Consider the following 137,229-nt stretch of genomic DNA (forward strand, 5'->3'; position numbering starts at 1 on the left):
TGGACGCTGCTACCCCTTCCCTTGCTCTCTTCCAATTTTTTCTCTCCGGTGCCCAGCATTTGATTTTTTTTTTTTTTAACTTAGAGTCTTGAGCTCTCTGGGCAAGCACTCTACCACTTGAGCCATGCCTCCCCAGACAATTTTTACTTTTGGCTAGTTTTCAGGTAGCATCTTCTAGTTTGGGTAAGGGCTGGCTTTAGACCATGATCCTCCTACCCACAATCCTCCTGCGCTCTACTTCCTGACTAGCTAGGCATGACACGCATGTGATCCCTGGCTTGCTTTTGATACATTATACACTCTTTTTGTTTGGTTTTCTACTTTCTGTGATGGATGCAGATAGTGGATCATCTCCTAGTACGTTGCAGGCTCTTCTTTCTCAGCTGCTGGAATCCCTTGGGCGTCTTGTCTTCTGGTCTCCTTGCAATTCTAGTCATCCCTAAAGCCTCTATCCAGCTGACACACTGGTGGTGTCTTCTGTGCTCCACAAAGGAGGCTGGGCCTCCCCTTCTCTGGGCCTCTGGGTGGGGAAGGACGCATTGGGTCTCCTAGGACCACCCAAGGCTGCTGGCCTCTGCTTCTCCTCTGGTGGATTCTGTGCCAAACTCTCTCATGACTGTAGAGATTTGGTTCTCACCCAAGATGCTCTCTGCTGCTGGTCCCTACTGTCTGGCCCAGAGGGAGGCTGAGACCTGGGCCAGGCCTCTCAGCACCAGGCCCTGACCGACTCACCAGGCCTGGCTGCTGGCTGACCCTGGAGCTCTGCCCCAGGGGCACGTTTGGAGCTTGTAAAGGAGGAGAAGGAAACTTCCAGACTGCCATTGTTGGAGAAGTATAACAGGAGCCACCTTCTGGGAGGCCTATCCTATAAGACAGGGCTATAAAAACATGTTGAGCTGGGTGCCGGTAGCTCATGCCTGTAATCCTAGCTACTCAGGAGGCTGAGATCTGAGGATCACAGTTCGAAGCCAGCCGAGGCAAGGAAAGTCCATGAGACTCTCATCTCCAATAAACCACCAGAAAACCAGAAGTGGCGCTGTGGTTCAAGCAGTAGAGTGCTAGCCTTGAGGTGAAGAGCTGAGGGACAGCGCCCAGACACAGAGTTCAAGCCCCCAAACCAACCAAAAACAAAAAAAATCTTGTTGGTGATCTGCTGTGTGCTCAGCATGGGTGAAGACCCAGGTTTGATCCTTAGCATACACATACGTGTACACACACACACACACACACACACACACACACACACACCAGCAATCAAAGACCAAAAGCAAGCCGGGCGCTTGGTGGCTCACACCTGTAATCCTAGCTACTCAGGAGGTTAACATCTGAGGATCACAGTTCAAAGCCAGCCCTGGCAGGATAGTCTGTGAGACTCTTATCTCCAACTAATCACCAGAAAACCAGAAGTGGCACTGTGGCTCAAGTGGTAGAGTGCTAGCCTTGAGCTGAAGAGCTGAGGGACAGCGCCCACGCCCAGAGTTCAAGCCCCACGACTGACAAAACAAAAAACAAAAGCAAAAACCAAAACTAATATATCAATTGCTTTGTTAAATGGCAACAAAAAATTCAATACATAACCTAAAAATTAAGAAAAGTGAGGGGAGGGGTGGGAAGGGAGGGGTGGGAGAGGATGCTGAGAGGGGTAACGCTGATCAAGAGGCACGTTGTTCATGAACTGCCTTGTTGAATGGCAACTCCGTTGTACAACTACTTAAACCAATAAAGATATTCAAAAAATACATCCTACTGTACAACAACAAGAACTCCACCCTGAAGCCCAGGCAAGTGGGATGGATTTGCCCTCTGCCAGGTCTGCGGATGAAAGGGGGAGAGCTAGGAGAGGTTCTGGTCATTATGTGAGTGGGGAACGATCAGGTTTGGCGAGGGAAGGGAGAACCGAAAATGCTCCCCTGTCTGTTCTGGGCACAGAATGTTGTACCCACAGAAGAGTTTTCCAGCCTTGCGAGATGAACAGACAGAGGAGATGACCGTTCCCAGCATGGCAGGCTGGGTCCCCAGGGGTACTATCAGCTGGACCACAGGGCGCTGTAGCAAATGATTTCACATCCTTCAGGGGACCTATGTATCTAGTTACCACCATCACTGTTTCAAAAATCTTTTTTTTTCTTTTTTGTGTCAGTACTGGGGCTTGAACTCAGGGCCTGGGCATTATCCTTTAGGTGCTTAATTGAAGATAAGAGTCTCCTGGACTTTCCTGTCCCAGCTGGCTTTGAACCGTGATCCTCGGATCTCAGCCTCCAGAGTAGCTAGGATTACAAGGGTGAGCCACCAGCACCCAGTAAAAGTGTGTGTGTGTGTGTGTGTGTGCGTGTGTTTAACCTATGATAAATGTCACAGGAATTTCTTTCTAGAGAGCTTCAAAGTGAGGTGATAGACATTTGCTTTGTCTTTAAAAGAAAAAGAAGAAGAAAAAGGTTATCCTCAGAGCAAACTCAGGAGTCTTTTCCAGGCCGCTTGGGCTAAATTATGCCAAAAAAGCAATTCTCAAGGACTTCAAAGTTGGAAAAATGTTTCTTTCAGAAGAAAAGAATTTCTGGAATAAAATAAATGATGGCCATTTGGGTTCTGCATTCCTCCTACTTTATCAGAAGTATTAATGTAGCATCTGCGATTAAGGACAGAGTCCCGGATGCTCCCATTGAAGTTCACATGTTTCTAGGAATGAGGGTTACCAGGTGGAACAAATTCCCACCCTGCCCCATTCAGACAGCACAAAATCAAATGCAGAAGGAGTCAAACACGTGCAAACAGGGAGTGTGTGCGTGCGTGCGGGAAGTACTTTTATCCCCTGATGGGGTGCTGTGCGAAACTCTGCAAATACCCCTGCTGCTGCAAGGGTGGTGGCTCATCCACACTGGCCGCTGCACAATCTGACCCTGTCCTCACCGCCTCACTCCTTGCTCACGCTCTCACAATGTGTGACACAGCCAGGACACACACTTTCCACTCATAGCTTGGAAGTCCACGTGTGCTGTTCTTTCCAGTAAGAGGTTCTGCTTGACAGCTGCCCCACAGAATACCTCATGTTGCGTGCCTTCTGAGCCTTTACTTTTTCTTCTCCAAACTCATGACTTCATTCAATCTCCATTAAGGTTAAAGTTTCCTCAACCTTAGGGCAAGGAGCATGAGGCTCAGAGAGATGCAGTGGTGTACCCAAGGTCACACAGCAAGCAAGATTCACACCCACAACTGCCTGATTCCAAAGCCAGAGTAATTACTATGTTGTTTGTTTTTTGGTCATGGGGGTTGAACTCAGGGCCTGGGTGCTGTCACTGAGCTTTTTTTGCTCAAGGGCTAGTGCTCTATCACTTTGAACCACAGATACAGGTCCTGGTTTTCTGGTGGTTCATTGGTGAGAAGAGTCTCATAGACTTTCCTGTCCAGGGGTTGTCTTTGAACCACGATCCTCAGATCTCAGCCTCCTGAGTAGCTAGGATTATAGGCATAAGCCATCAATACTTGGTTTTACTGTGTTATTTGAAACCAAACATGACAATTGGAGGCATAAAGTGAAATGCTTCCCAATGATTCCTCTGTTATTAAAAACCAAATTGCCTGACAGAACAAGCCAGTAGAATACGCATATAATGGAATATTACTCAGCAGTGGAAAGGAACAGAACACTTGTTGCAATATGGGCGAATCTCAACAGCTTGACGTTGGGCAAGACAAGTCAGACACAAAAGAACACACAATATTTGTATTTATGTGAATCCTAGAAAAAGCAAGCCCCCAGTGTGTGTGTTTGTTAGGGCTTCTAAAATAACACATCATAGATGGGCAGGGTGACTGGAATAATAGAAGTTGGTTTTCTCAAATTCTGGAGGCTGGAAGTATTGGCATTAAGTGTTTGCAGGCTGGTCTTTTCTTGGCTTGTCCATGACTCTTTTTCTCTCTATGCTGACCTAGGGTTTGCTCTGGATAGTTTGATCTGTGTCTCAATTTCCTCTTTTTTATGAGGATAGTCACGCTGGATCGGAGCCCATACTCATGACCTCATTTTAACTGCATTACCTCTTTAAAGGCCTTTGGCAGTACCAGTACTGAAGACCTTGGTCTTGCTAGGCTGGTACTCTACTGCTGAGCCGCACCCCCGGCTCTGTGTTTTGCTGATTGTTTTTAGGCGAGGGTCTCATTTCCCACCTGGGATGGCCACTCGCCTACTTTAGGCTTCCCACAGGTGCTAAGATGACAGGCATGTGCCACTGCCTCCTCACTCCCCCCTGCAGAGATGGAGTCTCATAGACACTGGAGTACCAGGGCCGCAGGCACAGGTGGTGTGTTCTGAGTGGCCCTCGATCTGGCAGCGAAGAGCCTCTATGAGGAATATCTGGCTACGCTTCCAAGTAGAAAATTATATGTAAAAAATTCTCCCCCTCCCCTAGTATTGCATAATGAAAATGTGCAAGCATCCAGCATACTAAATACTGGATGTTCATGCATACCAACAAGCCATCAAGCCATCAGTTCAAAAGCCATCTGCAGAGACCAAATAATCTTCACCCCTTCCACTACACACACAGCCACCATCTAGAGTTTAGTGTAGTTTCTGGGTTTGGTGGAGGTGAAATTGACAATGAAATGCATAAATCTTCAGTGTGCTATTTTAGTGAGTTGAGAAAAGTAGAAAAATCTGTCTAAGTTCCCTTCTTTCCCTCGCCTCCCCTCCTTTGCTTGCTTCCTTCTTTCCTTTCTGCCTGCCTTCCTTCCTTCTTCCTTCCTTCCTCCCTCTCTCCCTTCTTTCTTCCTTCCCTCTCTTCCTCCTTCTCTCCCTTATCTTCCTTTCCTCCCCCCTCTCTTCTCCTCTCTCCCTCCTTTTCTCTCTCAGTCTCACTCTCTCCTTCTTTCATTCTTTTTATGTGGGTTTTCACTATGTTGCCCAAGCTAGTCTCAATATTCCTGAGCGCAAGTGATCCTTCCGCTTCAGTTTACCAAGTCGCTAATTCTAGAGTGCACACCACTGTCCCTGGCTCATGACTTTTAAAAATTCTATTTGTTTGTTTATTTAGACCTTGAATTCAAGACCCAAGTGCTGTCCTTTAATTTTTTTTCTTTGTTCAAAGCTGGTGCCCCTCCACTTGGATCCACATCTCCACTTCCATTTTTTTTGCTGGTTAATTGAAGGTAAAAGTCTTATGGACTTTCCTGCCCAGGCTTCAAACTGCAATCTTCAGATCTCCCCCTCTTGAATAACTACGATTATAGGCATGAGTTGTGATGATTTTTTTAAAATATGCCTTTATCCTGGTGGAGAACTTAGGTTTAGTGGCGGTGTTGGGGGTAATCACTCAAAGACTATGGCGTTGTCAGTACATAGTAGGCCCACCGCAATGTTTGCTGAGTATATTGAAATGCAATTGGAAAGACCTAGCCAGCCAGAGATGAGGTTGGTTGTCTGGTGTTGGGGGCGGGGGGGGGGGACTTTGTCCCAGGCACTGCCCCACTCCACCTCTGGCCTGGCTCTAGATACCTTGAGCTTGGGCCCAGGAGAGGCCACTTGGTTCCTGGGTTCCTGGACAGCCAAGGGAGAGGGCTCTTTGCCACATTCTTAGGAGAGAGCACATCCAAAACAATCTCTTTTTCTAAAAACTCAGTGCTAACGTGTTCCAGATGTCCGTTTGTTATATAATGGGGTTTGTTTTAATAGTGTCAACTTCCAGATGTGCAGCCTGGAATCAAGAAGCCCATTGGCCCCCTGAGGACACCGTGAGCCAAGCTGAGAGCGGCCATGGGGACGGGGCGGGGGGGTGGGTGGGAGAAAGAGCCCCATGTGCTGAGCCAGGGATGGCAGACAAGCCAGAGGTGCTGGGCCACTCACCTGCCCTGTGGCTGTCCCTGGTCTGGAACATGGGAAGGCACCCCAGCCTTCTTTGGGTAGCCAGGAAAGCAACCACAGAAGGATGGCTGGGAGGATGCGCTCTCCTGGAGTCTGGGTTTCACAAATCCTTGCTGGAGGACCCAGCTAAAGTCACCCGAGGACTGAGACTTGCTGCCTTTGAACAGAAGATGGAAAAAAAATTCTGTTTACCTGGAGGGGCTGTGGAAGGAAGGAAAATGAAGTGCGCCTTGCCCATTTCTGCACAGGCTTGGAAACACTTGAGCCTTTTCCTTTGCAGGAGGGGGGAGTGGAAAGATCCCGGGGTCCTTTCTGACCCCATCTCCTCCCTCCCCCTTCCCCTGATGCCTGTCACCAACCCGAAGCCCCTGGGCAGCACACACTACATTTTCCCTGGAACACTGGAAAAGAACCAAGGGCAGAGAGCTCGCCACCTCTCCTTGTGGTTTGTTCTCTAGCTCCTTGCAGTGCCAACAGATAGAACATTCTTCACAGGGCTGAGCCAATGGCAGCCTCTGCATGACCCAGTGGTCTAAGTTCGGTTCCTATGCTACCTGACAGGGATGGGTTCCCGGCCTTTTTCTCTCAAGTACTGTAACTCTGACACCAAGTGGCCTAAGACCTCAGTCTTAGGCCATCATCTGAAGAGTGATGTCTGAAGTCTCAAACAAGTCAAGTCACTAAATCAGAATGCAGTGCCAAGTCAGCGCCCTCAAAAGGGAAAACTCACCACAGAAAGAGGGTAATCTCAGCTGGGGGTGGTAGTGCCCACATGTAATCCCAGTTGGAGACAGGATTGAATATGTCATTTATAAACACACACACACACACACACACAGATCTTCTCCTAATGAATCTTTAAAAAGCATTCCAACAAAATTCCATTCGAATGGGAAGGGGTGCTAAAGGAAATGAATGTGAAAATAAGTGTGCAACTGACACCGTGTTTTTGCAAATAAAGAACCCTGAAGCAGGAGCTAGGAGTGGTGGCACAGGTCTGTAATCCTAGCTACTCAAGAGGCTGAGCTCTGAGGATTGTAGTTTGAAGACAGCTGGAGCAGAGAAGTCTCTACAACTTTTATTTCCAATTAAGCAGCAAGAAAAAAAGAAGTAAAGCTGTGACTCAAGTGGTAGAGCACCAGCCTTGAGTAAGAAAGCCAAATGTGAGTGTGAGGCCCTGAGTTCAAGCCTCAGTACCAGCATCAAAAGAAAAAGAAATTAAACAAACAAACAACAAGGCAGGATTTGCCTGCCCCCCAGCTGTTGAAATGTGTGGTAAAACTCAAATACTTTAAACACTATGTTACTAGCACGAAAACAGCAAAGAAAGAAATGGCACAGAAGACATAAAGTCCAAAAATAGACCCTGTACAGATGAAAACGTGGAATGTGGCAGAGGAAACACTTCAAGTGAAAGCAAAGAGGAAGCTCTGACCACGTTACCTATGAGGAGAGCAGCTTGGCTGGCGAGAGAGGAGGAGAAAAGGGCTTAGTTTTCTTTTTCTTTCTTTTGGTGCTAGTCCTGGGGCTTGAACTCAGGGGTCTGGGCACTGTCCCTGAGCTTTTTATTTGCTCAAGGCTAACGCTCTACCACTTGAGCCACAGCTCCACTTCCTGCTTTTTGGTGGTTAACTGGAGATAAAGGTCTTAAGAACTTTCCTGATCGGGATGGCTTTGAACCTTGATCCTCATATCTCAGCCTCTTGAGTAGCTAGGATTACAGGTAGGAACCACTGGGTGCCAAGCTTAGTTCTGATTTTGTATCTTGCAGGAATTGTGACTTGTGCAACCTTATGTATGTGTTACTTTTTTAAAGGCAACATCTCTTTTATTGTTAATTGTTTTTGTTGACTCTTTAAATTTTTTATTGTAATTATAAAGATGATTTACAGAGGGTTTATGGTTTGATAAGTCAGTAAAGAGTGAATTTCTTTTTGGACCTCGTTACCCCTTCCCTCACTGTCTCCCAATTTTTCCTTTCCATCCCCACCCACAAGTTGTACAGTTTAAAGGCAAAAGCTCTTGGTAAAATCAATACACACTACAAATTAGTGTAATTAATATAGACTACAAAAGTGAATGGCAGGAAAGTCAGGCCCTGACAGAATGGAGCAGCAGCAGGAGCAGGAGCACTAACGAAGAGGGTGAATGAGAATAAACACAGTCGAAATATTTTATTTGCATGGAAACAGAAAGATGCAGCCAGTTGAAATTGTTTTAAGATAAGAGGGAAGGAAGTAGGGGGTGAAGTTGATTTCAATACATTGTATACATGTATGCAAATGTCACAATGAAATACCCTTTGTATAACTAATGCATGTTAATAAAGAACTTTTTTTTTTTTGCCAGTCCTGGAGCTTGAACTCAGGGCCTGGACATTGTGCCTGAGCGTCTTTTGCTCAAGGCTAGCATTCTACAACTGGAACCACAGTGCTACTTCTGTTTTGTACTGTTTATGTGGTACTGAGGAATCGAACTCAGGGCTTCATGCATGCTAGGCAAGCACTCTACCACTAAGCCACAGTCCCAGCCCTGAGAAGTCAACATATTTTAATGTTGATATATCATTTTGCCAGACACTGGTGGCTCACACCTGTAATCCTAGCTACTCAAGAGGCTGGGATCTAAGGATCACAGTTCAAAGCCAGCCTGGGCAGAAAAGTCCCTGGAGACTCTTATCTCCACTCAAAAGCTGAAAGTAGAGCTGTGGCTCAAAGTAGTAGAGTGCTAGCCATGAGCAAAAAGAGCTCAGGGACAGTGCCCAGGCCCTGTGTTTAAGGCCTCACAATGGACCAAAAAAAAGGATATATCATCTATATGATGTGTGATTGCTATATGAGGGATGATTGCTTTTGCGTTTTCTCCTGCATACAGTTCTGTATTTAAGAGAGACCTAGTAGGGCTAGAGTTGTGACTCGAGTGGTAGAGAACCTGTCTAGAAAGCTTGAGGTCCTGAGCTAAAACTGCAGAAAGAGAGAGGGAGAGAAAAAGAGGAGGGGAGAGAGTTATAACATAATCATCAGACAGACATATGACAGATGCTAAGGAGTATTAATTACCTTGGTGGGGGGTAAGAGGGAGGCATTTACATGCTTTCTTGTTTTTGTGCAGGACTTGGGGCTTGATCTCAAGGTCTGGGCGCTCTGTCCCTGAGTTTCTTTTGATCAAGACTAGTACTCTACCACTTGAGCCATATCGTCACTTCTGGCTTTTTGATAATTAATTGGAGATTAAGAGTCTCATAGACTTTCCTGCCTGGGCTGGCTTTGAACTGTGATCCTCAGCTCTCAGCCTCCTGAGTAGCTTGGATTATAGGTGTGAGCCACTGGTGCCTGGCTTGCATTTCAGTTTCAAAGCTCTATATTCCCATGTTCTTTCTTCACTTCTTCCTTTTTCATTTTCTTTTTGTTTTCTTTCTAGATAACAAGTAAAATATACCTTTAAAAGCTAAGGAGGGAGAATGCAAATTAAAAAAAAAACCCAACAGTGTAGAAATGATGGATTACTTGGAAAATGGGGATGGAGAACTGGCTAACAATTTGGAAAAAAATAAAGCTGGATTCCTACCTTACACCAAAATAAACCACAGATGGCTTAATGGTTTAAATGTTAGGAAAAAAGAAGCTAAATCATAAAAGAGGTTGAATACTTGTACAATTTTAAGAGAAAGAGCATATGAATAGATGGATAGATTTTTACAACATAACAATGTGAGACTTCTCACCAAAATAAAATTTTATAAATGGAGGTATTGAGAGAGAGAGAGAGAGAGAGATAGAGACAGACAGACAGACAGACAGACAGAGACAGAGACAGGGAGAGAGAAAGAAAGAGACAGAGAGAGACAAGAGTTAGAGACAGAAAAGAGACAGACAGAGACAGAGACAGACACAGAGAGAAAGACAGAGAGAGGGAGAGGGAGAAGGAGGGAGAGAAGAGAGATATTCAACAGAGGAGCAAAAAATTTAATCTATAAGGAGTTCTTACAAGAATTCAGGACCATTGTGTGCACATGTGTATTCCCAGCTACTTGGAGGTAGAGATAAGAGAATCACTATTTGAAGTTAGTTAGACTGAAAATAAAAGTTAATGAGACCCTATCTTAAAGAACAAGCCAGGTACAATAAGACATACTTGTGATCCCAAGTATATAGAAGGCAAAGGTAGGAGGATTGTCGTCTGAGGCTGGCTCCAGGCAAAAATCACAAGACCCTATCTAAATGTAATGGAAGCAAAAAGGTCTGAGCAAATGGCAGTGTGCTTGCCAAGCAAGTGTAAGGATGTGAGTTTGAATCACAAATAAAACCGATCAACCAAACAAAACCCAAACTGAAAACCCTCTCATCTCAAGGGTGAGCAAATGTAGTCCTTATATTCAACTATATAAAACTATATAAAAAACCCCGACAATGTAACTTCAAGGTAGCGATGGGAGGGAGCAAATGGGGGGAACGAAGGAAGGGGCGACAATATTACCCAGAAGCACTCATAACCTGACTTCTGAAATTGTAACCCCTGGGGACCCCTTCACCACCACAACAATAATAATTAAATAATAATAATAAATATAAACCATAAAAACCTCCCTCCTTATATTTTTCTCCCTAAGCCAAGAATCAAGGATAGTTTGACCTCAGAGACACTGCCATTCCCTGGGATGAAGGTGGGAAGTGGGGATGGACGGACAGCTCAGGACAGCAGCTCCAGGGCCCCCGGCTGGCTGTCTTCTGTAATACCAGCTGCTTCCCAGGACTCCTTATGCTGCCCTTCCTTCTCACACATCAGACTTCTCTGAATGCTAGTTTCTCTGCCTGGCTCTCACAACCTGAAGGAAAAGAAAATCCAACTATGGTAGTGCTCCAAGGGCTCAGCACACATCTCCTCGGATCTCTCCCAGGGACTCCCGCAGCACCTCTACGACTCTGATCCTCATTTGCCAAGTGTCTCAGCCATTCTATGCTTACTTGTCAAGTTTTGGACATCCCTAAAAACGCATGTTGAAACTTGCCTTGGAGGTGGAACCTCTGGGACATAATTCGGTCATGGGAGTGGCTGTGTGAGGAGAGGAAGAGAGACCTAAGCTGGCACCCTACTTGCTCTGCCCCCCTCATGGAGACCCTCTATCTAATCTCCCTAGATACCAGTGCCAGGCACTTGGATGTCCAGCCTCCAGAACCAGGAGCCTATATCTTTCGTTTTTGTCGGTCAAGGGCCTTGAACTCAGGGCCTAGATGCTATCCTTGAGCTCTTTTGCTCAGTGATAGGACTCTACTATTTTGAGTCATAGCTCCTCTTCTGGTTTTTGAGTGGTTAATTGGAGATGGAGTCTCACAGGGACTTTTCTGCCCGGACTGGCTTGGAACCATGCTCCTCAGATCTCAAACTCCTGAGTAGCTAGGATTACAGGTGGGAGCCACCAGTAGCCAGTTGAATCTCTAGTCTTTGTAAATCATCTGTCTGTGGTCAGTTCTAGCAACAAAAGATGGGTTGGCACAGTTCCATTTACTCCCAACTTCCTCTCCAGTCTGACACAGGGCAAGTGTGTGTGTGTGTGTGTGTGTGTGTGTGTGTGTGTGTGTGTGTGTGTGTGAGTGTGTGTGCTGATCCTGGGGCTTGAATTCAGGGGCGGGGCACTGTCCCTGAGCTCTTTGCTCAAGGTTGGCACTCTACCACTTGAGCCGCAGTTCGACTTCTAGCTTTTTAATGGTTAATTGGAGATTAATTTCCTGCCCGGCCTGGATTTGAAATGTGATCCTCAGGGCTGGGAGGGTGGCTCAGTGGTAGAGCGCTTGCCTTGCATGCCTGAAGCCCTGGGTTCGATTCCTCAGCACCACATAAGCAAAAAGAAAAAAGCTGGAAGTGGCACTGAGGCTCAAGTGGTAGAGCGCTAGCCTTGAGCTGAAGAGCTGAGGGACAGCGTCCAGGCTCAGAGTTCAAGGCCCACGACCACAAAAAAAAAAAAAAAAGAGTCTGAAATGTCATCCTCAGATCTTAGCTTCCTGAGTTGCTAGGATTACAGGCATGAGCCTGTAATGAGCCACCATCTCCCTGTTAAGACAAGTGTCTTAAGCAGTATTACATGAACATGTGAACTGGATCCAGGGTGGCAGGGCAGAATATTTGAATGGGCACTGCCCACAGGTGGCTAATTGAGTTTCAAGTGCAGTCCATGTTTTTCCCTGAAACAACAGGAATTTATTACTAATAAGGATACAAATTACTCAACTATGAGTAAGTTACATAGTAGTTAAGAGAAGTACCAAGTTGTAAAAGCAAAAGAAAGACACACCAAGAGGGATCATTATACCTGAACTTGCTACCGAAAGCCATGAGGAGTCTGATAATAGGCTGCTCACAGCAGGCTCTGGGCCAGCGATGCTCTGGCCTTGGGAGCTCCCCAGCCTCTTGGGGAGCTTTGAAAGAGGCATTCCAAAGACAGAAGAGGAAGGGGTTGATTACAACTCCTGAGCAGATGCGGGGAATGTGGGATGCTAAAGGTCATACACAGTAGTGGGGAGGGAACCCAGAATGTGAGCCCTCCAGGGCAGACATTTTTGTCTGCTTCTTCCCTGCTGAAGCTCAGCATCAACAACAGCATCAGAAGTTGGCAAGGGGAAAAGGTTGGTGAGTGAATGATTGGGGTCTGAGATCCTGTCTGGAGTTAATGCTTAAGTTACCTCTTACTGTCACAGAAAACCGGAGGCTAGATAACTTATAAAGTAAAAGAAATCTATTTTGCTCATGGTTCTAGAGGCCAGGAGCCAAGATGGGCAGCCATATCTGACGAAGGTGGAGTGAAGAAGAGAAGAGCATCAAGGTGGCCTTCTTGGAGACAGCTCACTTCTCTGCCAGAACGAACCCCATCCTGAGTGCTGAGAATGGAGAATTCTGCATCCTCCTACACTCCCCACCCTGTGACTCAAAACCCATAAAGATCCTACCATGCTGCAACACTGTTACGCTGGGCACTGGATTTCAACATGATTCTGGAGGGAACAAAGCATATTTCAAACACAGAACTTGACCTGCTTTGGAAGACAAGGCTTCTCTCAAGGAAGTTTTGGCTCTGGGCATCCTCATCTCCACAGAGGTCAAACTGGGCCAGGGCAAGGAAAGTACCTTGAGAATGTGAGAAGGAGGTGCAGAGGGCCTGGAACATTCTGTGGTGTTGTAGCAGGGTCCCTAGGAATGGAAAATGGTGGGGGAAAAAGAAGGAGGGGAGTTCTAAAGCTAGCACAGCCTGCCATGTATACTCTTTGGGTCCAGAGTACTGGAGAGACTGCAGGGGGCTGGGGGAGGACCTGGAGCTAAGAGGACCTGGTCCTGAAGATGCTGTGCACCCCCCAAAAGAAGGCAACTAAGTGCTTGATGGTGCGGGGAGTCAACCAGCAGGACTTGTCTCTATAGTCGAGCTCTGACCATGTTATCAGGCAAAGTCTCAGAAACTCAAAGTTAATGCTCCAGAGTGTTAGGTATGCGCTCAAAGTCACCCGACTAGAAGAGCTGACAACACTGGGACTCAGTTGTACAGCTTTCTCACGTCAGAGCCTGAACCATTTTTCACTCTGCTGAACCAAAGCGAGTCTACAGATCCAAGACAGGCAAGGCAGCCTGAGCCAGCGCAGCTTCAGCCCAAGGCTGTCTCGCACCCGAGCTGGAGGAGTTGTTCTGAGGACAGGGGCAGACCAAGTTAGTGTGGCCAGGGCTGGGCACAGCAGGCTTTCTAGGCCTCATGCCACTAGCCAGATACTCTGCCCGGGGACTGGTGACAGGGCCTGTCAGGGTCACCAGCTTCCTGACTGCCTTCCTCCTGCCTGTCCCATCCAAGTCCTGACCTGACCTTCCTCCCTAGAGCAAGGGGGCTGGCCTGGCCCTTGTCCTAGGGGAGGCTGCAGCTGCTCCCGAAGCCCAATCCTAGCAGACAAAGGTGCTTTCTTTCCCAGCATAAGGTCTGAATTGCCTATTGCCTGTGATCCAAAAAGCCCCTGTGAAAGTAGTTCTGAGCGTGTGTGTGCACGCACATGTGCATGTGTGTGCACACACACAAGCTTGGATTTGGCCTGGCATTACTCAGTCTGCATGCCTGTGCTGCATGCTCTGTACCCAGAGCAACTGCCTAGGTATAGGTACCCATGCATATTTCTACATATATCAGCATGTATTTGCATACATTTGCAAGGCTTGGTGTCTGGTGTAATCGCATGTGCACCTGAGCACTTTGGGATGGGTAAGTGCATGTGTTGTATTTGTCTTGGGAAACACTTGGTACCAGGCCATACCTCAGACCTCCCTCATCCTATCCGACTACTGGGGGCTCTTGCCAGGCACTCTGCAAGAGTGTGAAGCCTTCTGCAATAGCCCTTTGCTCTCTCCCCTCCCCCCACCCCTGCCTTTGCATTCATGAACAACCTGGCCTCTTTCAATGCTGAAAGGATCACAGGTTTATGCAGCTTGGCTTTGGCCCATACACTTTCCAAAAGTTCTCTGGCTTCCAGCTGAACTCTTTTACAAAAAGGCTCCTGGGGAATAGCCTAGCAGGAAGGTGGGGACCCTGCCTGAAGGGGTAGAGGGGCGGGGTGCAGCTCAAGACCCAAGTCCCAGGATTGAATAGGAACAATAGGGTTGAGTTGCAGCCAGAGAGGGAGGCCTAGCCTGAGGCTGAGCTTAGTCTGAGAACCTTCAGTGAGGGGGACATAGCTTCTTGGGGTGTTCTACACAGGGTGGCAGGGATAGGAGGAGCCCAAGGCTCAAGAAGCTCAGCCTCCACCAAGCAAACAGGGAAGAAGAGGCCCAGGGGGAATCCCCAGGCCATATGAGGGCCAGCTCTACAGGATTTTGGGGGCCCCCACCCTAGCTCCCAGGCCAGGAGAATCTCCTATGGAAAACCCAGGCTCTGCCAAGCTGCAGTCAGTGGGTACTTCTGCCAGTCGACGGCATGACAAGAGGAGGTTTCAAGACCTGGCTGATCCTGATTCCAAGGCCTCCAGACTGCAAATAGAAAGTCACACCCAATCAGCACTTGCTTAAGGGGCCCCTGGCATGTTTCTTCTGACCCCACTGAGGCTTTTCCACAATGCTGCCATCCCCACGGTGAGCTGTGACTCCCCTGTAAGTTGGCAGAAAGGTCTTTTGGATGTCCGAGGGGATCGACAGAAGGACTGTGGAATGGGGTAAGGAGGTAACTAGGGTGGGCAGTCCCTCCCGGGGGCCTGCTGGAGAGAGGCACACGGGCTGGGTGGAGGGGAAAAGCCACAATCTTGGAGGAAGAGTAGCTCCATGGGGCACCCAGGGAAGAGGAGCCTGGAAGCCAGAGCCCAGATTTGGCTTCTGAAGGCTCCTGGATGCTGGAAATAGATGGATACCCTCAAAGAGGCACGTTTCTTGAGTCCAAGGCCAACCGCTATTATCACTTCCTTTGTTTCCATGGGAGGCTCTCCCCTGGGCCTCGGCCATCTAGCTCTGTGGCCTGGAAAGCCTGGGTGAGAATCAGAGTGGAGGGTCAGGGAGGGTGCAGATGGGATCTAGCCATCCAGAGCTGTCTCAGCCTAACCACCCTAGTCAGCGCCAGGAGAGAGGCTGACCATGTCAGTAGTGCTGAGGCAGGGCCTGGAACGCAGCTGCTTTTCAATCTCTACTCAGTCCCCCAAGGGCTATGGTGAGATCACCAACTTGCTGGAAATCTTGAAGATTCCAGAGCCCAAATGTACTGGGATAGAGAAGGGTGAGAATCTAGCAAGTAGTCTTGAGAACTAACATTCATCACTCCAGCAGTGTGTGTGTGTGGCGTAGGGGGGACGTAGGGGGTGGCTAATGGCAGATAAAATCAAGGGGACTTTGCAAAGCTGCTTCAGCCTGGCCTCAGGCCTCAGCTGCTGCTGGACCCTTCCTAGTAGCCTGCTTCTGAGAGTCAGCTGACATTGCAGTGGGGAGACAGGAGGGCCATTCCCTCTAACGGCAGCCTGCCTCTGTACTCCCACATGTGACCCATTGGTTGGATCAGGAGCCTGTCAGCACTCAGGGCCCTGTAATCACTCAAGCAGCAAATGTGTTCTGTGCACTGGGTCCATCCTGTAATTCATTCCTCATGGGACGTAAACAACAACAACAAATTCTTGTGCGCATTTAAAAATCAGGGGATTTTATATAAATATCTGCCTTTCCATCCTGTTAAATGAGCATCAGGCAACATAGTGCCCACATCCCTGCATGGCAGCCATGGGCTCTGGCTGGTATCAGCTACTATTCACCTGACTGTAATCCCCACTGCCCCCTTAAGCCTGGTCCATGTCACCCAGGCATGTCACTTACCTTGCCTGGTCGTTGTGAGTTTACATCTTATATCTGGAGGAAAGAGCCTGTGAACCAGGTTTCCCCAGATGGACACACCTGCGTCTTAGTTCCCTTTGGGTACATTCAGGCAGAGAGCCCACAGTTCTCCATCCTGTCCATTGCTATGAGAAATATCAAGAGCTGCCCTCTTCATGGATCTTACCAAACCCTGGGCACAATCACTCTGGGTGATTGTGTCTACCCATACCCAAATCCACACATTGAAACTCTAACCCCAGTGTGGCTGTATTTAGAGATGGGGCCTTACAGGAAATGACTAAGGTTAAATGAGGTCTTAGGGATGGGGCCTGATCTGAGAGATCAGTATCTTTTGAAGAGGCGTTAGGGAAGGCCCTTTCTCCATCCACACACCTGCACCAAGGAGAACTCCTGTTCAGTTGCCTGTGAACTAGCAAGAAGAGCACTTACCAGGAATGCTTTTCAAAACCTTGGACGTCTGACCTCCAGATGACAGGTCTACTGTTCATACCACCCAGTCTATGGTCTTTGGTTATGCTAGCTCAAGTAGACTAATAAACATTGTTTGAAAGTTCTGTCTACAATTTTGCTAAGGCTGATGCAAATTTACTAGGCTTGAAAACTGGTGTTTCCTCCGTCTCATCTCCTACACCAAGGCCACTGACTTGTGCTATCACTTTGGCACACAAGCCAATAGGAGACCTGAATGTAGCACAAGAATCTACTTAGAGTCTGAAGTTCTTCTGCCTCGTGCTGGGTCAGGAGAGGGCAATAGTTCCTGTCTTCCTCTGAGCTCTGCTTCCTAGGGTGTGGCTTCCAGTCAGCCTGACTTGGGCTGACTGGATAGCTGGTCTTGGTTCCCCATGCCAGGCCTTCCTGTTGCCTGAGCTCCAGTTGCAATATGACCAACTTGGGCACCCTCTTCCTGTGAGGTCAACCTCCATGTATGGCGCCCTCTGCAGGTGAGTCAGCTCACAGCCACCTGCAAGGACTTCCCAGTGGGTCTCTTCATCGAGCAATGGTGTTTTTTCCCCTGTCCAGAGGCTCCATCCTCTTCTGTACTTTTTAAACATTTTATTTTTAACAACTCCCTCTTTTTCACCAACACCTTAAGGTCTGTTCTCTATTCTCTTCGTTGTTTTGTTTTTCCTCTGGGCCTGGGGCCTGGGCTCTGTGCTGGAGCCTTTCTGTGCTCATTTTTCTGTTTATGTGGTACTGAGGAATTGAACCCAGGGCTTCATGCAAGCGAGGCAAGCACTCTACTACTAAGCCACATTCCCAGCCCTCTGCTTTCTTCTTGTATCTCACAAATAAGACTCCACTAGAGAGGACAGAGCTGGGGACGCCCAACTTTTTCTCCAAAGTGGAAGGGTGCCTGGTGGACTTGCAGGTGGACCCTCAAGAGGCCTGCCTAAACTCCAAGGCTGCTTTCAAGGCTGTTTAAGAAGTAGTTGTGAGGGCTGGAGGTTGACCTCACAGGAAGAGGGTGCCCAAGTTGGTCACATTCCAACTGGAATCTGGTGCGTGGGGCCTGTGGCACCAAGGTCATGGCCAAGGCCAGAGCAAGAACACTACACAGTGGAATCAAGGGAAGTGTCTTTAGATTCCTTTTTCTGCTCACCCATTACACTGATGAAGACAGTGGCCACTTACCCGATCTGGTCCTCATCTGTGAACACTGGCTGAGGTCTGGCACAGTGACCTGCAATGTAGGCACCAACCAGGCAGCACTGGGATGACCTTTAATCCCATATACAGCCCAGCTGCTCAGGGTTGGAGGTCATGGTCAGAGCATGGGCAGATGAGAGATCACCTTCCCCTTTCCCGACAGCCCTCTGGCCCACCTCCCCAGGTTCAGATCTTGCCAGCTGAGCAATGACTCAAACCCTTTACTCTTTCCAAGTTCTAAATGGGAAGCTGCTTTCCACATGGCCCTAAGCTGTGTGTACAAATGCTCAGACACAAAGATGTCCCTAGGTTAAGCCCCCTCAGAGGTCCCCAACACCAGCAACAGTGAAAGACAGCTTTCCAGTTGCCGTCTCCCTAGCCACAGGGTTGGTGGCTGAGGACCAGAGGTAGGGGCGCCACAGTTCCATCTCTCTTGCTGTCGAATGATGTTCTCATGAAGTTGCAGCACATAGAGCGTGGCTCCCCTATTGGTCAGCTAATGGCTCCATATCAACCTCGGATTCTCAAACTCAGCTCTGCCACTGAGTAGCTGGTTGATCAAGTAACTTGGTCAGCCTGTTTTGGGCTGTTCCTTCACACAGACAGGGTGGGGACTGAGAACATGGCTTTCAAGTCCTGAGCAAGCTAGAGCTCAGTGACCATGTGCTGTTGCTGTAGATAAAATATGAGATTTCCAGACCACACTATTTGAAACTACATATATAATAGCCACTCAATATTGAATATACTATTAGTCTGCAACTCACATTGAACTGAGTATCTTTTCTCCCTGTCACGGAAGGAGGCATCACAAATGTAGGTGCCAAGCTATTGCCTGCTCCCGAGCAGCCTCCTTATTCCTTCGGTCTACCCAGGACATGGATCGCGTGGAAAGCAACTATCTTTCCTGTGCACAGGGTCTTGGGGATGGAGTCAGGCCACCAAGTTTCTTTCTTGTAGTTATTTGAGTCCAATCCCCAGATCTTTTCTGTACTTGCCTTGGGGCAACTTGAAGTTCTTTGCTCTTTCCTTTGCCCTGATCTCTGTCTCTGTCTCTCTGCAGTGGGGCTGGCCATTCTCAACATTGGCTATGGAGAGGAATAACAAGAATGACTCACAAGAGAACAGGCATGGTGATAAGCACTTGATACTCATCTTTGGATCAACCCCATGCATCACCTTTACGTACATATTGTCAGCATCCCATTTTACAGGTGAGGAAACAAATTCAGAGAAGGGGTACTGCTTCCTGTCCCTGCACGGAAGTCATATCCTGGCAAGTCTCCACCCCCTCTCTTCCCCTTATTCTAGTCCCTCCCCTTGTCCTCTAGGGCTTGGACTTAAGACTGAGGCAGAGTTAGACATCAGGGGCTGTTTGGTCAGTGTGAGTTTCCACTTCCATCTGACTTCACAAAATGCCTTTCTAGAAAGAGCCATTACTTAACTCCCCACCTTTCCGATTCCCATAGTCCACAGATACCTTGCAAAGATGGCAGCCACCAGGCAGAATGTCCTGCTACTGAGCTCCTGAGCCGGGTGTGAAGCCATGTACAACCAATGTAGAAACAAAATCCTAGTCACTGGGTTGGATGAATCCTATTTCTGACCAAAGAGAGAAATCCTGTGGTTTCCACACCAGGCAAAGAAACAAAGAATTCTTGCAAGAAACATTGTTAAGGAATTTGGTGTAATGAATCAAGCATAAACCTTTCCAGAGGGTGTGTCACTTGTGTTCCATTTTCCCTAGTGCCAGTTTTTCCAAGTGCAATTTATTTGCCAGGGCTGGAGGATTGGCTAGTTAGGACCATGGAGTCTAATCTCACCTCTGCTCTCTGACCAAGACAGTTTGGCAGCCTCTGTTGGCTTTCCCACTAGGCCAAAGGCAGTTACTATGGCAAACACACACAACACCAAGTACACTGAACTGGTAGAATAAAACTATGAATCTTCCCTGATTCTGTATATGCTGTTATTCTATCCAGCAGGTCTTGATTAGGTCTGTAATATTTACTTATTTTAAAAAAATGTAGCAGAGGAGCCAGGTGCCAGTGATTTGCACCTGTGATCCTAGCTACTAAAGAGGCTGAGATCTGAGGATCATGGTTTAAAGCCAGCCCAGTCAATAAAGTCTATATGACTCATCTCTACTAAAGTAAAAACAATCAGAATTGAGAAGTAGGGTTGTGGCTCAAGTAGTACAGTGCCAGTCTTTAGCAAAAAGCTCAGGAACAGTGCCTAGGCCTTGAGTTCAGGCTCCAGGACCAACACACACACACACAGAGCACCTTTAGGCTCCAGGACCAACACACACACACACACACACACACACACACACACAGAGCACCTTTAGGCTCCAGGACCAACACACACACACACAGCACCTTTAGGCCTTCCTAAGCTCAGGAACAGTGCCTAGGCCTTGAGTTCAGGCTCCAGGACCAACACACACATACACAGAGCACCTTTAGGCTCCAGGACCAACACACACACACGGCTCCAGGACCAACACACACACACGGCTCCAGGACCAACACACACACACGCCAACACACACACACACAGAGCACCTTTAGGCTCCAGGACCAACACACACACACACAGCACCTTTAGGCCTTCCTCTAATAATGCCCCATCCTTTCACACACACACACACACACACACACACAGCACCTTTAGGCCTTCCTCTAATAATGCCCCATCCTTTCTTCAGGTCACTGTATATCCACCTATGGCTGGCCCACAGGCTACGGCTGGGTCCGCATGTTTGTTTTGAGGGGGGGCAGTGCTGGGATTTAAACTCAGTGTGTCTCACTCTCCCACTTGAGCCTCATCCCAGCTCCATTTTGTTTATTTTGGTAGGGTATGTGCTTTAGCTAGAGTTGGTCCTCAGATTGCGGTCTTCCTACCTCTGCTTTCCCAATAGCTAGAATCACCAACAGGTGTGGGCTACCATTCTGGTTGACTGCTCAGACCTGAACTAGGTTTCAGCCTTTCCCTTCTCTCCCATCCCTTGTGCCTCATGGATGATGTCTCACAAAGCCCTCTCTGGCTGAGGAGCTGTGCTTCCCAGGGCGAAAGACTAGTAAGTTCTTTAAAAAGCCCTGAGAAGTCCAGCCATCAAGGTATTCCTGTCTGTGGACCTGTTCTAACCTGCAGAAAGACCAGTGTGAGGTCGGGCTTCCGGTATGGAGTTTCAGGAAGTGATCAGTTGGGTGAGTGTGGGAGCCACTGCTAACCCTCGTCCAGGAAACATTCTGTTTAACCTGTGCTGGGGCAGGCTGAGGGGCAGGCGAGGTCAGCCCTCCCCGCTGAACGGCCACTTAGCGCGCCCTCAGCACGCCTCACCCTCGTACACACATGCATTCACCAAATACCCAGGCAACAGAGACATCAAGTGCCAGTGAATCCCTCAAATACAGATCTGACTTTTAAACTTTTTTTTTTTTTAAATCCAGGATCAAGACCACAGACAATTTATTATGTAAGACATGAGTGGAGAATGGTCAAGGAGAGTTTATGGCTGTGAGTGATATGGAATTAGATGAAGAGGCTCAAGTTTGCTGAAGAGACTTTAAATTTGGCTTTTGCTCTTGGGAATGTCAAGATAATCATAAAGCAGCACTTATGCCTTACAGAGCAAATAATCCACAGAGCTGTCAGTTTCATTTTGCAGACAGGGTCACAATAGCAGTCAGACAGAAGCCTCAACACCCGAGATTAACATACAGGTTGGCAGATATAACAAGGAGAGTGCATGCTGGTGGGTTCTTCACTTAGCTTGGCAGAGAACCCGGGACCTCCTAGGGGTGTAAGTGGGACCTGGGAAAGCAGCTTTTCCATACAGAACAACAACAACAACACAAGGACAACAAAGGAGACCAGCCTCTGCTGGCTGTCTATAATACTCATGTGCAGTAAGGCTTTCAAGATACAGGAATTTTTATAGCATTTGTATTTTAAGGATTTAGGGCAAATACATTTTTTTCTACTCGATAAAAAGAAAATTAGTACTTAAAAGGTTCAAAAATATATCGATTGAGTGATTTTTTTACATAAATAAATTATATTGATTTTTTTTTAAGGATTTAACAGCTGAAAAACCCTTTCTGCTTCCACTGGAGGCAAAACTGAACAACACAATGTTAGTTAAATAGAAAGCAGCATTTCTAAGAAATCTGTTGTCAGCCTTACAGACCATCTACACTACAGAGATACCATTCAATAGGATTTATTCAATTCCTGGATTCTTTCTTCTTTATAGGATCAATTATGGAATTTCTATCTTATATATTTGATTCATAAAACTGGGATTCCAAGTTTTGAAAATACATTTAGATTCATATTTTCATGATTGAACAGACTTCTTTGAGATGCTCATTTTAACATTTACATAATTTATAATCCCAAATGTATAAAAGACAATGACGAAAGCATCATAAATAAATAATGCAAACTGAAATACTTATGTCAAACATTTGGACCTTTCTGATAAATTAGCAAAACGGTAACAGAAACAGTAAAAAAAAAAAAAAAAGAAAGAAAAAAAAAGAGAAAAATACAGCAAATCGTGACAACACAAAGTGAAACACCTGCCATATTTCCAGCCCTGCGGGCCCTGTGCCCCCAGAGTGCCGAGCTGTAAACTCGTTTCAAGTCTCCAGCGAGAACTGCCCACCGGGTGCACCTGCCCAGAGTGAAAGGTGGAAGGAAGTGGGAAGCAGGTGTGGTTGGACAGGTTCTTCCCCGTTCAGCTCCTCAACACAGAGAACTAAGCAAGGAGAAAGAATACTGCAGACTTCCAACAGAGTCTCAGCTAAGTATAGTGTGGCATTCAGGCCAACCATTAGATCTAAGTAGAGCCGAGAAACAATGGAGAGGAAAAAGACTTTTCACAGTTGTAGTGTAAAGGGTGGCGCATACCTTAAGTAACTGACCACAGAACCTAGTGCCCAGGGAATACCTTCTGTCAGGCTCTGGCAAGCACAGCTTTGGGGAGGCAGGTCAATGGCTAGGATGTTCTTGGGAGAATGAGGCCAGAGCAGCGCTGGTCCTGGGTTGGGGAGCTGGCGTGCGCTCTCTGGAGTAGGAACCCTCACCCACCCCTGCTGGCAGGAACTCAAGCTGTGTGAAGCTTTCTCTGACTTAAAGTCATCTTTTCGCTGGGAGAGGGTTGATCCAGATACACAAACTAATGCCTAGTCAGCCAGTATTTCTGCAGGTGTCTAAAAACAATGAAGGGGGAAGTTACTAACAGTAAGGTTCCTGTTTTCATAAAGAAATCAATATATGTGTTTCAACCGTTGGTTTATATATTTCTGACTATGCTACTCAGTAATTATAAAATAGGGCCCTATTTTAATTCTGATAAAAAAAAAATGCACCAGCACTTCCTTCCTCTGTGCTTTTTGGTTGTCTCATTACATTCTTTCTATTTGACCGAGCTCGCAGAAAAAGAGCCCCGCTTTGTCTCTGTCCTTCATCCCTTCCACAATAGATCCCTAGACAGCTTTCTCTTGCCATTTTCCTCCTCAGGTGAAGTGGGAAGCTTGGAAGGGAAGGGGGAGGGCGTGTCACAAGTATGGCATCGACCACGACTGCTGGAATGAACCACTGGGGAACAGAAGGAGAGTTCTGTGCCTCCTAGACTAGGCACACGACACTTAGCTCATGAAGTGGAAAGACCCTGCAACTATGAACATCTGTTACCATAGTCCTCAGACAGGAAATTAGGTAGGCCATATTACTCATGGAAACACAGGTTCTTGTGAACGTGAAGTGAGGGAAGTAACAAACCTTAATGGGATAAGAAACTTACAAGTCACAAGAATTCCTTAAATGAAAAAGTTCTAGTTGGTGGTGGTGCCGGAGTCTTTGAGCGCCCCTTCCCCAGCCTGAGCCACGTGTTCTCTCTCTGGGGGCAAAGGGACACTGGCCTCGGTGCAGTTCTGGTCGCTGCCTGGCTCCCGCTCGCACCCGGGAGCGGGCTCTGGGTTGGGGTTGGGGCTGTCTCCCTTTGTCTTCTTCTTCTTCCTCTTCTGGCTCTCCAGACCTATGATTTCCGAGTGTCTGGCCTGCTGCATGGCTGGCAGAGCCATGCCCATGCCGGGGGAGAGAAACATGGATGGGTAGATGAGTCCAGGAGACACTCCTGGAATGAGAAATGGGTTAAAAGCCACAGGACTACTAGTAGTTATTGCAGGTTCGGACTGATCAGAAAACGGGCTAGGACCAGGCTTGTCTTCGGCTAGTGAGTCTGTTTTCACGTCGTGGCCGCTTGGCCTGTCCTCCGCCGTCTTCTCAGTACCCGCTGTGCCACTTTTGGCTGTGCTTGAGAGAGACGCTGACGCGGTGGAGGTGCAGGTGGTGGCCATGGGTGTGTTGAGAAGTCCCCCAACGCCAAACATCTGGGGCACAGCGGCCACACCCGGGAGCATCATGGGCAGCATGCTCAGGGTGCTCTTGACCTCTTCACCCGTGGGCATGGTGGCGAAGCCAGCTGGGAAGCCCACCAGTCCGGTGAGGGGGATGCCTGGCATGTTTCTCACATTCTGCAACCCTACCAGATCCATTCCCGCAATTAGCCCATTCATGAACAGCGGCCCCATTCCGGAGGGAGAGTCTGCCACGATGGTGGGCGCTTTCAGGAGATCAGTCCGCGGCCGTCGGCCTCTCCTGCGTGAGCCTGCATCTCGAAGAACAGGCTCGGCCAAGGTGTGGTTGAACTTGTTTTCTGGGAGGAATCCCTGGAAAAGGACAAAGATACAGGATGCTAAGTTACTAGGCAGAAGGTAGAAGGTTGGGGGCGGGGGTGACTGGGGCTCTGCACTGGCCTCCCTTGTCCCCAGCTCCACAGATGGCTCCAGGTGGGAGAAATATCTTGTCCACAGGCCCAGAGGGTTTCTCTTTAGAGGCTGAGAGCATCTGGTGGTACAGAAATGACCAGGGTGGCCGTCGCTGCAAGCAGTGCTTCCAACACACTCACTGGCAAGGGCAGTGCCTCCTGGAGAGGATGGCAGAAGGGTGGGGGAGGCCAGCACTAAGCTGCCTCTCACACTCCAGGACACAGAGGGGCTGTGACCTCTGCAACAGACAGCAGCACGAGCCTTCCTGTCGACACAGGAGAGTTTGTATGCATTGAAGCAGCAAATCAGAATATGAAGCACAGGGTTTTGGAGCTAGACAAACCTGTGTTTAAGTCCTGACTTGGCAATGCCAAGGACAGATCAGCTACGGCTTGAAAAGGACAGCGATACATCGGGTGCTGGTAGCTCACGCCTGTCATCCTAGCTACTCAGGAGGCTGAGATCTAAGGATCATGGTTCAAAGCCAGCCCGGGCAGGAAAAATCCGTGAGACTCTTATCTCCAATAAGCCACTCAGAAAACTGGAAGTGGTGCTGTGGCTCAAGCACTAGTGTTAGCCTTGAGCTGAAGAGCTCTGGGACGGCACCCAGGCCCAGAGTTCAGTGATGGCACCCAGGCCCAGAGTTCAGTGATATGTACTTAAAGACATTGGGGGTAAAGTGTTCAGCAACTCCCCAGCTCCCATAGGCCACAACTATGTGCATGGGAAGGCTGCATGCTGGGTGCAGAAATGAAGGGACGTGAATACTTCTGGGTAAATGCCACCGTAGTGAGTGGTATTTTGGCTTCCCTTAAAAGGAAATCATCTATTTCGCTTCACTTTGTTTTCTTTTGGGGGGAGGGGAGTATTGTGGTTTGAACTTAGGCTGCTACTTGCTAAGCAGGTGTTCTACTACCTGAGCCACTCTGCCAGCCCCTTTTGTGTTGGCTACTTCTGAGATAGGGTTTCACTTCATGCCTAGATTGGCCAGGATTGTGACTCTTCCATTTCCCTGCTGTCTAGGATGACAGGTGGGCACCATCACATCCAGCCACTGGTTGAGCTGGAGTCTCGTGAATGTTCTTCTTTTGGTCCAGGCTGGACTGATCTCTACCTTTCAAAAGTAACTAGGATTACAGACCCAACTCACTGTGTATAACTCTCCAGCCCCCCCCCCCCTTTTTTTATGCTGTTACTGGGACTGGCCCACAGCCTCCTGTCTTTTGAGAATCAGAGGTGGACGGGACTGGCTGTATTCCTTAGTGGAACAGACTCTTGGGGAGAAAGAAAGGAGGTACACATCTTACCTAGAGACACAGAAAAAGTCAGATAGAGACATTGTATTACTAGGGCCTGGAGCTGTAGAGAATATGGAGAGAAAAGTCAGCAAGGCTAAGGAGGTCTGAGCGCTGAGACTGGGGACTGGGAACTTTAACTCACAGCTCTGGCATTTCCTACTGTTTTCATGGTTTCTCTTCTCCTTGAAGGGACAGTCGTGGTTCAGTTGGTGACACTGGTTCCAGGCTGGGAGTTGTGAGGACACATGTAGTGGGCTCCAAGAAGAGAAGCACTTCCCATTGGGAAGTATTCAGCACCTCCAAGGGTGGTGGGGGTCTGGTGGTAATAGGAAGGGCAGCAGGAGAAACACTAGCTGCCACTAACCAAGTGTTCATGTCAGGTACCAATCCAAGGGCTCCACTGTATTGTCTCAACCAATTATTACATCTACTCCAAAGTCAACATTATCACTGCAGCCACTCACAGAAAACTTTTAATTCATAGGAGACTGAAATTATGAGCATCTGATTTGTGTGTGTGCGTGCGAACGTGTATATTGGTAATGGGGCTTGAACTTGGGATCTTGTATTACTCTTACTCTGCTTTTTCACTCAAGGCTGGCACTCTACCAACATGGGCCACACCTCTACTTCTGGCTTTTTTGTTCCTTAATTAGAGATAATAGTCTCTTGTATCTGTCTGCCCAGGCTGGCTTTGAATTGCAATCCACAGATCTCAGACCCTGAGTAGCTAGGAGTAAAGGTGTAAGCCATTGGCACCTGGTACATCTGAATGTTTTGAGCCCCTAGACATAGTCATTTTTGAAGTCCCAAACTTGTCTTACAATTTCTCAAAAAATACTCAATAAAAAAACAGCTCATAGCCAGGCACTGGTGGCTCATGCCTATAATCCTAGCTACTCAGGAGGCTGAGATTTGAGGATCATGGTCCAGAGCCAGCTACGGCAGGAAAGTTCATGAGACTCTTATCTCCAATAAACCACCAGAAAACCAGAAGTGGTGTTGGTAGAAGACTAGCCTTGAGCTGAAGAGCGTAGGGACAGAGCCCAGGCACAGAGTTCAAGGCACATGGCCAACTCCCCCCTAAAAAGAATCGCCCCCAAAACAAACAACCCTTCCCCTCACACAAAACAAACCTCAATTCATTATGGGCAGGAAGCTTTATGAAATGTCTCAAAAAGACCTGGCTTAGTATTACAGAGCTGGAGTTACATTACATACAGAGTTACATTTGTTTTGCTTTTCTTTCAAAACTGAGGGTTAAGACTACCTTGGGGTCCAGATAGTAGAGAGAGAGAGAAAGCAGGGCCTACCTAGGCCCTTCTGCATACCATACCATACCATACCATGATACCTATTCCTAATATGATCATCCATTGGCCATGTGCTAGGCTGGTTTATCCTTGAGCATGTTGGGTAAATGCTCATTCTAGTTCTTGTTTGGAAAAGAGAGACAGTAAGACTCAATAGATGGGGCATGCTAAAGGAATGGTTATTCTGCCTGTCTTAAGTTCATCAATGCTGGTCCTTGTTCTGGGCCAGCTTCTCTGTCTACATTGTGGTCTTGGACTGTTGCTGGCCTCATGACATTTCCTGGTTAGCACAAATCCTTCCAACACTTCTCTAACAAAGACTTCTTCCTTGCAGCCCACCCACAGCCAACGGGCAGGCAAACGTGGAGAGACTTTTTCCGAAGGGTACCTTCCACCTCAGACATCTTTTTGTGAGGAAGAAAACAAGCCCAGCACACGATGAGTAATGCCTCCACGGTATTTCCTAACAATCTGCTGTAAATTAGATCTTTAATGTAATTTGAACTAAGTTCCTTGTTAGGACAGCTAGAATTAGACAACTCGTTTAAGATTGGCTGAGGCCCCCCAGGAGTCTTGCCTCTCTGACAACTAAATGCATAGAGTGTTCTTCGCATCAGGATGTTAAAAAAACACAACAAACAAAAACCCTTTCTCTGCCCTTGCTGAGAACCTTGGGTACATAGAGAATTCTGGGGCTGCTCAGAAATGAGAGTTTGCTATGAAGGCATGGCTGGTCTCCTTTCCCTATCATGTCCGGAGAGCAGCAGCAGAAAGGCCCAGGGTAGGTTGGCTGGTAAAGTGGCTCAAGTGATAGCGTCTGCCTAGCAAGCACGAGGGCCTTGTGTTCAACCCCCTCCCCCGCCACCTACAGAACAAGAGGAGGGCTGGCAGAGGAAGCCTGCACTCACCACTTCCTGTGAAGGAGAGTCACTCCAGCCACCCAGCTGCTGCCCAGCCCAGGCAGGTGCCCCTCCCAGCAGCTCAGCGACCACACACAGCGGCCAAATTGGGATTTGGCAGCTCTCTCTCCTGGTAATTATACCCTGGGAGCAAACCTGCTTGTGATTCCAGGGGAGGCCTGGGGAGAGGGCAGAGAGAGCAAGAAAAAGGAGAGTCCTTGTGTTCAAGGCAAAGCTGCTTTCCAGATGATCGCATGGGCATGCTAACCCAAGAACGTCCTCACGAATACAGAACTGCATTTATCCTAACTCTAAAACTCTTGGGTGGGAGTAGAAGGGTGCTACTGATCAAAGCTGGCCTGCTCTTCCAGAGTAGTGGAGCAGTGGAGAGGTCTACCAGCCAAATATGGCTTCTCACTTAGAAATCCTAAAAGTGAAGCAAAACAAACCACACTTGAACAAAAGCAAGCTCATAAGGACACTGTTGGAATGAGTGGCAAAATGTGAATATGGAAACCAGATCTCATGAATATTCCTATGTGGTAATGGTGACAATTATGTAGGAAAGTGTTCTTAGAAGATGCATGCTAAAGATTTTAGGCGTGAGTGACATGTCATATTTGCAACTTACTGTCAGGTAAATCAATAAAAAATGATACATATAAAACAAATACATACTATGTAATTCACAAATATAAGCTATATTAAATATGAGCATGTGACATGTGGTTCATGAGCAACCACTATGTCCTGGGCAGTATTAAGCTGAGCCCCACTGCCTTTCATGTAGACTGGCTTATGCCAGGTCTGGTGGACCTCAGCCAAACCACAGAACACAAAGCAGAAGTTGATGTAAGCTCAAAGGAAGGAAGGCATTCTGTGTGGCATTCTAATCGCGTGTATTTTCTTCCAGACTCAACATCTGTATCCTCCCTAAATTCATATGTTCCAAACCTACCCTGTAAGGTGTGAGGAGTTAAGGTCTTTCGGGATGATGAGCGCAAGGGGCCAAGCACTTAGGATGCATTAGTGCAGTCACGGATGGACTACTGCTCTTGGGGATGGATAAGTGCTCTCCTGAGAGACCCCTGAGTGCTTGCTTGTTCCTCTCCCGTGGGAGGATACAAGAAGATGGCTGTCTGTGAGCAGCAAGGCCCTTTTCACCAGATATCAAGTCTGCAGGTACCTTCATCTTGAACTTCTAAGCCTTCAGAATTATGAGAAACCAATTTCTATAAATTTTATAAGCCTTTTCTAAGACTGATGTGGGAAAGGAGGGGGCTTGAGTCCCAGAAGACCTGTGGGAGCCAAACTGAGTGCGTGGCTCTGTTGAAAAGGTGAGCAGCCCTGGGGACCAGGCGGATAGCACTGCCTCGAGGCAGGGAACACGTTTCTTCAACACAGGAGCGGGGTTCACGGGAGAGGAGGCTGGCTTGCAAGAGCAGCTCAGAAATGTTTTTTATGGTAGGGAGTGAACATCTGCAGAAGGGTGATGGATGTTGATTTCTCTCACTAGGAAAATGGCTAGTTATGAAAAGGCAAGTGAGGAAATTATAATATCATTTTAACATGTCTGTAAACAAAGAGCTCAGGAACTATACAGGGCACGAATTGAAGGTCTTTATCTGACCTGATCTCTTCACTAAGATACTCTGTATACAGAAGGTGGCAATAGACAGAATAAAAATGGAAGCTGGATCAGTCTGTATAGTACAAGCATATCTGAAGAAAAGAGTGGTAACGACGTTTTCTGAGAATAAAGCAAGAATTGGGAAGGAATGGTCTAGGCCTCCCTCCAGGTGGCTGGTGCAGTAAGCAAGAATAGTTGTCTGGAGCTGCTGGGTGAGAGACAAAGCCTTGGGAACATTAAATAACAACTCCTTTCTGAGCAAGGAGGAAGTGACCGGGGTGGGTGGTCTTCTGAAGGTCAAGTAAGAAATCACACACAGCCAATCCCACCAGGAAGGGGACTCATTCTCAACAGCTGGCAGGGCACTGGAGAGCTTGGGTTCATGGAACAGCCAGCCTGGGAAGAGCAAATGTCCCCATGGAGATTTCAGAAGCTCCTATCTGGGCAGAATACATTCTGGGGAGGTTAAAAGTTCACTGATGTGCAACCTGCCCATGCTTTCGATGGAAATGCTACTGCTGCCCCCTAGAGGTTATGACTTTCCCATTCCAAATTTGTAAGCATCTGTAAACTTTAATTAATTCAGATTTGTTATACTGTGCAAACATTCTGCAGAGATCTTTAAAATCTCTTCCAGTTTTGTGACTTTACAACAGGAAAAACGGCAGCGCCAGGAATCAGCTGCTTTTATTGTCAGTGAAGCACTAGGGAGAAATATCTGAAATAGCAGTCATCAAAAAAAAATAGCTAAGAAATGAAAATATTACATGACATTTGTTCAACACTAGAAACAGACTGCTGTCAAGGGCTAAGGCTCCTCCCCCAACCACCTCCAGTAACTTACAAGTAAGAAAAAAAAGCACCCAAAACATCAAGCCACAAACAGTTGAGGAGATACAGGTGGAAAACCTGTGGCCACAGGAGTCACACTGCTCAGCAATGCCCAGGAACTGCTACTACTGTTTATCAACTGCCAAAATGCCACCGGCTACCCACTTTGCAGTGTTTCCCAGCAGGGCCTTCCTCTCAAGTATGCAAGGGGGTGGTTCAACAACGATGCCTCCCTTGCTCCCAGACCCATGGCCCTCCTCCTACCCTCAGTCCTGGCTCCTTGGGGACAGCAGGAACCCTCTCTTCTCCGCTCAGAGAGCTGACATCTAATTTTCCAGGTTCTTTACAGCGTGGTCTCCTCTGCTTTGGTTTATCTGAAAAACTCTAGGAGGCAATGGAGACCAATATTACAAAACATTCTGCCACAGTCTTTGGATGAGGGAGATGTTTTCCAACTGTTTTTGTTCTTCTCTCATTGGTATCACTTTGCATGGGACTTCATCACCTGCCCTAGGCTTGCTCCTTGAAGCACCCGGATTACAGCAAGCTGGACCTACGCTTTCCAACTGGAGCCCCTGACCTCCGGCTTCCCAGGAGCTTTCTCCTTGGGTGCTCTCTTCTGCTACCTGTCTTGTCGGCTGTCTTGGGAAAGTGTGCACCTGACAATCTGTTCTTTTCTTTCCTGTGCATTGTGCTTACGCATCTTATTTACCAAATGGGCCCAGGGTAAAGAAGGTGGAGGGCAGATAAGCAGGGAAGGAAACTAAAAAAAAAAAAAGATGAAATATCAGTGCTCAGGAGTCCACCCTAAAGATTTCTCTAACTGAAAGGACTCAAGATCAAAAGCAGTAGATGCGGTGGCAAAGTCCCAAGGCTACAGTTGTAAACTAAGAATACAACTTCTCCTACCCCCTCACCAAAAGAACAGTAACGTATTAATCTGGAAATTTTTCATCAAGTGGTACAGTTCACGTAGCCTGAGGATTCCTGTAAGCTTATGATATCATGTGGTCATTTTTGGAGGATCTGAGAGGTTAAACTTAGATAAGTCCTGCCTGTCCTCTTAATATTTTACATATCTATTTCTTAGGACAGTATTTTTATGTGAGCTGTAATTTCTGTTCCTGGAGGACTTAACCAAAATTTAAACTTTAAAAAACAAAAACGAAACTTAAAATGATGTTCTCAATCAACACAAATGTGTCCCAAACAGCCTTAATCTCTAGTTTCCCTCAGCACTCACTGATTAAAAAATAGCACTAAGTCAGCAGCCGGTTAGCTGAAGCATCAGGCAGCACCAGCCAGCACTTACTGCTCCAAATCCAGGAACGTCCAAAGAGTAGTCAGCCTGCTGCCGCAGCCAGTCAAGCAAGCTCTTGCTGGGAATGGCTTTCTCAGCCTGGCTGCTGGCTGTTCCTGGAGGCTCAGGGGCTGAGGTAGCGGGTCCCGGCCCTTCAGGGTGTGTGGTGCTCAGGGTGGCCTGTCCTGGGTCTTCATGGACTTCCTGGGTGAAGGAATGACAAGTATGCATAGCTCAATTATAACAGAATGAAAACGAGTCCCTAAAGCACATAAAATATTCTTTAACTTTTCCATCGACTGCTATCCTATTATCACTGGCTGGAATGCTTGAATGGAAACCCATACACTTCTGACCCACCACTGCATGCTGGGTACGCTTCTACCTGAATGCCCTTCTCTCTGTCTACTTGGCAAACTTCAATTCCATCGTAACTGCTCCAATTCCGGGTACGCCTTTGTCCTATCGCTGACTGTGCCACGCTAGCTTCTGTGCCCCAGCACCTGTTCTCAGCTCTCTCAGGGCTCAGATAATGCCACACTGAGGTCTGCCCACCTGATTCTGTCTATAGGTTTTTCATTTAGAAAAGACTGATTTTCACATGTTGGTTGTCGTTAGGATCAAAAGAACAATCATGAAAAGCTGAACACAGTGCCTGACACTGGGAGATGGTTAAAAAATATTGGTTATTATTATTATTCTTTAACACATGAATTGTGACCTTTTGCAGGGGGGGCTTAAAATCTGATAAATGGGAACTCAAAATCTAGTGTTAAGGACTAAGCAAGTCTAAAGTGGACTGGATTTCTCTTGGCTGAGCAGTTTCTGACCTCCATTGTTTATAATTTAGATTGTACTGTCTTCGTGTGATTTCCATGAATTCTCATAGAGGAGCAGAACAGGGCTTAGCAGTGCCCACCTAGCATGTCAGGCAGGAGAGAAAGAACCAACATTCAGCTAGTCCTGCCTCTTGGATCTCTGCCTGGTTAGCCTTGCTTTGCTCCCTCAATTCCAGTGGCTCTTCTGGAATTCTAGAAGATTTGGGCTGCTACTATTTGAAATGACAAGACCTGATTCCATTTGAAATAAGAAGACACCCTGGCTCATTTCTTCAAAATGCATGCAGATCAAGGGCCACTCATCGGTTAGTATATATTTATTTTTAGAAAGATGGAAGGCACCTTATAAACAAAAGAAAACACACAGGGCCACTGAAAGCAGGAGAAAAGGGCCATACACCAAAACACTAGGTACCTGAGGAGGAAATGTTTGTTTCTTTGTGTAGAAAGGTTAATATTTTCATTCAGTGGCCTCCTATACTCACCAAGATTCCTGCCTGAAGTGTTTGCTCCTTCAGAAAGATGAGGTCCATCCCTCCTTCAACAGGTTTCCGCCTCCCTCTCCGCCTCCTTGTGGCTGCATCATCTCTCCTTAGGCTCCCATTGACAATCTGTCCGGTCACTGGATGGATCAGGCCAGCTTGTAGAATCCCAGACAAGTCCATGCCGAGGGTTCCTTGAAGTGAACTGATAGCTCCAATCTTGGGGGTGCTGGCACTCACTGGGAAAGGGGATGTGGCTCCCGGGGACCCCTCTGATGAGCAGGAGAGGTCTATGGCTGATTCCCCATGCCAGCCATTGAGGACGATGGGAGGGTGCCCGTGGGTGACAGAGAACTGTTCTAGGCTCCGAGCCTTGGAATCCCTTTCCACCTCAAACTCATAGGGTCGTCTGTGCTTCTGTTCATCTTTTGTGAATACCGGAGCTACAAAGCTCTCCTGTGAACACACAAAGGAAGTAGGCCTAGGATGGAGACTGAGCGCCCCTTTTCCCCACTTTCCCATTTCTGTGGAGGTTTGAACTCAGGTCCTTATACTGCTAGGCATGCACTCTACTGATGAGCCATGACTTCAGCCTTTTTTTTGCACTGGTTATATTGAGACAGGGTCTTGCCTGCTTATTTTACACTTCCTGTTGTAGCTGGAATGTCATGTACATACCATCATACCCAGTCTCTTCCTCTGAGATGGAGTCTTGAACTTTTTGCCCATGCTATCCTGAAACCACGATCCTGATGATCTTGGTCTCCTAAGTAGCTAGGTTGCAAGTGCACATGTCATTGCACCTAGCTATAGGTTCAGAGGGGATATTACATGTATGCCTGGGCTGGGCTTGAATCTCAATCCTCCATATCTCAGCCTCCCATTTATTAGGATTACTGGCATGCCCACTGACTCCTGAATAACCGGTTTCCAGGTGCTAGTATAGGACTACATTTGCAATTGCATGATTATGATGCAGGGATTCTCAATATCAATAGCACATCGAATCATTTGGGGAGTTTAAAAAAAAAACCCTCCAATACTCAGGCTACACCCAGGACTAGTTCAGAATCTGCAGGTTTCCAAAGTCCCCTGCTAATCTAATATGCAGCTGAGTGAGAACCAGTGTGCTAACAATTTATCTCAAACTCACTCTGACAGAAATGCTCACTCCTGCTGGTACACTGTATTCTGTCACCGTCTAAAGACATCTGTCTCCTCATGCTTCCTTTTTCTTCTACATTTACTAGTCAGAAAGTTATCCTTTGTTTGTTTGTTCCTTCTTTTGTCTCCACTCTGCTTACTGCACAGTCTAGAACCTTTTCTATGTATCAGTTCCTTATTTGGTCCCCAGTTCTGGCTCTCTTCTAATGTCGCCCCCGACAACAACCTGAAGACTCTAGTTGAGCCCAAACTTTGTTTTCATCATGCATGTCTCTGCTCCAAAATTTTTACTAGTTCTCCATAGCCTGGGAGATTGGGTAAGAAATCCCTCAACTAACACTCAAAAACAGAAGTATACACTATCCACTCAGTACCTATTTGCTGAATGAACTGAGAAGTTAGATGTGGTCCAGCTATCCTGTGTCTCACCTGCTGGAGTTGAGCCGCCAATACTGCCCCGTTGCTGAAGCTGTGCTCTGCCGTTTCTGGCTCTGAGAAGCTGTTTCCAGAACCAGCATGGCTGGCTAAGATGGGGGTGGGAGGTGTGCCTGAAGGCTCATACTGCTGACTGGGGGGCCACTTCCCCTTCAACACCACGTGGCAGATATTATCTAGGCGGTTAATTATCACCCGGTCCTAGGAAAAGGGTAAGAGACAGAATAAGCACCGAGACACCCAAATCCACAAGGTATCTTCTGATCAAGGGTCAAGTCACCTCACCTGAAGGAGCTGATCAGAGAAGAGCACATTCTTGAAATAAATTTCATAGTTTGGACAATGAAGATTAAATTCAGAGCCATAAGTATGGGATTTTTTTTCTATGGTTTAATTAGTCTACTGCATTTATCTCCAGTATCTAAAAGTTACATAACCAGTACACGTATGCACACACACTGGTACTGAGGTTTCAACTCAGGGCTTGGTTGCTGTCCCTGAGCTTCTTATGTTCAAGGTGAGCACTCTGCCACTTAAGCCACAGCTCCACTTCTCGTTTTCTGTTTGCTAACTGGATATTCTCATGAACTTTTCTGCCCAGACTGACTTCAAATCTCGATCCTCAGATCTCAGCTTCCTGAGCAGCTAGGGAAACAGATGTGGTACACTAACACCCAGCTGCATAAATAACACCTTGTAAGGACACCGAACAGTTCTGAGTCTATTTTGAAGAAATACTGTAAGAGGGTTGAAATGAATCAAAGCTGAGAATACTTTGGTGGAGGACACAAGCTCTGTGTATTTACTTTTGGCCACTCTGAGAAGGAATAGAGTGTTTTCTCCTGGAGCAGCTGGGCGATGGTGGGGACCCGAGCTTCCTGTGTGTCATCCCCAAGGTCTGCAATGCCGGAGGCTGAACTCTTGCTTTCCTCTTCCGAGTACTTCCCTGGATAGTCTGGGAAGAGAATTAAAAAAACGAACTGGACATTGGCGAGACATTGATTTGAAGTCTACCTTTTCTGTTCCTTTTTCTTCTTAGCTCACTTTGTGCTATCTTATTTCAAGTTGAATATTAATTACCATAGCTTCTATTTTTTTTTTGTCGGTCGTGGGGCTTGAACTCTGGGCCTGGGCGCTGTCCCTCAGCTCTTCAGCTCAAAGTGAGCGCTCTACCACTTGAGCTACAGTGCCACTTCCGGTTTTCTGGTGGTTTATTGGAGATAGGAGTCTCGCGGTCTTTCCTGCCCGGGCTGACTTTGAACCGGGATCCTCAGATCTCAGCCTCCTGAGTAGCTAGGATTACAGGCGTGAGCCACCAGCGCCCGGCTTCATAGCTTCTATTTCTAGGGGAACCAAATTAGTCAAACCATAAAGGCAAACCCTGCTTTAGGGCTATCAATGCAGGTTATCTACTGAGAGCGTGCACCTACACAAAGACCACAAAAAAGGGGGAAAGGGAAGTTCCTTAGAGAAGAGAGGAGAGGGGAGGGGAAGGGAAAGAAAGAGAGGGGAGGAGATTCTACATTCTTCATTAGTAGAGCTGACAAGGGAAACTCAACATTGTAATACTTGAAATCTCAAGGACAGTCCATACATATAAAATGTAAGATCTCTTATCATTGTATCTATTCCTATAACGAATTTCAGGATCACCTGGATTGTTTTCCTTTACAGTTTTGAAATTCCTTCTAACTCGAACCCTTATCTAAGATTTTCCTGTTCAAAAAGATCACATTCACTTTTTGAGCTGCTTGTAAGGGGTCTAACACCAATGCCCTGAAAGTACAGGGTTTCAATGACAATTACTACTCTTTACCTCAGCGAAGGCCAACTTTACTGGTGTTTTGGGAGTTCCTATAAAAACACCTGTATTGTGCACCTATATAAGCTGCAGGTCTCTGTTAGCTGCAAACATTCTGTTTTTTTTTTTTTTGTTTTCTTTTTGCTAGTCTTGGGGCTTGAACTCAGGACCTGGTCACTGTCCCTGAGCTTCTTTTGTTCAAGGTTAGCACTCTACCATTTGAGCCACAGCGCCAACTCTTGCTTTTGTTGTTTATGTGGTTTTGAGGAATTGAACCCAGGGCTTCATGCATGCTAGCCAAGCACTCTACCACTAAGCTACATTCCCAGCAGCCCCATCCTCAGTTTCTACAATGACCACAGTCAGGAAACTCTATTTAGTTTCAGACTAAGACTTGTGACGTCTGGTTTTGAAGGAGGGTAGGCCCGCTGATGACCATTCCCCTACGCTACCTGCCTCCCATCATGTAAAGATGGCTTATCCAGAGTCCCACAGGGTCTTACATACTGTACCTTGATTAGGGCAGGTCCCATCTCTATCATAATCATCTTTATTTTCAAAATCCATGTCTTCTGACTTGGGTTCACTTCCTTCGGAAGCATATGTGGGGAAACCTTTCTTTCCCTCTGTACTTTCTTTCCACGGGTCTTTTAAGAGCTTCACTTTAAATGGCTCTGATGGAACAGCAGTGGGCTCGCGTTCCACTGTGGTACTGTTGGCTCTGCTCCTGAACAAGTCTGGGTTATAAGCTTTGGGTTTCTCCACTTCGAATTCCTCACTCCCAAGGCCCCGTGCCCACCTCTCCATGTGTTTGCAGTGGCACTGACAGGCTATAGGAGGGAAGGTCCTCTGTGGTCCAGGAGTCTGGCTCACTACCTCTAGGCTTCCTTTCTTGCCTTCATCTAGATGGAAGGCTCGGTTCTTTCCCCTTGGGATGACAGGGGTGGGCTCGGTGAGGTGCAACACATCTGGCCTTTCTCTGGTGCGAGTTACCACTGCTAAGGTTTCCTCCTCATTTTCTTCCTCGTCCTCTTCCTCATCACTCTGGTTCTGACTCAGAATCAGCTTACTTTCTAAACGTTTGCTTTCTAGTAAATCAATTAATTGCTGGTCGGACGACAGGTTTCTTTTGGAGTCACAGACACTAAGACTGCACAGCTCTACAAACCCGCTTTCGCTTTCTGCATCCACGGCAGGGGAAGCTAAGCATTTGTCCTCGAGCTGCCCCACGCTTTCAGGTCTCTGGCCTGCCTCACTGTAGCATGGCTCCCCATCTTTTGAAAGAGATATCAACAGATGCTTTCCATTTTTAATGTTCATTTGAGCCACTCCTGCTTCCAAGCTTTCCATGAGCGAGGAGGCTGAATCTATTTCTGCCTTATGGCCACCACGCTGGCAGCTCCCATCTCTGCTGGCAGAGATGGTAATGGCATCTTTCCTAGATTCTGTGTTGGTACTTGGGCTCTCCTGGAAAGAGCCTGGATCTCTGTTGAGTCCTTTCTTACCAAACATCATTTTTTCCAAGGACTCGGGCAGCAGACTTTCATCATGGTTGATAGAAATGACGTCTTGAGCATTAGGAAGGAAGCTTTCACAGGTCACCCGGGGTAAGCTGCCTCCGGGAAGACCAAGATGATCATCTCTGCTTTCTATTTTCACCGCATTCTCAGGTTCACTTTCAAGGGATTCTGAAGTCCTACTCATTTGAGTATAGGTAAGAGATTCATATAATTTGGAGTTGTTCTGGTAAAGGCAACAGAGACTCCCTGGTGCCTGGGTGTCAGTCCTTTTATGCTGGGCATAGTTTCTGTAAGCATCCAGGAAGGACAGCTGGGGGTCATTCATGATGTAATAGTCGGTGCGGTTGAGCCCGTGTTTGGCAGTGCCAATGAGCAGGTCTCGGTCATGCTTTCCACACTCCCACCAGACTGGGAGGTAGAGACTGGGCCTGCAGAGCTGCAGACGCTCGTGCAGCTGAGGACACCTGAGCACCTGCTCTCGGACCTTCCGTAACAGCTCAATGCGGTACAGAGTTTTTGCAGCCCGCTCCTCAGTGATGGGTTCAACATAGATGGTAGCATCAGGAGTGCCTGAAAGAAGGGAGGAAATATAGCCTATCAGTGTGGTTTTACAATTCTGCTCCCTGGCCCCTTGGCATGGCAGTTATGGCTGTGGGGGTTTCTGCTCAAATGAGAAAGTAAAAGGAAATCAACAAGAACAGATCCGGGGAGGAAGCAAGAAAAGCAGGAAAACATGAGATCATGTAAAATCATTAGGTGTTCTACACACTAATTACTTCACATTTGTTACCCAGCTTTTACCAAAATTTCTCTGATATACAATCATCATTCCCCCCTCCCCCTGGCCACTGCTGGGTCCTGGGGCTTGAACTCAGGGCCTAGGCAATGTCCCCGAGCTTCTTTTGCTCAAGGCGAGCACTCTAGCACTTGAGCCACAGTGCTACTTTCAGCTTTTTTGAGTAGTTTATCACAGTGCTACTTTCAGCTTTTTTGAGTAGTTTATCAGAGATAAGTCTCACAGAGTTTCCTACCAGGGCTGGCTTCGGACTGTGATCCTCAGACCTCAGCCCCTTGAGTAGCTAGGATTACAGGCATGAGCCACTGGCATCTGGCTCATCATTCCTTTTTTAAGGATAACAGCCTCAGATAAGTTACTCTGCTCAAGGTGGCAGAACTACAATTCCTGCCTTGTCAGTATGACTCCATGGTCCAGATCTTTCCAGTATCCAGCTTGGCCTGAATGCAAACACTTCCATCATGGCACCTGAGGGGCAAAGGCAGGGATGTCCGCCTGCTGCCATCAGCTCAGAATGTATGCCAGGCAGGCCCAGTGCTTGTTTTAGCTGTCCTAAAACATGATCCAATATAAGTTTATCTAATAAATGTGGTTAAGAAGGGACCTGCAGGAAGCAGGTGCAAATTTCAACCAAGAGACCATTTCAGAAGGGCTCATAACAGACCAGGAGATATTTAAATAATATCCATTTATTACAAAGTTAACACATGGTAGTCTCTCAGTGTTTCTGTGAGGTTTTTGTTGCTGGTGGTAACAGTACTCAGGGCCTTGACTTGCTAGGCAGATGCTCCAACACTTGAGCCGGGCCCTTTGTGAGGTCTTGGTTGAATTTCAATTTTCATTGCAATTATACCATCTGGGGAAACATTTTGCTATACTGAGGGTGGATCCAATGGCGAGTTGATGAGTTTCTAAGAGCCTACTTGACTTTGTCTGAAGCCCTTGTAATTGTAATTCTGCAGTCAGAGTGCTAGCATGCTCTCCCCATCGCACCAACCACACCGTGACAGAGTTTTCTCACCATCCTCTTTCCATGCGGGCAGACGACACACATTCCGGCACATGGCCACAAAACTATAAAAATAATGTTCTAGGCTCTCATCTGACTTCTTGTCTAAACGGGAAATGATGCGGAACTGTGTCCAGTCGAAGATTTTCTTTTCTTGATCATAAATGACTCCAAAGGAAGACACTGTTCTATAGAAGTCTGCTTGTTCTCTCCTGGTCCACCTTGAGATTTAATCAGAGAGGGAGAATGAATGGACTTTTCTCCTTTGTTTTCAGGGCAGTACTGGGGTGGTGGTGGTGAATTCTGGACCTCATGCTTGGTAGGCAGGAGTACTACCACTTACACCACTGTTAGCCCTCTTGTGCTTGTCATTTTTTTTGTGTGTGTTTGTCATTTTTGATGTAGCACCTTATTTTTATGCCTGGGCTGGCCTGGACTACGGTCCTCCTTTTTGTTTCCTTGTGTTGCTAGGATGATAGATGTATGCTGCTGCCTCAACCACTGGGTTATGATTGGGGGGTGGGGGAGAAGAGGAGACGGCTGAGGCTGGGTTGGCCTTGAACTCTGAGCCCCTGAATGTGGCCTCCATGTAGTTAGGATTATAGGTTTGAACCACCATGCCTACCTTTTCTTTTCTTTTCTTACTGGGGATTGAACTCAAGGCTTTGTAACTGCTAGGTAGGTATTCCACCACCTGAGCTACACTTCCAGCCTCCTGTCTTTCTTTTTTAAGAGTCTCCTGACACAATCCTCTGACACAGCCTCTACAGATGTATGCTATTATGCATAGCTTATATTTCTTTTGCTTTTCAACAGAAAGGCAACAACCACTTTTTCAGTACATATTCATGAAATCAAGGAAGCAAGTAGAACTATTTTGTCTATTTTTACTTAATTTTAATTGGGCTAAGAGAACCTATTAAAAAAAATCACTGTACTCTCAAAGAGGGACTATTCATTCAGATCTTCAGCTCTTTCCTCCATACTGACCCCCCTATCTACATGTGTGCAAACCATATGTTGACTCTAGAAATAACTACTTTTACAAGTTATCTAGTTAACTTCACTTACAGAAGTCAGGATTAAAAAACATATATTCTTAATTATCCTGTCCCCACCCTCACAGCACAGGAGGGACCTTCCAGACAATTTAATCCAACCTCTTCATCTCATCAGGAGACTGGAGTCCAAAGGAAAGCGCTACCTCAGTGTACACACCAGAACTCCTCTCATAGCTCTTTGGTTTTATGTAGGTAGGCTGTCCATGTCAACTCTCTTCTCTGGGACAGAAAGTGTTTCCTCTAGTACGGAACTGAGATAATGACTTAGAGTGGAACATGCCACCATAGTGCTTACAAGGAGGTTCCTGGGCCTGGTGTTCTCGTCCCCAGCTAGGAACAGGGGACTGTGGTGAGGGGGTCAATGGAAGAGTGAGAAGCAGGAAGAAGTTTTTCTTTGCAGCCATACCAGATGGGAGATATATTTCGCCTGAATGATCAAATTTCATAAAGCCAGAGTACAAAGAAGTAATTGGCTATGCTATGTGGTGTTCATTTAATTCACTGATGCTTCATCAGAAGGACAGAGTTATAAAGACTCAAAGAATTGCAGTTTTGAAGATCTGTTCAGCTTATGCTGGCCTGTAGTAGTCTTTTTAGCTTAATTCTCAGACAAGCAAGTAACTGACAATTTTTACCTTCCTTTGGGCTTGTACTTTATGGCATTTATTACTCTCAAAGGCTTGATAAAGACTTGTAGCTATAATAAGACAGCTTTAATTCCTTTTGTTGATGAATGAGGATGTTTGAAATGGCCTGACATAAGCCAGAGTAGTATTTTTAAATCATATCATCGGTGCCAGGGCCTGACTTAGAGAGAGTTATAAAATTCTGGGAATTGTGTCCAAAGGGTATCTAGGTCTCATGAGACTCCCTAGTCTTTAGGATAACATCATCACCATTTATGGATTCTGGAAACAATCTAACTTCACAGGAGAACACAAACACCTTCCCTCCAGCTACTTTCCCTCTTTTACCTCTTCTGGGCTTCTTTGCTGATGAGATCCATTTCTGATGTTCTCCTAAACATCTCCTCTTGAACCCAGTATCCTTGGTTACCTGGTCCCAGGATTTCAGGTCTGCAGAGTTCCTTGCGGTTGCAACGCTGGTAAATAGTGACCAGGCGCCGGAGACGAGCCGTAAGAGCAGATGAGACCGGCCACGGTGATTTGTCTGGGTCAGAGCCATCCTGGGCTTCAAACATCAGTGAAGACATTAGTATTTACAAACAGAACTAAGACAAGAACAACTGGACTTTCCCTAGGTCCTTTTTGTTAAAAACAAGGCTGACCCAACAACTTGATCAGTACCAATTAAACAACAGCCCAGAAGGTAGGCATGTCAGGAAGGGCTGTGATTTTGCTTTAGAATCAGCTTTATGTTGTGGATGGCACTTTCTCGAATAAATGTATCCTTTTCTGGGGGACAGAATTGCTCTACATCATAGGAATGAGTGAACTCTGCAGCCTTCCCCATACAGACTCCTGGTTTCTGTATAGTTTGGCCCTTCCAAAGCTCCTGATAAGTATGAATGCACAATCAACAGACTACCTCGATTGTTACCTTTCTTAAGATCATCATAATTTTTCTCAATGAAATCATAATTCCTTTTTTTTTTTTGATCATGGGGCTTGAAATGTGGGCCTGAGAACTGTCCCTCAGCTCTTCCACTAGCGCTCTACCACTTAAGATATAGCGCCACTTCTGGCTTTCTGGTGGTTTATTGGAAATAAGAGTTTCATGGACTTTCCTGCCCGGGCTGGCTTTGAACCGAGATCCTCAGATCTCAGCCTCCTGAGTAGATAGGATTATAGGCGTGAGCCACCGGTGCCTGGCATCATAATTCCTTTTTAATCTCTCCAACCTAGCTTAATTTCAACTTGCATTTCAATGTCAGGCAGAGGAAGCCATAGCCGTGTAAGACTTCAGTGGAGTTGAATAAGGGTCAACTTACTTCGTTTTTAAAGTTTCTTCTTAAAAAATAACTGGCATTTTTATTACACATAAACTCCAGGATGACTACATACTGGGACCTTACTTTTCTTTGTCTTCAGAAGGACACAGTCTCACCTGCCCGGCTGTCATCCTTTTTTTCACCAAAAATGCCATCACCACCTCCATCACCAGGACTCTCCTAAGGATAAAGGAAGCCATTCCATCAGCAAAACTGCAGCTTAGAAGAAAGCATCTCTGAGAAACCCTATGTGGAAGAAATAAGCAGGCACAGAAGAAATGTATGCCTGTCTACTCATGTCTGTGAGACCGAGTTGGTACCGGATATGCATAGTATACTTATGCACAGATTTAAAGGAGCCAGAAAGAAGTTTGTTTGAAGTCTCTTCCTCTAGTTCTCCCTCCCTTCCGTCCCCCAGTAAGAATCAGCTTAAGCAATAAGGAACTGGCATACTTTCTCTGGCAATTATATCTACAAGCAGTATTTTAGCTGTGAATTTAAATATTTGCTTTATCACTGTCACTTGCAATTTAATACTGTCATTTCACAAAGACTGTGCCTGCATTTTTGTCTTATTTTTTGCTGCAAAGGAGTGTCAGGCTCATGTTCATTATGGTTAGCTTACTTCACAGCAACAGACACTATTTTCACAAAACATGACTGTTGCAGACAGGAGACCTGATGGTGCAAAACCCCAGGAATTTAAAATTATGACATCAAACTCCAGCTGAATCTGGAGTAAGATCATAGGCATGGAGCTTGTCCAAGTTGCTAACTAATTCCTTTATAAGCTTTGTCTTGGTCTCAGGAATGGCACTTTAAAAGACACACACACACACACACACACACACACACACACACACACACACACACACACACACACACACACACACACACACACACACGTATATGGCACCTGTGGGAATGTGCAGGTGGAAAAGAAATCATGTTTTCAACAGGACTCTGTTTTTTAACACTGAAACTTACATTATCCCAACTAACATCTTTTGCTGTTTTTTGATGGCACAGAGAAACCTCAGGACTCAAGACTTTGCCATGTGAGAGCAGAGAACAAGAAGCCTGCATTCAGTGAACTGGGGACTGTATTCATTTCTGTGTGACCCTCAAATTAAGAATGATTCTGGGCTGGGAAGTTGGTTCAGTGGTAAAGTGCTTGCCTTGCATGCATGAGGCCCTGGGTTCAATTCCTCAGGACCAAATAAGCAGAAAAAAGCCAGAAGTGGCACTGTGGCTCAAGTGGTAGAGCGCTAGTCTTGAGCTAAAGAGCTGAGGGACAGCACCCAGGCCCAGAGTTCAGCTCCCATGACCAACCAAAAAAAAAAAGGTTCTTATGATTCTGGGTACTAAAGAGAAAGAAGAACATAAGACAGAGAGCACATGTATATAGTTATCATCTGGTGCCTTGCTGAAAGTGCTTGCCATCCCCTAGCCAAGAGGCCTGCAGCACCTGATAGGACAGAAATGGACAGACCCCTATAGGTGACAGTTAACATCCAACAAGCCTTCAGCTTCTAGGACCTGAAAGAGAAAGCTCTGAGAAGGAAAAAAGAATAAAACTCTTTATATGGCTTATCTAGTCTAGTTATCTGACCCGTATCAAGAGTTAGAAACTATTACTACCCCCATCTTACAGAAGTACAAAACAAGGCTTAGTAACAGTAACATGGCCAACAAGAGGTGGAGATGGGCTTCAGACCAGACAGCCTGATTTGAGAGCCAAATGATCTAAAAAGTGGCAGCAAGAGGGTCCTCGATGCAAGTCTTTGGAGAGTGGAAAGGTATTCAGAGCTGGGAAGCACTTATCAATCTCCTTTATCCAGGCCAGAACTGTTTCCTGCATGGAAAACCCAGGATGACTTATCGCTATCTTTTGTTTAAGTGGTACTGGAGTTTTGAACTCAGGGCTTCATGTTTGTTAGGCAGGCATTCTACCACTTGAACCATGATCACAACCTTTTTTCCTTTTTGCTTGGTCTGGGCTGGCCTTAGAATACAATCCTCCTGCTGGTGCAGCTGGGATCACAGGCACAAATCATCAAGGACCAGCTTACTTAAATCGAATTGTCTTTACGTGGCAGTAGTGGGGGTCTAAACTCAGTGCTCATACTTGCTGGGCATGTGTTGTACCACTGGAGTCACATTCCTAGCCATATTTTTTTCTGGCTATTTCTGAGACAGAGCCTCATTTTTTTTTCCCATCTAAGCTGGCCTGGACAATGATCCTCCTATCACTTCTTGCTGTAGCTTGGATGACAGGTATGCACCAGCATGTCCAGCTTTTTCTGTTAAGATGGGGATCTCATCAACTTTTTGCCAGGGGTAGGCTCCAACCACAATCCTCCTGATCTCTGCCTCATGAGTAGCTAGGATTATTAGGCACAACCCATGGAACCCAATTATTAGACCATTTTGAAGTAACACTTAAGTGTGCCATATCATCCTGTTCTATTATTTAGGCAGATAAACAAAAGCAAAACTGCCCCACTATGCCTTATACATTACTCTTCTAGAGAAAACCTTTTTGGACATTCACAGAGTAACTGTAGGATCAATCCTCCAAATGCTGAAATTCTCAAGTATAGACACATCTAGGTCAGAAATGTTCCACAGCCAATAAAGCCTTGGTGTACCCCGGGATGATGTTGTTTATCAGAACACATGGGGGCATCCTCATATCCCAGACCCACGGAGTAGGCTCCTAGCCTGGCGTGGTGTCCAGTCCACTCAACAGACAGGAAACACAAACAGCCTCAGCAAGTTCTCAAGCAAGGAAAGCTTTAAAAAGTATTAACAAGAGCCCCTTCCCGTGGCTTGTTCTCTCTGGGGGTTATTTCTCCTTTCTAGAAATGACAATGAAGAAGCCTTGGCTTGTCAGTTGCCAAAGTAAGAAAGATGTCATGACTTAGGTAGTAGCCAGTTTAGTGTGAGTGTGTGATGTGCGAGGGCAGTGACAGTCCCACACACAGAAGCTGACAAGGCCCTGCAGCTCAACTGCATAGTCTAGGAAGTTCTGCCTCCATTTCTGCTTATTTAAGTCACCAAGAATAAACACTCCTCCTAGAAATCATTTCAGAACAAGGGACCAAGAGTGCTGACAGCAGAATGTCAACTACCAAAGACACACCAGACTGGACATAACACACAAATTCTCCATCCTGAGGACACATGTGGCTTGGAAACTCCTTGTCTGCGTTCTGAACTTGGGGACAACTTTCCCATCTCTCTCAAACTCATTTCGTCTTTTGCAAAAAAGGGCGATTGTGGAGCATGAATTTAATCAAATGCTGGTGCAAAGCAAATGCCTATCACATGGTAGTGGGGATGGAGAAAATACTGATACATGATCCCATTATCAGATCATCACTCAATTTGTGCTGTAAGGAAGATTTCAAATGATAGTTAGATTGTGGCACTAATGACATGTAAGTGCACTGAGTCCAGGTAAGTTGCTGGGTACTATACTCAGTATTTTATCTGGGTCTTTTTTGGGGGGGAGGGCAGGTTTGGGGTGTAAACTCAAGGGTTCAAGCTTGCTAAGCAGGAGCCACATCTCTTGTGGCTCAGGACTTTAAACACATTTCTCACGTATTCATTTTAATAATCCATTCTAGAGATGAGGAAATGGAGGAAAATATGGAAAAGGAGGCTGATAATATCATTCAAGCTTATACTTTTTAATCCTGAAGATGAAATTTAAACCCTGAAGATCTCACTCATGAACTCTCAATTGTCCTGTACTCTGTGCTGATGGTGAAGAAATACTGTGCTGACTTCAAAGCACTATCCATAACTAAAAGTACCTTCATTCCACACATTACTTCTCCGCTCTGGTGCAAGGTTCCATTGTCCTTATCTCAGAAGGCCCAGACTCCCTTGCTTGTGGCTCCCTTCCAGGCCTGATTGCCTCCCCTATCTGTTTCTGACATGGGAGAGGTGGTAACAGTGACAGTGCAGATTGGGTGAGAACTGAAGACACAGAGTCCTTCTTCTATGTTCTTCCAAAACCCCAGATGATGCTATAGTCAGCCAAACAATGAGTGATGAATATAGTGAAAAGTATAAAATCCTTATCATCTGGAGCCCTGTCTGGTGGTTGTAAAAGACAATGAATAAACAGAGGTCAAAGAGCAAGATATGTGCTCTGTAACATACTGGAAACACAAGAGTCGCCAACTCTACCAGATAGGAGCAAGGAAGAAAGATGTGTAAAAGCTGACTCAAGCTAGATACTGAAGGATGTACAGTATCCATACCTTTCATAAAGATCTATTAACATTATATATTCATATAGATATATGAATAAAATTTTATTTTTTGTTGGTGCCAGTCCTGAATTCAGGACCTGGGTGCTGTCCCTTAGCTTTTTTGCTGAAGGCTAATGTTCTTGAGCCACAGCTCCACTCTTGACTCTGGAAGTTCATTGGATAAAATTTCACAGACTTTCCTGGTGGGGCTATCCTCAGATCTTAGCCTCCTGAGTAGCTAGGATTACAGGCGTGAACCACCAGTGCCCAGCAGTTAACATTATACTCGACTGTAGAAGACTATCTTCTTCCATATCAGGAACAAGGCAAGGGATGTCTATTCCACTGCTCTCGTTCACATGGGGATACAACTTTTGCCGGTGGAGTAAGGGAATGAAAAGAAATAAAATTTATGCAGATCAGAAAGGAAAAATTAAAACTTTCCTATGTGTAGATGATGTGGTGCTGACAAGGGAAATCCCAAGAAATCTGTGAAAAAAAAGCTCCTAGAAGTGAAAAGTTGAGTCTGGTGAGGTTGCAGGACATAAGACAAAGAGATCCGTTACCTTGTTTTCTGTGTGCCAGCAAGGAATACAGGGGACAACAAAGCTGAAAATACAACAGGAGTTACAACATTCCAAAGAAAATGAAATACTAAAATGTAAGTTAACAAACATGCATAGAACTTGAATGCTAAAAAGTACAGGATGCTGATGAAAAATAGGTTAAAAAAGTAAAGAGATGTATAGCATGATGTAATACAGCTAAACACAATATGGTGAAGATGTCAATTTTCAAAACAAGAATTCAACGCAATTCCTATGAAATTCCAGCAAGACTTTCTGCTGATACAGACAATTTTATTCCAAAGTTCATAGAGAAAGATAAAGGAACAAGAAAAGCTAAAGCAATTTAAAAGAAGAATGAAGTGGGAGGCATCAGTCTGCACAATTTAAGGCTCATGACGCAACTAAAGCAATCCAGATTGTATACTATTGGCAAAGGAAGAGACAAGTACATCAGTTGGACAAAACCCAGAACCCAGAAATAGAGACACAGAAATATACTCAATTTTTCCCCCATATGGCATAAAGACAATTTAAGGAAGGAAAGATTTAAACAAATGGTTCTAGAAGAATGAAATATGAATAGGTTAAAAAGAAAAAAAATACTTAAGGTGGGAGTGGCAGACTATGCCTGTAAGCTCACCACTCATGAAGCTCTGAAAGGAGGATCCTGAACTTGAGGTCAGCTTGGACTAGATAGTGAAAGAGACCCTGTCTCAACAAAACAAACAAACAAAAATAGATCTTTTTTTTCTCTTCATTTACATACAAATTAGTCTAAATGGACCACAAACAACTGTAAAACTATACAATTTTTAGACCCCAAAGGCAATGAAATAGGCAGGAATTCAGAATTGACATAAGGAGAACTCTGAGAAGCAAAAGTTGATAAGCTGACTTCTCAGAAGTAAAACTGTTACTCTGCCACAGACAATGTGAATAGGACAAAATGATGAATTATAATGTGGGTGAGAATATTTACAAAGTACCTTTCTGACAAAACAGTAGTATCTGGACTTTCAAAGAATTCTCTAAAACAAATATTAGACTTGAAAAAAGCCCCTTTTGCTAAATAGGTCATAAAGGTGGCAATTAAACACACAAAATGATGTCCAATATCATTAGTCCTTGAGGAAATACAAACTGAAACCACAACAAGGTTTCATTACACTTATCAGAATGGCTTAAGTCAAACAGTGACAGTATCAAATGCTTCATGGAGGATGTGGAGAAGGCAGATCATCCACCCTCTGTCTGTGGGAATACAAAATGGTACAGTCACTCTGAAAAAGTCTGGCAGTTGCTTAAAAAGTAGAAATGTGTAACTACTGTATTATCCAATAATAATATTCATTGGCATTTACTCCAGAAAACTGAAAATGTGTGCTCACACAAATATCTCCATGCAAACATTTAGAGAAGACTTATTCTTACATGGTTAAAACCTGTAAATAAATAACCCAAATGTCATTGAGTGGATGAAGGAGCAAACTGTGGTTTATACATACTACATGGGATACTACATGGCAGTAAGAAGGAATGAAGTATGGCCAGTATTGAGAATAACCTGAATCAATCTTTAGAGAACTAGGCTGAATAAAAAAGCCCATCTTCAAAAGTTATATAATATAGGAGTCCACCCACAGAACATTCTTTACAATGATAAATTATAGACATTATGAAGAGATGAATGGTTTCCAGGGACTAAATGGGGAGTGAAAGTAGTGGAGAAGTGGATGAAGTTATAGAAACATTCTGTGGTCTGTCTCTTGATTCTGTCAACATCTGTGTCTTGGTTGTGATACTATAATTTTGCAAGGTGTGACTATGGGAGAAATAGATAAAGCATACACAGAATCTTTCATATTTTACAACTGCATCTAAAAAAAATCTCTAGATACCCAAATAAAAATACAATGCAATTTGTGTGTTTGAAATTTCCACATTATTGGGGAAATCCTGGCAATGAAAGTGTATCTGCAGCAATGCAATCAAAGTTCCCAACACCACCACTGCCAGGATGAGGGTCTTCTCTGGATATGAAAAACACTGTGGAAGACTAACACAGCAGAGTATGTGTATATGAAAAACACTGTGGGGGCTGGGAAGGTAGCTCAGCGGTAGAGTGCTTGCCTTGCAAGCATGAGGCCCTGGGTTCGATTCCTCAGCACCACATAAACAGAAAAAGCCGGAAGTGGCGCTGTGGCTCCAGTGGTAGAGTGCTAGCCTTGAGCTGAGGGACAGTGCCCAGACCCAGAGTTCAGGCCCCATGACCAGCAAAAAAAAACAAAAAAACAAAAAAAAAACAACTTATGCTAATAAAATGTTTAAAAAAAAATTAAAAAAAAAAAAAAGAAAAACACTGTGGAAGACTAACACAGCGAAGTGTGTGTGTGTGTGTGTGTGTGTGTTTTCTGTCCCTGAGCTTTTTCCAAGTTTCTACCACTAACACAGCAAAGTGTGTGTGTGTGTGTGTGTGTGTGTGTGTATGTGTGTATGTTTTCTGTCCCTGAGCTTTTTCAAAGTTTCTACCACTTTGAGCCATAGTGCCATGTCCGGTTTTCTGGTGGTTAGTTGGAGATAAAGAGTTTCACGGACTTTTGGTTTTGAACCATGATCCTCAGATCTCAGCCTCTTGAGTAGCTAGGATTACAGGCCTCTGGCTCTTGGTAACACAGCACTTTTGACTTACCGTTTGCTTCTGGAGGCTATCTAATTTGTCCTCAGCATTGTCTTCTTTATCAGGGCTGCCTCTACATAAAAGTAATCACATACCACTTGTTATTCTGCTGCCAGGGTCCTTGAAGACTTCCCTGCATGCCCACCCCCAGACATTGTGGAGTATTAGTAGGTCTCTTTCTCAAGTGGCAAAAGCTTTGTTTTCCTCTTCCTTTTGGGATAACTCAAGAAACAGAATGAGAGAAACAACCACCAGACTATGTCATCATTTCTACGGCCAAGAATGCCTGTTAGAGCCTCGTGCTCCAGCCTCAGGGTCTGCTAGGGGCTGGCTGTGCAAGCAGAAAACAACAACAAACAAGAAAAAACCAGGGGTAGTTTCTGCCACTAAGAGCTGTCTGACAAAAGACTCTAGAGTGAAGGTTGTAGGGATGGAGTAAGGCCAGAGGATACCAAGCCCAGACTATGGTAGAGCGAATCATCTCACAGAATCACCGGAGTCTGGCACACGCACTTTCTTGGGGGGAAGCTCTGCCTCATGGCTGGAAAGGAAGCGCATTTTGCTCCCTGCCATCAGACACAAGTGGCATTCATTAAATGTTGTTCATAATTCACTTAAAAACTGACTTTGAAATATTCCTGTCCCAAATATTCTTGTCCTTTCCGCTCAGGTTTGGGATGTAGGACAATCTTCTACCATCAATTCTTAACCTGAAAGCTACCCCACACAAAATAAAAGGGCTTTAAGTCACATGCAGTCACCTTACCTAGGAATGTTTTTCTAAAATGTGAACCTGTATCAGTATCTCTTGCCATCTGGGCCTTTGTTAATATCTCCCAGAATACATTTTTATTATCTGCCACAAGAAATGCCTCTAGAGCAAAGAACATCACCAGGCATTACAGGTTTTTCCTGGTTTGAGCAGATGGTTAGGGGCCAAGCCTGACCACAGCCCTGGGCAATGTGAAGTAGAATCTGCTACTTATGTGGAGAATATTAGACCAAAAGCTTCCCAAGCACAAACTCTCTCTTACAAAAACAAGTATATTTGGGGGAACTATCAGCTTTCTCGAGAATTTATTCAATTTGGAGTTATGCCAACAGGAAATAAAACTTGTGCAATGTGATGCTTCCACACACTTGTGCACCCCTGGGACAGGATGAAAAGCCACAACTATGAAACAGCGGCTCAGTTTACCTTACTCATTGACAACACCATCTTAAGTCATACTGGCATTTTAGCTGAAGAACTTCAAGATCAAGAAGCCTGAACTTGCTATTTCTTGCTATTTTCTCTTCTTAGCTTTCTGCCAGGTAAAAGGGGTCTGAATTGCCCGAGGAGAGCTGGTGTGAAGCATAGCAGGGTAGACCCAAAGTGGCAATCGGGAAGCAGATACTTTAGGGGAGATACCAGATTCCCTTAAGAATACTGGACGTATATGTAATAGGTTGGTGGCATGGTATGTTATAAAAGTGTTGGCCTATGTGGCTTCTTACCTTTCAGGAATATCTGAGGTTCCATCTGTGACGCCTTGCTCTGCAGAAAGAGACTTCTCATCTGGCATCCCAACTTTATCCAGGAAGCAGAGTGCTGGGTCTGCTCGCATGGCATTATACCTCTCATAACCTGAGCAAGCAATGAGACACATCAGCAATTATGTCAGAACTCACCAAATCCATCTTGGGTCTCATACAGTCATTTTGTTTTCCCTTATTAAGTAAAAAATAAAACACAAGCAACACAAAAAAATGCTTATATGCGATTAATGAGATCCAATGAGACTTGCTAACCAGGAAAGATGTGGGAAAAAAAGCTGACACTTCTGAGCAGTGAAGGACTAAAATTGAAAGCTCATGTAAATACTCAGTGTCTGTTGAAGAGGCAGAGGCCAGATACAATTAGCACTGGTTTTCTGCTTTTGGCTAGCAAAGGGAATTATAGGAGTTGCATTTACAAGTTCTCCAATCCTCAACTTCAGAAACATTATTATGCTCCAAATGGGCCTGTTTGCTAACAGTCCAAGTGTACCCCCCACACAAGAGAAGCTGAACAAGATGATGGGAGGAGGGATGAAATATCAAGAGGACTAATATGCTGCTTATTAGGTTAAAAATGGACCTGTTTCTTCTGTATTCATCAACTCAGTAAGAAACTTTAACGCACACTGGCCAGGGCTGTGGAACTGCTCCTCACTACACCCTTAAAATCAACTGAAAGGAAGTAGTACTGTGGCTCAAGTAGTAGAGTGCTTGCCTTGAGCTGAAGAGCTCAGGGACAGCATCCAGGCCCAGAGTTCAAGCCCCATGATGGACAAAAAAAAAAAAAATCAAGTGAAGAAGAATTTTGATCCAGAAGACAGACTTCAAAAGGGAGGATAACAGTGACAAGTATTTTTAATTTAATGATGAATATATATTGAATATATAATCTTGTAAGGAGACAAGATTTTGGTCATGTACAAGACCCAAATCTACTGTCACAACCAACATCTTGGAGGAGGCTTTATGATCATCAAAAATCTTTCAGTTTCTCTTGGCAAACAAATCAATCTCTACTGCTATAGTATGTACAGATATCTCCCTCGCTGGTGAAGGAAGAACAGATTGTAAATAACCAGTCTAGTTGATAGGAACATACCTGATCTTACTTGGTTGAGTATCGTACTGTTCTACCTTAGTTTTTGTTCTCCTACCACTGCTGATGCAGCACCTGGTGCCTCTCTTTTCTTCAGGGAACTATAGGTACTCGATCTTTTAATTCAATGTGACTCCCTTGCCACATCCATAACAGGTGCTGCCCTGTGAGGGCATGAGAAAGTGCAGGGCCTTGTGAGCTCTTCTGTCCACTTATGTCTTATATTGATGATTTGATTACTGAAAGTCTCTCATGAGACTATAGCTCCCTAGAAATAGAATCTGTTCCAAAACTTCTCAGTCTCCTCTAATCTGCAGGCTTTGTGTGTGTGTGTGTGTGTGTTGGTTGTGGGGCTTGAATTCTGGGCCTGGGTGCTGTCTAACCTGAGCGCTCTAACCCTTGAGCCACAGTGCCACTTCCAGTTTTCTGATAGTTAGTTAGAGACAAGAGTCCATGGACTTTCCTGCCTGGGCTGGCTTTGATCTGTGATCCTCAGATCTCAGCCTCCCTCCTAGGATTACAGGCCTGAGCCACTGGTGCCCTGCTACAGCCTAACATTTTTAAGAAAGGCATTTTTAAAAATTTTTAAGAAAGAAAAAAGATTGACTGTAACGTCTATGCTTAGCTTTTTTATACCACTGAAGACAATGGAACTCTGCAAACATATGAAATGCTAAAGCCTAGCACTTTTCTTCATTTATTTACTCCTTCACTCAAAAAACAGTGGGTTTCTACTATGTGCCAGATGCCAGGACCATTAAGACTGAATGAGGAGACAGTCCCACACCAAACAAACAAACAAGAGAGGAAGATAAATACCAAGTGAGCTCTTTGGATCACAGCTGCTCTTCTGAAGTTTCTCAATATATTCACCGTACTGTTGCAAGTCACACATTCACAGTACTGTCATAAGGCACACATTCATTGGGTCAAGACCAGGTGGGGAGAGGTGATTGAGGCTCTACTTCCTTAATGGGTTGGACTGTGAAGTTTAGTCAAAGACTGCCTGATTCCTCTTTCCTGGGGGAACTGATCAAGAAGAAAAAGCATTCCTGAAACACCTACCATGCTTGAACACACCAATGAGAAGGGACTTATCAGCCTCAGCATCCCACCAATCCACTGGGATCTCCACATAGTCTATGTCAGGCAGAGGTACATCCAGCTCCCTATGGAAGGAAAGGCAAGACTTAGACACAAACAATGGAAGAGCCCAACTTTGGTATTAAGCCACACGCCCAACTGCATGCGGTGATGATGAAGTAACAAAGAAGGATTCACAACACTGAGGTCCAGGTTTCTCAACAGGGCTTTGTTAGAATTACACTGCAAGCTATCTTAAGCACATCTCCTTATTTCCAGGCTCCACTTTAGACTAAACAAAGTATGTCATGTCTTGAAGTACCCTCTGGAGAATCTACTGTCAGTGGTGCTGGGATCTATATGTATAAGGCTGGTCTGATATATGTCTTAAGTCAAGAACCACAGCAAAAGCAATTGATATATTATCTGAAGGCAGAATTTTGCCCAAATGGTTGAATTTGTATATACAAATACTTAACACATATATGAATACTTAAATAGTGCCCAAATCATGTGTGCCCCAACATAAAGAGATCTCAAGTTCCACTTGAGAACAAGGTCTGCACTGGTACAATGAGAGATATAAAGAGGGCCTTTCAGGGGACAAAACTGATCCTGTATGAACATAACCTGCCCGTACAAGGATGAAGGCCTGTTCCATCAAGCCTTTCTCCCAGCTTCTGTCCTTCTGCCGGGGGCACATAGCATAGCTCACTGTCTTCATTCATCTGAGAAGTTCTTGCTCTTTGAAGGTTTGGGTTTAGAGGAGGGAATATCTATCTGGATGGCTCCTCCTTCCCATTCCTCTCCTCACAGTCTTTTTTTTGCTGGTCCTGGGGCTTGAACTTAGGGCCTAGGTGTTGTCCTTGAGCTTCTCTGTGCTCAGGGCTAGCACTCTATCACTGGAGCCACAGATCCACTTGCAGCTTTTTCTGAGTAGTTTATTGGAGATAAAGAGTCTCAGGGACTTTCCTGCCCCAGTTGGCTTCAAACCATGATCCTCAGATCTCAGTCTTCTGAGTAGCTAGGATTACAAGCATGAGCCACCACCTCCTGACTTCCCAGTCTTAGATGGTTTCTTTCTTCCATTATGCTTTCTTTCTCTCCCTCCCTCTGTCCCAGGCAGCTGGTTGGGGTAAAAAAAACACGGGCCTCCTGAAGCACAGACCAGTTTGGCTAGTTCATGTCAAATCTTTTCTGTGGCTATTTTTTTTTGGCAATGTTGGCATTATTACCACTGAAGTCGCATCACCAAGCCCTTAATTTACTATTATGAGCCTGATGTGTTGTCCACTGTGCCAAGGCGATACTTTTTCCACTTTTAGTTGCTTTTCAAATAGGATATTTCTTTTATGTTTGGGCTGGTGTGAACTATGATCCCATTTATACCACCATGCTCAACTTCTACATTGTGAAGACAGGGTCTTGCTGTTTTGCTCAGGCTGGCCTTCCAAGTTAGCTATGATTACAAGTGTGAGTCACCACATCCACTGGCACTTTATACCAATTCCTTAACACTGAGAGGTAAGGCTGATGTATTTTACCTGGCAGGAGTTCCCTCAAATGCTTTATCAGCTGCTTCTCCCAGTATTTCAGCTTTTAGGTAGTACAGCATCCGGACTCTCAAGAGGACTCTATAAAAAGTGACTATGTTAATGCAAACAGTAAATCCCATGACTCCTTGTGAACATACTTCTCAACTGAGACAGGAAAATTATGGGCATTCCCATGGAGTTAGTGGTATGATATACCAGAAAAACAAAACACAGAGGACCAATGGCAGGTGATATGGCAAACATGCTGATCTTATCAGGACAACACCATCTCCTTGGTCTCCTGATTGATGACTGTGAACCACTGGGGATGGAGGAGAGCAGGGACAGAGAGCCCTCTACCTAATCTTCCAAAGAGTACTTGCCCCCTCTACATGGTCACAATAACCTTGGTTTACTAGATGCTGGCTTCTAGTAATGATAAACAGTGGTTCCTTTAAACATTTTTCACTCATACACCATGAAATTTTATTTCTAAAAAAAAATTTTTTTTGGTGCCAGTACTGTTACTTGAACTCTGGGCTTAGCGCTCATGTTTGGCATTTTTTTTTCTCAAGGTTTGTGTTCTACCACTTAAGTAACAACGCCATTTCTGACTTTTTACTGGTTAATTGGAGGTAAAGAATCTCATGAACTTTTCTGTCTGGTCTCAAACTGTAGTCTTCAGATCTCTGCCTCTCAAATAGCTACCATTGCAGACATGAGTCACCAGTACCAGTGAGTGGCTAAAATGAAGCTTGACCTCAGGGCATCATACTCTTGCACTTAGCTTTTTCTCTCAAGTTTACCACTTGAGGCTTTTTTTTTTTTTTGGTACCAGTCCTGGGGCTGATACTGTGGGGCTGGCTGCTATGCCTGAGCTTTTATGCTCAAGGGTAGCACTCCACTACCTGAGCTACAGTTCCACTTCTGGCTCTTTTTCTGTTTAATTAGAGAGAAAGAGTTTCACAGACTTTTTTGCCTATGCTGGCTTCCAACCACAGCCCTCAGCTTCTTGATCTCAGCTTCCTAAGTAGCCAGGTTTACAGGTATGAGCAACTGGTAGCCAGCTCATTTGTGGCTTTTTGCTAGTAAGTTAGAGATAAGAGTCTCATGGACTTTTCTGCCTGGGTTGGCTTTAAACTGTAATCCTGAGTAGCTAGGATTAAAGGTATAAGCCACCCGTGCTGGGCTATAAATGAATTCTGACCAGCTGGGACCACAGATACACATCCTGTCTTTTTAGACTCTGCATGGTTAGTAGTATGGAACATGAAAGGGTCTCCACATGGCGTTCTCTCAAAGGCCTGGATGGTCTGCACACGGTTGTCCCCAAGAGATGAGAGAGGAGCACTCACTTGTTGCAGTGCTGTTTGAGATGTTTCTTGTAGCCATCATCATGTAAGACCACCTCAGGGTTACAGGTGGCTAGCCAGTCTGCATTCTTTAATTCTGGGAGCAGTAGTTGGTTCTTTGTCTTCTTCCCTTTCCTCCCTCTGGGAACCGGAGCAGACAACCCTGGAACAGAAACAGAGTGTCAACATGAGGAGGAACCAAGGAGACTTCAACACAGGTATTAATTAAAAGCCAGGCAGGGGTTGCAAAGAAAAGCTGGGTCATGCACAGTGGGTGCTGGATGACAGGTCCCACTGCTTATTTCATAAGTAGTGAGTTCCCCTACTCAGTCATCCCCAGTATACTTTTGTCAGTCAGTAAGATTCAGTGAGTATTTTGGGAAAAGCAAGAAAAATGGAACATAGTCTGCGTCCTTTGTGATCTTCCAATTTAGCAAGGGGAGAAGGAAGACGTGATTAGAAACTTGAAGGTGAGGCTCATCATACACAGCGAAGTCTGACAGAAGTGGGACTGGAACAGGGACAAAACAGCCAAACACAAAAGATAAGTCACAGAGCACAAGTTGTGAAGCACCAGCTCAAGGAAAGAACACTGTGAGGTTCTTTCTGGGAAGTAGCCAGGCAGCATGTGGAAAACTGCAAGGTCCCAATTGTCCCTAAACCAGGTTAGCAAGGTCATGTTGTAGGATCCAGAGGGACAACTGAGAGTATCACCACCAAAAATGTGTCTCAGAAATGTGTCTAAGAAAGAGGAGTCCCCCAAAGCACAGCAATGCAGACCCACACAGGAGCGGGGATGAGAGGACAGGGCCGCTCGTGCCTCGGGCCCAGCCTTCCACCTCTCACCTGAGTGGTTCTGGAGGGTCTGGGCCTGCCCATCTTTGGAAGGGGTGATCAGCTCCCAAATGAAACTCTTGATTTTCTCATCCCCCTTATAATGCTTGACACAGTACACCAGCAGGGCCCGGCAAATCATCTCCATGTCCTTCTCATTCAGATGCCACTTGAATCGCCCATGAGTCAGGATGTCCTTCCACCTGCCCCAGCTGATGGTGAGAATACAGAAAGGCATTGGAAGGGAGGGGACATGGCAAACGCACCCCAAAGCAGGCAACAGGAACCAAGGTATTCCTTGTTTTCTACTGGTCTATTGGTCTATTGATTGCACTGAGATTTTCGTCCTGGAAGGCCTTTGAGGGGTGGGCACATGACTGCAGCAAATCAAATGTCATTGGGCCATCAGACATAGGATTATTTAGATTGCTAAGAAGGGATGGACTACAGAACTAAGAATAAGTCTGGGACAGCGCCCAAGCCCAGAGTTCAGATCCCCTCCCCTCAAAAAAAAAGAGTAAGTCTGGATTGAAACTATTGTGAGCCAAGAATAAGACTGGATTGAAACAGCTGCAGTATTCAAAAGAAATAGTAAGCTCAGAAGCTGAGCCTTCAATTTCGACCATAGCCAGAGTGCTACACAAATCATGCCTTGATAGCAACATCTGTTGCACTGACTACTCCTACATCCTTGGGGGGGAAAGGCAGGAAATTGGTACCAGGCAGCAAATTAGCATCTGACAGTTGCTGTTACAGCATGTGAAAAAAATCATGGCACCTCTATGCTATTTCTGCAGAGCACACAGCAACAGGGGATCTGACAGAAAGCCAGCTCTCCTGCTCCAGCATATCTCATCAGCTCCATTCACTCCAGTGGGACTGGTGAGATGCACTGTGCAGATTTCAGAGACTGAAAAACAAGAGTGGGAAAACACCCCCCTCCCCAACACTGCCCCTACCACCACCTCTAAGCCAATACCCACCCAAAGATGAGCAGGTTTTTCTCCACCCGGAAGCACTCGGCTCGGAGGTAGCGCCTGGCTTTGTCATTGAGGCGCCTAGATCTCGTGGGCCTTTCATCTGAGTCACTGTCCAGCTCTGAAAATTCCATGAGCTCATCCTCTTCAAATGAGTTGTAGTGTTTGGTCTGTTTTCTCACGCGAGGTCGGTCGATCACTAAGCTTTCCTAGAATTGAGAGAACAGCTGAAAAGAGGGGCCTTTCTTTCTATCCCCACCACAAAGCACAAACACATCTTGTAGCAGTTCCTTAGGGCATGTTTGGGCAACAATGATCCCAGGTCATCCTCTGGCAGGATGGACGCTTCACTAGCACACTTTTGGTCTCCCTGACCACAGAACAAGCAGAGGGGATTCTCTGGGACCTGGTCCTCGATGCTATACAATACCATCTGCTGTTTTGCCATCAATCTAACAGGGGTATGGGCAGGCAAGGCCCTCACGTGCCCAGAATGGCAGTCTGCTTTTGCCAAGAATGACAAGAGTTGTGAGCTCCAGCTGCTTTGCTCAGCATATAGAGAGCAGTCTGTACTTTGGAGATAGAACAGGTCAGAGGATTCCATCTGCTCAGCAATTTCCTGAAGACAAACACACACCCTGCTGCTTTATTATCGGCTTCCCCTGGTACTATGGCTATTGACCATGTCTTTTACCAAAAGACAAACTCTAGCTAAGGAATGTTTCACTTTGGTGGGTCACTTGGTCACATAGACCACTTCTAGTCCCATCTTATTTTCTTCTTTAACTCTTCCCCCCACCCCCAACCCCGGCACCTCTATCGAAGGCCAGGATAAACCTCTGAACACGTTTCTATATAGCTCAGACAGCCAGTTTCCAGCCACCTCTGCTTCACTGGCTTTGCTTCCCACCTTGGAATACTCCCACTGCCTTCTAGTGCCAAAACTCTTCCTTCCCCTTTTCCCATATGGTGTTCTGCACACAGTGACTTTATGACTGTTACGCTGTAAGACTCCTCAAGCAGATTACTACAGGGGACTCAATCTCCTTAAAAGAGGAGAAACATCATTTCTGTTTGGAGAAAAGTGGTTGGGCTAAGCAGCCATTGGTGGTCCTGCAGAACAACAGTATAGCCAAATGCTGGCTAGAGCCTTCCCAAGGAATCAGCAGGGACTGTCTTTCCAGTTGGTGGGTTCAACTCTTAGATCTGAGAAGACAGGAAGAAAGGATGTGTATTCATCCTTTCAGAGGAAGAAGAAGGGAACCTAACATTTTATGGGGGCCTCACATCTGGAGGGACACTGGTGCTTATTATGTTTACAGTGGGACCTCCCAGCTGCCATGAAGGATCCACTACCTCCCTTCTGTTTGGCTTGCTGAGGTCAAGTAACTCGCCCAAAAGATTTCATTCTAAAGCCTACTCTCACCTACATTCAGAAATAAGAAAACTGGAGGTTCTGAAGAAATGGAGGTAAAGCCAACAAGCTTTCTGTTGATTTTTTAAATCTTCCTTTTATTTGTTAGAGATGAGTTGCTTTCATTAGAATACTGATACCGAATAAAAGAATCACAAGCCCAAGATGGTAGCTGGCATAAGAGACAGAGGCCAAACTCCATCTGTCTGGCAGTCCCAGTTCTAACTGCCTTCATCTGACATCTAGCAGCCTGCAGCCCGTGTCTCACTTGGACACTGTAAGGTTGTGACAGTTTATACTCACCAAGTGCTATCTCTGTGCCAGGCACGTTTTAAGTGCATTACAGAATCACCCCATCTCAGAACCAAGACTCAGGAGTCAGTAATTGCGAGCTGTGTAAGGATTTATGGTCACAGGAGCCATCAGTGAGATGCAGAGTACAATAAAATATGCCATACCTTCTCATTCTTTGCTTCAGTGTCTAATTCAGCTATTTTAGCCCATTTCTGCCAAAAGTTAGGATCATCTAAGGAAATATCAGTTCTGTTTCCTGAAGCCACAAAACTGGCCTGTGAAGGAGACAAGAGTCAATAAACTGGGCTATAATGCAGTACCAAACAACTATAATTTTTTTTTTTTAAAAAGCAGTTATTTCAGGGCTGGGAAGGTGGCTCAGTGGTAGAGCGCTTGCCTTGCATGCCTGAGGCCCTGGGTTCAATTCCTCAGCACCACATAAGCAAAAAGAAAAAAGCCAGAAGTGGCGCTGTGGCTCAAGTGGTAGAGCGCTAGCCTTGCGCTGAAGAGCTGAGGGACAGAGCCCAGCCCACAGTATAGGCCCCACGACTGGACCCCCCCCCCCCAATAAAAAGCAGTTATTTCAAATGCATCAGAAACTTTAGTATATCATCTATCTGTATCAAAACCCAAGCCTCTAATAGTGTTTTCAAAGTGAATGTGAAATCTCAACCTATTCTTTTAGCTTTAAAGACTGGTGACAACACTAAAATTTCAAAGTACAGAATTTTTTTTTTTAAGAACTTTAACTTGGAAGTAGGGAGACAACAGCAATGTTTTACTTTGTGTCTAGTTCCCTATATAAAGAGTTCTGGGCAGGGTGCCAGAAGCTTAGATCTGAGGACCGTGGTTCAAAGCCAGCCCAGGTGGGAAAGTATGTGAGAATTTTATCTCCAATTAATCACCAAAAAAGCCAGAAGCAGAGTTGTGGCTCAAGTGGTAGAATGCCAGCCTTTAGCAAAAAAGCTCACAGACAGTGCCTGGGCTCCGAGTGCAAGCCCCAGGAGTGGCACACACATACAAAGTTGGTTTTTTTGTTTTGTTTTATTTAATTTATTTTTTTGTGACAAGGTCTTCCTGTGTAGCCCAGGATGGCTTTAAATTTGCAGCCCTCCTACATCAACAGCCTCTCAAGGGCTAAGTCAGCCTCCCAAGTGCTGGGATGGCAGGCATGTACCACCACACTGGCTGAAGGGTTAATTCCTACATCTTTATTTTTATTTTCTAACAGTGACTAAATGTCTGCTTTAGGCTGGGCAGTAGGAAGTGTAGAGATGAGGGAGAGACCACTTATATTCTCTCCACAGAGCACAAGATGTCATACTGAAAAAGTCCTCCAGGAGACTGGATCAAATAGGTCAGAGAGCTCTCATAGGAGCTGGCAGAGCTTCAGCCAGGCAAGCCTGAGAGTGAGTTGCAAAGTTCTAAACCCAGTGACTCAAACAGCAAAGGAAGGCAGTCCAAGCTGGGAATCCTATGTAAAACCTGAAACGAAATGGACAAAGTTCTTGCTTGAGTGTGAAGAATGGAGTGTGTGTTGGAGGTCTACCCTCTAGTTGTGATCAAGCCAAGCTCTACAGCCAAGATGACCACTGAAGATGTCTGAAGCAGTCCTCATGCTGAGTGGACAGAGCAAAGTACAGCCCAGTGTTCACCTGCCAGTCACCATCAGCACTCCATGGCTGAGGGTGTTTTCCTTCCACAGTCCCTTATTCAACTTCTGACTTCTAAGCATCTATAATCTCCAGAGTTAAACAGACAAGATATGCAGCTGGACAATGTTAAGGGTCTGGCTTTGGAGAAAGAGCAAACCACTTTCTTTCCCCTTCCCCACAAATGATGACTTCAGAGAGAAAGTCTTGTACCTTGGCAAAAGTGGACCCTTTCCCCTCAGACTGGATGGTGATGGTGTGTGTTCTTCTCTGCAGGATCTGATCTATGTCTTCTTCACAGAACTTTGAACCTTCATCCTCCTCATCCATCAAGGCTCCATAAGCACCTTTCCGGAGTAAGTCTTCCACCTCCATTTTTGAGAGCTGCTGTACCTAAACAGGTCACCAAAGACAATTCACCAAGTGGGAAAATGCATAGGTGAAAAACATCCTCAAATCTGGCTTTTATGATTGGGTTTCCAGTACCCCCACTAAAAGTACATGTCAGAAGAACAAAAAATAGGGACAACAAAACTTTGGAAAATGGACGTTCAGATAAAGGTTCTCTAAGTTCTCTCTAGGAGGACAGGCAAGCAATTCTCTACGGGAGCTCTGGAAAAAAGCCCAGCACACGATCCATAGGGCCTAACATTCTTTAGGACATTGGTTATTATCAGATGTCATAAGCCATTAAAACTATGCACCATTGAAGAGGATATATTTGACATCTTTTTTTAATATTTTAGTTTAAGCTAGTATATTTAAAAACCTCCAGATGTAACCAAATGAGCTGAAGACTGATGATTTATTCAACATTAAATAAATACATTTGTATTGGAAATGATGTCATCTGCTAACTAAAAAAGGGTCTCGTGCCAAGTGTGATCTTCTGAACTGCTTGTGGAAAACAGGAAATGGGGTTCAAAACACCCTTTCCTGGTTCTAATTAAGAATCTGGTTCTCTTTATAACAATCACAAGAGGGAATTCCACGACTACTCAGATTGAGTAACTTGAAGTGCTATACTTAGTAACATATGCATAGCTAAGAGAATACAGAACATCTGGACTAAAGACAACTCATTTAGATTCTAATTCTCAATCTTTGATGCCCTAAGCACAGAGATTAAGGAGATATTCTGCTTGGTTTGCTTATACTTTAAGACAATTTAAGAGTCTTAGCTACAATTCTTATCCTCCACCTCAAAGGAGAAAAGATTAACTGACATATTTCAAGCTAATTTACTCATTCATTATTCACTGACTATCACCATTGAACATCTTTAAAATGCTGTGCAGTGCTGAGTCCATGAGGGACTCAGAATTCACTGATCCCATTACACTATCAAGAAGCTCAAAGTCTGGATATGAGGTAAGGCTGATAATAAGTATGTGTTGCACTGGAAAGGATGCTAAGATCTACTGGTTCTAATGGGTGTGGTTGCAAACTTTCCTAAAATGGCATTGCATTTTGGACGGCCCTGTCACAGAACTGCTCCTAAGATTCCTTTATACATTTAGAAATGCAGAGACCTGACCTAGAATTAATCCCTTCTGTAGGGAATTGCGCAACAATAATGCGCAGATGCAAAATGGTCAATGTGAACCCAGAAATAGCTGTCAAGAGGCAAGCCCAGAGAGGTGCTGGCTACGTGATGAGGGCTCTTAACAGGGCAGGCCTGTTCCACTCACTCCATTGGTGCTGCCCTTTCGGTTGATGTCCTGAAGAACGGCCTTGTCCAGGCCCAGCTTCAGGCTGGCCTTGTCAAACATTTCCCGCTCGTAGGAGTTCCGGGTGATGAGGCGATACACCTTCACGGCCTTGCTCTGGCCGATGCGGTGACATCGAGCCTGGGCCTGGAAAGCAGGAGGGTCAGACACAGCACATCACTTTTAAAAATGACAGGAAGCCTGGGCTTAGAAAGTACTCACACATTTGTGGTGTGAGTGGCCAGCTCTCAGTTATATGATACAGGACTGGGTTCTGAACAGAATTCACTCATGTGTCAGCTGCTACCTTCGGGAACACTACTCACTACTGCATGGAGGGGAAAAGCAGTAAGAACAAGCCCTTTCCTCCTCGGCTGTGGACTGAGTGCAGGCACCTAGTTCAAGTGGTGCACACTCCTGGGATGCTGTCCTGCCTCTGGGAAAAGCCTCAGGGCCAGCACTACTATTTCTCCATCTTTCAGTTTTACCACAGAAAATTTCAAAATCTAAACAAAAATACAGAAAAGAATGATGACCTCTTGTGGACAGTCTTGTTCCTTCTCTACCATATTCCTAACTCTAGAATTGTGAGGAGGTATCCCGGGCAGCGTGCCTTCCTTCCTATTTCAATAGGGAAGTTTATCTAAAAATAAACTTTTTGTCTCCCACGTTGATTTTACCTGATTGTGGAGTATTTATTGATATTTTTAGGCATTTCATGTATAAAATCACTTTTAAACGATTAAATAGTTGTACAAAGGGTTCAGTTCGATGCACCATTTTACGTGTGCGATGCACCTTGATCAGTGTCGCCCCCTCATTCTTCGCTCCCCTCCCTGCCCAAGATAAACTCTGTGAAACATTCAATACTCCCACTGTATTACATCACTTTAAAAATTACTTCTTAGTACTAACAAGCAGCTCTGCTTATTTCATAATTTTTTTTAAAAATCTGGTTTGCTTAATTATATGAGGAGCCACATACAGCCTAGACAAGGCAAACAGTTGGTGAGTTGGTGCTGCAGAGCTTTCTATCTAGGTTTATTTTATTTTTTGGTGGTACTGGGGTTTGAACACAGGATCACTAGAATCATACCTCCAACTAGATCTTCCAATCATGCTGGGACTACAACCACATCCCACTTCAACTGGTTTTGTTAAATGCAATTCACTTTTTAAAGAGACCAGATATCTGTACTATGGTTTCCCATTTTGTGTTGTCAATGAACCCTCTATCTACCCCTCATGGGAGACACAGACCCCTATCTAGGAAGAAGCATGTGGCTGGTTGGCAGCTCAGGTGCACAGTTGCTAGGCACTGCCAGCACATATGTGAGCAAAGGTCTTCATGACATGGGAACACTTCATTCTCTCTCCAGCCAGATGTGGGGCAAGTGTGTAAGAAATGGTCCAGCCACAGGCAGGAGGAAGAAACTGCTTAGAACAATAATCTGGACGCTACAGGTCTGTTGATTCTAGTCCTGCTTAGTGTGTAGCACATAGAACGACACATTGTCTGAAAGGGACATGGAGGACAAATTCTGTCCTCCCTCCTATCTCAAACACAACTTAATAATTCTGGATACACACATTCTGGTCACCACAATGAATAATGAGCTTTCTTATTACAAGCACTTTGCTCCTCGGCTTTATCTCAGCCCATAATTAAGTGCTTGCCTGCCCCGGTTAAGGTCCTAAGTTTGATCCCCAACATCATAAAAACAAAGTTTAAAAAATCCTCATCAACCTCACATCTGTATTTCTTTTCCACTAGGTCGAAAAACTCAGTTCTCAACCACACCACTATTATTATCCACTGATTTGTCTTATGCCTGTCTGCCTATCATAGTCTCAGGAAAATAGTATCACCATAAGCCACTAAAAACATAATTACTGAAAATAACTTAGGGTTACACATCCTGCTACATGAATATGGTCAAGTTGTAACATTTTCTATATACACTTCAGTAGGTTTTCTGTCTGCAGTGGTGGGGTTCAAAATCCTGGAAAACTTTCTGTATAATCCAGGACTGAAAAAATGAGTAAATATCCTAAGGGTAGTAGGAGTAAGCGCTTTTGCTGTTAGAGAGGACGTTACAAATATGGAATGAAAGAAAACTAGAATAAAGTCTGTAGTGTTAGATGGGAGGAATCAAATATTAATTATCATGATTATATATGTATATGAACATATATATGTGGAGATACAAAAAGATATGGATGTTTATATATGAACCTATGGTTTTATACATATATACAGATGAATGCGTATTGTATAGATAGGTGTTTATATTTTTTTCTGTGTGCATTCTAGCTCTATTCACTAAGAAGGCCTAGCAGTAATGTCATCCTAACAGCATTGAACACATGTCAGATCTTGGTTTCTAAATGTCATTGTCTATATGATAGAGACAAATGGCTAACTGTAAGCAGAAAAAGTGAGGCAGAAAAAGTGTGGCAGAAAAAGTGTAGGGTGAGTCTGAGACACATACCAGTGGGACATACTCAATGCATGATGAACATGATCAAATTATTGGCTAAGTGTGTGGGACTATGTGAAAATCAAAGCAAGGACAGCAAACTCCATACTGACATAAATAAATAAACAGAAGAAAAACAGGAAAACTCTTCCTATAATAGAACGCCAACAATATACTCAGACAGAAAGAGAGAAACATACACACAAAGGAGTCAAAGAGAGCAAATGGGCCAAAAGTAATTGTAACAAAAATCTAAGTTAATCTAGATACAAGCAAATAAGGGCCGCAAAATAAAATTATATAAAAGTGGAAATAGATGAAAACATTAAATACAAAAAATTTGTCTTCAGGAGTTACGCTATCTACTAATACAGTCAATTGTTTAGTTTCTGAATTTTAAGAATTGCCTTTCCAATCATTAATTTAACCACAATGAAGAAAATGAGTAACACTGGGAAACAGCATTTTTATTATATACTATTATACTAAAAACTGAGCAATCTTAAACTGTGATCTTCCAGATCCTTACTTCCTCACTAGCTGGAATTACAGCTCAGAGATATCACACCTGGCTTTCTTTCACTTTCATACTTTATAAGTACAATTATTCCTTAATGAAAATATATATAATCATGGAACTTGAAAACAACCTGATAGCTCCACCAGGACTCAATCAAGTTTATCACACAGTTTCCCAGCCCATTTTCTAGGCACCTCTATTTTATTAACGAGGGACTTTTTCTATTTCTTTGGACACCCTGAAAGTGTATCTGTAGGCCTCTACTCATGGAGGAATCGAGCTACCCATGCAATAGAAACCAGTGGCTCCCTTTCAAGCATCTTTAGAGGCCTATAGTTGAACTTGAACTTCCCAGCTCCACTGTGTAAGGTGTCAATCCCATTTAAAATCCAAAGAGCATAAAACACTCTGTGTGATTCAGTTCATCACTTTTGTTCCCCTAGGGCCTAAAATAGTATCTAGGGCTCAATAAATACATCAGCTATGTCAGTGCTTCCCCCCCGGGAGGCTGGGTGAAAACAGGAAGGAGAGGTGAATCTACTGCACGGTTGAAAAAGGGTGAAAAGAGAGACAGGAGAATACTCAATAGAAGCCCGAGTTGCTGCATGTGGGACTGGTGTTCTACATGGAGCAGCTGCCTGGCTACCCCAGGTTGCAGGTACTCTTATATATTCATTCCCCTCTACATAGTCACTTTTTGTTTTCTCTACAGCAACATTCCTCGTCTTACTCATGATTTAAGATCCTTCTTACTATTTAGGCTTGAACACCACCCTAGACCATTCCGTCTAAAGTATAGTGCTCAACTTCTGTCCTTTATATGTTGCTTCATCTTATTTCATGTTTTTCATCAAGAACTTATTATCTTACTTATTTTTCCTCAGTTATTATCTGCCTGCCACCCCACAAACATGTGGAATCCCTGGCCGCAGGTAACTGCTGGCCTAGCCCACCACTGTGCCTCCAGCTCTTGTATTTTTTATTTTTATTTTTTGCCAATCCTGAGGCTTGAACTCAGGGGTGGAGCCTCTTTGTGTTCAAGGCTAGCGCTCTACCACTTGAGCCACAGTGCCACTTCTGGCTTTTCCTGAGTAGCTTATTGGAGATAAGAGTTTCATAGACTTTCTGCCCAGGATGGCTTTGAACTGCAATCCTCAGCTCTCAGCTTCCTGAGTAGCTAGAATTACATGTGTGAGGTACCAGTGCCCAACTCTCTAGCTCTTTTAATCATCCTGGTATTCAACGGACATTCATTGAATAATGGACTACTACCTTACACACACACACACACACACACACACACTCTCTCTCTCTCTCTCAAGAAATCAGAGGTTCCAGCTACCAAGTGGCAGCAGAGGAGGCAGGAAAAGGAAGCAGCCCCTTACTTCCTCGGAGCAGTGTGCAGGCTCCTGGAGGCTGGCTTCTGGTGACCACCAAGGGCTCTATCTCTTCAGGATGGACCTCTTTTCCTTCCCCAAACCCTGCTGATATGCAGCAGCTGTGTTAGACTGTGGCTATGCTCTTGATCAGGACATCAGTCCCCATACTTCCTCAAGTCTGCCTTCAGAGACTTTAGCCACAAGAAAGACATGAACTATCCAGCCCCACCACTGTTTCCATCAACCTTGCTCAACCTTAAGGAACTCTTGCCTCAATGTCAAAAACCTTGTCAGAATAAGAAGGTGTTATGAAGAGGGAGAGCACAAGAAAGTATTGTGAAGCCTGTCAACTCAATATATCACAGAGGAGGACGCTCGTGGTCTCTGTGGGATTGGCAATGATACCCAGGCCACTCGTGAGAAGAGGCCTCTGCCTCTGGGGCTGCCATCAAGTCTAAATTCCTAAGAAAAGAAGCCTATTTTTCATTTCTCGCTTTTCTTCTCAGGCTGCTGTCATTACTCTTTGCCTTTTCTTTTCTTTTCCCTCCCTCCCTCCCTTCCTTCTTTTCTTTTTTTGGCTTGAACTCAGGGCCTGGCTGCTGTCTCTGAGATTTCTTGCTAAATCTGGTGCTCTACCAACTAAGCCACAATTCCATTTCTAGCTTTTTTTTTTTGGCAGTTAACTGGAGAGAAGAGTCTCACAGATGTTTTGCCCAGGCTGGCTTTGAACAACCAGCTATCAGTCTCCAGAGTAGTTTGGATTAAAGATGTGAGCCACAGGTATCAGCTCCTTTGCTATTTCTTAAGCCCAGGTGTTAATGGAAATGTAGAAAATTCTCACTGAACTACTGGAATGGAAGCACAACTTGTGTCTTCCAAATGGTGTGTGAAAGTGATTTTATATCCTTAAGTATTCTACCCACAGCAATGCTAACAAAGACATATTAAAAGTTCAAGAGGTTGTAGCCACTTATCCGATATCTCTAGATAAGATCACCCAAATATTGGAAACTGAAAATTAATTTCCCTCTGATAATCCTGATAAAATGATAGTATTGTTGCCATCTCTTAATATTTCTAAGTAGTGCCCATCTCTCAATTTTTCTGGGAAAGAGAATTTGGGAAGGGGAAAGTGACATTAAGTTGACAAGAAAACACCACACTGGGAGTACCCCTGCCCCCACCCTCAGGTTTCTAAGAAGGAATGTAAAATCTCTCTACCTACCCCTTTTCTACCCCAAAGGCTGACTTACCTGACCAATGATATATGGGACAGAGTCTGAGACTCCCTCTCCCTTTTCTCTGAACACAGGTGTCCTCTATATATCACTGGCATGTTCAGATTTGGGTAAGTTTAACCTAAGGAAGAGGATGTGTATGTACAGGAGACTTACCAAGCCAAAGCTTGGCTATATTGAACCATAACATCTAATCATCTTTGGATTTTACTGAAGTTAATTTTTGATTATCCATGTTATGACTATGTTCTTAACTAGTTGAGAGCTAGTCATGGGAGAAAGCTCACACACACACACACACACACACACACACACACTCTCTCTCTCTCTCTCTCTCTCTTATTTTAAGGGTTACCAAACAAGCCAGGTGCTTGTGGCTCATTCCTATAATCATAGCTACTCAGGAGGCTGGGACCTGAGGATTGTGGTTCAAAGCCAGCCCAGGCAGGACAGTCTGTTAAACTCTTACCTACAATTAACCACCAGAAAACCAGAAGTAGAGCTGGGGCTCAAAGTGGTAGAGCACAATAGCCTTGAGCAAAAGTGCTTAGGTATAAGCACCCAGGTTTATGCCCCATTACTGACAAAAATAAGTTCCCAAACAAACAACGCCCCCCTCCCTACTCATATATTATATATAGCAAGTCTTAAACTTTTAAACATAGAAGAGTGACAAAATGATCAGAAGACTGATAGCCTTTTGCTAACAATAATGAAGAAGTACCAGAGAACGGCAGGAAAAATAATGTTATCTTTAGACTGCCTCGGGGACTTGCTATAATTTTGATCTAGAATGTCCCCAGAAGTCCGTATGTTAAAGGCAGTGGAACCCTAAAGAGGTGGGGCCTAGTAGGAGGGAATTAGATGTTCAGGAATCATGTCCTTGAAGGGGACACTGAATTCCAGCACCTTCCCATCTCTCTCTGCCTACTTGCCCCTGTGAAGTGGGCAGGCTGCTCCACCACCTGCTTCCCACCATGACACGCTGCCTTCCCACAGGCTCATAGGCAACAGCGCCAACTGATCATGGATTGGAAACTCCGAAACTCTGAGCCAAAAACAAACCTTTCCTCGAAGGTGATTATCTCAGGAACTTCATTAACAGTATTAAAAAGAGCTTACTAACATGGAGACCCAAGCTGACTTTGGCTGAGCCCAGCCTTCCCACAATCAGGCTAGTTCTACTTTCACGATTTTGCAGGATCCCTCTGGGATCAGTCAGGAAGCATGGGTTACCTCTGTGTGTCCTGACTGGGGACATGGACTGCCCAGTGTGAGTGAGAACTCCTGTCAACTCCTGAGCTGAAATCTTTGGAGGTATACTAAACCTTAATCACATTAGGAGAGAGGTAATTTTCAACCTGTTCACAAGGTCTTGACAGTTACATCAATGGTATGCATCTTTATGCACGCCCAGACAAATGTTTCATGACCAAACTCATTTTTCATAGGTAACAGTCTTAAGAAACAGGATTAAAAGCTCTCATTCATTTACCAAAAACAGGTAAAATGTGTGCACATGTAAACAATTTTACCTGTTATAATAGTGAACAAAGGACAGGGTCTAGTTTTCTTTTCTGATAGGGTTATGATTTTAATTCACTAGTCTTCACATTAGACTTAGCAGCAATCTTGTGAATCACTGAAGGGGCTCAGGGACTGAGTTTCTAGACACTCTCTTCTACTTTGTATCTGTAGCACTTGGGTACAAGGGAAATGGCACTGAGAGTGGAAGTATGCATTCATGGTGTTTACTGTGTCACTCTGTGTGCATTTTTCCAGCCCTCTTCCTCTTTTCTCCATCAGATCAAGTAGCAAGAGCTTATTTCATCTCTGTGGGAGACCCAGAGCTTGGACCTTCCTCTACCTATCATATCTTCTTTATAGCCCAATAAGCACTGATCCAATTTCCTATCTCTAGATCACTATACGTGTAATTCTTTTAATTCTACAACCAGTTTGGTCATATGTTAAAAAAAAAAAAAAGAAAAAGAACCACTAAGACAGTATTTCTTCCTGAAGGATAAGATCTTAATAACCAAGAAAACAGAAATCCGCCAATCAATATCTAGTCTAGAAAAGCAAGAGTTGAAGAATTCTAACTCTAGTTCTGACTTGATCTGTCATTTATCGACAACCTCACTCATGAAGTTTTTGTTACTCATTGGGATCAAAGCTGCCACCTGGGATCAACTCTGTTAACAGTCTTTTTTTGGTTTCTTCACTCAAGCCTGAGCACTAGGGAAAGTTCAGAAACTGACTTGGCACACTTAAAATTTATACTATCTATTTCAGTTTGGGCTTCATGATTCCCTATTCATCTTCTGCCAGTTCCCCCAGCAGTGCATATTTCTAAACAGCCATCCCAAAGTTTCTTCCTTTTCCCCAGATTTTCTTCTGGACAGCCCCACCTGGCTGCTACACATACAAATCAGATCACTTCACCTTCTCCATCAGTTTGGACTTTCTTGCCTTTTCCATTTCTCAGCAAATTAGTATTGCAAATTATTCAAATCAGTAATGCTTACATTTCACCTAGGAGATGTATAGAATTCTAAAACCTTTGCATCTTGCTGTATTGCTCCAATTTTTTTCCTAGATATCTATCCATGACTTTCCAGCTAACATGACTTCAAACTTCAAACTAGCCCCTCATCTTTGGTTTCTTACATCATAATCTTCTAGGTAGTCTGCTTCGCAGTCAGGTAAACATCATAAAGGAATAAAAATCTTTATATCTGTCAAGGACTTAGTGATCTGTCTGGGGTTGGCAAACATGTAATGTCTGCAGAAAAATTTAGGTTTTGTGGACTATGAGATGTGGATGATGATGATGATGATGGTGTGTATGGGGGTGGGGGGTAAGAAGTGCCTCCACCACCCACCACACCACAGAGAGTAACTGACTAGTGGGAAAGCCTCCATCACCACGCCACACCATGGAAGACAACTGAGTAGCAGCAGTACTTCCATCACCCCACCACACCATGGAACTTTCCCATCTCTTTAATTCATTTACTGTTTATGATATATGCCCATCAAACAAAATGAAGGAAAGTGCCAGATACCTTTATACTTGATAAGAGTAACAATTTTGCTCTGCACTTGGGGAAGAGGCTACTGTCTGGTTAGTGGGGAAGGATCAACAACTACTACTTATTTGGTTTCATCCCTTGACTAAGGCCCAACCCTGTCACCATAGCACTGGGTGTGATACAAAATCTATAGCCAAGTCAGACCCTGTTGGGATACTCTGGGACTCAGGGCAACTAAGATAAACAGCAATCATCCTAATGGTTACCTGCAAGTCATTTTGTGGGTTCCAGTCAGAATCAAATATGATGCAGGTATCAGCAGCCGTGAGATTAATCCCCAGGCCTCCCGCTCTGGTACACAGAAGAAAGACAAAGCGGTCTGAGTCTGGCTTACAGAACCGGTCGATGGCTGCCTGGCGCAGGTTTCCCCGTACTCGCCCATCAATTCGCTCATAGGTGTATCTGAGGGGACCCAAATGAATGAAAGCCCAGGTGTTAATCATGACTTCAGTGGAGAACAGAAAACAATGCAGTAAGCTGTTGCCCAATGGTCTTAAATCTATCATGTCTAAGTTTAGACAGCAGTCTACAAAGCAGGGCAAACACATCACACTACATTGTAGAATTCTTCCCCACTCCCAACAAAGAAAAAGAAAAAAATAAAACAGAAAATCAGCTGTAAATTAATGAAGGCTAGAAGAATTGTAAACATAAAATACAGACATCCAACACTGATCCCAAATAAGCTGTCCAAGTAACTTATTTTCAAGAATGTCAAATAGTTGCAATGCCTTAAATCATAAGGCCAGGAAATACAAATATGAACCTTTCACACAGACTTTCGGTAATGCTCAGAACAAGAACTCAGCATTCTTATCAGACTCCAGCTGCACAGGCTAACTGGAAGTTATAAGAAAACTGTATTGCCAGGCCTGTGTGGGCCACATCCAGCCTACAGTTCCTGAAAGCTTTAGAGGTACACAGGAAAACCTTCAATTTTAAAGATAAAAGTCAAGGTCTTCTCAGCTTTATGTTGCCAAGCAAGCAAGATCAATCACAGGAAGGGTTTCTAAGGTGTGCTGGGGGCAGGGAGACTGAAGATTAATTGAGGGAGTAATTAGTGAGAGCGCAAAGCAGAATATCAGGAGAAAGGCTTTATGTACCTCTGTGGATAGGTAAAGAAGGCAGACAAAATGGTGAGGGTAAAGAGAAAAGGCAATGAAGATATCAGTCATGCCAGTACTTCCATTCAGAAAAAAAAATACAGAAAGGATCTTTATGGTGGAGATGAGGAAATTAATACAAGATTCAGCAGCAATCTATTCTTTCTCAGTTGAATTTTATTACTTGCTTATATATTTGCCTGACAACAAATGAATTAATATGTGGTACATTACTCTGGATTCAACGCATAAGCAAAAACTGGCTCATCCAACAGAATAGGAACCTGGTGAAGGAAAAAGAGCAAGCTATCCTAAACCCAACAACAGCTAAGACCATGAACCTTGGGGAAAATTCCTGAAGCCCAGAATTTGGCTGGGGAGACCTGGGTGGGGGAGAGGGGGAGAATCAGATCTCTAAAACTTTGAGAAGTTAATTGTTAAGATTGTAAAGATAGATATTCTAGAGGTAGATATGTAGATAGCTTTAGAAAACTAAATTTGGCAAGGTGTTTCTGACTTTCTTGAAGAAAAAGAAAAGCCATGTAAAGAAATCAAGGAAATATACTACCAGACCAACTCAGACCTATTACGGACACATAGAAAAGAAACAAGTCTGAAAATACTGATTTTTTTTTTTCTTTAACAAAAAGCTACAATACAGCCGGGTGCCGGTGACTCACGCCTGTAATCCTAGGTACTCAGGAGGCTGAGATCTGAGGATTGCGGTTCAAAGCCAGCCTGGGCAGGAATGTCCGTGAGACTCTTATCTCCAATAAACCACTAGAAAACTGGAAGTGGCACTGTGGCTCAAGCAGTAGAGTGCTCAGGGCACTTGAGCTAAAGAGCACAGGGACAGTGCCCAGGCCCAGAGTTCAAGCCCCACAACCGACAGAAAATAAAAAAACCTGCAATACAACTATACCTGGAAGAATGGATTTTTAAACACTGTTGTTACTTTTTTAATTAGAATATGAGAACTATAGTGGCAAACAAAACAGGACTGTCCTGAGGCATACCAAAAAGATTCTGTTTCACAGATGAAGTTAATGTTTGCATTCTACCACTTATAACAACCACAACAATAGTAGTAGTAAGTTTTGAAGTGTCTGCTCTGGGCCAGACATTGGCACACACTTGAAATGGATCATTATATTTAATTTATACTATAGTTCTTTGAGGTAGTTTCTATTATCATTTCCCACTTTGTACTTGGCAAATCTTCAAAACAACAACTTGCTCTGTCACCTTGCTGTAAGTAGGTTGAAGCTCCAGCTCTGACTGGTGGATTTCATGCAGTTCCACTTGGCTTAAATATTTGTAAGTTAAGCCGGGTGCCAGTGGCTCACGCCTGTAATCCTAGCTACTCAGCAGGCTGAGATCTGAGGATCAAGGTTCAAAGCCAGCCTGGGCAGGAACCAGAAAACCAGAAGTAGCACTGTAGCTCAAGTGGTAGAGTGCTTGCCTTGAGTTGAAGGGCTGAGGGACAGTGCCCAGGCCCAAAGTTCAAGCCCCATGACTGACCCCTCCCCCCCAAAAAAATTGTAAGTTAAAGAAAATTAAAGACACTACTAGTTTGGAAACAGGTGACTCTAATCGAAAGGAGAAACAGAAACCACACCTACATATCACAATGGTTTGCTAAATCAGTGCTCCAAGGATCTGTGATGGTTTAGTCTGGCCAAGCATGTGGTACAGATGAAGCTGCACAGGACTGAGAATTCAGAGCTTGAGATCTACACTAAGCAACAGCCCCCATCCAGGGACCCCATGCATAATCGATGCTCCAGGCAGAGGACTCAATGCTCTGTGACAAGACACCCTGGCATCAGAGAGGAGCCAGAGGCCCCTCGGTCTAAGGCAGGCTGGGAACTAGCATAGCATTTGGAGAAGAATTCAATAAATTGCAATGATGTGGTTCAGCCATACCTAAGGGAAAGAAAAATCCCATAAAATTAGGTAAGTGCTCTGCCAGCTATGATGTAACAAGGGTTTTCAGAAATGAAATTTATGCAGGATGACTGGAACAGTAATTCTCATTTCTGTCACTTGTTTAATTCTGAGGAGTGGTCTCAAAGAACACAAAACTAAAACTGGAATTATTCGAGCTCTTTTAAATTATTCCTCGCTGCCCTGAGTGAGCCAGATCTTTTGGCTCTGCCCTCATTCCTGTGTGAGAGTCTGGCATGGAATTAAGTGGGAACAAAACCAAACTGACAGCTGGAGAGGCAAAGAGCCTCAAGAACAAAGAAAACCTTGAGGGCTAATAAGTCTGAATGAGGAAATCAGACACCATAAAGTTTTCCACCCTGAACTTCAGCACAGCAGCAATTAACCCTCTGTGACAACTGTATTTTGAATGAGATCCCAAGGAGCTGATGTGGCTCATCAAACTGTAATTCTGAGTCATTGTCAAATCTCAACAAGAAGCAGGTGGCACTATGGAAAAACCTCTGAGGACTGGCTGGGGGGAGGAAAGTGACAAGTTTTTGGCATTAAAAAATGTTGACCTCAGAAATCTTGAAGGGAAATGAAGAATTTTTTTGTCTCTCAGCAATAACCAGTTGGAAAACACACATATTATGCACACACATGCAGAGGCAGGGGAGAAAAGGAGAATGAACAAGAGTTCACAACCAATAAAAACATCTAATATGTTCAGGATGAAACTCAGGAAGAAATACAGAACTGGTAACGTGACACTGGAGCATTGGTGACAGGTTTTACTGCTGCATTCATAATACCAACAGAGGTCTGTACAAAAGACTTGAGTAAGAAATGAGCATAATATATTCCGATTTTGCAAACATGTTACTCCTACACTACTTAATGTGTAAGAGCCAACAGAAATCCCACCACATGGATATATGCCTATACATCTATAAACATTCATTTTCTGGAGCTGGGGTCTTGAGTGGTCACAGGTTTAAAGAAAAAGAAATTTCTAGAATAATACACAAGAGCAAAAGAATAGAAGCACTGTCAAAAGAACAGAAAGGCTAGTACAGATCTCACTTTGTTTTTTATTTTTTGTGGACAGTATTTTATTTTATAAGGATAAGGTAAATAAAAGATGACTAGTGAAAAGTAGAAAACAGACACATTTGGAAAGAAAAGAAACTTCCTTTAATGTCATTAACCAAAATAATAGAAAGAATGGAAGGTGAAATACAAAAAGAAAACAAAAGAAATCCAGGTAAGGATTATGAGTGAATGTCACATTTAATTTGTTGATTGGTTCAAATCTTTAGTAAAATGACATTAAAACATATAGCCCTTTCCTCCCAACAAATCTATAAATAGAAGTGGCAACATTCTAGAAGGTAGGAAGCATGCCAAGTGGTATTTGATTGGGAAGAAATGCAGAATCCCAGGCAAAACTCAGCCTAACTTAATACTGCAGAATATCACACATCTTAATACTGAGAATATCAGACATTGGTATCACTAGATACCTGAACAGTCTTGAAAACAGAGTATCTAATGGAATATTTGTATCCATTACCCTTTAGATGATCCATTCTAGCCTTGAAGAGGATAAAAGAGGATAACTACTCTGAGAATCTCTGAAACTGAAACATAGGTCTGAAACTGAAAATAGGGAAGAGAGACCCCTATCCTGTCTCCTCCCTGTCCCCATAATCAACTTAGAACAGAGTCAAGGGCTTCCACTCTTTAGGTAGGAGAAGAAGAGTCAAAAATCATCGACACTGGAGGGTTCCCAGTGAAGCAGCCCAGATGGATGAATAGCTCTCACATGTACAAAATGAAGTTCACAGTCAAGAAGCTCCATTCATAAGCCCAGAGCTTCAAAGAAACAATGGCTCACCATCTGATGGCCAAAGACACCAGACAACAAGCAAAGTCCCTCATCTGAATCACAGAGGCTTAGTTTCTGCTCTTGTAGGGCTAACCCTCTAGCAAAAAAGACACAGTCTATGCAAAATATAAAATAACAACAATAGAAAAAAATAAATGAGTAGTAAAAACTGACTTGAAGGTACTAGAGAGCCACTGCCTGGCTTTGAAAACTGTAGCCAAACTTCAAATACCCACTGTCACCTTCAGATTGCTGGTGTGTATCAGTGTCTGAATGTTGGAGGTACAGTGTATGATTTAACAAATGCAAACTAATCACATACCCACAGTTTTCACACCTGCATGAGAACCAGAAGTCAGGTTCAAAGAATTATATAAGCATCAATAAAAGAATAAACTGAGAAGCCACAGCTAGTATGTCATATAATGTTAGAGGGCCGGCTGAGTGAATATGGAGATAGAGATCCTTTTCTTTTTTTTTTCCCTTGGTGGGGGGGGGTCCAGTCATGGGGCCTGAGCTCTGGGCCTGGGCGCTGTCCCTCAGCTCTTCAGCTCAAGGCTAGTGCTCTACCACTTGAGCCACAGCGCCACTTCTGGCTTTTTTCTCTTTTGCTTATGTAGTGCTGAGGAATCGAACCCAGGGCCTCATGCATGCAAGGCAAGTGCTCTACCACTGAGCCTACCACCTTCCCAGCCCCTAGAGATCCTTTTCCTGTGAGTTGTTAGCTCATGTGTTCAGAAATCTGATGTCATATTGCTCTTATTATTAAGCCACACAAATGTTAAAACACTTAGTTTCTTATTCAATATTATGTTAATTTTGCTTCTTCCAACTAAAGTGAATATACACCATCGTGGAATTTTTCTGAAGCAAGAGACTCCATATAGCTTCCATATAAGCTATGATATTTACTTTGAACAGTTAAGCTTGCGTCTGTTTGGTAATACAATTAACTCTGAATTTTAATATTTAAGGGAAGAATCTCTTATCATTTTTTAATGTTATGTTGTTACAGCAGCATATCTGAATGGATCAGTGAATGAATGCCCAGTGCTGGATCAGCACTCTGACAAATCTCACCTCCTCTGGATGAGATAATCTTCCAAGATGTCAAGGCAGCGCACCATTTGGGAGAAGATGAGCACTTTGTGGCCACCTGCGATCAGCTTAGGGAGCAGTTTATCTATCAGCACCAGCTTCCCTGCTGCCTGGATCATGGCCTGCAGCTGAAAGTCAGAGGCATCAGGGCTGTGGGTTTTTCGGAAATCTTCTAGAATTTTTTCCTCTGCCCCTGTAAAGCAATGGAACAAAACTCTTCTTTAAACAAAAGTGTAAGTGTAAAAACTGTTCTCTGCTTTACAGAACCTGAGAAAAATGAAGGGGGTTTAAGTCCTGGACTCTCAGTCCAGTGAAAACATGTTGTGCTCCTGGTCTGAGCCAGGCAGGCCACCTAGTAAAGGACGAGAATTCCTGCCAGAAAATGAAAGGACTGAAATGTCAAACACTCAGGTAAGGAAATCTCAACTGTTGGCAGAAGTCCTGCATACTTGTAGTCATCACAAGATTGCATTTTGATGTACAAATTTCTCAAAAGTTTCATTAAAAAAAAAACCCAAACAACAACAAAATAAACTTTGCCCAAATCTTCTCTAAGTAGTATAGTTAACTGTTTTAATTTATCTAGAGGTTTAACCTCATTGCAGAATTGCCATCCGATGAAGTGATATGACACATTGCCATGCACTCAAGTGTCTGAGCTCTAGTTTGTACAGTCTACTGTATGAAAGGGCAGCAAATTGCTGAGTGCTGACATCTGCTCCTGGGAAGCCGGGTTCAGAAGAACTGTGGGGGCTCAACATTGGTTCATTCCAAACTTAGCTCTGCAAATTTATAAGCTATGGTACTTAAGATAATCAATCAACTTCTCTGAACCTGAGTTCTATATTATGAAAAAGGTATGTTCTAGCATCTAATGAAAACTTGTACATGAGATCTTTGCTTATCACTGGCTTCTGGCAGAGGCCTGTGCTGCTGCTGAGTTACTTCCTGCTGGCCTGACTCACCATTGATCAGGTAAGGATGGTTGCAGCACTTTCTCAGCTCCATCATGGTATTGATGAGGTTGGGCATGTTATGCTGATTTGCTCCCTTTGTCAGGAAGGAAAAGTTTTTCTCCAGGATGGCACGGTAGTACTTTTTCTGAATATTGGTCAGTTCTACTTCAATGATTGTCTCTTGTTTGGGAGCCAGGTTCTTTTCCACATCATCTTTCAGGCGCCGAAGCATCATTGGTTTTAGGATAGACTGCAGTTTCTTTACCTGTTCAGGGAAATGACATCTATTTAACTGCCTCAATTCTAACTGAAAGATTGTTGGAGCAGTCCAACCTTCACTATAATCTTTTCAATGTCTAATCATAGTACTGTGCAGCACACTAAAAGACCATGGATTGATTCCTGAAAATAGGGAGTTTGCCACAATACTGGAAGAAAAAGGGGATCTGGTTTTAATGCACAATTAAATCACCAAGGACCTATGTGGCAATTTCACAAGATAAAAAGGGAGAAAGATAGAAGACAGCTCCTATTCTCTAAGATAGAGAAAGCAAGCTTCTCTCACTGTCTCTTAACACGCACACACACACATACACACACATACATGCAAGCACAGCAATAAAGTAAGAATATTTTAAGCCTTGTTAGGAGGTACAAATGATACATAACCAAGGAAAGACTTGGATGCTGAAAGAATGGAAGAGGAATTCAAGGCAATCTGGAAATGGAGTCCTCCTATGCCTTTTAAGAAACAGCAGCAGTGTATCTGTTTGGGAGTCCCAGTGTGTGAAGAATTAAGTGTTTACAGTGACATCTCCCATTTCATCATGGGAGCTGTCACATCAGGGGCATGACAAGCCTGAGAGCATTCATAATTTACTATGATTTTTTTTTTTTTACTTCATCTGACAGCCCATTCCTGGATAGAGACATCCACTCACATGACCAAACCAGCAAGGTAACTTGATTCCTCTTCCAGGAAGACAATGACAAGGTTTCAAAGGTAATGCACCTAAGCTAACCTAAGGCTAAAATAAAATAATGGTAAGATTAATCCAGATGGGAAAATAAGATAGGAGAAAATGAAAGTAAAAAGAAATCAAGTTTCAAGTAAGAAAGGGCTATTCAAAATTTTAAAAGGGGCAAAATCTTCTGTGGCAATGCTTCCTGAAGAAATATAACATGAGTAGCTTAGGAGACTCACTAAAACAGGTTTTAGACAATGTATATACTTTCTTTAGAAATAGATGGTTTCCACGGCTTTTACTTAATGTGTTTTAAAATACAGAAGCAAGGGTAAAATGGTGGTTGTCAGAGACTGGTTTAAGGTGTGGAGTTTGAGTGATGTTGACTGAATAATAAATGCAAACTTCAGATAGAAAGAATAAGTTCAAGAGATCTGCTGTATGACATAGTGACTAGCATTAATAATGTACTCTTGGTGGCTCCGAGAGTGGACTTGGAGTGTTCTCAATACAAAGAATAAGTAGGTGAAGTAATGCATGTTAATTAGCTCAATTGAGCCAATCTACCACATTATAAAATATATCATTTTTGTCAAATAAGACATAACTTTTAAGTAAATAAAATAGACATTTGATGCTATTTTAATGGTTTTATTCTGACTAAACCAATTTTAAATCTAATTATTTTAAAGACTTTGATTTTACCAACCAAGGGCATTCAGGAATCAAATTCCCCAAACAGGCGAGGAGTCACTATGTAAGAGCCCAAGAAAAAGACACAACTAGCTAATGTTAAAGATAGGGACAAATGTCAACCTGCCACATGCTGGGTTCAGCTTTTGCCCTTCACTTGGTTCCTACCTTGAATCATTTAGAGTATACTATATGCCAGACACTGTGCTGGTCAATACAACAAACACAACTTTTGGAGAAGATGTGGCCTTGTCCTCAAGGAGATCATTGTCTAGAAGAAGAAAAAATGCATACCACAAATTCAGTGCGATGGGAGAAGAGGATGTTATTTCTAATGGTCCAAAATGGAGGACAGGAGCTGGCTTTTGAAGGACCAACAGACACTACAAATGCAGAGGGAATTATGTTTGATTATTTGCTAATTTCCAAGTGTGACTTGTATCCCGAGTAGAAAGAAACAGAATAGATCCATATTCTTGACATTGTTAGTAAATTTCCAAATTCACTCCCACACTTCGACTACATCAATTTAGCAGATCCAACGATGTCATTCCAATAGTACAACCATGCATGATTTCTACATTAGCTATAGATTCTTCAATATGCCATCTGAGACTTTCCCAACAATTACATACTTGCAAACCACTCAGGGCTTTGGATACCTCCCAATTCATCCTCCTATTTTCAGCTTCACCAGATGATACCACACTTCCTGGCTCTGGTTTGCTGGGACTTTTCTTATGCAAAGTAGTTACCACCTCTCTTCTCTCTCTACCTGTTGAAAACTTATCTATCCTAAAAGTGCATGTGGTCGTTCTTACTAGGCTCTTTCTTGCTAGAAAGGCATTCTACACTTCAGCTATGCCCCTAGTCCTTTCAGATAGAGTCTTATATTTTTACAATCTTCCTACTATTGTCTCCTGTGTAGCTAGGATCACAGACATGAACCACCACACCTGACTTTTGCTCCTCCCCCGTTATTTCTTCCTCTTAAGACATTTAAACCCGTCTGACTTATTTCTGTAATTCTCATAGAGACTTTATCAGCAGTAGATATTTATTAATATTGGTTGTTTTGAATTATCTTTAAATCTGACAGACTTGACTATGACCTTCAAAAACTGAGGAAATACACTTAATCTGGACATAACTGGATTTAGTCAACTACTTTAGGCACACAAGTGCATTCTTTTTCTCATTCCCAGTGCACTGTACAATAGTTAAGACAGGGAATTTGTTGCAGATTATGAGAAAGAATGAGGGATGAGGGAAGAAGAAGGAAGTACCATGTTCCTGAGGTCTCAAACGTACAAGGGAGCTCAGTGAAGCAGACCTAATGTACTAACCTAAGATACAGTGGATGCTAACTCATCTATGCTCTGCAGCAACTAATAATTGGGTGGGCCCTGTCCAACATAAAGAAAACCACAACATAAAAGACACACTAATCATTTTACCAGATGTGGAAACTTGCTCAATTCTCCATGACTTCTTTTTCCCTGGCATAAAGGTAACCATCATGTCTCCTTGATCCTTCAGCCCCTTATTACCTGTTCTTCTGTTTTCAGATCTCCAAACTCCTCCAAGAAAGCAGTCTCTGAAGGAAACTGTGATGGCTCCAGAAAATTCAGCAAACTAAAGAGTTCTTCCACCGAGTTCTGCAAGGGTGTTCCAGTGAGCAGCACTTTATGTTCCTGCATAGATGACAAGGATATGATGAAACGTGTTTGAGGCACACAAGAATACATTTTACTGGGGAAAATTAAGTCGGGGACTCTGTGCTCGGAGGTAATTCTATCCTGCTTTAACGAAAAGTCAAGGTGTCAGCACTTCACAGGAGTATACTCATTAACAGATCAACTTTCCTTTCATATTGAGTTCAGCAGCAATTTCTATCACTAAAGTTCATACACTCAGAATCTGAAAGTAGCAACCCACCACATTCTGGGTACTGTCCTAAGGTAACAGTGTTAAAAGGCAGTAACCAGAAATCAAACCAAACGGCAACATGTCTTGGTTTTCAGAGTTCCCCGAGTCCTGCTTGGAGTCAATCTCTGGTGAAAAGGACTATGGGCAAGTAAGTTCTTGACATCTGAATGGCTACGGAATGTTCTCTGCATTGGGAACAGAAGGAACCTATTTATGTAAAAAGCTGACCCATTCTCACCAGCGCCATGAGCTTCAGGCCCTCTAGAAGTTTGCAGTTCCTATTCTTCAACCTGTGAGCCTCATCAATTATCACACAGCTCCAGTGAATCTTCTTCAGTTCTGGGCAATCTGCCAGGATCATCTCAAACGTTGTAATGACGACATGGAACTTGAAGACTCCTGAAAGGGGATTTCCCTGAGGATGACATAACCGGAGGCAGAGCTTTACACCATGGCTACTGAATTCTGCTGGATTAGAAAGGGCAGAAGAATTTACTGCTAAGGCCTAGGTGAGATCCCAACATGCACTGCTTTTCTACATGTAAGAAAGGCAGGGAATGGGAAGGAGAAGCCAGCTAATCAGACAAGAGGCCTCACACTATTGATGAAACAAGTACGAGAACAAGTGTCCCCACAGAGGTGAGAAAGATTAGCTTCTCATTTATTACCTGCAATGGTCAGGAAGCAGATGGAGGAGATTCTCGCATCCTCCCCAGCCAGATGACTGTCTAGCCAGATGCCTATAGCCAGACTATCCAAGGAAATCCTCTGCTACTTTTCAGTTGACTGAATTTTACCTTACAACTCAGGTTCTAATACAGACTGGACGTAGTCATCTTGATGAACCTGGGACAAGTATTTACTAGATAGGACCTTTGCTTTTGAGCTGTCACGTTTCAGAAGTAGAGCTGGATTAGAGTATACCTAAAAGTTCTTTCAAGTGTCTCTACTGTGTATGGAGTCTTGGGGGAGAGCACATTGTCTTGCCTCTGCTTGGGGTCATTTTTTTTTTCAATTATAAAAATTTAGTACCTAGGATAAGTAATACTCTACTCAGTATGTGATTATATGTAACAAAATCTTTTTAAAAAGTTCTATTGTGTTTTTAATATGAATCCTGTTTTTACCTTTCTCTGTCCAATGTGTTCAGTTCCTCTCCAAATACCCTGGCTGGGAATCTAACTGCTATACATTAATTCTTCTCACTTCTTTTACTGAGTGCATAATTTAAATAAAATTTGCATATAAAGATAACTTCATAAACCAACCACTAAGCCAAGTTTTCAGTGTCCTAAAAAAACCTCTGGTGTATCTCAGCAAACTAAGCAAGCATGTCCTTCCATCCTGTGTTTTATATTAAATTAAAACCAATCACAAAGGAACAGTAAGAAATTACAGTAACCCAGGGGACAGAGCTTGAAAACTCTTCAAGTGTCAGAAAAGGCTGTTCTGAGCCCAAGAAGCCCAGGGGTCTTTGAGATTCACGTGCAGCTCACCTGTGCATCTCTGTACACCATTTCATACTGCTGGATCATCTGCCTGCTGATCTGACTGCCGTGGTACACAATGGCATTCATCTCAGTCCATGTCCGGAATTCTCGCTCCCAGTTAGTGATGGTTGAGAGAGGGGCAATGATGAGGAAAGGGCCATGGATTCCCCTGAGGAATATTTCTGAAAGGAACGTGATGGACTGGATGGTTTTCCCTAGGCCCATCTCATCAGCCAAAATACAGTTTTTTCTGCAGAGGGTAAGAAATGTCCATAATTCATTAGAAACTTCTAAGATAAGTGACAGCTAAAATGCTCTAATGGATAAGGTTATCTCAATGAAGGCTTTACCATAATATAACTGGCCAACTTAGAGAAAAGTGATGAAATAAGCTGATTAAAATATAAACTAACAATTACAAGACAAGGAGAAAAAAATACCTCAAAACTAAGACAAACTAAGTGTTTATAACTGAGACACTTCGTAGAAACCAAGGTAAAAATAAAATGCCTGTTGTTTGCGTGTTATCACAGGACAATTTTTAGCCCATACAATAAAGTCCCTGCAGCGGAGACCCAGCATCACAGACTAGACACCAGAGCTGTGGCCTCGCAAGGCATGTAACCACCCTCTCACCTCATTCCTTCACAGTTCAGATGGGAAACCCAAGACCTGAATTACTTGGGTGAGCCACACTCTTGGTCACACCATGAGTAAGTGGCTCTCCAAAGTCTCATCTAGGTGGGTTTTTCATTACAACATGCTATTATAGTAGAAAAAAAATCACTACAAGTTATAATCTCAAATATTAAGAAAATCTGAATGTGAATCAATTATATAAGTTCAATTATAGTGTGATAGGAACCAGGAACCAAGGAATTAAAGAGTTTTATAGTTTAAATATACTACATATAAGACTTACAGATGTTAGCAGAGTATAGTCTAGAATCCAGAAGCATTTTATTTCTCCTTCCTTCCTTCTTCCTTCCCTCTCTACCAATCTCCCTCACTCTCTTTGTTTCTTTGGGCCTGGGCTTGAATCAGTGCTATCCCTGAACTTTTTCAACTCAAGGCTAGTGTTCTACCATTTGAGCTACAACTCTAGTTTTATTTGGTGATTAGCTTTGAATCATGATCCTCAGATCTCAGCTGTCCTGGGTAGCTAGGGTTATAGGTATAAGCCGCTAGTGCCTAGTAGAAGCATCTTCTCATAGAACCTTTTTTGTAGGCTTGTGGGCATGGAGATGGTAAGGATTTGAACAAACTTCCAGGATCTTTTGTTTTTTGTTGCATCTAAGTTGATCATAACCTTTTGATTAGCTTCTTACCCCAGGCCCCATCCTACCCTAGGCATATAGTCGGTGATAACTTCTCCTTTGAGTTGGAAAACCATCTGACATAAAGGTAGTCTTGCCATGACCCTAAATTGGGGGCTGTGCTACTCTCTTCCCTCTGTTAAGGCTACTTTTAAGATTTCTAGGCTTAAGGAAACAATATGCTTCCAACTGTAAACATTTCAGCTGCTTCTGACTCCTCACCTGTTATACCAATTAAAAAGAAGCCAGTTCATTCCCTCCAGTTGGTATTCCCGGAGCTGGTTACTGTTCTTATATTCCCGAGACTTCTCGAGCTTCTGCCAGGAGTCTGAAGCAGGCCGCTCCTAGGAAGAAAACAAGAACACAGTTCAGAGACTGGAATGCTAGAAACTTGACACAGATAATTATGCACAATGAGGCAAAATCTCACACGATGCTGAGACTGGTTTCAAATTGCAATAATTATATTCTGAGTAATGGATCGTCATTTTCTACCATTTCTCCAGATTAAGAACAGTTTAAGACCTGTAAGTGAGAAATAGACCTGTCTAAAATCTTGGTAAGTCTTTTATTACTTTACCAAGATTTCTGAGTTTCTTATATTTGAAATTACTACATTTTAATTTGCTGATAAGCTAATATTAGTCAGGTTGATTTTTATTTCTACAAACAGAATTTCTTTTATTTCCTTGGGCCTACAATATCAGCTCAGGAACGTACACTGGGCCAAAGATTGTTTTCACTGATTTCTAAAAGCAGCACAAAAGGCAGGAAAAATATGCATAATCATCAAAACAGTAAACTCTTGAAATTCTCTTTAAAATAGAGGCAGTCTTACCACTTTATATTTTCATAGGAAACATCACTTCTGAAAGTAATTAATTTTCTCTATACCAAAATGAGAAGCCACATTCTTACATGTTAAATTCCAAGTGATCTATAAGGTATATATCTGGATTCTTCCATCTTTTCCATTGGCTTGTTTTCCTAGTACAGCAATTGAACTACTTTAATTACTGTAGCCAAATATCTAGTGAGAGATTAAGTTTCTGAAATGATTATAATCTATCTTATTTACTAATCTGTAACTTTAGGATTAATTTGTCAAATTCTTTTAAAATCCCACTAGAATTTCAGTTAGAATTACAATGAATTTTTTTTTTTTTTTTTGGTCATGCGGCCTGAACTCTGGGCCTGAGTGCTGTCCCTCAGCTCTTCAACTCAAGGCTAGTGCTCTACCACTTGAGTCACTTCTGACTTTTTCTGCTTATGTGGTGCTGAGGAATTGAACCCAGGGCCTCATGCATGCGAGGCAAGCACTCTACCTCTAAGCCACCTACCCAGCCCCATAATGAACTTCTTATTTGGGGGAAAACTTAAATGTTTAAGTATTGAGCTTTCCTATCCAAAGGTTTTACTTGTTAAGATTTTTTTTGGAGAGACATGGTCATCTTCCTTATAGACGAACCCTAAGCCAGAGGTAGGGAACGCCTAGCCTACTACCAAATAAGGTCCTGAAATCATCTGATCTGGTCCTGCCAAGACCTGCAGGCAGGACTCAAAACTCAGTATAGCTACCTTTTTTCATAGCAACATAACCATCAATACTAACTAACATCACATGTCATATGGCCTGTGGCAAAAAGCAGGCATCCCATCTCTATGCCTAAGCTAGTAAGTTAGGATCTGAAAACAAAAGCAAAACCAAAAAACAGCTATGTTTATGGTTACAAATGAAAATAGTCAAATTCTAGCTTTTATTATTCGGGGGGGGGGGGTAGTGAAGGTTAATGGGGTTTGAAGTTGGCTGGAGTGCTACTATTTTAGCCATGCCTCTGGTCCTGCTTTTTGTGGTTATTTTGGAGATGGAATCTCACAGATTGTTCTGCCCAATCTGTGACCCTTGTATGTCAGCCTCCTGAGTAGCGTGAATTATAGGCATGTAAGCTTTTTTTTTTTTTAGTCGGTTGTGGGACTTGTACTCTGAGCCTGGGCACTGTCCCTCAGCTCTTCAGCTCTACCACTTTGAGCCACAGCACCACTTCTGGTTTTCTGGTGTTTAACTGGAGATAAAAGGCTCATGGACTTTCCTGCCCAGGCTGACTTTGAACCGCAATCCTCAGATCTCAGCCTCCTGAGTAGCGGGATTATAGGTGTGAGTCACCAGTGTCCGGTTTCTAAGGTATTTAAATGCCATACACACACCAAACTAGAGCTCAGACCTAAAACTGACTAGGACACAGGCAAAAACTGACTTGGGGAGGAAAAGACTTTGAACTTCAGGCTCATGGGGCAGTGACAGAGAAACCTGGCCAATGGCATCGTAACTGCCAAACTTACGAGTAAGTAAATATATTACCACATGCTTAATTTCAGGAAGAACTTGAAGAGATTCAAATTCTTTAACTTTTGCAGGATCCACATCTTCCTCTAACTCCCATGTGCTCTCTTCATATGGCAGGGAACACCACTTCACCAGGTAATGTGTCACTTCCTGGTGGGAAGTGAGAGAAACAAGTGTTAGTCACATTAGGTCAACCTTTGGGAAACCACCCTATGTGCCAATATACAAATACTATTAAATCAAAGGCTACATATTAAAACAAGTTATGTGGGAAGAAGGGATAATGCTGTAGGACAGGCAAATAGCAACACACCTACCTCCCCTGTTTCTGCATCCTTGGTATGTGCCACCTCCAGGATACGATCCACTTCCACATAATCTGGATTGAACAAGTCTTCATCAGGCTAATGCAAACAGACGAAAAAGTTAACCAGAGTAATTTCCTTCCTTCAGTTCTAAAACACAGGGTTTTACTTTTTTTAATTAAAAAATTGAGTATGTGTTAGTCTGGGGCTTCAACTCAGGGCCTAGGCACTGTCCCTGAGTTTTTTTGCAGAAGGCTAGTGCTCTACCACACAGCTCCACTTCCACTTTTTAGTGGTCTACTAGAGCTAAGAGTCTCATGGATTTTCCTGCTCAGCTGGGCTTTGAACTGCAATCCTCAGATCTCAGTCTCTGGCATAGCTAGGATTATAGGCATGAGCCATCAGTGTGGGCTGAGGTTTTACTTTGAATCCTATCAGAAAATGCAGACAGAAAGGGTTTGCTTGAGACCACAACACTAAAAGATCAAACTATTTGAGGCTGCATCATGGCTAAGCAAGGCCTTTCCTGCTGCAGGTCATTACAGCAATGAGCAAAAATCACCACAAAGTTCCCTTGGCAACTTGGAACTAGATTTTTTTTTCCTTTCTTATTAACAATAGCTAACACTGGAAGAGATATGAATGGAGTTTCTTGGTTATTTGTTTATTCTACTGATTTAGGTGACAGTTAATAAGTATGTTTATTTTGTAAAAAAAATTCAGATGTTCACTTAAGATCTTACTTATTGTTATATATATATATATATGATGCTCCCAAAAAAGTTTATTTACAAATCAACAATAAGCAACACTTAGGAATATTTTATGTCTCCAAATGATCTGATGGCATGAAGAGGTGTCAAAATTCATTTCTGGAATAGGAAATTAGACAGGTTAAGTACTGACCATGGCTACAAGAGTAGTGTGAGGCAAATGGCTGACTGGCCAGTCTTTCCTACCTAAAAGGCTCTTCCTGGACCCAGCAAGGTGCTTTCAGGGTCTAGTCAATCTCGTTGCCTAATCAGTGCAGGAACTCTTTATGCGGCATTTTTAATCAGTGCAGGAACTCTTTATGCGGCATTTTTTTAAAAAATAAACTTACCTTCAGATTTAATTCCCGGGTGGTAATAATCTCGCAAGTTTTTTTTTTTTTAATCAACATGAATTATATTACTGCCAACAAGACTACATCTGGAAACCCATTTTCCTGGGTTCTGATCCCTCTCCCTTGCCAGTAGGACTGCACTATTTTTCTTGAGATACTAGAATGTACAAGGCCTCATTTTGCCTGGCAAAATAAACATTTATTTCCTTTTGTCCACAGCCCTGCTGCCATTATCTGTGAGTTGGCTCTGAGTGCAGGGGACCATATTTCCACTATCATTAGAGCCTAAGTTCCTTCCTGTAACTGTCACTCAGAATGAACTGCTTCTTTTAGCAGTGATAAGTGATCTGATTTTTTTTCTGTGTTGGCTTTTCAAAACCTCCTATCTGGACTAAAAATGAGAACAGAACAAAAACAAGTGGGGCTGGGGGTGTTGCTCAGTGGTTAGAGTACTTGCCTAAAAACACACACACCAGTTTTTACAATTATTCTCCATATGTCATGATTCTAGACCCCGAATGATAGAGAGCTAATATTTATGGAATACTGGCAGTGAATATGATGCAGGTACCATGCTAAGCACTTCTCATAAACACTGTGCCATTTACTCTCCACAATGTCTAAGATATGGAGGCGTGATAGTATGTACATAGTATACACACACAGAGGAATACTATTCAGACTTAAAAAAGTAAATCCTATTTTCCAACAACATGGATAAGTATAGATGAATATGGAAGGCATCATGCTAAGTGAAATAAGCCAGGCACAGAAAAACAATTTTCCTCATGTGTGGAATGTGAAACAACCAAGCTCATCGAAGCAGAGTGTTAAGTACAACAGTGGCTTCTAGGGGAAAGCAGATAGGGAAATGCTAGTCAAAGTTACAAAATTTCAGTTATATAAGGAGAATGTTCTGGAGATCCAATGTATAGCACGGTGATGACCGTCAAAAATACACTATAGGGGCTGGGAAGGTGGCTCAGTGGTAGAGAGCTTGCCTTGCATGCCTGAGGCCCTGGGTTCGATTCCTCAGCACCACATAAGCAAAAAGAAAAAAGCCGGAAGTGGCGCTGTGGCTCAAGTGGTAGAGCGCTAGCCTTGAGCTGAGGGACAGCGCCCAGGCCGAGTTCAGGCCCCACAACCGGACCCCCCCCCCAAAATACACTACAATGTATGCTTGAAATCTCACAAGAGGGTAGATCTTAGGTAGGGAAAAGGAAAAAGGGAAAAGGGAGAGGGAAAGAAATGGTATTATGCGGGGTGATGGATATAGTAAGTAGCTTGAATACGGCAATTATCTCACAGCATATATAGTCATCAAAACATCAAGTTATACCTCTTAAATACATTTTTCCCCCCAAAGTAATGCTGAAAAAAACAACAGGTATTGGTGTATTGTAGGTATTTAATTGTAGGTATTCTGCAGGCTACTATGATAAGGAGTTTCACTTCTTATACACAGGAGTCTGGGTTTACAGGAGTTTATGCTGTGTGTGCACACACACTTTGAGGAGGCCCCAGCAACCAGACCCAGTGTCCAGGTGCTAACCAACATGTAGTCCACTTCTACCTTTTGGAGTGAGTCCCTCATGGAGTACCCAAATGAGGAACCCCCCCCAAAAAAGCAGGCCTAGCAGGACTCTATTTTTTTGCAAGATAGCCTAGGAGTGGTATGCCTTGGTATGCAATAAGCTCAATAGATAATGATACTGTCAGCAATTTTCCTCCCTAGAGCTGTTATCTAATCATTTTCTTTGCTTCAGAATTGTCGAGATTCTTAACTATAAATTCCTATGTTGGAATTTCATTTTCCTATTTTACTCATTTCAACCTGTCTAGGCAAACCTGGACTTTGCCAGTTTCTCTTGGAGCACCAGACAGTCTGGAAAGCCTTCATTTTCAGAAGGAGTCAGTATTTTAAGTCAGCTGGGTCGCCTTCATGAAGATGATCAACCCAAAGCCCAGTTATAGCTTCTGTCATAAAAACACTGTTTCTTCCCAAGTTACTAACAAAAATGTCAACTAGGTCAAGATCAAAGACAGTGTTATGGAAACTATCTCCATTATTATTCACTGTTAAATTTACAATATATGCCAATCTTCTTAAAGTCCTTTTCTTCCCACCACAGTACAAACTCCTGGAGTACAAACACACTAGACAAGAGGATTTACTGACATTATTCCATAATAATTTTTAATCACTAAAAGAGGAAACTATGCAAATATTAAATTGGTAAGCATATGAACAATTTCCTATATTTTTTGGGGGGGTCCGGTCGTGGGGCCTGAACTCTGGGCCTGGGAGCTGTCCCTCAGCTCTTCAGCTCAAGGCTAGTGCTCTACCACTTGAGCTACAGCGCCACTTCCAGCTTTTTTCTTTTTGCTTAGGTGGTGCTGGGAATTGAACCCAGGGCCTCAGGCATGCAAGGCAAGGGCTCTACCACTGAGCCAACTTCCCAGCCCCAATTTCCTATAATTTGATGACATCTGGATGCACTCGAGAATTAGTAACTACATTTTAAGATTTTTTTTTCTTTTTTTTTTTTTGGCGCCAGCTCTGGTACTTGAACTCAGAGCTGGGGTACTATCTCAGAGCTTTTGTGCTCAAGGCTGGTGCTCTACCACTTGAGCCACAGCTCCACTTCTGAATTTTTGGTGGCTGATTGAAGATTAGAGGCTCACAGACTTTCTGCCTGGGCTGGCCATGATCCCCAAATGTCAGCATCCTGAATGAGAATTACAGACATGAGCTATGACGGGCGCCCAATTTAAGACTAATTTTTCTTGCATCTGTTCTTCAAAGGTTATTTTATTTTCTTCAAAAGTACAGTGGCACACACCTGTAAATCCTAGCTTCTCAGGTGTTGAAGAAGGGGAAGATGTCTACCTTGGTAGACAAATGATTTTCTTTGCTTTAAATCTGGACTACATTGGCCGCAGAGCAGCACAAAATCTATGGATGTGATCTGAGCAACAGACCTGTATAGGACTTCACTTTGGCCTTAGAAACTTTAACCCTGTACTTAATGCTGCAAAAAAAGTAGCCATCAAATAAGTATATATTGCTTCACCTCTGTAAAAATGTGCTTCATCTGGGCTTGCTTATTCCTAAAGCGCTTGATCTTCTGTGCGATGCGAGGATCCTTTTCCAGCTCTTCCATTGTGGCCCATTTACAATGTAAGTAGGAACTATCCAAAGACATACAAATTGTGAGACAAGCACATGACTAGCCAATGACTGAGCTTTAGGGTTTCAATAAGTAGGGGGACCTGCTTACATGGAAGTAGCTGGTGGTCTGTTATAAAACTGCTGGAGACTGTGTTTAGAAGGTTCTTGCCCTTAAGGGCAACAAGAAACCATGCAAAATGCAAAACCACAAAAATCAGCAAGCAACTCATCCTGCTGCTTCCACAGAAACTAGCTCTCCACAGCAGGGGGGCAGATACGGGCAGGGTACCAAATATACATTGTGAAGAGCACAAGAGGGAACACCACAGGACAGTGGCTTTTTACCCTAGAGAGGTTTTAAACACATAAATCCTTGGGGCCCACTCTGGCTCTGAGTCAACTGGTCTTGAATGAAGAAAGGACTTCAGTAGTTTTAAAAAGCCCTCCAGGTAATTCTATGTGCAGCTCAAATTGAACATTACTGTCTAAGCTGAACTTGAGGCCTCTGTGGCTTGACCCACAGATGCCAGTTTCTGAAGGTATAGAAGACAATGAAGTGTTAAGGTTTCATTCATGTAAAATCCCCAGTACATATATTAAATAGACGTACAAATTTCTATACTTAACGTAGAATAGCTCTAGGTCGAAAGGAGGCTCTCCAGGGTGAACCTGTAACCAAAGCAACAAGTTACCATTCCAGATCCAAGGCAGATTTCACACTTAGATGCTAAAAGAAAACAATCAACACTTTTGCCTCACTTTATTCAAGATTTCTTGAAGATGTCTTCATTTTTCCAGGTCTTTTCCTAATAAGCTATTGATCAAGTTTTTCATAGGCTGAATGTACAGCCAGTGTGTGGGTTGGTTAGACCTCATACTGGAATCCTTTCAAGGCCCAAGGAAGTATAGTACTCAGCTGATAAACCCAACCTGGCCCAGGGTTCTAAGAAATGTCAGGACCACAGCCTGGTGTACAAGTAACTTCATTCATGGTTTGCTGGCTTCCTCCAATACCTTCTACCCTGAAACAATGTGAGGTTTTCTTTCACAAAATCCTGTTAACTGCCAGGTGCAGGTGGCTCACACATGTAACCCTAGCTACATAGGAGGCCTAAGATCTGAGGAATGTGATTTAAAGCCAGCATGGGCAGGAAAAATCCATGAGATTCTTATCTCCCATTAGCCAATCAAAAGGCATTAAGTGGAGTTGTGGCTCAAGTGGTAGAGCTCCAACCATGAGCAAAAGAGCTCATGGACAGTACCTACCCCCTAGTTCAAGCCCCAGGACTGGGAACACACACACATTACCTGCCCTGCCCCCCTCAAAAAGAAAAAAAACTGGAAATAAAGATTAATCTATGCTCTCACACCAGCATATTCTGTTACTCAAGGAATTTTCCCTAGAGCTTTCCTATAGCCCTGAGATGTATAAAGAAAACTTCCATGTTTCCACTAGGACTCTATCCAATTTCTCCTCTTGGCCCTTGATGATTTCTAAAAAATGTGTGCTAACTAGTAATGGAGCTCGAACTTAGGGCCATGTGCTCTTGCCTGACGTTTTTATTCAAGGCTAGAGCTCTACCACTTGTTCCACACCTCATTTCCAACTTTTTGCTAGTTAACTGGAGATAAAAATCTCAGATTTGTCTGTCCAAGCTGGCTTCGAACCAATTTCTTCAGATCACAGACTCCTGAGTAGGTAGGATTACAGGTGTGAGCCATCAGCACTCTGCTCCCAATGATGACTATTGAAAAACTAGGATCACAATGGGAAAACGATCAGTTCAAGCCACTTGAGATATTTAAAAGCTTTATATCCTAAAATCCTCATGAGGGTAAAAGTAAGTATTGACTATGGACAATATTTCCCCCATGCTCTCACTCAGGACAAGAGGGACCATTTTATGTTCTCTAGCCAAATACCTCTTCCAGAGGATCAAAGCTGTGTTGGGACAAAAAGCCACAAATAGAAGCCACTGACCTCCTGGACGGTCTTGGATGCCAGGATCTTCTCAATGATGTTTGCATCATCTTCTGGAGGCTCCTAGATTAAGAGAGACATGGGTTAAAAGGAGGGGGAAAAAATAAACCATTGGAGCAATGGAGTTTGAGAGATTAACAGGTTGGGTACACCTTGTGTAAAATACCAGCTTTTCAGATTTTGGAAGACTAGCACAGATTACCCATTGGGTATCCCTAATCCTGAAATCCAAGGCTTGTGTATCATATTGGTTTTAAAAGATTTCGAATTTCAGAGTATCTTGGATTAAGGATTTTTCTATTAGAGACACTTAATCTATACTATAGTAGCTACTGCTTCATTCAAAACCCCACCTTTGAGTACTAAAGACTCTAAAAAGATCTCATTTTGCAAAGCTAGAATTCAAGGAGGTGGGTTCTAACCTTGGGGCACAATCCTATGACATGAGCAAAAGCCATTCTGCTTTCTAGACTCAATCTCAGGGCTGCTGTTAGCATTACTAAAGTTGGTCCTGGGTCTTCCCTTTGCTATAAAACTTGCTATATTTTGCTACATAAATTTTTCAGTAAAACAAAACAGAAAAAAATCTTCAGAAAAGGATCTTCAGGCCTTAGATTCAGAAAAGTCCCACTTCGCTAATACCTATCAGTTACTGACTTTGGGCAAGTCAACTGTTACCTACTAGTTTGCAAATGGGGTAAAATACAGACCTCACTAGGTTACTGGGAGGGTAAAATATAGTATGAAATGTTTTTTGAACAGTAAACACTGCCCACAAACTATTTAATTACTTTCTATTGAACTATATTGTCATGACTTGTGTACGTAGAAGTGGCTGTTTTTCATTTATCCTTGACTATGAATCCCAACTGAATCATTTTCCTACCCCACTCATCAAAATTTCTACTCTGAAATCTTCTCCTACAGAGAATTTATCTCACACACACACACACACACACACTCTGAAATCTTCTCCTACAGAGAATTTAACACACACACACACACACACACACACACACACACACACACACACACACACACACACACACACACACACACACACACACACACACACACACAGCGCTGGGCACCAGTGGCTCACAGCTATAATCCTAGCTACTCAGCAGGCTGAGATCTGAGAATCGCAGTCAGAAGACCAGGCAGAAAAGGCCGTGAGACACTTATCTCCAATAAACTACTCAGAAAAAGCCAGAAGTAAAGCTGTGGCTCAACTAGTAGAGCGCTAGCCTTGAACACAAAAAGGCTCAGGGACAGTGCTCAGGTTCCGAGTTCAAGCCCCAGGACTGGCAAAAAAAAAAAAAAAAAAGCTGTGTGAAAAATGACATTCTTATACTGAGTCAAAGAACACTTTTTTTGGAGGGTGGGGCTGGGCCTGAACTCAAGGGCCTTGTAATAGCTCAGCTTGCTTGCTCATAGCTAGCATACTACCATTTGAGACACACCTTCAGCCCCATACTTTTGCTGTTATTTTGGAGATAGAATCTCATGTACTGTTCTACCTGAGGCTGACTTCAAACCATGATCCTCTGGATCATGGGGATATCTAGGATTACAAGCATGTGCTATCAGCAAAAAACACTCCCATGTTTAAAACTATTTCAGGACTCTGAGTAGTTTAATTTTAGCAGTTTCACATGCACTAAAACCTTCTAGTCCTATCAAAATATGACACTTACACTATATGAAAAAAACATTACCAAATTTACTGTTCCAGGTTCCTAGTTGGAATGATCTAGAAGGATGATTTGTGCTGTATATTACCCCAGTTTCCTCGGTCTAGGGCTCAACTGTTCTAAAACCTTAACAATAAGGGGGGTGGGGGAGGAGGTGTTCTGGTATTGAAGTAGGGGCTTGAATTCAAGGCCTGTTGCTCCACTTGGCTTTTTCACTCAAGACTGGCACTCTACCACTTGAGCTGCTCTTCCACCTTTCAGCTTTCTGCTGGTTAACTGAAGGTAAGAGTCTCACAGACAACCCCGTCCAGGTTGGCTTTGAACCTCAATCCTTAGATCTCAGCCTCCCAAGTAGCTATATAGATGTGAGCCACTAGTGCCTAGCTAAGTGGTGGGAATAAAGAAAATATTGTACTTTTGCTGGGGATGGTGGCTTACACTCATAATCCCAGCTATATGAAAGGCAGAGATCCAGCGAATCATGGTTTGCAACCAGCCCAAGAAAAGATTAGCAAGCTCTTCTCTCAACAAAAAGTGAGATGCTTCATATTAGTGATCTCAGCTACCCAGGAGGCCTTATGTAGAACAATCCTTGATTTAGTGTGGCCCAAAGAGAAAGTGCAAGACCCTTTCTGAAAATAACTAAGGCAAAAATAAATAAATAAATAAAAAGGCTTGGGGCATGACTCCAATGGTAGACCACCTGCCTACCAAGAACAAAGCCTTGGGGTTCAAATTCTAGTACTGCCAAGGGAGGGCTGGGGAAGAAAACCAAGAAAACATATTTCTTAAGATCTTAAATCAAGCTTTCCCCAGAAGTTGGAAAAGAGAGAGAGAAAAGCAAAGCAAAGGGCATATGGCAGGAAAGAATTATGGAAATTAGCAAATGGGCATAGACAGATGCTTTCAAAGGTTACAAATATTTATGACACTCCTCCAGACACATGGCACCATGCTAGGTGCCATGTCAAAACCAACCCCAAATGGCCGGTCTCTTCTCAAAGCCCAACAAGACTGCAAGTGAACACAGTACAATAAAAGAAAGGGGTGGCACCATGAACTAAACTTCTGTTTTTCTGCCTAAGTATTTGTGTCAGCAAAGGAAAGGAAAAGAGAAGGCAGTTCACTGTTCACTATGTTTTACAATGCAAACCTACTGAGGGCGGGATCCTTTGATTCACTGTCATAGCTATTTCCTTAGAAAATGCCAGGCAAAAATGGGCATCCAGTAGATTTTGTTGAAAATTAAGAAACTGAGTGCCGGTGGCTCATGCCTGTAATCCTAGCTACTCAGGAGGCTGAGATCTGAGGATTGTGGTTCAAAGCCAGCCCAGGCAGGAAAGACCAAAAGACTCCTATCTCCAATAAACCACTAGAAAACAGGAACTGGCGCTGTAGCTCAAGTGGTAGAGCGCTTGCCTTGAGCTGAAGAGCTGAGGGACAGCGCCCAGGCCCAGAGTTCAAGCCCCATGACCGACAAAAACAAAAACAAAAGAAGAGGAAAAGATATAAGGAAACATGCTGAAATAAATAGAGGCCACAACTAGTGACATCTAACTATTGTGACTAGGTCATGGAATTGAAGACTTGGCCATCCTTACGCACTCAAGACATTATCCTGTATGGATACTAACAGAAGGGGAAAGCTAGATGATCTTTGGTGCTCTTTCACAAACAGCACAACAACAAAGATGCAACTATTCCAAGCGGATAGTAAGGAAAAGAACAGGTGCCTATACCAAGAGAAATGATAATATGAGGCCATTTCCCCCCTAAAGTTCAACTCTATACTAATTTACTGAGCAAGTATTATGTTTATACAGCAGTCTTACAGCAATAAATTTAAAAAATATGGCCTATGAATAACAAATCTCAAGTGCATATCTTTCTAATATACACTCACACTTACATAACTACCACCCAAGTTCAGGTTATATAATCTTTCAAACATTCTGGAAGATCTTGTGAGCTCATAGAAGTAACCACCATCAAAACTTCTACTATCATAGTTAAGTTTACCTAGTATTAATCTTCATGAACAAGAAAGTAAACAAGTAAATATACCACTATTTCTTTATCCAATCCATTCTTTTTTAGTTTTGGCAGTAATGGGATTTTAACTCAGGGCCTTGTGCTTGCTGAGCTATGCCCTGATGTGTGTGTGTTTTTTTAATTAGTTATATTTGAGACAGGGTTTTAATTCCCACCCGACGGTGCCACAATCTGCCTGCTTGAAGTTTTCTGTTGCTGGAATGGCACATACCAGAATCCAGCTCCCCTCTGTGGAGATGGAGTCCCACAGAATTTTTTCTGCCTGGGTTGTCCTGGAACAGTCTTCCTCCTGATCTCAGCCCCACATGTAATTTAAGATAGCAGGTATCCATCACTATGTCTTCCATGGAGGCTTTTCTGCCTAGGTTGGCCTCCTCTTGAGCTCAGCCTTTCAAACAGCTAGGATTATAGGCAAGTTGTATAGTCTTTATTACAGAAATTTAGCTAATTCCAAAAGTATGTAATGAATGTGTATATTAGTATATACTAATTGCACAAAGGGGTTTCACTGTGTTATTGCCATACGTACACATAATACGCTTTGATGTTATTCAATTAAACTCATATCCTATATTATTCCATCCTCCTACTTCCTTTTTTTTTTTTTTTTGGTAGGTCACAGGGTTTGAACTCTGGGCCTGGGTGCTATCTTCAGCTCAAGGCTAGCACTCTACCACTTGAACCACAGTGCCACTTCTGGTCTTCTGGCGGTTAATTGGAGATAAGAGTCTCATGGACTTTCCTGCCTGAGCTGACTATGAACTGCGATCCTCAGATCTCAGCCTCCTAAGTAGCTGGATTACATGCATGAGCCACCGGCACCCAGCTACTACTTCTATTAAAGTTAATTAGAGCTAAGAGTTCTCATGGACTTTCCTGTTCTGGCTGGCTTTGAACTGTGATCCTCAGATCTCAGCTTCCAGAGTAGCTGAATTACAGGTGTGAGCCACTGGCGCCTGGCTCCTATTCCTATTTAAAAAAAACAATTTTTAATAGGGCTCATATTTTCACATATATCAACTACATAGCATGTGTTCCTAGAACGAAGAAATGTCTCCAAAGAAGAAAACAGCTGAGCTGTCAGCTGACCCAGGCTCTTCACTATCTGCAATTTTAGTTCATCTAATTCTTGTTGTTTTCATAGATATCAGATGTCTTAAAATACATGTTTTTTTTTTTTTTTGCAACTTGTTCTTTTTCTTGTAGTTGAAAAATGAATGGCTTGCTAGAATTTACTACTTGGTAGGGTAAATCTTCCAATATTAACTATATGTGGAGGTATATAGAATCTACCTTTTGAGTTTCTTTTCTTTTCTGTCTATAATCATTCTCTGGGTGACCTCATCCTGTCTCATAATTTTAAGTACTGCCTCCCTCATGATGTCTGCCAAGTTTATATATCTGGCTTAGATATATGATGATGGACCATGATGGTAGACTCCTATACTTGGTTTTTATTTTGACATATCCATTTGGTTATTATGAGCTATCTCATATTTAAAACCCCTCCCCTTTCTTCTGCTCCCTCTGCCTCGTCTGTTCCTTAGTTAAAAGAAACTATCTTTTCAGGTGATCAAATAAAAATTCCTTGTGTAAAACTTGACTTTTTCTTTCTATAACTCATATCTGCCTGGCCAAGAAACCTTGTGGAGTCGTCCTTCCAAGTATGTCCAGAAGCCAGCCTGCTTCTCACCTTCTATACTGCTCCACCCTGATCTCCCTCACCTTGGTTTCTATTCAGATTAGTCCCAAGAGCCTCTGAACCAGAATACAATAGAATCCTGCTTCTATTCTTATCTCACTAGTTTATTCTCAACACAACATCCAGACTGACTCTTTGACCAAGTCACTCATACTGCTTTACCAAAAATTTCTCTTTAACTCAGAGTAAAACCCAAGGTGAAGCATGCCTGTCATCCCAACTATAAATAGGAAGATATCAACTATAAATAGGAAGACTGTGGTCCAGACGGGCCTGGAGGAAAAAAGCAAGATCGTATCTTAAAAAGTAACCAGAAAAAAGAAGGGCTGGGTGGATATTTGGTCAAGAAATATGAGCATCTGCCTAGCAGGTATGAACTCTGAATGCAAACTTCAGTACTACCACAAAAACAACAACAACAAAAAAAAACCTAGGGGCTGGGAAGGTGGCTCAGTGGTAGAGCGCTTGCCTTGCATGCTCGAGGCCCTGGGTTCGATTCCTCAGCACCACATAAGCAAAAAGAAAAAAGCCGGAAGTGGCGCTGTGGCTCAAGTGGTAGAGCGCTAGCCTTGAACTGAAGAGCTGAGGGATAGCACCGAGGCCCAGAGTTCAGGCCCCACGACCAGACCCAAAAACAAAACAAAACAAAAAACAAAAAACCTAGCATAAAACAAAACAACAGGTCTGTATGTACCTCCTCTGCTACCTCTCAAGTCTCCTTAACTGTCAGATAGTAGGCATGATTCTACATCAGGGTCAAGGCATAGATCATTCTCTCTACTTGAAATGCTCTTTCCCCTCCCTACATGACTTCTCCTTTAAATTTTTTAAATTCTCCTCTCAATTTTAAAGGCAAGGAGCCCAGCTTATTGAAAACTGCAACCACCACCCTTGAATTCTATGCATCCATGTCCTCTTCCTAGCATTTGTTGCTACTGACAATGATTATTTTTTTAAAATGAGGCTTACTGTTAAGCCTCTCCCTAGCTATTTCCACCTTTGGCCCTCTGGCCGATCATCTCATTTAGATGTTTGCAAAAACAAAGCTGAGTCAAGAGAATTTTGGGTTCAAGGCCAGTCTAGGCAACACAGTAACCTGGGCTATATACTGAAACTCTTGTCTCAAAAACAAAAGAAACTGACTTAAAAAACATAACAAAAAACCCATTGAGAGCAGAATGTTGTTTTTTAAAAAATTCTATCTTAAAGAAAGGAACAGGAAGTAGCACCACTAAACTACAAATCCAAGTAGAAAGCAAACTGGAAAAGCAGGATTCCTTTCCCTAAACAGAGATTGCACATAAGCACAATCGTGTGTGTATAAACATTCAGTGTATACAGATACACACAGTTTATATAAACTAAATCTGCCTGCCAAACACACTTCCATAACAACCATCTGTTTCTTAACCACTTGGAATTTTCTCAAATTATCCTTCAAAAAGACCATTTTAATTCATTTGCTTATATGTCAGAGATTCATACAATTTAAAATTTTTATCCTTAGAGGAAATTCTCAAAATCTTAAAATCTATTCACCCCCAATCTCAACTAACTACTTCTTATACTTCTATTTAGCTAACCAGAGAAGAGGTCTAAGGAAAGCACATGGATTTTTACAGCAATAGGTTATTCACTGGGTACCATGGAAGGTTCAGAAGTGATGCAGAGTGCTGGGATTAAGGGGCTCACACTCATCCAGGGAAGGCACAGTAAGCATCTCTGTCTTAGAATGTCCTAAATGCTAATAGTATGACCATAACTACAAGTCAACGAGAGTTCAGAAAGTAAGAATAGTTTGGATTTCACAGAGTAGGTGAGGTTTTGTGGGCCTTAATGGATGATGGCTTACAAAAGAGCAAGGATATTAAGAGCCTAAAAAGTTCATATCCAGAATACAGAGTAGAAACTTGTCGTATTAGAGTAAAAGCATCAACAATGACGGGAAATAGATGGAGGTTAAGGTTAAGGGGGAAAAAAAGCAGACCTGAATTCTCTACAATACAGCAGTTAGTAGCCACCTCAGATTTGTGCGTAAGACACTGAGAGATTCCTCTGGTAGTCTGGGGAATTAGTCTAGTACCAGATTAGAAAAAGCAGAGACCTGTAGCAGGGAACTACAGAACAGTGTGCTGTAATGGTCTGAACACTGGCCTCAGCACAGAGGATGGCAGCAAAGACCAAGGACACACTCAGAGGAAACAATCTGAAGAGAAACCCAATGAAGACAGGAAACCATCAAATATGGCTGTGGATAGGAGCCTAAAGATGAAGGGCCCAAGTGGCTGTGGCCGCCTGGTACAAAAGCACAGCAATGCCAAACAGCAGAAGGAACTGAGGAGACGACTCAATGGGAAAACTAATTCCAGCGTAAGAAAATAAGAGTCTGGGAAAAATTTTTAAGTATTTTTCTTGCCTTCCTAATCTGGGTATTAAAAAATGTACATAATGGGTTTAAATCTATCTTAATCCTTCATTAAGTAAATACATAAGTACAACAACTAAGTGCAAATCTTTATGTTAGCTACTATGTAAGAAAGTTCTACTTATACTAAGTAAAAATTATGAAAAATTAAACACTGGTGCCTCTCTTGCACAAGCTTACAATCTGATTCAGAAATTAATTAAGACTAGTCCTCAATACAGTATGGCAGAGGCACTAAGAACCAGAATAGTCTGAATGGAATAAAAGTTCCAGTTATCCGGACTTCAGGTATACACACAATGACAACAGGAACATTACAAAATGTAAGAGAAAGTAGCTAAGAGTGGTTTCATCTAAATGGTTCTTGGGGCTAAATATAAAACATACACCATCAACCACAGAACAGCTCCTGGTTTAGGAGGTGACAACAATTGGCAGGTATTCAAAGAACAATAGCAGGACAATGACAGGGTTAAATATACACATGCTCCTGGAGCACAAAGGATGGGCAGGGAGCTCAGCATGTCAGGCAAGAGAAAAGACCAGATAAAGAGGGTACCAAAAGCAATAATAACACAGTTGAGCACCATGAACTGAAGCTTCATTCAGACTCAAGTCTTTTTGTTCTAAAAAGTAACAAACATACCAACTACCACACTGTCAAAACCAGAGTTATGTCAAAGTCTATACATTTTAAGTGTATCACAGAACTGTGAAAGTCTGTCTGTGATCCAGGCACTGACATCAGTTTGAAAAAAAGAAGGGTAAGTCATAGCTAAACATGGTGACACACGCCCCTAATCCTCTCCACTTGGCAGCTATAAGAGGATCAGAACAGGAACACAAACAGAAGGGCAGAAGGTATGGCTCTAGTGGTGGAGTGCTGGCCTAGTCTGAGGAAGGCCTGGGTTCAATCCTCAGTACTACTATAATAAATGTCAGATTGGCAAGCCGTGTAAGGTAAAAATCATTTGGTATACAATGGGACAGACACTTAAGCTTTTAATCAGCTGCCCTATATAGCTCATCTGCCTGTATCGATAAATTGGTATATGGCCCATGAATGATGCTAATAAATATTCAAATGGCTCTTGGCAGAAAAAGGTTCCCCAGCCCTGCCTTAGAAGGAAAGAGAGCCTTGATAAAGATACATAAAATTTCCTCAATTATTTCTGTCAGAACAGCTATTGCTGCTCCTCAGGTACCAGGGGAGAAGTCATAACAACATCTGAAATATGGTAAATAGTTTAGTCTAAATGGCTACCAGGAGAAAATGAAATCTCTTGTAGTATTTTAACTAGCAAATCAACCATAAAATCCTTAAGGAAAGAAAACCAATTATAAAGTATCACATTCTTAACACCCCATGACAGTTTTAGCTATTTGTTTGAAAAGTACTGCAATCGTTATACATCACATTGTTACTCCCTATTAAGTATTATATTCATTAGTTCAATAACCTTCAGCAGAGGTATGAAATCAGCTCTTCTGTATTAGTTACTGATTAACTGTTTCTGGATCACTCTGGGTTAAGTGGAGACAATAACCCCTGTTCCACTCCTTGCTCCTTTCCACACAAAGACGATGAGAGAATATGTGAAATGATAAGAAAATGATCAAGAAGTCTCTGTGGTACATATGAATGTCCAGGAGAGTCAGGTAACTGAGCTGCCACTTGGTATACCGAGTAAATACTGCCAAGTAAGTGACAGAGGCTCTAAAACAACACACAGTCTGTGTCCCCGAATGTGCTACTGGCAATGATGTCCTTCCTACCCGCACAGCCTGCTGCTGCCTTTTGCCTTGCATTTCTTCTCTAGAACTCTTTAGCACAGACCTCCTCCTTTTCAACATTCAACCTTTTTTATCTTGTACTTCTGTATACCAACTCCTAATGCTATTGTCTTTCTCCTAAACAAGGTTGTCAATGACAACTGCTAAAACCAAACATGCTATGACATTACAAAGGCTGTACATCTATCTCAGTGGACAGTGTGCGTCTTCCTACCTCTCAGCTCTCATAACCCATCACGCCTCAAATCACACCCCAGTGCCCACCCGTGCTCTTCCACTGGTCAGACTACTCATGCTCGTCCTTGGGCCAACAGTACTATGGTGCTGTTCAGGAAATGTCCCTCCTAGGTCCTCTCCACATGCCTCTGTTGTGGCCTATGTATCAAGCAGTATTTCCAGGGCTGCACTAATCACAGTATCAATACAGCCATGTGTCCTTTTTACTAAACAAAGCTCTGTGACGGAAGAACCATATTTTCTCATCCGTGTACCCCGCGGCCTCCCCTTGTAGTAGATTCTCAATATACTTTAGCTGAATCGAAGTTCTACCTGAAACTGCTAGTTTAGTTAATTCTCTGAACAAGTATTTAGTTCATAGAAAACTTTTGTACTTTAATGAGAAACAAGACAAAACCAGAGATCAGGCACAGTAGCTACAACTACAGATTGTAGTTAAGTGCCACGAGGGAACTTCAAGGAGCTGAAGCAGAGAGCTAGTGTGATGAGAGAGCTATCTGTTCAGACAAAGGAGGCAGGGAAGACCACCCTAAGGAGACACTGTTTTAGGTAAAAGTGAACCTAGGGTAAAGCAGCTGTGTAACCAACCCCAAGCAGAAGCAACAGTACAGGTGGGAGAAAATGGGTAATTCATTAAAAGAGGACTAGCTTTTTTGGTGGCAAAAAATGAGAAGGAAAACAAACTGATCTAAAATGGCTCTGGTGGGAGAGGGAAAGGGTGTGATCAGAGGGTGCTGTTGAGAACAGCGAGCCTGAATGTTATGCTAAGTAACAGGAAGTCATCCAAAGGCTGCCTGCAGAAGTTAAGATGATGTAATGTATGCTTTATCAAAAGTTACAGAAGAACTCCAAGGTCAGGACCCTGATGCAAAAGCCATACCTCAGCCTGCCATGCCAGTGTAGAAGCCGAGAGTGCAGATGTTCGGCCAGCTCCAAGAACCGCGATTGTTTCCCCATCATCATCCACCACTTTGAAGTCTAGGTCCTCGTTGTATTTTCTGCGCTTCACTTGCCGTCCTGAGCGTCGCTTCTGCAGGACAAACACACCCATCAGAGCAGCTCGAACTCAAAGGCAAAAGCTTGCACAAAACTAGCCTAATATATACTTACTAATATGGCAAGCAGTGCTTTCTCACCTTACAGAAAGAATATTTTAAACAGGACTCTCTTAAGAACTAAATTCACTCAGATGGTATGGTATGGAATAAAAGACCAATCTCCAAACCCTTGAGATCCACTTAGAAGAAGGAACTGCCTCAAGAAACCAGTGAGGTGTGCTTTACCACTGGCAGTGATATTCTTCCTTTTTCTGCAGTAGCCTTCTATTCCTATACAAGAGGGATGTGAAGAACTCCATTTCTGAGGTCTACTCTAGCATTAACTATAAGCTCAGAGTTTAGGACAAAGTTGTTATTTAATTACTCTGCTTGAATTCACCATATTTACTACAAATATTTACAAATATACCAATTTTATTAAGACTTCCTTTGGGGATTTCTTAACTGTTTGAAATGTAAAGATGGCAAAAGTGTGACAAACAACAAACCACCATCTAAGAATTTGTCTGTAGTCAATCAGTCCATTTAGAGACAACATCAACAGAGAGGTGCAGTGACTTTTCCTCACATCAAAGAGTACACAGTTGGCCTCTACACACTCCTTATACACAAGCAGCAGAATCCATCTCAAGGAACTATTTTTACAAGCTAGCACAGTCTCACATATTTCAACTTTAAAAAGTAAATCTAAGCAAAATATCGCCCTATTATTCCCTAAAAGATAACCCCCAAGCATCTCTCCACATTCCTACCTTGTCACACCTTAATAGTTCTTCACCTTGTCACATCTTAATAGTTAACTCCTCCCCCATATCCATAGACAGATCAACATCCTCTAAACATGCGACTCCTCGCCAGATCCTCTTAAGGCAATGTGCTTATTCTCCTACTAATCTGGATACTTAACAGCCACTAGCCCCAGTTTACAGGAAATGAATACCATGATTTTTATAAGCTGACAACCTTCCTACAGTGGAGATCAATGAAAAACTGAACGGTGTCCAGATAATCCTGAAAGGTCAATCTTACTCTAAATGACCTCCTTGTAGCACCACAGATAGATAAACTCCTGTGTATATCAAAGGAATAGCACGTCCAAATGTTAGAATTCATCTCTATGAACAGTTACCTAAACTTAAGGAGAAAATCCCCACCAATGCATGGGCACACACCTTGGCACACATTAGGAACTGAACTCGATGTTCCTTGTTTCCACATCTTTACTGCTTTGGCATAAGGAAAACTTCCCTCACTTTTCCAGCACCTGGGATTATGAAGGTGTCCTGGTACACACTGGCCTAACACTCTGAGCAATAACTCCATTACAAACCACGGCAAAACATTCCCCTGAGTCTTCCCTGGTCTAGCTCACCTCATTTTTCAACATCAACTTCTTCAGAAGGCAAATAAGATACTTTAAAAGAAGGAAGTAGACACCCCTAAAAATCTGAGAAGTTGTTAAGTATCGAATCAAGCTAGACAAACAGCTTGCATATGATCTAGCTGCTCACCCGACAGTACAAGCCCAGCCCAGGCTGGAGACAGGCATAGAAGAGCACTAGCCATCTAGCAGCTGTAGCCACCAGCAGGCTCCCCGTGCCAGTTGTACCTGGCTGTCTGCAGACTCAGTGGACTCCTCAGTACTCCGCAGGGATGAGTTCCGCAGGCCCTGGTCCAGCTCTAAACTCTCCAGTGTGGTCTCACTTTTCCTTTTTCCTTTCTTCTTTCTCTCCACTGGGGTTGGTCCTTGCTCCCTGCTACAAGGAGAAAGTCAGAATTAAAGCTGTTGGGCAGTTTTGAAAACTCAAATTACTCCTATGATTAAGAGTTATAAAATAACACCCAAAAGATCTCACTTTTAGTTTAACAAATGTTTTCATTTTTATTACTGTGAAGTTTGATTGCTTCACAGTAACAAAGAATCATCAAGTTACAATGTCCCTTTAAGTTACCTAATCTGTCCCTAATCTGTCATCATTTTCTACTGGGCATGGTCTATGAACATGACTGGGATGGAGCGAGTACCAGGAACTCTCAAATGAAGTGAACACTGTCTTTGCTTTTAACAAGTGCACAGTCATGAAAACCTTGCAGTCTACCTCCGGCCTTAGTCCAGGGCAGCAAGAGCAGGAATGCTTCATCAGAGATGGAAGTCCACCCATCTTGCAAGAAAGCCTTTTCTAGAAAGCCTTCCCTGATCCCTCTGTAAGATAAACTCTTCTCCACATTCTTCAAACACTTTAATCATGCTTTGCTTAAGGTATTCAAATTCTAATGTTTAACCAAAGTTAAAGTCACTAACCATGACATCATGCTGAGAACTCAAAAACAACATACAATTTCTGGATCCTATACTGTTGCTCAACAAACCTTTACTCAGTGAATGAATATTTTATACTTCTCTGATCTCTCCTATCATATTCTAAGTTCCTAGAGGAAAGTTTTTGCATTAGGTTTTGCATTTCTTATGTTTTATACATAGCAAATATTCAAGCAAATCCTAAAACTTTTAAACCACGGAGAGTTGGGTACATGCATGGATGGATGGACAGGATTACTTGAAGTTGGGGAACATTAGAAAAACCTACTTGGGCAAGGATATACAGAATTTTGACAGACACAGGTAGAAGAAATAGTAATCAGTAACACTAACTACAGCTAATAGTTCCTGCAGGTATAGTTCTGAGCCCTTCTCAGCAAAGCTATGAAGCAGACAGCATCTATATTCCTACATATATTATTGTGAAGCATCTGAGTCACAGTGAAAATAAGTCAGATTGAATTAAAAAAAGGCTAGGACTCTATGAAGAAGGAACCAAGGCAATGCCTGTGTGTGCTTTTGGGAAACCTCCACTGTATTTGTGGGAATGGAACAGCATCACAGACACATTTCTTAAGACATGTGTGTGGCCAATGACCAGCAAGCACACTTGGTCACACTATGTAGCTGAAAGGGAAAATTATGGGCATTTGAGGTCAGAGTTCACACTTCTCCCAATGGGAAAAAAGCCACAAAAGCAAGTTCTGTCAAGAAGACTGAAGACCTGTACTAGTACAACCAATAAAGGTGTGGATGCTTTACAAGGCCCAGCAAGAGCAGAAGTAGTAAGACTTGAGAAGTGACCAAGTCCAGAGGGCCAGGAAAGAGACAATATTGGTGGTTCCCATTAGTAGAGTTAATCAACACAATGTACAGGAATACACTTCACCCCAAAGCCCAACCAAGCCAATACAAAGTCAGCCCATCTGAAGTGAAGACTGACCTACTGGCTACAATAGTTCACCATAATGACAACTTCTGGAAATGAAACTCCAGGAGTTCTGCTATTTTAGAGGATTATAGATTTAAGAAGAGACTAGACCCTCAATGGAGTTTGGGGGTAGTGAAAGCACGTCTACTTTTTATCAGTATGGAGAAGGGACTCAGGCCAAGCAGTTTTAAAACATGCTAAAATTTCACAGCATGCTTATCTCAGAGGTATAATTAGAATGGCTTTCCATTCTAAAAATTGTATAGGAAACTGGTATGAGGCTTATGCCAATCATCCTAGCTACCTGCAGTTTCAGGACAGCCTGGTCCAAAAAAAATTCACAAGACACTGGATGCCAGTGGCTCATGCCTGTAATCCTAGCTACTCAGGAGTCTGAGATCTGAGGATCACAGTTCAAAGCCAGTCTGGGAAGGAAAGGCCATGAGACTCTTATCTCCAATAAACCACTCAGAAAACAGGAAGTGATGCTGTGGCTCAAGTGGTAGAGTGTTTGCCTTGAGCTGAAGAGCTGAGGGACAGCGCCCAGGCCCAGAGTTCAGGCCCCACGACCGACAAAAAAAAACAAAAAAACACAAGACTACCTCAGTGGAAAAAGCTGGGTGTGGTGGCACATTCCTGTCATCCCAACTACAGTGGGAAGTATAAAATAGGAAGACTGTTGTCCAGGGGCAACCTGAGCAAAAGGTGAGACTCTATCTCAAATTACCAGTGCAAAAAGCAGATGGATGGCTCAGTGGCAAAGCATTTGCCTTGAAAGTGTTAGGCACTGAGTTTGAAATGGTAAAAGCAAAGTGCAAACAGCATCATTCTGTATAGGGGAAAAAGCATTACACACACACACACACACACACACACACACACACACACACACACACACACACACACACACACACACACACACACACACACACAGAGGCAGAAACAGTAATTACCTGTAATGGACAGGACTACTGCACAAGGACCAGAGAAGGAAGTGACACTTCGCTGAGCAGAGTTGATTTTTGAGATATCTTGAAAAGTCTACATATTAAAATAAAACCACCACCACCAAAACCACACTCTTAAAGACAAAAATAAGCTCAAATGAATCCAAGTGTTTCAAATGAATAGCCTGATACCAGTACATGGTGAAAACCCCCTCCATCTCATGGGACTTACAGATGTAGTACCGATTACATCTTCCACTTCTGGGAGAAAGAGGATGTTACAGTTTGGATCTGAACTGTGCCCCAAAGGCTCATTAGTTGAAAACATGATCCCCAACCCAGCAGTGGTCAGATATAAGGCTCTGGGGAAATAACTGGATAAGGGCTCTGACTTCATTCATGGATGCATCCATTTATGGCTTCATAAGAGCAATATCCAACACTCAGAGCTTGGTTTCTCCTCAGAGAAATGGTAGATTCCAAAGCTAAAAAAGAGAAGACAGCAGCTAAGCTTGAAACATCTTGAGATGTCAGAAAATAAGGAAGTGCTTAAAAACATAAAAACCTAAGTAGAATGTCTCAAAATGATACTGAGACATCTTAAAGAGCTATTGCTGCCCCCAAACTGGAGCCATTTATACACCAAAGTAACTGAAAACAGTGAGAACTAATTGCATCACTGAAAGCTACAGGACTCCATAATGATGACAGGTAGATATAATGAATGAGACAGAGAGAAGTGAAAGAACCCTTGCTTAATAGAGCATGTAAGTGATATATATATATGGAGGAGGCAGTAAAGGAGGAAAACCATCTTGTAACCACCACAGAAAAGATAGGTCTGGGTAGGTGAGGGACTTCATGCATGCAAATCAAGCTATCTGAGAGGCTAAAGATTGGGGGGACTGTGGTTTTAGGTTAGCCTGGGTAGAAAGGTCTATTAGGCTCCATCTAAATGGAAGCTGGACAAGATGGTGCAGGCACATTTTAGTGGTTTATGAATAGAAGAATCATGGTCTAAGCAGATACCTGAGCAGGAAGTAAGATCCCATCTCAAAAATAACCAGAACCAAAAAAAAAAAAAAAGGTGGGGCCTGACTCAGTGACAGAGCACCTGTATTGTAAGTGTGAGGCCTTGAGTTGAAACCCAGGTATCACCAAAGAAAAATAAGAAGAAAAAAAAAGTCATCAAGGGAAGTTAACAAGTTAATAAGGAGCAGTCTATTTGTACAATCTTACAGTTCCTCCCTACAGATTTCTTATTAGTAACAGGGAATACAAACAGAAGCTAGGTAATAGATGAAAAAAATGAAAAAAATATTATGATCTTTCTTTTAGCAAAGGCATGCTGGAGTATAAAGACACACATATATACACAATAACCATCATTTGAATGTTATTTTATATAGATAACATACTATATGTCATTTTTAAAGTAACTTATTTCTATATATACCTATTTCATTGAGAAGTGTACACTGCATTTGTTCTGCATCTTTTTCTGATGCCAAACACTGAAGTCCAGATTATGAGTGAGCACAGCTCAAGCTGGGCTATGCTATCCTATTCCTTTTTATCACCATGATCCAGAGATGCACACATGATTCAGCCAGACCAACCAGGGAGTCCTTCTAAAACAATAATTTTTCCATAGGAGTAGATAAGACAATAAATATTTTCCTCCTGGGCCAATAAGCTGTACAGCTTTGAGTCTATAGCTGCAGACAGCCAGGATTCAAACCTTCAGAAGAAAGCATTTGCAAAGACTGGAGCTGTTATCAGAGAAGTGCAAAGATGAGCTGGAGATGAAGAATCCTGGTGGAATTCAATTTGATTCCTGAGCCACTTAATCCTAATTTTTTTTAATCCCAATTTTTAACTTAATCTAATTCAAGTTAGGTATGTGTTGCTTATAACCAGAGTTCTGAAAAGCAAATACAAGGCCTATCTAATACTATTACCATTTAAGTACTTGAGTCTAGATCAAATAAATCTTCTAAAGTCCTTCTCTTTTCTAGTTTTCAGTTAGAATTAGTAGAACAGGAAAAAAAGAAATGGAAGTCACAGGTTTTTGAGGCTAAAATACCTATTTTCAGTAAAAGCAAAGTCAAACTTAGTTTTATAATAAAAGACATATTTATCCCAAAACACACCTACTATATACACTTATAACACACAAAAACTCCCCCAAAATAAATTATACTATATAGGTAGCATATATCAACTAACCTGATGGGTAGCACTAGCCCCTCTCATCCAAAAATGCAGTGACATCTCTTACCTTTGAAGAATTCACCCCGGTGTTCTTCCAAGAAGATATAAAAGGAAAATAAAACATGCTTGGTCTATTACCCTAAAGCTGGAATCCCTCTAAAGCATTTGTTTAAATACCTTTTAGTCTTCCACTCTAAGTCTTTTTTTCATCTTATAATTCCTTCCATACATAGCTGAATACTCACTCCATCAAGGACTTCCTCTGGACCCAAAACAATCATCTCAATCTTTTCAGCTATTCTGTATACAATCATACCAGGTTTTACATTTGTTTACATTTCTGTTTGTTTCCTGAATACTTTTAAGGCCATTTTTTTGACTTATGAAAGTTTGTCAATGAAAGAACTCATAGACAATACTGCTGTGACACCATCCTTCCTTCACTAATCCACTGGCAGTTAAAATAACAAACAATGCAAGATACATTGCTAGCACAAAAAAAATAAAATGGTAAGTAAATGAGTATGCATTTACTAATCAAGCATTAAATTTGATAGCTATTTCCTTAAAGATCTGGTAAAGGTCTGTGATGGTTGGCCTAATTACTCAAAAATCTGGAGATAAAAGAATAAGTACTCCCTGAGTTTTTGCAAACACTGGGATAGAAACAGTCCAAGACGTGAGAAGAAAGTTGTTTCTGTCATATCATTTACATTCTTCCCTTCTCACACCCGATGGGTCCCCAGTTCAGGGTCTATACTTATACAACTTTTATGTTTGTCTTCTTTCAGTCTAATACATAGTCAAAATGTTAAAAAAAAAAAAAAGGCAGAAAGAACTCCATCAGTGGAATCTCTTGAGTTTAAAACCAGCTTCAGTAAAGATCTCCACTCTAAGTAAAGACAGGACATGACATGCCCAACCCTACTGATTATCTGCAGTCTCGGTAAAGTCAACTAAGAAAGTAACAAAAGCCTGAATCTAACCACAAGGCAAAGGAAGTTCTTCAATCCAGTTTACAATTGGACTCTGTAGATTACCTCCAAACTGATCTATTAGAGTTAAGAGAAAAAGGGATGTGATTTACCACCAATACTACTACTACTGACTGCCAATGTAAATAAGGTAACAGCAGCACTTCAGAAAAACTGACCAGCTGACCTCTGGCAAGATGGATTGAAGGGGAAAGGGGACAGAAGTCTGGAAATCAGTGGCAGAGCTCTTAACAATAATCCAAGCATTCAGTGAATGACTTATGACCATCAAGCATTACCAGGAACTAAATCAGTAAATGCTCAAATCAAACAATGTATTTAAGCCAATGAATGAATAAAACAAAAAACATAAAAAGATTTAATTACTAATTTTTGAAAATTCATTTCATACCTAAAACGCTACTGACCAATGGGATTATTAATTAAAAGGAACAAAACAACACTACAAAAATGCAAAGGAAAAGAAATAGTCCAAAGCCATCTCTGGGCTACACAGAATTCTGTAATTACAGGTCAATGTCGTATAGGCTAAAAATAAAGAGAGAAAATCTTGTGTAACTGGTCCACCTTTCTAAAGAGATGGCCATTCATATGTATCTGCCAGTTTCCTCTCCAGGAAGGTCTCCTGGATTTCTAAACCTCATGTGTTCTGCTGTCTTCTAAGTTAGAACCCTCAAAAGGAAAAGTACTTCTCTAACCCATTCATATCATTTAGCCTAATCAGATGAAAATCATGATCTTTTAATTAATGTTATAATGTAACAAAGCCTTAAGTTTTTCATTAGTCAGAATCTTGCTTTTTCCTATGCATCTGACAATCTTGTGAAAAAAAATTCTCATTCTCCCTAAATGGAAATTACAATGGCCATACACTGTTTCATATGCCACAGTCTAAAAGTGAATTCCTATGAGAAGTCAATAAAATAGCAACCATCAGAGAGCAGGTGGCTAGAAGAGCTCAGATGCCCATGCTTTCTAGCCTTTCACTTCCAAACCAAATCTGCGATCGATGAAACCTCCTCTGACTACCTCTACTCTCACAAGCACTATCCGATTTCCTTACTGTGTTCTATAAAACCAAAATAAATAACCACCAGTTCAGGAATGATAACTCCTTCTTTAAACAATGGTTTTACACCAAAGAACTACTTACGCTACTTTTCCAGTGAAAACTGTTGGCAGAAGTCAGTCACTATGCCCTACCATTCACATATGGGAGATCAGAGTGTCTTCCATAGGTTAACTGAGAAACAAATGTGTGTGTGCACATGCGCATGCACACGTGCTGGTACTGAGGCTTGAACCCAGAGAGAGCCTTGTTCTCTCACCTAAGTGTTTTTGCTCACATTTGGTGCTTTACCACTTGAGCCAAACCTACAAACTTGCCTCTAATTGATTAACTGAAGAGTCTCACAGACATTTTTACCTGGGCTGGCTTTAAAGTGCAACACATAGATCTCAGCCTCCTGAGCAGCTAGGTAGAACAGGAATTCTGACTTTACCTACCTCTCTTCTATGGTATTTAATAGCCATACTCTCTGCAAACTACATCCTAGCATCTCCCAACCCCTAAGCTGCTTTAGTAGATAAAAGATCAGCAGAAGGGAGTGAATATCATGAAGTAGCACTTCTACTTTAATTAGGAAATCATCCATCTGGTTCCAAACAAACTCTCCTAAAAGAGAAATGGACTGTACAGTAAACTTCAAGTTACAGCCCATTGCTCTTAAAAAAGTTTTTTCTCTAAAACTTGTGTCTGACCCAACACAGGTACGGGAGGTCCCTCAGTATTCACATAAATATCTGAGCGTGCATGATGACTGCTCTTAGTCTGACATGGCAAACAGAGAGACACATATCTTGTCTCTTTATAATGCTCAGACTTCAGGAACTTAAAACTGCCTTGAGAAAAGGCTTATATATGTTTTGTTTTATATGTCTCAAAATGTGTAAAGCAGAATGTTTGCACACAGATGGGAAATATTGGATCTGCCGTGTAAGGAGCGCATCTGTTATCCTCCCAAGTTTTCTCACAACACCCACTGCAGGGATTCTGTGGCCCGGCCTTTGGTCCTACAAGTCACGATGGTATCCTCTGGCCTGATTTCCTCAATATTTCTTGAGCAGTTGTGAAAAGGCCAAGCACTGTGTCAGACAATGAACTAGAGAATTAGATCCAAATGCTTAGAGCTCAGAGCCTAGAAAGGCATCTTGCCTCTGAAACAGCACATCCACAACTCTCCCAGGCCACTGTACCACTCATCTCCACGGCTGCAACCTCTGCCCCTAGGCTGCCGTCAGACCCAGGATGTCCCTTCCTTTCTGCCTCATGCATGTTCTTCTTAATCCAAACAGAAGAGCAAGAAATTGTGTGACTAGCACCAATGAAGGCTAGCTTTCTCACAAGGAGGTATGAAAGGCAGTTTGCTTTTTGGCTGAAAGCTATTACAGACAAAAACACATCAACATGGCATAGAAGGGGCATACCGATACAGGAGACAGGATGCCAGAGACCACAGGAAGAATGCTAAATTCTAAGTACACACCAAAAGGGATGGATGGGATCTGAAAAGGATACTCTTGGGAGTATCCTAAAAACACAGATCTTGTTTTTTAGGTACCATAACGCCAGGAATGAAATTAGCAAATAGCAACCCCCAGAGACAACTCTTCCTATTAGTACCAAATAGTTATCCCACCCCCATCATCCCATGCTACCTAAGTGACGTATGAAGCCTGGGCCCACAGGAGTACAGTGAAGATATGCCCAGGCATCTGGGATAATGCCAAAGACCAATGATTCCACAGATGCAGAGGCAAGGGAATGGGGAGGGAGGAAGGTATGCACCTGGCCTTCTTAGACTTCGTCCCGGTTGAAGAGTCCGAGCAGCTCCTCTTCTCTTTGGCCTCCTTGGTACCTGAGGCCTCCCGAGGCTTCCGGGACTTCTTAGTTCCATCTTTCTGCTTCAGCTCCTTGGGCTCCTTGGCCTTCTTCGGTTCCTTGGTCTTCCTGGGTTCCTTTGGCTCTTTGGGCTCTCGTTTCCTCTTTGGCTTGGGCTCCCTGTCCTTGCTGCCCTTTGCTGTACCCTCTTGTTCTCCTGGCTCCTTTTTCTTCCGTTTCTTCTTTACCCCAGTACCTCTACCCCCATTGTCTTCCATCCCATTATGGGATGTCATTTTCCTAGAAAAAAGGGTATCCTCTTCAGCAGTGTACAGGTCTTTCTGGGACAGACAGTGACTGGCAAGATCTTCAATTTTCTCTTCCTGGTCAGTGCTGCAGTCAAACGGTGATGGGGATTTGTCGTCAAAATTGACAGAGGCATCAGACATTGGGGAGTGATTGAAAACTTTTAAATTTGACAACTGTAAAACAAAGAAAAAAGCATGTTACCTTCCCGTGGCATGTATCATATACAGAGTGCTATGAAGCTGAAATGCCTAGATTTACTCAACAAATTTACTGAGTTCCTACTGTGCCAAGCCCTGGGCATACAGCAGCAACAGGACACACAGGGCCTTGGCCCTACGGAGCCATATCAAGATGCTGTTACAGTAAAAAAAATTCGTAGGAAAAAGCCTGGAGCACTTCTATATTATTTTAAGAAATCTGAAATATTGCTTAAGTGTAAAACAGGAAACTATGTAAGTTTCCCACAAAATACCCTCAGAGAAGCACACAATGACCTATCCAGAGGACATTTCTCTTACCAGTACACAAAAGCTACTATTCAAATTCATTCTGAGGCCTCCCAGTCACTGGGATGATAAGAATGTAGTGTCAAATACATGGCCTTAAGAGGCAATGACATTCAGCTGAGCTGATTTGGAGCAAAAAAAAAAAAAAAAATCAGGATCAACTAACATGGTATGGTTGTACATGATCATCTAACTTAGTCACCAGACTAAGTGGCCTCTTGCAAATCCTCTGGCCTCTTATAGTGCCCTTTACTTGGATTGATGCCATTAGAAAGGAAGCATCACAGGTGCTGAAAGCAGACCCAGAAAGGAAATTTCAAAGCCTATCTTTAAGCACCGTTAAATAAAAGCATGGCCTCCCAAAGTAACCACTTTTAAGGAAACATCCCTTTGGAAATAGAAATTTCATTGCATACTTTTAGGTCTGGTGTCCCTAAAATAATTTGCCATTTCATAACCAAGGTGGGTAAAGCTAACAATAATAAAAATAACGTGGGTACGTGATTACTCCAGGGAATAGCACACTCTCCCTGGTCTGAAATAAATGACACAGGGAGGGCCGAGGAAGGAGCAGCAGGCTTTCCAGGAAGATGATACAATTATCTTCAGATGGTGGCTTAGAAGCAGCTCCATTTGTGGAAAGCCCGCTCTTCTAACAAGAGCCTGGCATGTGATAAAGGCACAGATACTTGCCCGCATGATATGTTTTCCCTCTAGTGTGTATTTATGCTTCTGGGCACAGCCCAATCATGATAGAGACTTTCCCTTGTTCTCCAGTGCCCCTCCCCAATTGGATGCTACCAAACATATCACTGAGAATACTGGGAAGAAAAAATCAAAGGAAAGCAAGATTTAAATAAGATCTAGCATCATAAACTAGCCTAAATCCAGGGAGAACTGTTTTTTTCTGGCAAGATTTACTACTTTAGAAGAAAAGGAGAGGGAGAAAACTAATTCTGTTTGACTACCTCATTACCAACTGAGTAGTACTTTGGATGGCTTAGACAAAGAAGGGGCTAAGTATTTGAGTTAAAATCAAAATAGAAGAAATGGCTAAGGTGGTTATATTTTGTATATAAGGCAAGAAGAAACCCAATAGCTAGTGTCATGATACCCATGTTCCCTAGAAATTCCACAAACACAAAGACACAGACACATACACAGACACACACACAGACGCGCACACACACACACACACACAGAAGAGAGAAAACGCGAAAATACTCATTTTGTTTTATATGAGTTTATCTTCGGTGCTTTTTTGCTCTGTTGTAATTTTTTTAATAACTGGTACAGGTAATTTCATACTCTTCCTCTCATTTTCTTTTATTTTTGTTTTTGTTTTTTTTTTTCATTTTAGTTCAGGGGACTTGAACTCAGGACCTGGGCACTCTTCTTCACTTTTTTTGCTGAAGGCTGGTGCTCACACGTCTGCATACAATGCCTTCACCAGAAACAATGTTTGATTACTGAGCCACACTGCTTCAATCTACCAGCAGGAAAATATACTCCAAATCTGAAAAACTATCAACTAGAAGAACAGAGGCTATTTCTCAGTTTAATTTACCTTGAGAGAATTTTGAACAGGGAAATGAGGCATTTTCAAGATCAGAATGTATTTACATGTCATTTTTCTCCAGAGAAGAGGTAATATGAATGAGCAGAAATGAGAATTTGTAAAGAGTATATGTTTTATTTACTGCTACTTCTAGCATTTTAGAATCATGGTAAGAGAAAAGAAAGCTTGGTGATTACTTTTATTGTTACACTAAAGATTTCCTTACCCCTCATACAGTGAATACTAAGTACTTTACAAACTACTTACAATGTAAGACTTCATTTAAGAGAAAACTGAGGCTGAGCTTGCCTGGTACAGTGGGAATTTCAATCTGGTTCTACAAAAATGGAAGCCCAAGTTTATCTGCAATGCGAGCAGTGCCTCTCTGGGGTCAAACCCTACCTTGATGGTACACACTCAATCCTGGGGCTACCAATTGCTTTAGTGCCAGTGTAATCTTATATTTTCATACAGTTCAGTCATCTGTATGACCTAATACCAGTATTGTCAAGAGAAAGAACAACTCTTCCTGGAAGTGGCTCTACTTATTTAACCCAATCCTCCTCCACAGCTACTACTAAACTTTTAAATAAAAATTCCGCTCTCTTCAGTAACATTACTGTAAGGTCTATATCTGGCTAACACCAAAGGTCTTAATATGAAACAATAAAAATCATGAAAGGATAACTGATTCAGAGGTTTATGCTTAAATAAAAGCTTAAAGAATGTTTAAAAATTGAGGGAAAAGCCGGGCACCAGTGGCTCATGCTTGTAATCCTGGCTACTCAGGAAGCTGAGATCTCTGAGGATTGTGGTTCAAAGCCATCCCGGGCAAGAATGTCCATGAGACTCTTATCTCCAATAAATAACTCAGAAAACTGGAAGTGGCGTTGTGGCTCAAGTGGTAGAGTGCTAGCCTTGAGCTGAAATTTCAGCTGAGGAACATATTTCAGGACCAGAGTTCAAGCCCCACAACCGACCAAAAAAAAAAAAAAAGAGGGAAAATAATGAAAGGGGTGATATTGGTCACGATACATTGTATATAAACTTATTTGTTGAATGGTAATTCCTTTGCACAGCTACTTAAAGATAACAAAAGTATAATTTAAAAAAGAATGTATGAATTAAATATGAAACCTGCTGTAAGAACTATAACCCTGCCCACATTTCTAAGTTTTGAGGGGCTGGCGGCTCTCTTCGTGCGTGCGTGCGTGCGTGCGTGTGTGTGTGTGTGTTCTGAGCCATCAGCACCCGGCAGTAATGTGTGTTTTTATAACAGCAGTGACCTATTCCTTTAGATGGCAACTGTGCTGTGATCGATGAGGTTTCTTTACAGTGCTTGCCTACCAGTACACAACTCACTCTAGAGCCAAGTCAGAAAGAAATCATGGACGTAGATGGTATTACATCAGTAACTGCTTTTCCTGTTAAGAACTGGCTGCAGGTAAGAATTACTTCCTCAAGTCAGTGGATTCACACCACACAGAGATAGGCCAGAGATTAGTTGCTGCAACCACCTTCCTGTGTCCCCCTAGCATCTAACAAGGGCTCACAAGAAGCACACTGAAAAGAGTGGCTAGTCCCATCCAGCTGCTTAGCACAAGGTCTTAAAGAGAGACTGGGAGTCAGAAGACTCAATCATCCCATTGACATCCAATTCTGTAAAGGAGAATCAGTCTTTCAGGGACAGATTGTCTACAAGACAATCACTTCCCCAAGCCTTTCAAACCACCTAAGGCACAGGAATTAACAACTAAGCAAAGAGATCCTAGGTGAGTCAAAAGCGACAGAATATTATGAACTGCCCTCCCCTTCAAGAGACCAAAGGCCAAACAGCAGATGTGCACATCCTTTCAATTCATTCACCGATCCCTCTCGGAGGAACTCTTCATGGATCATTGTAAGAATTTCATATCTACTCTTGATCATTTATCCAAAAGATTACAAACTAGGATATGATAAAGCCACCTGCACAACATATTCACTGCAGCACTATTCACCATAGCCAAAGGAGAGAACCAGCCCAGATACCCCTCAATGGATGAATGGATCAAGAAAATGTGGTATATATACAAAATGGAATTTTCCTCATGCATTAGAAAGAATGCTATTGCATCATTTGCGAAGAAATGAAAGGACCTGGAAAAAAAAATCATGTTAAGTGAAATCAAGACCAGAGAGACAAAGGATGCATGTTTTCTTTTATGTGTGGAATGTAGAGTTTATAAACATTTAAGTAAACACTTTGGGGTGGTATCCAAGTGTGTATAAGAGTATTAACACAAATATGGTAGAGTCAGGGAAGAACTCAAACAGTTTAATTTTTTAGAAATACTAACTCACAGTCCAACAAAATAAATATCAGGAAACAGGTACTCAAAACGCAGGGGCAGGATCAAGGAGGATAGGAATGGGGGTAGAATTCAATGTATGGCCTACAAAATTAAGAACACTGAGGGAAGAGGTGGGTTGGGAGGATGGGGAGAATGATAAAAGGGGTAACAGTGATCAAGACACACTGTATTCATGAACAGTTTTGTACAACTCCTTTAATAAGATAATTTCATAAACTCCAGAAGACTTTTTCATTAAGCAACTGCTCAAATTAATATGTAAATGAGAAGGAATTGGTCCTACCTCCCAGGGAAATATGAAAAGCTATTCAAGACAGGAAACATTTCTCTTTTAATATTTTTTAGGAATATCCTAAGTTACAGTTTATAGTATATTGCTCCCTATCTAGTAAGTCATCCCAGGCTGGCTGGGAATCAGGCAACAGGACACTCGGAGTTAAAACACACGCACACTCTCAGCATCCCCTCCTGATCCAGATGTGCTCCCTTGACAGAAAGAGGGCCACCTACCTGCTTCTCCTTCTTCTGTATTTTCATCTTCATGTATTGAAGGAAGATACTTATTTCTGTAAAACAGAAAGGTAAAGATTACAGTAAGAACCAAATTGAAAGTCTGGATTATCTTCAGAACACTCAAGCCACAGGAAGAAAACATAAACTAGAGCATTATGTCAATAGGACATTTTGTCCTTAGGGCATGGACCCTAAGATCAATCTAATCCTATCTAGCAAGACTCTAATGTATTGTTCCAGGTAGGATGAAGTAAAGAGTAGCAGCGCCTTATGCTTGCAGGCAGGAGCTCTACCACTTGAAGCCGTATCCCTAGCCCCTTTTTCCTTTAGTTAGTTTTTAGGCAGGGTCTTGTGTTTTTTGCCTAGGGCTGCCCTCAGTTTGCAATTCTCCTACCTACTGCCTTCGTATAGCCAGGACAAGCACAGGCACACACTACCACAACCTGGCTTACTGGCTGAGATAGGTCTCATCAACGTTTTTACATAGTTGGCCTCACACCATGATCCTCCTTCTCCTAGGTTGCTGAGATTACAGGTATGAGCCAATACCCCCAACCTCATATGATTTTTTAAAAATATAGTTTTTATTGTTATTATTAAAGTGTTGTAGAGAGGGGCTATCATTTCGTAAGTCAGATAATGAGTATTTCTTTTTTTTTTACAAAGTCCTCCTTCCTTTACTTTCTGTCATATGATTTCTTTTTAACTGACTGATTTTATTTTACCCAGGACTTAAATCTTTATCCCTACTCAAACAGTAATGGTCTCCGTGGCAGTGAGCTTTTACTCTAAATGACTTATGAACCCTATAGAGCCCAGTAATTGTCTTTATAGATACAACAGAGCATTCTAGAACTTTAGATAAAAAACTTCAGATAAGAATTTGAGGCTGTGCATTACTAACACAAGTGCTACTTTAGATCCATCACACAACACAAATGCACAACAAAGGGGTCACAGATTTCCTCACTTTTGGCTCTAGGCTAGACTTAACATTTCCTAATAATGACTATTTACTTGATTTCTCGGACTTCCTCCACAAGAACTCTTAATAGCTGGAAAATTATTTTAAAGGCACACAACTATGTATAAGTTTCATAATTATTTATATCTAAACGAAAGTGATGCAGACACTGAGGCTTTTTAAATTGCAGTGAAGTATTTGAGATGGTACTTTGATTTACTTATTCCATATTATATTCATAAGTCCTAACATTACTTCATCTCACACACACACACACACACACACACACACACACACACACACACCTATAAAAGCGGTCATAAAATTCTATGAAGGGTAATATAGAGACCATCCACCAAGATACTGCTCTTTGCAAGAAGTGCTCTTTCATTAGTCAAGGAAACAGGCCGGGAAAGCAGGGAGGGTAGAGATGGAGAAAAAAATCACCACATTGCTTAGTATCTGGAGATACAATTATTAACCCCAAGAAAGCCATCCATTATGTCTCTTTTTTCCCCCCTGAATCATTTCAATTTTTTTTTTTTTGAGTCCGGTCATGGGGCCTGAACTCTGGGCCTGGACGCTGTCCCTCAGCTCTTCAGCTCAAGGCTAGTGCTCTACCACTTGAGCCACAGCGCCACTTCCGGCTTTTTTTCTTTTTGCTTATATGGTGCTGAGGAATCGAACCCAGGGCCTCAAGCATGCAAGGCAAGCGCTCTACCACTGAGCCACCTTCCCAGCCCCTATTTCATTTATAGTGGAGTAAGTCCTAGGTAAATTTATGTTAGTATAAATTTATCTCTCAATGTCAAATTATGAACTCAGATGAACATTCCCAACCATCGCAAACTCCACAAACTCTGAGATGAAGAAGCAAGTTTGGTAAAGAACTCTAGCTGATAAAAAGGAGTATTGTCAGTATTTGTCTTATAAATACAAGACAAATGTACTCTAAATTCTTCCCAACAAAATGAAATCACTTAGACAAATTTTTAAAAATTCCAATGCCAATAAAAATGACTTTTAATATATAAAGAACTAGCACAAACACCAAGCAGCAGAAACATTAACAAACACAGTTTCTATTCAGCACCACAATCTAACGTGTAATAACCACAATCCCAAAACTGTCAGGAACATGGGAGAACAGGTCCTATTTTTAATTATTTAAGCTTTCTGAGCATCACCAAGCAAGGTGCTACTAGATGTATAAACTGTTCCAACTTTTTTTTTTTTTTTTGGTGCCAGTCCTGTGCCTTCATTGGGGGCCTGAGCTTCTTGTGCTCAAGGCTAGCACTCTACCACCTGAGCCACAGCACTACTTCTGGCTTTTTTAGTGGTTAACTAGAGATGTGTCTCAAATACTTTCTTGCCTCAATCTTCAGATCTCAGTCTCCTGAATAGCTAACAGTGCCAGTTTCAATTCTTTTGTATGTCAGTTCCACATTAAGGAGTGTATCCCAAGGCAATTCAGCAGGAGGAAATGTGCCTGACCTCAGAGGAAGCTCAAGGATGAGGTAGGAGGGCGAAGAGAAGGCCACTTTTTATAGGAATGCCATCACCAACCCAAAGATGGTGGAAGAGGTGGGGCTACTATGGCCTGAATGAAAGGGAAGCTAGAGATTGTAAACTTATCTTTTCCTTTCATCTTATCACATTCTGTCCTCTGAGAGAGATTATGAGTACAAAACCCACAAGTCACAGAAATAGAGGGACAAAGGGTGAACAAATGCCACAGTGGTACTCACTAGACACTGAACTGAAAATGAACTATACAACTTGGGGATGGGAGGGAACAACTGGGAAAGAGCGAGGGAAAGGGGTGACATTATCCAAAAAGAAATGTACTCTTTACCTGACTTAGGTTCATTGAAACCCCTCTGGTACATCACCTTTATAACAATTTAAAAAATTAAAAGAAAAACCCCAAGAATCCAAGTGCCGGTACTGCGAGAATAGCTGAGCTTTCCCTGAAAGCAAGTGTTGGCAAGCTTCAAATGACTACTGTTGAATCACTCACTCCTAGCACTCCTGCGGACCATCGCACACCAGCAGATTGCCACCTTACACTGTAACAGTGGTCACCAGCATCAATGGGTGCTCAGTAAGCATGTGTTGACTTTGACTTCGCTGAATGACAGTGCTACAATTTACAAACATTCTCGCTTGAATTATCTCTGCTTTTTAAGTCTTTGTGATGGCACATTTTTTTAAAAAAAGCAAAAAACAGTCTAATCTGCTTCTTGAACTAGGTTTTATGAACCAGAAATAAATGAATAAACAGACCCAATGCAGCATCCGTATGTCTGCACACACAGGAAAGGGTGTTTATGGTCTCCGCGGCTGCACTGCCATCATTCAGAAGTTGTGATTAGATTTTCCTGATTCAATAAAGAACAAATCAAACAGTAATTTTCTTGGCCTCCACACTTAATTAGAAAGATAATATACACAATTCTGAACTCCCCTAACTGTGTGAGTAAACCAGGGAATTTGTCGGTGGGGCGGGGAAAGGGGAGGGAATCATGTGTATAACTTCTGAATTACATGAAAACTAGGACTCTGGCTCCCCTCATTGTATTTCAATACCTATGCATGTTCAGCATTTAATTACCTTCCTTAAAACAGATGCTGCAGGTAACAAGAGCAAGCAAAGAGCACAAAAGTTCCTTTCCTTCTACACCCACCTACCTAACAAGTCTTCAAGAAAAATAGGTGCCCAGTTCCAATAGGAACATTTAGGAACAATTTTTTTTACTTAATTACTGTATGTCTCTAGTTCGTAAGTTCTATCTAACCATGTTGGTGCCATTTCCAAGGCTGCATTATGAAATAAATACATAAAAAATCTCAAAACATCAAGTTCATGTCATTCAATAACTGGTTCTTAAGAACTAAGTTAACAGCAAGCACAAGTAAGACAATCTCATTGTTACAAGAAGTTTTTGGATGAATTATCAATTGGATAAAGGGAGTAACTCATCTGGGAAAAGTTAGTTAAGAAGGCAAAGCTGTCTTGGAGAATGCCACCTTCCTTAAACCCCTATCCAGTCACTTTTTACAAGGCTCTGCCTCTCCTGACTATAGAGAGGGTCTAATAGGAGAAAGTTCTCAGCTTCTTCCCTTCTGCCATACTGTCTTTCACTATGCTTGAAGAGTCTACAGGAGGTAGTGTAATAGCCAGGGTTTGAAATACCAAAAAGCAGAGTAGGAATCCAGGCTCCAACAAAGACTAAACATGTAAAACCTCTCTTCCAGATGTTGCTTCCCAGCTTACCAAATGGTAACGACACCTGCCTCATAGGGGTAGAGAAACTATGGTGTCTGTCTGATGGTGAACATGAACTATAGGGAGCCATTAGTCATGTGTGACCACTCCCCCAGAGGAAGATGGCTTTGCTTCTAAGGATCCCTCTCTCCCACTTCTCGGCCCCTCTGTTATTCTTTAGTTCAGGCCTCCCCTTGACTGTCACCTCATCCCAGATGCCTTCCGTGGAAACAGCACCTTCATCCCACTTTCCTCACTCGTTCTATAGCCCTGATTTCATTTATTTTCTGATTCTTGTTACACTAGCATTCTGCCTATAGGTTATGAATGTGTTACCTGTGCCCCTTCTATACAGGTACACATACATACACTCACATGGATGTTAGCAGATGCTCAATAAGCATTTTTATCATTTCCCTTCCTACAATTATCACTAAATGCTTCCCTTTTTTATAGCGCTCCTCCTCTTATCAAATAAATAGATTTGGTTCAAAATAACAAAAAAACCTCCATATACTTGCTTCCTCTCATACACTTCCCTAAAAGCTGTTTATTGTGATGACTTCCCTATTCTGACTTCTTGCAATATTTATTTAAAATATGGACTATTTCTTCTTTCTAAAATTCTCACCTCACTGGCTTCTTGAAGGCCATTCTCTATTATCACTCTTGGATTGCTGGCTTCCAAGCTTAGTTTCCTCTTAGGACCCCCTTTTTATAAAGTCTAACTCTTAAATGTCACTGTCTCAATGCTCCCAATACTACAAGAGCTCCCTGAACTTTCTACTCTGTCTCTCCACAATGACTGCTGCACATTTCCAATCCAACCCTCTCAGCTGACCACTAAGTGGATGTACCCAACTAAGTCATGCCTAGCCCAATCAAAACAAAAACCCTATCGTTCTTCAAAACTAATAATGCTTCCCTATTCTTCAGTGGTGGTTAAGTTAATGTCTAATGACCTGCCACCCAGCCCAGAACCAACTCTTTCTTGATTCCTTCTTTTTAATTTAATTCCTTATAATTCCTGAATCCCTTGGTTCCTCTTCAGTCTACTTCGGCTTACTCTCACATTCATTTATTTACATAGGCACCATCTTTTGCCTGAAAGTAAACTTCTCTACTCTGCATTACTATTACTGCTACCAAGAATATACTTTCCTGATTGGATGCAGGTGGCTCACACCAATAGTCTTAGCTACTCAGGAGGCAGAGATCTGAGGATCAAGGCCAGAGGAACTGGGTAGAAAAGTCCACAAGATTCTACCTCTAACCAACTAACAAAATAGCTAGACTGGAGCTATGGGTCAAGTGATAAGAGTGCTACATTTATGAGCCAAACAGCCAGGCTCTGAGTTTAAGCCCTGGAGTTTGCACAGACACGCTTAATTTTCCTAAAGTATAAACACACCTTTGGCAAATACAGTGCCTCTTGTTTTGTTTTCCTGTGGTGCTGCAGAAGGAACCTAGGACCTTGTACCTGCTAGGCAAATGCTACAATATGGAGCTTTATTCCTCTCCACCACTTTCTTTTTAAGGTGCTGGGGGAGGGAAGGGTTCTGTGTCTTTAAAAGAAATACCCACAAACCCACAAACACAGAGTAGAACTCTGCATAAACAATCAGGCCCTTGGTCTTTGTCTATTGCCCTGACATCATTTTCCATCATAAATCCAACAATATTGAACACACGTCAGTACAGGTCTCAACACCTGACTTGTTCACTCACGTCTTGTTCAGGCTGTCTGCCTGGAAAATCCTTCCATTATCCTGCCTTATCTGGCTGCTTGAGTAAAAACATGACCACGTGGTGTCAAGTTCTCCCACTTCCCTAAATCTCACAACCAAGAGCAACACCACAGTTACCTTTTACCTGAGTGCTTCAGTAAGTGTGAGGGACCCTCTGGGAAGGAGCTCCACTCTGCAGAAAACAACCTCAATACCTGACACACGGACTCCAGTGATTATCTGTGGAGTGAGTCTGTGAATAAATGTGAAACCCATGTTTACAGAAAAGGCTTGAGTTCCCACTTCCTTGTGGCTTTTCCTCCCTTTCCAGTTTATTTTGTCCTAATCAACTGTCTTCAGTATTCTTCATTCATACTTCTTCAAAGTAATACATATACTCGGCTTGAGATTTCAATAACGTAAAGCCTACCTCCACTTCCCAGAGGCAATAGTTTGACCTTTAACAGTTCCTTTTGCTCTTTCCACCACTCTGAATCACATGCTTACACTGCTGGTAGCAGTTTTTCCCATTCCAGTTTTAGAAATTATTCTGTTGGCTTCTTCCTACAGAACAGAAGTCAGCAAATACTGGTTTATAAAAACCCAGATGACAAGTATTTTAGGCTTTAGGATCTATAAAGTCCCAGTTTCAACTATAGACATCTCCCACTTACCCATAAGGAGGGCAACTCAAGACCCCCACTGGAGGCCTGAAGATGCAGATAGTGCTGAACCCTATATACGTTGTGTTTTTAAGACTTTAAGATACATATTTATCTACTTGGAATCATTAGTAGTTCAAGGGAGTTGCACATGTAATGCTCTGGGTACATATAGTACACTCCAAGTAAGTTTATCCCATCTATTATATTCACTACACCACCCCTCCCTTCTCTCATTTTTCAAACAGTATTTGGTGGCATGGCATTATTTCATCATGCTATCTCCCTATATTACAATATACACATATATTACATATATATATACATATATATATATATATATATATGTAAGATACTTTGAACTCCTTCACCTTCTAGCTCCCTATATTTTTTCCTATAAGTACATACCTATGACCAAGTTCTACTTATAAGTTAGGCACAATAAGAGGTTAATAGCAACTCATAAAGTACAATAACAACATACTGTAATCAAAGTTAGGTCACTGTGGCCTCCTTCTCAAAACAGCTTACTGTGCCTTCACCTTTTTAGGTGGAGGAAGCACTTCTGGCTGCTGTTTGGCCAGTCCCAACTGCCAGCACCCTATCCTGTGCAGAGTCACTGAAAGTTGAAGCAGGGGCCACTTGAGCACAAACACTATCATATTCAGAATGCCATGCAAGTGAAAATGTTTCCTTCTAGAATTTTCCTTTAATATTTCAGAATCACAGCTTACCAAGGGTAAGTAAAACCACTAAAGTGAAATGAGTAAGGAGAGGGGAGAACAGTACTAGATTCTGCCAAAGTGCAAAAGCAGTTGCAGACAGTGTGCAAACAGATAGGATTGTGTTCCAACAGAACTTTGCAATAGCAAAGACTGTTGGTATATAATGATACACTAAATCAATATTTAATTCACATCTATGAACTACATTGCGCTACAAATGTTTTAAGTTTTTCCTAGGATAATAATTCCCTTATTTTAAAATCTGACTGTTTTCTATGAATCACTGACTTACACCAAAAATACTCCTTTAAAACTAACTCCTCTCAATATAAGGTCAATTTTCCCCCTGGGGGCTATTGTACCTGGGATTCTCCATCATTCGCTCCAACCTGTTTCAAAACCACCTGCTCCTGTCCTCACCATCTCCCTGGGCCTTGCTCCTGAGTCTCTCTCAGGGTGGTCCTTCCAGGGTTCTGCTATGTGCATTTACATGGTGAAGCACAATGTCCAGGAAGTCTCTAAGAAACATCTGAACGACAACTAAGTTTCTGAGACCATCATAGCTGAAAGCTATTCCACTTGACAGGTTTGTTTTTGCAGTACAAAGTGAATATTCTGCACAACTAGAATATTCCAATTGGTGTGAGGAAAAGGTTTCTGTTTTAAGGATTTCTTACATACACAAACTCTAGGAAAGAAAGCATTTTTTTGCATTTGATAGTGTCACCCTACCAAAATACACTGAATGGTTCTGTTTTGAAATCTATAAATTCCTTTTTATTTAATTTTTTTAACTAATGGGAATCAGTTGAACCCAGAACCTTGTATATGCTAGGCAAACACTTTAATGCTTAGCTACATCCAAAGTCCTTGCTTTTTTTCAGACAAGGTCTCACACTATGTTCTTAAACTCACTATTCAGCCCAGGCTGGCTCTCAATTCTCCTGCACCCTATGCTAGATGAATCCTATTTTTAAGGATCTATTTTTTTAATCAGATTGTTCTAGATTTTAACTTTTATTGAAATATTACGTATGTGTGTATATATGTATATATATATATTTTTTTTTGGTCATGGGGCTTGAACTCTGGGCTTGGGTGCTGTCCCTGTGCTCTTCAATTCAAGGCCAGCGCTCTACCACTTGAGCCACAGCTATACTTCCGGCTTTCTAGTGGTTTACTGGAGATAAGAGTCTCTTGGACTTTCCTGCCCAGGCTGGCTTTGAACCGTGATCCTCAGCTCTCAGCCACCTGAGTAGCTAGAATTACAGGCGTGATTACATATATATATATTTTTTAATATAGCTCTTCATAAATACCCCACTGCAGTGCAAATAGCAGCCTCACCCAGAAACAGAACGTTCACCCTCCTTTCTGGTCACATGGCCTTCCTCCACAAGTAACCACTAGCCTGTCCAGGGTGCTGATTAGTTTGGCCTATCGATGAACCTTGTGCAAGTGAAATGTGGCAGCTATCACGTCACCCCTCTCAGGCCCACACAACCTTCAGCACCAGCAGTGCCAACTGGCCTCCAGCATTTCTCCTTTACAGAGTACATGATGCTATATGTGGTCAGTAGAGGGAGTTGGTGAGACACTACAGAAGGAAAGGAGCTTCTCTTTCCCATGCTGTGCCTTTGCTTATCCTCGCTCCTACTCCACAGTCACCTGTGGAGAATGTGAAGACATCTGGTAGTGTTCTGCTCTTGTCCTATGTCCAAAGTTCAAGCTGCAGGTGGGGCCTTGTGACCATCTTCCTGAGCCTTCAGATACAGACACTAGGTATCACACATGCCCAGTGTGACTACCTCCTACTGTGACATTCTGACTACCTCCCCTTGCTTACGTTTCCGTTTCCTGCAGCGCCCCCAACAGGAACACCTGTGCTCCAGGCACGGTGGCTCCCGCAGCCCCCCAGCTACCTCTGCGTGCCCACCCTCTAGACCTGGCTCACCTGAACTTGGCGCCTGTGGCCCACCACTGTGGACACCACACTCCAGGCACAGATCCTCCATGACAGGTCTACCCACTGGCCACAGCCTGCCTCACCCCGGTGACTTGTTTCCACAGTTTTTCAGTGCATTCTGAACTGCCACACCGACAAGTCTTCCTATCCCACGGTGAGTATAATATTCTGTCATTACCCAACTTTTATAAAAGACAGATTTTAGGTTTGAACCCCTGAGAGTGATCCAAAGCCAAAGATCTTTCTACAACCATCAATCCAGATGAGATTAAAGACTAAATTTTACAGACTACAACAATGTCCTATTTATCACTATTCTGCTCCCAGGTACTGTGCCTGCCAATAGAAGGTGTTCTCTATAAATACTATTGAGTAAATGGAGATCCTGACATGAGAATAAAACTTCCTTATATGCCTGTAAATTCTGAAGTTCAGTGATTTTTTTGAAGTCTGTACTAAGAATGCTACATAATAATTTTAACAGGAAATTATAGTATTTGCAGATTACCTTGATGAAAGCAAGTGAAAGCTTCAAACCAAGAATATGAAAACAAGAGTGGTACAAATGTCTCTGGCCCACTGAAGAGATAAAGACATACTCTTGTCAGAAAGATGAAACCAACATGCAAAACAGCTGAGAACCAACCAAACAAATCATCAAGACCTAATCTTTAAAAAAAAAAAAAAAAGAGCCACACAAGTTAAAAAATTATGGCTCACATCTGTAATCCGAGCTACTCAGGATGCTGAGATCTGAGGAACATGGTTCAAAACCAGCCCGGGGCCAGAACATCCATGAGACTCTTATCTCCAATAAAACACCAGAAAACTGGAAGTGGTACTGTGGTTCAAGTGGTAGAACGCTAGCCTTGAGCTGAAGAGCTGAGGGACAGCACAGAAGAAAAAATTGGGGGGGGGGGGAACGGGGAAGATGATGGGAAGGGATAGGAAAGGGAAACAAAGGAGGAGGCAACAATGCTTGATAAGAAATGTACTCATCTTGCCCATGAAATTGTAACCCCTCTGTAGGGAATTTTCACAATTTTTTTTAAAAAAGAAAAAATTGTATGTTAACCTGGATATGGTGACATACATATGTAATCTTTTGAGTTTTTTGAAATCTTTTGAGTCCCACACTGAGCTACATACAAAGACCCTGTCTCAAATATATACACATACCCAATATATGAAGAATATATTCAGGAGATCAAGAACTGGAAGTGATGATAAAGAAGGTCTGAGAGCTGACTTTACCTTTTCCCATTTAGGGAAGGTTCACTGACTAGAGCTAGAGCAAACAGCTCAAGGAAGAGCTTATCCTAAGTTCTAGGCTTGGCAGAAGCTATAGAGAAAAGGGCAAGGTGGGGTAATTTGCCCTCTACCCCCAAGCAAATGGTAATGCAGCTACCATGAGGAGTGGGGAGAAAAACCACTTTAAATTTAAACTTTAAATTCTGTGTACTTTTCATATGTGTGTTGTTATTCAATAAAACATTTGATAAGAAAAAGAACTAAACTGTTTCTCATTCTCAAAGATCATCTTGAAGCTTTAAGTTGTTGAGACAAGCTCTCCCTATACTTGGGGACAATGAAATCACCCTCTGGCTTTTTTTTTTTTTGGTCCTGGGGCCTGAACCTTGGCTTGCGCGCTGTCCCTCAGCTCTTCAGCTCAAGGCTAGTGCTCTACCACTCGAGCCACAGCATCACGTCCGGCTTTTTTCTGCTTATGTGGTGCTAGAGGAATTGAACCCAGGGCCTCGTGCATGCGAGGCAAGCACTCTACCACTGAGCCACCTTCCCAGCCCGCTCTAGCTTTTTATTCTGCAGAATATTCCCACGTTCTAATGTCTCCACTCAAATACTATTTAGTCACCTATATATTTCCTATCTCTTCTACATTCTCTACCCTCCTTAATTTGCAAATTCAAGAGCTGACTGAAGGTACTTTAATCAGGTTAAACATATTATCAACCCTTATAAATGTCCATATGATATCTTGGTGTGGTGGCATATGCCTGTAATCCCATTACTCTGGAGCTAATGAATTCAGGAGGCTCTCAAATTCGATGCCAGTCTAGTCTACACAGTAAATGTGTGAACACACACACGCATGCATGCACATACACACTGTGTATACACATATTATGGAATATTACATAGACATAAAGAAAAAGTGAAATCATGTCACCTTCTGGAAAATGGGTGCAACTGGAGGACATCATATTGAATAACAGAAGACACTCTCAAAAGACAGAATATCCTAGGATTGGGAACTTAGCTCAATGGAAGAGCACCTGCCTGGCAAGGGCAAGGCCATGAGCTCAGTCCTCAGCTCTAGGGGGAAAAAAACCCTATGTTTCCACTCATATTCATAGATATGCACCAATGTATACAGATGCATATATGTAACTATGTATATGGAAAACAGACTATAAATCATACTAACAAAATACTTAGGAGAAAGGAAAGAGGGAAGAAAAAAGAAAGATGGTGGATAATTTTGTAATAAATTACAAGTATATATGAAGAAAACAGAGTAAAGAACATCAATTAAGAAAAAATTCTTGGGGGGGAGGGGGGAGGCTGGAAAGGGATGTGAAGGGTAAACAAAGGAGGAGGCTGCAATGCTTGGTAAGAAATGTACGCATTATCCTGCCCATGTAATTGTAACTCCTCTGTACAGTATGTCCACAAATAAAATAAAATTAAAAAAAAAGAAAAAATTCTTGTGAAATTTGTGTAATCACTTAATCTCAATTTAAAAAATTACAAATAAAGGTAAGACACTGTATACAAAAAAAGAAAAAAATTGTATGTCCTAAAACCCCCAGGATGACCTATGACCCCAGGATCTAAAACTATATAGCAAAAAATATCTGGGCAGCCAGGTACCAGTGGCTCACACCTGTTATCCTCGCTACTTAGGAGGCTGAGATCTGAGTATTGCAGTTCAAAGTCAGCCATGGTAGGAAAGTCCCTGAGACTCTTATCTCCAATTAACCACCAGAAAACCAGAAGTGGCGCTGTGGCTCAAGTGGTAGAGCATTCACCTTGAGCTGAAGGGCTAAGGGACAGCGCCCAAGCCCAGAATTCAAGCCCTATGGACTGACAAAAAAATCTGGGCAATAAATTCTTCTGTAAAAACAGTAACACATTCCCTACTGACTTTCACAAAGTATCTTTCATACTTTTCATATGTGTGTGTGTGTGTGTGTGTGAAATATATTTTCTTCAAGCAAAACTTACTAAAAAGCCAAAGGTTACAGAGAGAAAAAAAATCTGCTTCTAACAGAAGGTTCAAACATCTTTACCAAAACAAGCTGAGTAACGACCTGAAGAAATTTTGTGTCTGGAGGAAGTCAACTCTGCATTGACCAGAATTATATACAGGGTCAGTATTTGGGTCTATAAAATGAAGTCTTTTGGCCTATCCCCACCATTACTGCCTCCAGAACTAATCCCTGAGAGATTTTTTTTGGGTGGGGGGGGGGAGGGTTTGGTCACAGGGCTTGAACTCTGGGCCTGGGAACTGTCCCTCGGCTCTTCAGCTCAAGGCAAGTGATCTACCACTTGAGCCACAGCACCACTTCTGGTTTTCTGGTGGTTAATTGGAGATAGAGTCTCACCGACTTTCCTACCTGGGCTGGCTTTCAACCGCAATCTCAGATCTCAGCCTCCCGAGTAGCTAGGATTACAGGCGTGAGCCATTGGCGCCTGGCCCGTGAGATTTTACCACAGGCATGAATTCTGAGTTTTCATCAAAGCTTCCTCATCTTTCCCCGTAATGCACATTCCTGTCAATGACATCCATTTTTCAAACCATCAGCCACCCACAAGGACTAACCTCTCATCAGAACAATGCAAACAAGAATAGTTCAAACATTAAGAACATATATAAAAGCAGTGACTTTTTTGTGAAAGAACAAGCCCACTCAAATTACTCACTACTCCCACTTAAATTAACATTTGGTAGAAATATAATAAATTCATTTGCTCAAGTAAAAACAGAATGAGGGACAGCAAAAGAGGGGAGAGAATTATTTAAAAGTTTGTTAAGATATGAGAGACAAGTTGGGCATTGGTGGCTCATGCCTATAATCCTAGCTACTCAGGAGGCTAAGATCTGAGGACTGCAATTTGAAGCCAGCTCGAGCAGGAAAGGCTGTGAGAATCTTACTTCCAATCAACCACCTAAAAACTGGAAGTGGAGCTGTGGCTCAAAGTGGTAGAGTGTTAGCCTTGAGCAAAAAACCTCAGGGACAGAATCCAGCCCCTGAAGTAAAAGCCTCAAGAGTGACCAAAAAAAAAAAGGTGGGGGGGCGGGCAGGGAGGGAGGGAGGGAAAGGTATTACTTCAACTAAAAAGAAAAACAAAAAACAAAACACCAAGCAGAGACAGCTAAGCTTAGATTAAAAGTCTCTATGGTACCTCCTGACTCTTGGTTATTTGTTGTAATTTAGACAAATTGAACAATTGTTTTTAGTGGCTAAGATACTAGCTATAGGCTTTTTGCTTCAAAACTGTGCAACTAAGACCTATCTTGGTGGTTTCTTGGACAGCAGTAGCAGTCTATCAAATTGACAATGAGTCAAGGTGACTGTGGTTAGTCATGACACTTCAAACTACACTGTGTAAGTCCTCCTCCAACCCCATTCTCAGGGCTGTTTCTGCTCATCTAAGATCAAAAAAGATCTTGAATGGTGAGCGTACATGTAATCAAACTAGTAAATATACATGTGTATTATTTATACCCTAGCATCAATGAACTTATCCTCCAAGGCCAGGAGGACAGAACCCATTCCTTATCTCTGTTAACAGCTATACAATCATCTAAGTCCAAACCCTAGCTCCTGTATATTTATTAGTTATATGGTCTCTCTTGCCTGGGTTTCTGCATGTAAACTAGAAATGGTAATTGTGTATTAGATAAAGAGCACAAGCAAAATATAAAGAACAGTATCCAGCACCCGGAAGTTAGCAAGTAACAGGTGTCACAAGACAGCCATCTAAAGCCACTAAGAAAGTATGTAACAATAGTAATAAAAATATTTGACCTATATCCAGTCAAGACTTGTCTTTACTATGATCCTTAACCCTCAAAGGAACTTTAGAACTATATTTTCCTTGGTTAAAGGAATAAATTAGCCAGGCACCAGGAGCTCACACCTGTAATACTAGCTACTAAGGAGGCTGAGATCCAGGGATCAAGGTTTTAAGCCAGCCTGGGCAGAAAAGTCTGTGAGACTCATCTTAAACTACTCAGAAAAAGCAAGACATGGTGTTGTGGCTCAAGTGGTAGAGCACTAGCCTTGAGTACAAAGAGGCTCAGGAACAATGCGCAGGTCCTGAGTTCAAGCCCCAGGACTGGCAAAACAAACAAACAAAAAAAACAACAACAAAAACCAAAGGAATAAGCACCTGAATAAATACATTTTGTAAATTCATAATAATTCAGGATCATGACTAGTTAAAAAGCTGTTCCCATAAACCATTTTTATAAAAAACTCAATTCAAGGGCTGGGAAGGTGGCTCAGTGGTAGAGTGCTTGCCTTGCATGCATGAGGCCCTGGGTTCGATTCCTCAGCATCACATAAGCAAAAAAAAAAAGCCGGAAGTGGCACTGTGGCTCAAGTGTTAGAGTGCTAGCCTTGAGCTGAAGAACTCTAGGCCTGGACAGTGCCCAGGCCTAGAGTTCAGGCCCCACGACCAGACACCCCCCCCCACAAAAAAAAACTCAATTCAAAACAAATAAGTAGTAGGTATTTAATTTAGTTCAACAACAACTTGTAAATATTCTTTTCTTCACAATGACACCTCTTTTTGGCTGCATGAATTTTCCAGATATCTCAGATTCACTCGGTTTTTAAGTCTCTAATAAAAAAATTTCATTTCCTTGCTTAAAATTATTTTATTAACATATATTAATTGTACAAACTAAGGTTTTTGCTGACATTTACATCTATGTACATAATGAACTTTCAATGGTACTGGGTTGAGTCTTCTTAAAATCTAAGATCAGTGAAATAAATGACTGTAGCACAATGTTCAATCAAAACCTTTAGGCGAAAGATGGACAAACCCAAAAATCTGCAGGCTATCAGTATCACCTATGTTTTTGTATTGGTCAATGGGAAAACAGTATGACACAAAAAGACCAATGAGAGTCTGCCACCAATCATTCTTAGTATCTAAAGTAGGGCAAGGGACTTTGGAAAGCAGTATGGAGGTTCCTCAAAAGGCTCCACATAGAGCTCCCCTATGACCCAGCAATCCCACTTTTGGGCATTTACCCAAATGTCTACAAACAAGACCACACTAAAGCTACCGGCACAACTCTGTTAATTGCAGCATTATTTACCATAGCTAAGATATGGAACCAACCCAGATGCCCCTCAGTAGATGAATGGATCAAGAAAATGTGGTATATATACACAATGGAAT

General features: G+C 42.9%; 1 protein-coding gene across 1 annotated transcript; it reads right to left on the bottom strand.

Annotated features, from left to right (window-relative positions):
* Positions 1–21,903: 21,903 nt before the first annotated feature.
* Positions 21,904–121,531, bottom strand: Chd6 (chromodomain helicase DNA binding protein 6). The gene is made up of 36 exons (XM_013010897.1): positions 121,474–121,531; positions 116,204–116,718; positions 107,558–107,705; positions 105,771–105,920; positions 94,987–95,049; positions 93,616–93,674; positions 92,908–93,025; positions 88,741–88,827; positions 88,439–88,573; positions 86,302–86,423; positions 84,770–85,013; positions 83,512–83,688; positions 82,895–83,038; positions 79,696–79,951; positions 78,713–78,923; positions 72,919–73,114; positions 63,983–64,147; positions 62,505–62,684; positions 60,804–60,914; positions 58,938–59,140; positions 57,967–58,166; positions 57,124–57,283; positions 55,778–55,867; positions 54,216–54,319; positions 52,013–52,142; positions 50,528–50,588; positions 43,121–43,184; positions 42,028–42,244; positions 40,005–40,213; positions 37,180–38,757; positions 35,673–35,821; positions 34,861–35,067; positions 33,271–33,723; positions 31,959–32,150; positions 30,911–31,030; positions 21,904–24,576 (listed from the first exon to the last, which is right to left on the bottom strand). Exons 1-36 carry the CDS (start codon positions 121,504–121,506, stop codon positions 23,680–23,682), a joined length of 8,148 nt encoding a protein of 2,715 aa, XP_012866351.1. The 5' UTR covers positions 121,507–121,531; the 3' UTR covers positions 21,904–23,679.
* Positions 121,532–137,229: the final 15,698 nt, after the last annotated feature.

The sequence above is a fragment of the Dipodomys ordii genome, unplaced genomic scaffold (genome assembly GCF_000151885.1).
Source record: "Dipodomys ordii isolate 6190 unplaced genomic scaffold, Dord_2.0 Scaffold13, whole genome shotgun sequence".
In the NCBI taxonomy this organism is placed as follows: Eukaryota; Metazoa; Chordata; class Mammalia; order Rodentia; family Heteromyidae; genus Dipodomys; species Dipodomys ordii.

Bases quoted from the DNA above. Each gene is read 5' to 3' on its own strand.
- Chd6 (XM_013010897.1), bottom strand. From the start codon at position 121,506: ATGAAGATGAAAATACAGAAGAAGGAGAAGCAG. The intron at 116,719-121,473 runs GTAGGTGGCCCT...TTTGTTTTACAG, and splicing joins TACAGAAGAAGGAGAAGCAG to TTGTCAAATTTAAAAGTTTT. The intron at 85,014-86,301 runs GTGAGGAGTCAG...TACCCTCTGCAG, and splicing joins CTTTTTAATTGGTATAACAG to AAAAAACTGTATTTTGGCTG.